The following is a 142,336-nucleotide window of genomic DNA, read 5'->3' as shown; positions in this document are numbered from 1 at the left end:
GCTCTGTTAGGTGATCAGTATTTGTAGTGGGTAATCTAAACCCAGCCGGACTTCTATTGATATGGCATACCTCTGTAGACTCAAACGTCTTCGCCTCACTCTTTTAAATTAATCCACTATGCTAATGTGGTACAGTTATAAAGCACAAATGAAAGTTTCTCTGCTGCGTGCTCGGTGTATGGTTGTTTTAACAAGCACCTGCTCTTGCCTGTGCCCTGTCCCAACTCTGCATATTGGAAGAAAACAGAAATAGGAAAGGATTTGCCGCATAGATTCTTGCTGGTCCGTTACACTCTCATCAATTACTGTGACACTGAGGGAATAGCAAGTGATTTGGTGGTTTGTGCCAATGGTGGTCGGGGAGGGCATCTGACTGGGGGCTCAGCTAGGGGGCTCAAGGCAAAATTAGCCTGCTGCCTAATGGTAAGTAATGGTAAGTAATGGTAAGTCATGGTGGCCTTTTGTGGCAGCGAAATTAGTAAACACAATGTTTACTGGTTCTAAAATAGACCACATTCTATTTTTAGTACTTAACTTCCTCCTACACATAATACATCTCTGAACCTATAGCCAGAAGATATGCGACTTTTTGAGAAGAAAAATACCAAACTCTCACTAGTGCACATACACTCAAACAGCTGGTCGGGTGTTTTTTCTTTTTTCTTTCTCTTGATAACCTCTGCCACTTTCATCACCTAACATCACAGGCTTTACCTGGGGGAGGACAGGGGTTCCTCCTGTTTATGTAGCTTTGGTGACAATGGCCATCATTTCAGCAGTAGTAGGTGCTTCTTCACTGACATGAGCAAACAACATAATTATGTTTTCAAGTGTCCCAGCTGTCCTCAAATCAGCCAAGCACAAAAGGGACAAGAGATATGATTATGCAAAAAGGACACATGCTCTACTTATTTGTAATTGGGCTTGAGCTGAGAGGAAAGAGGCTAGGTAGTGAATGAGAAGAATGACCAATGATTGTAACTGCTTCGACCTACTTTCAGGAGGCTTTTCAGCGAGTGGCCAGGGGGAAAACAGGTTGGAATGTGAAACTATAACCATTTATTTGTTGTATGCAGAAGATTTGTGCGATTAACAATATGGGTCTGATGTGCAGATGTGTGAGATTTTTTCTTTTAAACGTTCACAATTACCTTTAATATTTGTATTGGATTTTATATGATTGAATCTGCAACTTTATCATCCACAACAACAGGTGAAATAATTGCACTTGAGCCTTAGGGACTCCATCCATCCATCCATCCATTTTCTACCGCTTGTTCCCTTTCGGGGTCACGGGTGACTGGAGCCTATCCCAGTGACTTCGGGCCTTAGGCGGGGTACACCCTGGACAGTGGCCAACTTGTCGCAGGGCCAAACACAGAGACATAGACATTACAGACAGTTCACTCTCACATTCATTCACTAGGGCCAATTTAGAGTCACCAATTTTGCCTAACACATGCATGTCTTTGGACGGTGGGAGGAAGCCGGAGAACCCGGAAAGAACCCACGGTAACACGAGGAGGACATGCAGACTCCACCCAGAGAGATCATGTGATGTTGGTCTGGTCCGGGAATCGAACCCATGATCTCCTTCTTGGGAGGCAAGAGCACTATCCGCCTTTGCCACCATGCAACCCATCTTAGGGACACTATATTTATTCATCACAGATAAGATTTCACATATCACAAAGAACCCAAATATGTAAATACAAACATGTACTGTCCACTGCATCAGGCTGCTTTTCATCCAGCTGCTATGGTAACTGAGATTGTAGAGCCACTGATTGGTTCTGGCACAGGAGTTTATACCCTGCACTCCAAAGCAACACTTCCACTTTGAGTTTCATTTTTACACAAGCCAACTTTAAACTATTTACATTTGGGTACTGCTTGACAGCACCAGGCACCTTGTTTTAGGAAATCCTTACATAATTTGACAACATTTATCATGACGCTGCATAACCAGTGTGCACATAAAGCCCAGAACATATTGCAGTTATATCAGGGGGCTATGAACGCCACATAGGGTCATTTAATACTTAATCAGATCCAGTAATGCTTTTCATGTGATGTGGATTCAGGTTGCATATGCTGTGGATTAGATTACAGGGCTAATTTAGACCAGGATGGCATCCATTTCCACATTTGTGTCTAATATAAAAGAGAAGGTTAAGGTTAAATGAGAATGATGTCAGGAAAATCTACACAATATTCAGTGTCATAACGTTTTTAGATCTTAGAGGTCACCATTAGTAATATTGTGGTATTATGTAGTCGCAGGTAAACAACAAAAAAAGAGTACCCGGAGGAAACCTATGCAGACAAGGGGAGAACAAGCAAACTCCACACAGAAACGCTCCACACCACCCGGAAATCAATCCCTCTTGCTGTGAAGTAAGAGTGCTAACCAAACATTTCAAAATTGAAGGTAATAAATCTTTTGTTAGAATTGCTTAGTAACACCATGCACAACACACAGCGACCCTTTGTGCAGTGCTCAGATTAATTTTAATGATGTGTTAAAAGTAAGGAGTGTGCAGAAGAGCCTTAATTGCCTGTATATACAATGAGATAATTAAAGAGAAGTGTCCACTGCGCCCTGTATCTGTGCTGATAATGTGTTTAATGAGAGAGGCTTTACACAGTGAAATGTATTTCCTTTAGTGGTTCAAAATGCCCCAAACATCAGTTTTCCTGTTTTTATATTTCACCTATTCTCAGATACCGGAGTACCAGGCTTAGTACTTCATATAGAGTTTTTTTTTTTACAATTAAGTCATATTTACAACATAAAATGACTGATATTACCCTGTAGTCCTATACTATTGCAGATATTAAGGTTAAGGTACACTTTATTGTTCCTGTAGGAAAATTTGTCCTCTGCATTTGATCCATCCTTCAATGCCGCTGGGACATCTCCAGATCTTTGTAACTGGTCTTGGTCAGGACTGTCGTAGCTGGAGGATTTTACCTGGTGCATGTTTTGGGTTGATGGGGGAAACCTGGAGGAAACCCACCCAGACACGGGGAGGAACATGCAAACTCCACGCAGTCAAACCTGTGAATTTTTTGCAACTGCTAGCCACTCTGCCACTGTGCCACCAATGTAGAGGAAGACCATTCTAAAACTATTCAAGAAGATTCTTTGAGATATTTGAGTATCTATACTAGTTTTGCTTAGTATTTGGGTATATATTTTTGGGGATAAAAATGCATGTTAATGTACACTACTGAATATACAATAAGTTTCTATTATACTCTCCATTTCAAGAAGAAAATGTACTGCGATTAAAAATGTATTTTACAAATGACAGCAACATGCAAAGAAATTACACCAAAGTTTAGCAGAGAAACAACGACCAACAGACGTTTTTTATTTTAAATTACCATATTTTCCGACCTATAAGTCGCACCTTTTTCCATAGTTTTGGCCGGAGTGCGACTTATACTTATATTTATACTTATACTCCGGAGCGACTTATATGTGATATTATTTGTTATTTTCACACTTGCAACCGCATTTCATACTCCAGTGCAACTTATATATGTTTTTTTCTTCTCTATTATGCATTTTTTGGCAGACTCAATAATACAATGTGTTTCACAAGAACAACCACAATGTAAACATGAATGTATACTGTATGAAGGCAATGATTATGGTAGACAAAGTGATCGACAATCGGGGGCCCTGAAGAGGCAACTGGCACTTGGCTTTGTATCTCCATCATACTTGAAAGATAGAAGGAATGAGAAGAAGATTCCATAAATACAGTGGCTTGCAAAAGTATTCGTACCTCTGGAACTTTCTCCCATTTTGTCAAGTCATGACCTAATCCGGCTCACACCAGATTGAGTGTATCACTCTAAACTGACTTCAAAATATCAATCTGGACAGGCTCTCGCCAAAAGCAGTCCGCTCATTGGTCAATCCAACATCGGAACAGGCAGAGAGATCAAGCTGTTTAGGTTTGCCCTTTTTACTTTGGTCCAAACGACAATGCTATGATTGGTCCACCACTCAGCGGCGCAAACCTGACAGCTCGAGCCTGACGAGATGTTTGAGTTTGTGATACAAATACCACAGAATTCATCTGACATGAGCCAGGTTAGTCATGACCAAACTCAAATAAATTGGATTGGCATTTAATTGGCAGAGCGGCACACAATTGTGAAGTAGAAGAAAATAATCACCAAACATAAAGGCAGAGCTACAATGGAATGGTTAAAACAACATATTTATGTGTTAGATGGCCCAGTCAGAGACTTAAGTACTTAAATCCACAGATAATCTGTGGCAAAATATAGTGTATGTAGGTGTGGCAAGTTGGCAGAGCCCTACCCCAAAAGACTTGCTGTTGTAAGTGCAGAAAGGCGGTTCCATAAAGTATTGACTCAGGGGCCTGAACACTTTTGCATGCTGCACGTGTTGCCATGTTTATTTTTGTTTTATCTTTCCTCTCACTTCATAATTGTGAAGCCTCTTCACAATTGTGTGCCCTTTTTTCTGTGTTGACTTTTTTTTTACAGGCAGTGTACAAAATATCTTGTATTCTTTTAGACTAATGGGCTTTAAAAAAAAAATCATTGTATTAACATTTTGAACCCTTTCTGTTTTTACTGGTTATGCCATAATATTCAGTTTTTCCATTTGGCCCAAAACCCCAATCTGTGACACTAGCACGTTTGAGAATAGAGAATTATGAGCTAATGAACAAATGAGCTCCATTTCATCAAATGGTCAAAGTAAATAATCATGAATAGTCATAAAATCAGGATGTTTCTTCTCTTCATAATATTCATAACAGTATTTTTCTGCCATTTTACAACATCTCCCCAGGAAGGTGCTTTGGATTAGTCTTAGCATTGACTAAAATACACTTAACACCAAGAACTGTTTTAATGAATGGAATGAAACCAGTCACACATGTTTCATTATAATCAAAGCTTGCCTGCACAGTGGTAGTTTCACAGCTGGTGTGATAGACAAATGGGGACCAGCAGGAGGTAGAGGGTGCCGTCTTTATATTCAGCTTGAGGTGTGCGTATTAGTCACCTCTCTATTTTCAGACGGATGCTCTGATGATCTCTCAGACGCACCAACAACAGTAAGTAAAGGCTAAATATAGAGAAATGTGTCAACAGCACGCTATGAGTGTTTCCAGGGGTAGAAAATGATTACAAATACCCATGTTACTGTAATTGAGTTGATTCTTTGAATAATTGTACTTTCATGAGTTGATTTTTTATGTGTACTTGTACTTGTTATTGGGTAAAACCTTAGCCATGCAATTGTAATGAGTTACATTTAAAATGATTAGCCTCATTAGCCACAAGTGTAACCTTAAAAACAACTATGCGTTACAATAGTTGTGATAAAACTCACCTGTCACTCCCAGATGCAAATCAAACCACGTCTTTCCTGCAGAAATGTCTTGTATTTCCCTGAAGTGTAGTTGGTCCAAAACAGCCACCAATTCACTCACTCTTCATAAAATGTACCGCTATTCCTTTGTTCCTGTTGTTGCTTTAGTGACATGTCAGACAAACGCTCCTCCGCTAACACCAAGTGCTGTCCTCCTGTTGCATTGCACACAAACTAGCTCACTATGTCATTAAATGACTGCCTGTATTTCTAACTAACTTTCAAATCATTAGAAACACAAACATTGCCTTAGCTACAATCAAAGACTTGTCGTTAAAAGCAATTATTTCTTTGTAAGTCACTTGTTGAAAGTTTTCTGCGTTGCTGTCTTCCTGCTGCACATTGGCAGTTTGGCCACAAGATTACAATCTGTTGATTTATCTGGTTTTCATACAGGTTTATTCAGTGCAGTTAGACTGTGTTGTCCTCCGGGCACATGCGTAAACCTCTAAAAGAAGCTGCACACAGCTCTGGTCCTAACATCTCATGTTAGAGACTGAGCCGCTGTGGAATAAGGAGAATCAAGCTTCCCCGTTCCAACAGTAGTGCTCAGCAGCCTGTAGAGGCCACTGAAAACACTGTGACTTCCAGCCAAGCTTCAGCAGCAGAAGTGAGGGCAAAACAGGATTATTTGGATATATTTTGGAACAATTTAAATAGTTAAGTAGTTGCGGCACACGGTCATTTTAGATTTGATTGGTAAATCACTGATTGTCTTGATTGCCCTGACCGCACACCACTGAGTTTTTCCGTTGTACTTTTTACTTAATACAGATTTGGCAGCAGTACTTGTACCTGTAATTGAGTAAATTTTTTGTCATGTAACTGTACTTTTAATTGTATATAGATATTCAGTACTCTGTCCATTCACTGTTTCTGACCTCTGCTTGCTTGGTTTGGTTGGAAAGTTTGTTCCTGGGATATCATGAGATGTATGGTAGATATGTATGAACACACTGATAAAAGTTACTAAAAAACAACAATTGAGCAAATTTCAGCAACAATAAGTAAGCTATTTTCATTAAACATTTTTTAAAATCTGAGTTTAAAGCCCAAACAAAAAATAGACTTGAATGAAAGCCTCTTCACTGACCTCCTGCAACAACATAAGAAATCTTTATCTCGGGGCCGGACCACCTACTACTCCCACTTCATTCAGCCAAAACACCCCACCATTTCCAAACTCCTCAACCGACGTCATTTTTTCCAAAACCAAATCAGGAACAGTTACAGCCGACACCTCCCCCCTCTTCTTGTCCTCCCCTGCCCTGTCCAAGGTCTCTCTGTTTTAGACCTGCCTGATCTCATGTGTTGGATTCAATATATCTGAGAAAACAAGACAGGACGTGGTCGTATGAAAAATAATTTGTTCCTTAACAATTTACAGGCTAATACAATTTTTTCTGTGTAAGCTATCCCTCGCTCACAAAGCTCCACCAGGCGCTCTGCTTGGAACGTTTTCCTTCACACTTTTAAGACAAAGAATATGAATATTCATGAAGATTGAATCCCTCGGGACCAGCAGTACTTTTCCACGAAGATCTTCTTAATCAGTCCGGTTCCTAATATGGTCTTGTTGTGGTCAGAACAACTGTGGGGGCTAACGAAAAGTGTTAATCTTCCAAGACAGGTGCAAGGGAGTAACCTGCGAGGGACCTTGAGTCTATGAGAGAGGAGCAGCCAGAGCAAGAATATATATGTATACATTTGCAGTGTGCTTGTGTGCCAGCATTACAATATTAAAGGTTTATTAGTGCATTACAATATTACATGTTTATTAATGAGATCCTGTCCCATCCACCTTCGTCAAAACCATTCTGCCTGTTCATTCCCCACACATCACATCCATTATCAACTCCTCATTGTCCACTGCCCCATCAAGCTCAAGCTTACCAGCTATCACCCCTATACTGAAGAAACCTGGACTTGACCTTGACATTTCCAACAACCTTTCTCTCCAAATTCATTGTTACTCATACACTTACCACACAATTTACATCCAACCTCACAACCAATTACATTTTTTGAATGCTTTCAGGTAAGTTTCCGCTCCCACAGCACTGAAACAGCCCATCTCCAAGTAACCAATGATCTACTGCTCTCCTCTAGCACTTACAAAGTGTTCATCCTCCTGGACTTTACACGCCATCCTCCCTTCTCACCACCCTCTCATGGTTCACCTCCAACCTCACCGACAAGTTTAGTTTGTCCACATCAACCACTTCAAATCCACCTCACCTACCTTCGCTCAAGGTGTCAGTTCTCATACTGTGCCAAAAGGTAAGTACGCCCCAAAAATACCTCTGTAGTCACTGTCCCCTGGCTGCACTCTTGTCCCCATTCCCTCTGCCCTCCATGTCCAGTGCTGCTGCCTGGCCCAGAGCAATATGCCAATTTGCTCCTCTGTCCACTGAGTTGCATTGCATGTCGCCCTCTGCACAGACAGACACACTGCTTGCTGGTTGCCGTTCAGTGTGGTCTGCGTCTCTGGTCCTGTTGAGAGTAGCAGTTGCTTAACACGCTGTACATGTTGGCCTCAAAGCTGTGGCTTGCGTTCCAACTTGCACTCTGTTGCGGTGGTCTCTGGTCCTGACACTCCTTTAGTGGAACAGTGGCACTGACATAGTAACCTCTGCTTTACTTTTCTTAAACTATTTGTTTTCTTATCCTGAACTTTGGTGCACCTTATAAAGGATGCCCTGGGCCTTGGAAATGTGTGACCCACACCAACCTTGCGTTCTGTTTTTATCAATTAACTTACCTGCCCTTCCCTGGACCTTACCAATCCAGGGGCATTGTTCAACAATTCACTGACCATTATAGGTCAGTTTGTTAATTTGTGTCCCTTTAGGCCCCACAGTTGTCACTAGTCCTGCCACATATTCATCTCATAACCTCTTTCTATTAGCCCTGGAACATCGGCCTCCTCCGCCCATTCCTCTGCCTACATTTCACCCCCCAAACTCCTCAATAAACTCTAGTCTACTGCTTCCAAAAATCTGCCACCCGTCTCCTCACCCGTACTTCATCCTGTGAACATATCACCCCTCCCTCGTCATCATTATGTAAAAATCGTCCATCATCACACCACCACACAAATACAAACCTGACTCTTATTTGGATAAGTGCTCCACCAGTTCATCTCCATGAAATGTTATTCCACAGTATATGGCATAAATCTATTTCCATGTAGAATGTTCTGAAATATGTTTAAACTTCTCTATCAATGGAATCATACAGGTGACATGCCACCGCGTATTTTTAGTGACATCAACTAGGTAATTTAGAGAGTGGCTTAACAGACACTGTGAAGGAAATGACATGTTAATAATTGTACCATAAAACCGTGTTTATTCTTCTCATAATCATAACTCTAAAATTATATATTGTGACATCCCGTTTAATACATATGGCAAAATGGAAATGAACCAGTTCATATGCAGTGTATAATCCCTACGTGAGAGTTGAAAGTTAGAAATAGAATTAATTAAATAAAATAATATGTGTCGTGTCGGGTGTTTGCTTGTATGCTGGTTCATTTCACCTATTATCACAATTACTATTATTACAAAATTAGCACAATATGCAATTAGCGCTAATCACTGTTGCAATTTGACTCTCGACCACTTAATTAATACCCTTCAAATTGCGACCCTTGTATATTCAAATATTACCCAACATTTACCCAACATTTCCATTGTATCATGTTTTCACATTGCTACTGTTTTATATGAATCCACTGCCATTTGCTTCAGTTCTCTGTCACAACTGGATAAATGATGTGCCGCTGACAGCAAAGTGCTGGGATACAGCCAAGCGTGTCCCACCACGGCACGTTCCCCACGGCTGAGAGCTCATTGCGGGTAGGTCCAGCGTGTGACTTCAAACCATTGTTCTCTTCATTTACTTCAAGGTAGTAGGCGGCCTCTTGGAAAGAACAGGAAGGTGGGGGGTGAGTGTACGCATGCGCACTTTTGAAAAATCCTCTATTTCCTTTATAAAGTGGCGCCATCTTGGAGCTGATCATTTGGCTGATCTTAGTTGTACCACTGTACAAAGCCCATTATAATGCACATCAGACTATTATCTATTATACTGTTGCCTTCACCAGATGAGAGGTGTATTCACTTGTTGTACATCAAGTTGTAGTTCATTCATCTTGTGCTTCAAACAAATCCATCTTCTTTTTTATTTTCAATTCTGTCAGAACTGAAAAATTATATTTTAATGGCTCCACAAGCTAGCCGTCAACAAACTTTTAGTGGAAACATGCTAGTGCGCCCTCTAAAAGCCACTCATACTATATCAGAGTAGTGCACCCATTTTTGGATCAGGCTGAAGTCTATAACTATGGACCTTAAATATCATATTGGGCATGATGTCTTGTTATAAATAGAGAAACTTCTCAGTCAGAGAGATTAAAGCTGGTCAGTGAGAATAAAATCCTGCGATACATCTTTTTGAAGCAGTGATTCTGACTGTGAAAAATTATGTACGGTAACTATTTGACTTTAATTGCTGCATTGCTTTAACATATTTTCTCAGCCTTTAGTTTGACATTAGACCTTTAGAATCTTCCTCTGCCTCATTAAACCTTATGTCAGGACATTGCAAATATATGTTTTAATTTGCATCTTTCTTATAATTTTAGTTTACACGGTTTAACTGTGCAAGTCACATAAAAATGCCTTTTCAAAATTGCAAGCACTGAAAGCCTGCACCAGTGCTTTGAGTTGCCCTTTTTCATCCATTCAGAAGCATGGAATACATTCTTAGCCTCTCAGATAAAGGTAATCGAAGTTATTTCATAATTCTTCCTTTGTAAAAGGTGACTTCAGCCTTTGTGCTATCTTCTCTCAACGGGGGCATTGGAAGTAACTCACTGTTCTTTTCTTTGTAACCAATCTCTTTTGGGAGGACATAACACCAAGGGGCCTGTAACTTCTGCCCCTACATGATATTTGATCAATACAAAATCTATGCCACAGCAGGAATCTTAAATATCCATTGCACTAATTGAGAGTGCAACTGGAGGGAAGGCCCATCAAATAAACACTAATGGAAAGCTATTTCAAACATATAGTTCATCAAAATGTCAAAGCAATTATAATAAGGCTCTTCAAGAAATGCATCTCCATTTGGTTGGCAACATTTCCCATTCAAAGTGTTATAAGGGAAATGATCCAACCAGACGGACTCCATTGCTGAAAACGTATCCACAAATTCATCCGTCAGAGCTTTGTCTCTTGTCTCAACTTGTTACCCAAACTCATTAGAAGATAATTGAAAGTAACAACAATGATTACAAGAAGCATTCCTGTACCATCCCAGGGGTCTCTGCGATTTGCAAGCTGGAACGACAAGCGGACAAAGCAACAGACAACGCCAACCCAGAGGAGAAATGTGCTGTTTACATACTAATTAGATTAGAATTTACTTTATAAGATCATATATTGTTAAATGTACACACCAAGTGAACAATAAAAAGCACAAAAAATACATATTTTCAAAAGGAAAATAATAAACTTGAGCTAAATCTATTAGGGCCTAGTACATATCAATAATTCATGGTAAAAAAAAAAATTGTGGATTACTGTGTTTTGAATGGGAAAGGTGTAAGAGTCATATAGAGGCCTTTGATGTGTTTCCAGCCACTGTGTGGCTCTCTAGCTTGTCTGGTCTTCTAGGTGTGGGCAGATGTGCATATTTAAGACCTAATTATGTTAGCCTCAGGGCTACAGAGCTACAGAGTAGAGGCATAAAGTCTTGGACTGTGGTTGTTGTGCAGGGCCTGCGAGGAGTTGACCACTGTCCAGGGTGTACCCCGCCTAAGGCCCAAAGTCACTGGGATAGGCTCCAGTCACCCGCGACCCCGAAAGGGAACAAGCGGTAGAAAATGAATGAATGAATGAATGTTGTGCAGGGGCCAATAAAGGGATTCTTCACTAAACGCATTGTATTGGGCTCTTAATCCATGCATTTAAACACCTTTTAACTCAATCAGTCCAGTAGCTGGGGGAAAAGGGGCGGCTGGTCACTACTAAGTCAAAAACTACCTCAGGATTGGATCTTGGAATGCCTAGCTTCAAGTGAAGCATAAAGGCAAACATTTCGCAATTGGTATTGGCTGATATTTTTAGATGTATCAAAGTGTAAATAAGGACAAATAACAGCCCTGGTCATCTTCATAGCTGCCCTTTGGGATGAGAAAATGATAAGAGGCTATAGAAAAGAGGTGGCTCTTGAGGCTCGTATCCGAGCAAAGTTATGTCAATGAAGATATGAAGTGTTTTTGTACATAAACCACCAGTGATGCGCGCACACACGCGCACAAACACACACACACACACACACACACACACAGTTTAAAAAACAGGGTGGTATTTTAACTCATTGACTCGATTCATGATCCTTGTGATCCATTATATCTATTTGTAGTATGTAAGTTATTTACAGACTACAAGCTGTTTTCAACCCATCCAATGAAAGGGTGCATTTCTGTGTCTTCTTTGACCTGTCTGTTTCTCCCAAACCTTCGGTTGGTCCTACAGTTGTTCAGAGGAGACACATAAGTGATGGCACAGGTGCACTGTTTATGGAAATGATAAACTTTGAAAATGTCTCATGTTCTAATGTAAATGATTTGTTGAACTCTGTTACATCTAGTGTTTTGAATGTTCTGGACACCATCGCCCCTATAAAGGCTAAAATGGTTAAAAATAAGCAGAAGGCGCCGTGGAGAAATGATGATTCGGTCAGGGCACAGAAAAGGGAGTGCCGCAGGGCCGAACGGAAATGGCGCAAGTCAAAGCTCCAGGTTCAAAAAGAGATTTACAAAGAGAAGCTGAACATGTACAACCTAATCTTATGTAGAACTAGGGAAAGATATTTTTCTGAAATGATTGGAAGCTGCAGTAACAACTCGCGTGTCCTGTTTGCCACAGTAAACAGATTAACAAACCCTCCAACTCATTTCCACATCCAAGTGTAATGAGTTTGCATTATTCTTTAATGACAAAGTTCAGGGCATTAAAAATGCTATAAATCCCACAATGCAAAAAATTACCCTAAAACCACAAAGACACTTAGAGCTAACTCACTTTGCACCTGTAACTGACAAAACTGTCCATGAGATCATCACCAGTCTGAGTTCATCTACATGCTGCCTCGATGTGTTACCCACCAGATTTCTAAAGTCTGTGCTGAACAGTTTGTTAGCACCATTCACTCACATAGTTAACATGTCGCTTCAATCTGGAACATTCCCAATGTCTTTGAAAACTGCGGTCATAAAGCCTCTCCTAAAGAAGAGCAGTCTTGATGCCGCAGTACTGAGTCATTACCGGCCCATCTCTAATCTGCCATTTTGGGGCAAAGTCCTTGAAAAGGTTGTTTACCAACAGCTCACAGATTTCCTCTTAATAAACAACTCATTTGATGTTTTTCAGTCAGGTTTTAGACCTCATCACAGCACTGAGACTGCTCTTGTCAAGGTGACAAATGACATCCGCCTGAACACTGACACGGGCAAAGCCTCAGTCTTAATTCTGTTAGATCTGAGTGCTGCTTTTGACACTGTCGATCATGGGATCCTCTTACAGAGACTAGAGGACTGGGTGGGCATCACTGGCACTGCCCTAAACTGGTTAAGGTCCTATCTGGAAGACAGGAAGTACTTTGTTGAAATTGGTAGCTGTGTCTCAGACCACATGACCCTGACCTGTGGAGTGCCCCAAGGGTCAGTCCTGGGTCCCCTTCTGTTGCCTTTACATGCTGCCATTATGTCAGTTGATACGCAGTGAAAATGTGTCATCACAATTATGCAGACGACACTCAGATCTATGTTTCACTATCGGCAGGTGACTATGGACCAGTGGATTCACTCTGTCACTGCATCCAACAGATCAGTTTGTGGAGGCAAAACAACTCTCTCCAGCTGAACTCAGACAAGACTGAAATAATCGTTTTTGGCCCACAGAAACAAAGAGAAAGTGTTAGCGGTCACCTCCAGAGTCTCGCTCTAAAACCTACAAACCAAATTAGAAATCTGGGGGTAATAATGGACTCAGACTTGAACTTTAATAGCCACGTCAAATCAATAACATCAGCAGCTTTTTACCATCTAAAAAAACATTGCCAAAATCAAAAATATAGTGTCAAAACCAGATTTAGAGAGACTCATCCATGCGTTTGTCTCCAGTAGATTAGACTATTAGGCCTGCTCACTGGCCTCTCCAAACGAGTTGTAAAACAGCTGCAGTACATCCAGAACGCTGCTGCTCGGGTCCTGACTAGAACCAGGAAGTATGATCACATTAGTCCTGTTCTCAGGTCTCTGCACTGGCTCCCTGTGGCTCAGAGAATAGACTTTAAAGCAGCTCTGCTTGTGTACAAGTCTCTCCATGGCCTAACACCAAAGTACATCTTGGATATGTTAGTGCCATATGAACCATCTCGGACTCTGAGGACCTCAGGGACCGGCCTCCTGCTGGTGCCCAGAGTCAGGACAAAACATGGGGAATCTGCGTTTCAGTTTTATGCAGCTAAAATCTGGAACAGTCTTCCTGAAGATGTGAGACAGGCTTCTACTCTGACAATGTTCAAATCTAAGCTAAAAGCAGTTTTGTTTAGCTGCGCATATGACTGAAAGGATTTTTTCTTTGCACTCTTCTCTTTTGTTTGTGATTTTATTAGTTTAGAAAATCAGTTGGATTGATAATTTTTAATTCAGTTAATTTTATTGTATTTCTGTTTCTGTAATTTCTTTGTGATTTGAATGCATTTTTCCTGCTGTGTAAAGCACTTTGAATTGCCTTGTGTATGAATGTGCTCTACAAATAAACTTGCCTTGCCTTGTATTATTGACTTGTTTGGAGCACATGAACATTGAACATTTTGCACAAATCAACCTACTTAAAATAATATTTTACCTGCAAGAGTTTTTGTTCTCCATTGAAATGAATGAAATTCCTGCTTAATTGGAATACCTCTCTTGCAATCACACACACTCCCTTTAAATCGTCTGAATTACCTACAAAAACAATTAGTCTGTAATTCAACCTTGCTTCCAAATATTAAAGAGCTAATTGTGTGTGTTTTTTTTCCTTTAAAGGCACAATGCAACTTCTTTAGTGGTGTGTCCACAGTCTGCTTATTGCTTGGACTGTTTCACAGTATATTTATACAGCAACAGCTAAATGTCTTCCATCACTATTGTGTATTACTCACCGATCACTGTGATCTGTAGGCCAGGGCTGAGTGGCCCTCTTTGAGGATGACTCTATAGGACGCTTTGTGATCTGTGCGCCCTTGTGCAGAGAGCTGAGGGTCACTATGCCCTGCATTCAAGTGACTGGTTGGGGGAAGCAAGCCTTCTCCTATGCTGCTCCCACAGCTTGGAGAGCCTTTCAATCAGAATTGATGTTGCGTGAACAAGTCTCACTGAGGGGTTTTTGCTCAATTATAAAAAAAAAGTGGGAGAATCCTTCAAAAACCACACAAATTGTCTGTGGTTTTAAATGTAGTTCTTTTTCTTCTTTTTTTTCTTCTTAAATGTGAGTTATGTGCTGCTACATATTGCAACTTTAAAAGACCAACCATTTCCACCATAGATTTGAACAGAGAATTGAGCACAATAACAACAGACTAATAGACCTATGTTGTTTAAATATTACTAAAAATAATCTTTACTTCTTTACTTCAACCATCTTATTTCACCATTTCACATTCATCACAATGACAGGTTTGTTAAGGTCACATAATTGAGTACGGTTTTAAGTTAGCATTTTGAAGTTATGCTACAAGTGAATCAACTCTCAACCATCAAGCACTACCTCACTCTTCTCTGTTTACCCTCTGCACATTCTCGCTTCCCTTTCATGAGGGTGTGACCTTTTGACAGAAAACTAAATGTCACCTTAATGTTTTGAAGCTTTGGTGCTGTACCTGCTCGAGTTATAATGAGCAGCCTCTCATGCATGCTGAGGAGGAATCACAGACACATCCGACTTTGACAGATTCCGGTGGGCGCTAAATGCCATCAAAAACTGTAACACTATATTCCTGCCATGAGAGAATGAATATGAATGAAAAAGCTCTTCCCAGGGTCAATTTGGGAACAATGGTGTGCTCTCAGATTGACAGGCATGTTTTAAACTGCTGCTATTATTTCTTGACAGCCATCTAGATCAATTACACAGTAGTAAACACTCCAGCCTACATCCTGCCTATTATTGTGACACATAAGGGCGAGACTCAAAGGGAAAAGAGTGGTGAATTTTGGTAACATTTTGGCGAGCAAAATTTGTGTTTTTGTTCAAGAAAAAGCAATGCAATTATTGATCCTATTTTCAGTTTCTAATATCTTGTTTCCTTGCCGTGCATGCACGTATAATCAGGTGTCTGCTGTTAAGATACACAATGTAACTTTTCTGATGGAGGGTCCGGCACTTTCTTATCACCATAGAGATGTTATTGCTTTAGCTGGAATATCCCACAATGGCAAAAAACACATCTAGTTTGCAATTATTCAATTAGAGGCCTTTTAACATTATTTTAATACTAAAAATACCTTGAAAAACTTGCATTCTAAGTGTGAGCGGAGTCACCTATACACAGAACTGACCTGTAACTTGGGCTATTGTCATCACCTGCTTATCTCCACGGAGATATCTACATTTATTACTTTGGAGTATACAAGCAAATCTCAAGGAATGGAGACAAGTAGTGGACCGTCCAGAAAAGTTACATGGTGCATCTTTAAGACTTAAGGAATTTAATATGAATTTCAAACTTGCACAACAAGAGGCAGCCAAAAAGAGCAGGACCAACAGACAAAAGAAACAGCTTCTATCCCTGGACAATTTTTTTCTGGTTTGCAAAAACAATAAAACGTTTTTGCTCTAATACAAATGCTATTGTGTTGTATTTATAGATCTTTAGTCAAATTCATTTTTACATCAGATAGAAACACAGTATGAAGAATAGAATAAAGAATACACAGTAGCATGAAGACGAGGCAGTGTGGTTTGCCAAACAACAGAGGAGCATTTGAGACTCCTCTAAACTGGGATCTACTCGGTTGCTATAGCAATGGAGGCAGGCGACCACACATTGTCCACTGATTCTTGTTGTCAACAGTTATTGAAACTGAAAGTAAGTGCAAATCATCAGTCTATTTCGATGTCCTAATGTGACCTGATTCTTGCACAGTTACAGATGCAAATGTACATTAATGGCCACGCTTGTTTTTGCTGTTTCTGCAGATACACATCCTGAGCCCCTCGCCTTGTCTATCCTGCTGCGATCTGACACTCTTTCACGCGACGTCTTGGATGCACATCTGAAGAAGTGAGGAGGAATATCCCTTACACATGCTCTGTCTAATTTTTAAAGGCTTTCTTATCGCGGCCAGCCTGTATTCAGCAGCTGTTTTTCACAACATCAGGAGATTTCAGGGGGAGTGACTCATATGGGGATGTAGAGGCAGGAAGCCAGGTGACGCAGCAGGCTCTTTTGATGTTCACGGACTTCTGTGGTGCAAAATTAAGCATCAAATAATGTTGCTTTACGTTGCGTTGTGTTACAGTAGTGATTAGACGCATTGGTTTGATGGTGCATAAAACAGGAGTCTGTCAAGATAATGTACAACAAAGCTACCGCAATGCAGAGTTTAGAATACATCCATCCATTTTCTACCGCTTGTTCCCTTTCGGGGTCGCGGGTGACTGGAGCCTATCCCAGTGACTTCGGGCCTTAGGCGGGGTACACCCTGGACAGTGGCCAACTTGTCGCAGGGCCAAACACAGAGACATAGACATTACAGACAGTTCACTCTCACATTCATTCACTAGGGCCAATTTAGAGTCACCAATTTTTACCTAACACATGCATGTCTTTGGACGGTGGGAGGAGCCGGAGAACCCGGAGAGAACCCACGGTAACACGGGGAGAACATGCAGACTCCACCCAGAGAGAACCCACGGTAACACGGGGAGAACATGCAGACTCCACCCAGAGAGATCAAGTGATGTTGGTCTGGTCTGGGAATCGAACCCACGATCTCCTTCTTGGGAGGCAAGAGCGCTAACCGCCTTTGCCACCGTGCACCCCAAAAGCAGGTATTTTTATTTTGCCCAAGTGAGGCAAAATATCCATAAAGCAGTCAGTGGTATTATAAGTGGAAAGTTTGTCCTCAGCTCCAAATAGTGCATATTGTCGTTGTGTCCTTGAATAAGACACTTCATCCACTTTGCCCAAGTCAGTCGTTGCAAATTGGCCGCCACATTTTCGCCTGAGGGCAACTGTGGCTATTTTTCATGGAAAGTAGCCAAAATCACAGTATAAAATGATAAGCATATGCTCCCCTATGTACCCCATTTGTCCCAGTGTCTAAGTTAGAAGTTAAAATGTCCAAAGTTATTTCAATTGAGTCATGACAGTCAGCTCGTGTCCCTGTCATCCATTTTCTTGCTATTGCTTTTTGCCAGAGCCAAATGTACATCCCACAGGTATCCATCCATCATTTCCATTCTTGGAGTTTTACATTAGAGACACAAGAATTCAAGTCAAATGGAACATCGGTGTGCATCATTCATCTCTGTCAGGAATTTATGCGCTAGAGCATTCCCAAAACACATGATAGTGATGAGCCACTTGACATCCACAGTTTTCCCAGTAACCAACATTTCAATGTAAATAATGTGCACATTGACATGGTGTTATAAAATATCCAATCAAATATTTTCCAAACCAAATCCTTTGCGTTATTACACAGTTTTATTCTTCATCTCATTTACTTTTGATGTACGAGTAGTACATTTATTTAATTTGGAGATCATTCCCCTGCAGAGTTCTGATTATACGATTTAATAAAAGGAATAGTCTTAGTTAGTTTAATTTCCTGGTTGAAATAACTCTGTATATGTAAGTAATTATAAAAGTTCTGTTTCTCTAAATCAGAGGATTCTATCAAAACTTTTTATTTGATTTTCTTTATACCTTTTGTTATCCAGAGCTAAAATCTTTGGTCGGTGCTGTTTAGTGTAACCCTAACCATTTGTAATCTCCCAGTAAGGAGATTCCTGGCCTGCCAGGAACCTCTGGCACCACATTATACTCAAAATAGCTTCATATTCTGGGACACACAAGTACAGCAACACCATACAAATGTTGAAATTGTTCTGTCCCACTAATCACACAGCTGTGGCTATTCTAATAATAGTAGAAAGTTTTGATAAAAGTGTGGGTAGGTTGTCAGGTTAGTCACACACACACTGTCACGCCATGTCAAAATACTGGAATTTCCAACTGAAAAGCCACAAGACTTCTTTTCAAATTGTGTTAATAATGGACTGAAATGAATGGTCACTTAATTAATCAAAAAATACTAAACATTGTTAATGTGACCAATTGTGGTGCAACAGGGAACTATTATGCCTAGTGTTATTTTGTTTTTTGTGTGTATAAACCCAAACTAATATGCACTAAGTGTTGAAGAGCATGCAATAATTTTAGAATAATCAATTTCTTTGTAGCAACTTTTGAAGAAGGGCCGATTGATTCTGCAAGGCTCTTGCTGCCTCTTTCTTTCAGTCAAACATTTCCAACACTGATAAAGTCAAACTAGGACAAGTTGCACTTTCTAAACATTTTCTTCCGAGCTGCTGCAGGGGAAGGCTGTGACACCAGTGACAGTTGACATGAATCTCAGCCGAGGTGGCTTCCTTTTCATCACCCCTGTCTTGTATTTCAACCATTAGTTCACACAGAGAAGACGTGAATGGAGAAGGATTTAGCACTCTGCGCACGAAAACAGCTCCACTCGTTCATATTTTTTTTCTGTGTATTTGGACCACCTGGAGTCTTTAAATTCAGTCCTCCATAATTCATTTTTCTTACAAAAAGGCAGCAAAGTAGTAGGAGCCCATTCACGTGAATAGAGTTAACAGCAGCTTGCCTCAAAATAGTACCGGATATGTGATGAAAGCTTGTTGTGGAATTTCTGCAAACAATTACCAAGAAATAAGGAAATTGAACAGAGTTTGTCTTTCTCAAAAGGTGGATCTTTTTTACTTGTGTACAGGATATGATCGCTGGCACTGTCCCTAACAAAGGTATCTGTCATCTGACATTTCCTATTACAAGCTTAAAATACAAGATGCTGTGTGGTTTTCCATGATTGCACATAACAATATTACGACCAGAGTTACGTTACCTCGTTACTGCCAAGGGAAACTTAAAATTAGAATAAAAGTATTGTATAAAGTATATCATTTGCCGAGTAGATGCATTTGACTGTCAACATAAAAGATAAATAAAGTTCAGATTATCAGAATACAATGCCATACCATAAGCACATGAAGGCCTGTCCTCAAGCAATGAAGAACATCACTAAAAGAACATTGGATCAGCAAGAGCTCTGACGCCCAACAACAGAATGTGCTTGTTTTTGCACTGTAGTTTAGTTAAATCACTATGGCTGGTGTAGGGTTACAAAATCCTAAATTAGACTTCCTCTGGGTCAATTTAAACAGTTGAAATTACTAATAAAATATACTGCAATGGAAAGTTAGAAAATACATGGATCTAAAAAAATTATGAAAGAAGGAGATGTCCATTCTCCTAGCTAAAATGACACACTTGCTGCATCATTGACAGTCTTTTAAGTATTAGCCCTCAGCACACTTTATCTTACTCTCTCCGCTTCATCTCAGAACTAACATCTCTACTTGAGCTCTTTTCAAAAACTGTTTCAAAACATTTTCTTTTGCTCGGCTTTGCCTGGCTTTGGCAGCATTCACCTTTTCTGCTAAAGCTTTGGGCCTCACATAATTTATTCTCTGAGGCAACTGCTGGAGCTGTTTAAGAGCAGTGAGCAGACTATCAGAAAGGACAAGCTTCAGCCCTGTGCTCCGGCCCTTCGTGTCACCGCTGACCTTTCCTCTCTCTTGCACTGTCTCAGCTGATTAGTTTTATTTGAGCCTGACTAACTGCTACTGTTCAAACTGAGGCTCAGAACCAACCCTTGAGTTTCCGAAATTGTGCCATCCACTAATATTAGCACCAATAGAAGTTTGGGAAATTATGTCTGTAAAAAGTTGTTTCTTATTGTTTTCATTTGATAGATTTTATACAATATTACACGCAGGACTTTCCAACATCTAAGCAAACACGACAGGTCTTAATGCACTGAGGATGCTTCCAGAGGCCCAAAAATGAATCTCTCCTGGAGAACTGCAGATGCCATATTGTTGGTACACACAGTACATCAAGAAAAATGACGTTGATGGCAGTACAGCGGGTGGCTCGTTGTTAAAACAATCTCATTCCAGTGGTCATAACCCGGCCGTCCTTGAATCTATTGGGTGTTTTAGGGCAGCAGATAGTGCATATCTTGTGATGTGTTAATTAGGCTTTCAGATGAGAGGCGGCATATTAAAGGAGTCTGGGGGTTTGGTGGCACAAAACTCAAAAGCCTGAGGAAACCGCATGAGTCACGCTGACCTTCATGTACATGTAGGATGGCAATTAATTTTTCTACTTGGCCACAAACCACCATTGTTGTTATAGATTGTAGATAGCATTACAATTTGCATATATGTTTAATCAACTGCAATTAGAAACTTGCCAAAGAACAAAATGTACTTCATTTAGTAGACATATCCATGGGGTTTCAGAATGATGAGAAATTAGGACTGTTGCCATAGCAATTGAAATGTGAAAATAAGTATGTTTTGAATTGAAAAAAGTCCTTCAATTTTGCATACTGTATATAATAGGAACAAAGCATTGTTCAAATAATTTTAGTAGTTAGTTTTTATAGTTTTTCGAGTATAAATGCAAAATATTTAAATACTACAGAGATGGTAAGTAACTATATAAATGTATTCTTGTTCAAAAGGGCAAAGTACTTTGATTGAGCAGTTTTCCACGACTTTTGTCCCATTAAAGCCTTATGACGCTCAATCCAGAGACTTTATTTGTGCAGATGTGCTGCTATAGACCAATATAAAGCAGGTTTCCCCCTGTACAGGTTGTTAGAGCAATGTTACTGATCAGTTAGTTGGCTTTAATCAATTTTAGGATTTGTTGACAATATCTGCAGATCTAACAAGCTTTGAGTTGGCTTATTCTTGCTTTTGTTTTGGAAATAGTGAATATATAAAAAATATAGGGTTATTGATTATTTTCTCCAATGTAGCCATTATAATCAAGTATGTCTTTAAATTAAATTAATTTTACAGGTTGGACTGAACATGAGCTGGCCAAAATACAAGTTATATCTTGCCATTAGAAGAGCATGTATTTTTGATTAATTTTGAAGCCACAATGTGTTTAAAATAATTTGTGAAAAAAATAAAACAAAGAATTCTGTCAATACTTAATTATTTCCTACAGTGAATAGTTCAGTACTTTTATAAGAGTAATATTTGTGTGTTTTTAACCAACTGTACTCAAGACATGGCTACCATCAAATAGCCATTACTTAATAAACCCAGGAAATGTATTATTATCTGAACTAACTTGGTCCCTTTGTGGATTTCTCTCATTTCTTGTGGGAGAAAAAGTGTCTGAAAAGTGTCAATAAGCATTCAGTAGATGTATCCTATAAATGTACAGCTGGATTATGTAATATGTCACTGTATATCTATAGCCCAAGTTGATCTGAGAAAATTCTTGTTCTTGGCACAGAGCACACGACACAGTATTCTTGGTGCATAAATTTATTTCAACATATATTACTATATCCGTTTTAATAAAGACACACTCCATACACTATTTACACTATTTACAATGTGAATCCACTAGCGGAGAAAATAAACAATTCATCTTTGTGATTTCTAACCAGGAGGCTACTTTGTCGACCTGTGACATAAATAAATTGAATTGGATTTGACAGCTCACGCGCCCGTGTACGAGACAGCAGATGTCAAAACAGTCTCTCAGAAACAGCGGCGCACATCGGAATGACTGTTTGGAGGGGGATGATCCAAATGGCTGTGACGTACCCAACCACTCGCCACAGCTGCCAACATTACAGACCAAACAAAATCAAAAGCTCTATTTTTGGAACAGTGTTACACAGTAGGCCAAAATCCCAAACTTGGACAGAGCCATCAGCTTCAATCACCTTCGGCGTCTAAGATTAAAGTGAAAAATAGACAAGAAAAACGATTGCAACCTTTTGGGGAGCTTTGATAGAGCCTGGCCTGAACAGATCCAGACATTTGACTTGAAAAAACGGAAACGCACAAAACAAGACTGATCACAAGTGAGTGAGGAAGAGAAGAGGTGTGTGGTTGTTTCATTTACACTTGGAGAGAGAGAAAAAAACAGGACAGTGAATCACTATAGAGACTGATATGATGGGCTGTCATACGAGGTGTCCCAGACTGAAGGAAGTGAAAGCCAGCCGGCACTCACAGAGAAGGAGAGACACTGGTGACAAGTGCTCAGAGGGGAACAGAGTGATGATGTATTTACTCAGACTTTGATAATTGGGCTGAAACTGTGTAACTAATGATGGCCCAGATCAATGTTTACAGTGGTTCACACAGAGGTTACTAGCCAGGACAGAACACCTGGGATACATTTAGTTGTGGACCAAATATTGTATCAAATCAGAGGCAGGCAGAGGGGTAATCCATGCTGCAAATACATTTCTAGCCAAATACATTGTTTGCCAAGCTTGAGGTTTTGTTTTAATCACCATTGTGTCTCATGCCGAGATAAAAAATGGCATTTAAAAAAAAAATCAAATAACAGCAGCTGTTACTATGTTTAACATAGTTTAAAGTTAAATGGTTACATTGATACATTTGTATTTTAATATACTACATTCAGTTTTTGCTACATACAATGCATTGCCCAGTGCTGACAGTACCATTAACATCCCATTTTCTTTAATCTCGGTAGAAAATAATTACAGCTACATAATGTAGTTAGACTACCTGATATTATGGTGAATATTTACAAGAAAATGTACATGTAATTTTTGTACAAAAGTCTTGTGCTTTTCAGCTTTTGATAACACACACATACACACACATAGAGCAGGTAGAAAAACAAACTTCTTCTCAGCTCATTGTTCATTCAGAAAATGTACAGTAATAATCCCTGTAGTCTATTGTGTTACACAGAAAATTAATCTCATTGAGAGCGGTTGAAAGGAATCATTAGTTAATATTACTCTACAAATAAAGAAAATAATGAGTCCTGAGGTGATGCCTACACCCAGTCTAGACATCTACAGTACAAAACATATAAAACTGCTACATTAAAGTTTTCTTCGACTCTAAGTTACCGAATATCTCAAAAACCTCTTGACCTATAAGTATTGGAAGTTTAGAGGAGGTGAGACACAATTCTAGCGATAACCCTCCAGTCACAGGCGCTATATGAGTCGCCTCTCAAAGGGCTGCTTCTCTTCTAAGATATGCTAAAGAAAACACAGAAGGAGATTACAGTCAGGAATACATCATCAGGATCTAATTCTAGATTCATTAGCACCACCACAGTGTATGTTTGCAGGACACACATGTTTGATGCAGAGAAAGCTTGCATGGCTTCTCAGCTCAGGAAGCAGTCTTTGGTCACAAATCAAAGTCTGAAAGAAGAGAGCCGTGATGAGCTGTCCGAGTCCTGATGGATGGTGTCCATTTGCCACTGCCGGAGATGTGATCCTGAGCTTATCTTTCATGGGTAAAGTACCCAGCCTCTGCGCTGTTCATTAACCATTCTTCACGGGCTTATTATCTCTGCCAGAAGACATTTGGTGTCCGCAGCTAAGATCAAGCAGTCACACACAAATCTCTATGGCAGTCGCCATGACCATCTGGCTTTTGTTCTTATCTCGTCCTGGAGACTGGTGCTGCCCAGTGTCCTCTCTGGGCGAAAGAGGATCAGAGAGGACAGAGCGCTTGAGCGGAGTGGGCCTCAGACATGTGGTGCCTGGAGGAGTAGAGGGCTCGGCGTGTCTGTGTGAAGACCTTAATGTGGAGGTGGTGGATGTGGAAGTACAGCTGCCTGTGCACACCCCAGAGCTAGACCTTTCTCCTCTCTTGGCCCGACAGGAGGCCCTGCGTCTCAGTTCACTCACCAGTTCGTACTTGACAAAGCAGAAGACGTCTTTGACTCCACAGCGTTTTTCTGGGTCGGCAGCTAACAGCCTTTGGAACATGCGTAAAGCGTCATCAGTGAAGCGGCGCCACTGTGATGGGTATGTTCCCAAAGGACATCCTGCCTTCTGCCAGCGCCTAAACTCTTCATAGAAGGCATCGGTGGGTAGCGCTGCCTCCCAGGGAAAGTTACCTGTCAGCATACAAAACACCAGCACACCAAATGCCCACACGTCCAGACTGGTGGTCACTAAGAAACCCTCTGTTCGACTGGCTCTGCACACCTCAGGGGCCGTGTACGGGATGGTCCCACTCACACGTTTCACTCTGCAACCCACACGCCTCGTCATGCCAAAGTCTGCCAGCTTTATCCGCCGACACTCTCGGTCAAAGAGCAGCACATTCTCAGGTTTGACATCTCGATGAACCAGGCTTTTACCATGCATAAAGTCCAGGGCCAGGCCCAGCTGCTGCATGCAGCGCTTCACCATGTCCTCCGGCAATCCCACCTGAAAAAGAGTAGGAGAGGAACCATTGAAGAGCTAAATAAAGAACACTGTGTGAGGTGACAGCAGGAGGTGAGCAAGAATAGAGCCTCACAGCCAAAACACTTACAATAAAGTCAAGATGAATAGCTGAAGAAATGGCTATATTAAAAGCTGAAATAAAGTATAGGGTGAAAGTTATTCACTCTGGAGAAGGAAAATGAAAAAAAAAAGCAGCTGTGAATACTGCAGCCATTTTTAATGAGTCATTAGAAGAGCCTTGAAGCTCAGCACTTCAAGCAGAAAAGCACTAAAACTAAGCAAGAATTCAGCGCCAAAAGAAAAGCGGGACAGACCAAGGTTTGTTTCCCGAGAGGGCTTGTTAAAAGTCCTGCGCTCCACATGGCCACTGATTGGAGCGGCTTGGCTCTGTATGATGGCTGATGACAGCTGTATGATGCCTTTACCTGTGGGGGGATGATATCGAAAAGGTCCCCAGCGGGTGCATATTCTTGGCCAAATACGTAGCAGTCCTCGGTCTCAAAAAGCACGTCCAAGACTTTGATGATGAAAGGGCTGGAGCCGAGCGAGCCCGTCAGACTGTACTCTCGCAGGAAACTCTTCAACTTTGTCTTATTCTTAGTCACAAACTTCAGTGCTATTTTAGTGCCTGTGAAAAACAAAATACAAATACAATTGTAAAACATTTGTTCAGACACAGCAATCTCCCATTTATGAAAGGCTAAGTCTTGGAAGGAATTCTGTCTGTTGCTTCATATACTGTAGGAAAAAAACTGTGAATGGGTATTTCCCTTTAAAATATAGATTTCATTTTTTTCATTCAAGAAAAGAAAGTGAACTTTGAAGTGAACCCTTGGGCGTTTTTCTACACATTCATCTTTTTAACTGCTGCTCTATTTATTCTGCTGCATTATTCATTCAAACACATGAAAATGAAGCATGCTAAAACTCTCTCTCAACTCAATATTAAGTCATCTGCTATTCAACGGCTTCCTCAATGCTATTAGCTAGAGAAATATGACAAGTTTGTATAATTCTCCTCCCAAATTCACAGCCAACTCTTGTGTTTCTCTCAAGTAACACAGAAACCAAAACCATGATACCTTGTGCCCTGTGCGCCACCAGGTCCACCTTCCCGTAGGTTCCCTTGCCCAGCTCTCGGATGTGTTCGTACTGTTTCGCTACATCTGCTGTGGACAGAGAGGTGAGGGTCAGGGCTTGCATATCCTCCACTGGGACTCTGTCACAGTAGCCCCCTTTAGAGGGAGGGGAGGTGCCTGCGCTGCAAACCCGCCCTGGTCCAGTCGGCGAGAGGGACAGGCTCGCCTTTACTCCATGGGGCAGACTGGAAAGAAAATAAAAAAGGTGTGTTTAGTGAGTTTTATTCAAACAAGAACAATCAACGTCAATCAAATACAACAAGAGATTCAAATACAACAAGAGATTCCTAATACATGTGTGTCAATATGTATGTATGTAAGTATGTATGTATAGTAGGGTCAAAATTGGAATAATCATTACAAAATAAATCTTGTATTGAAACTAGATTTGAACGCATATCAATACTGAAAAGATCACATAAACAAGTCAGTTTTGATTTTGAGCTTTATCTTATATACTTTACTATTGTCTACAAAAATAACAGTGTTTATTGTTTTGTTTGTTATCATTGTGGCTGTTGCAACCTAGGTCAGCCAGGGATTGGGAAGAAACAAATCCTGTTTGGTAAAGAATAGATTACAATGCAGAGAAACAGAGGGGTTACTACTCAAGAACGACAACACACAGGTATGGGTAAAAGAGTAGTTTCAAGTCTATCAAGTTTAAAATCTTAGTATTGTGACAACACCAATGTACTGTATCTATGTATATATGTATGTGATAAGTACCGACCATATCACAAAGACAAAATAAGACATTGTTTTGTTGTAGCTGCATGATAAAACTGGAGAGAACTATAATAATGTGCTCAATTTCACGAACAAATGATTACTATAACTGTACTGTGTTGTGAGATTAGGGTATTTTTCATAATATTAGGTAAACAACAACACTTAAACGTGTTTTATTAGAAACAACACATTCATAATTCTGGCAATTTTGGTGAGGGGTCAGGGCTATTACCAGTAGTTTTGTTTGCTTTTTTACGATAAACACTAACACTAAGAATAATAGATAGGACGTGAGGTTATAGCCGATCAGTGGCATTTTAGGAGAATATATGGTCAAGATTTATTTACACTTCTAACTGATTCGCGCTATCCTTTGGCATAATGTATTTTCCTTTGTGCTTCCCAAAGAGGGCATAAATCTGGAAGGCTATATCAGGTCTTCATTTCCATACAATCAATTCCGGTAAGGGCCAGCTCTTTCAGTAAATTCAGTGCACTTCCTGTTGTCCCTCTAGATCACTCTGGGCAGCTCTGAGCCACGGCTGTTCTGAAGGCTGGACTCCTGACTGCACTTGAGGCGGTCTGGGATGGAAAATCAATGCGAACAGGTGGAACGACTAATATATGGAAACAGCTGGAGAGGACTGGCAGCCAAGAGAAGCATGCGCCGCAGCTGTATGATTCAAAACTATTATTAGACCCATTTACTCATGTGCACAATATATATGTCAGGCATGGGGTGGTTTTTAACAGACGCACCACACGCCCATGTTGCAGATGTCTTCCCCCCCCCCCTTTTTTTTAAAACATAAAACAAGAAAAAACATAGAACACAGAACAAGAGCGAATACAACACGGCCAGACATGTGACTATGTGGTTCTCCATTGAGACGTATATTTTTCCCTTCTTCGTCAGTCAAAACAAAATGATCCTCACTTTCCCATTTAATTTCAATATATTTTATAGTGGAGTAAATTGGAGGTCCAAATTATTAATGCATGTATGTAATGTAGATATTATTCCCCTTGAAAGTTCTGATTTATTATATTATATTTCAGTCAGAGGGTTATAATGCCCATTGCTTTGTTTAATTTCTTGATTATAATAACTCCTTATTTGTAATGAAAGTCCTTTTTCTTAAAGCCAAAGGATTCTTTCAACATATCAAGCTTCTCATATGCTTTTCTTTTATACCTTTTGTTATCCAGACAATAAATCTCAGATCTGCGTGTTTAGGTGCTTTAATTATAAGACAACAAGTTTAAGCATTTTAGCTCTTTCCAGGTCGGAAGAACAGTTCTTACCCAGGGATTTCCACTTCCTTCATATGACTGTGCGTCATCTGACAGTACGGCCTGGACAGGAGCCCCAGGAGCAACATTAATCTCAATATTTGTATTCATTTTTATTAGATAATGTTTCGGCCTCATTACCTTCGTCCGATTTTTTTTTCTGTCAATCAGTGGGAAAAAAAGGTTTATCATTCTCTAACATAAATAATTGACCTGATTGATCTGAGAGTGCAATGCTTTGTTTGAATTTTTAGTGCATTTCATCTGTACCTGCATTTGCGCCTCAAGAAAGTTTGTTTTTTTGGTGTGTACATTACTCTTTCTCCTGTAATCTATAGAAGAAAACCTTATCATATTCTACTTAAAGAGGCTGTACTACATCTTTTTCATGTAGTTGAGCAGAATTAGTTTTCCCCATTACAAATATATTGTAAAAGCTGCTGTTACTATTTAGCTTTTGAAAAATAGACGTTCTTTGTGTATTTGAGAAATGGGGAAGAAGTTTGTGCTTTTTTCTAACTGGATTTAACAATAGTTTGATTTCTCGGCTTCTTCCGCTGATGAGACGCTTTGACCAATTCGCTTCAAATATTCCCTATGACATTCTGCCGTTTCACGATGGCTTGGGGCGAGAGCCTGTCCTGTTTTTGTTTTGTAGACGAAAATTCAGTTTTAGTCATCAGGAGTAAACTAACCTTTTTTACCTTTACATTTATTAGGGATAGTCATTCAAACAAATCAACTTCTATTTTTTGTGACGGTGCTGAACAAACATCAAATTATAAAACTGTAAGAAAATTATAGCTGCTTTAATTAGAAACTTGGACGGCATCAGATCTGCAAATGACACCAGAAATGTATGAGAAATGGGAAACATTCAGTAAACGATGAATAACAATAACAATTATATCGTAGCACAACATTGACTGTTGATTAAATGGAGTGAATCAGACTAATGATTTTCTCCATTGTCTGAATCATCTGATCAGTTCACACACACACACACACTGATGACTTCTTTCATGCATCATACAAAGATTATGATCTCATTTCTTTATTACTTTTCAGGATGATTTGGTTCTTGCACCTCAGCCATGTCCTGAACTAAAATACCGTATTTTCCGGACCTTAAGTCGCACCTTTTTTCATAGTTTTGGCCGGGGTGCAACTTATACTTATATTTATACTTATATACTTATACTATGGAGCGACTTATATGTGAGATTATTTCTTATTTTCACACTTGCAACTGCATTTCATACAACTTATATGTGTTTTTTTCTTCTCTATTATACATTTTTTGGCTGGTGCGACTTATACTCCGGAAAATACGGTATAAGATTTAACTCTCAATTTTATTATTATTATTATTATTTGGTCCGTAAGGCTTCTATGCATGCTGTAGTGTCAATTGAAGAGATAGAGTTTAGAGACATTCGGCAAACACCATGGGTTCACCTCTGTAACCTCACCTCACTGTAAATGAGTATTTGATTTGGCTAAGTATAAGTATATACACTCTAAATTAAACTCTGACTTTACCATTCTTAAACACAATAGTTTAGAGCAACTTAAAACTGGTGACACTAATAGCACATCTGATTGTCTGATTGATACATGCTCACAACACTGCAGGTTTTGTTTTACTAAACTTTGTAATCATCACAAGTACAGTTACCAGACAGAGAAAGCTAAAAATAAGATGCAACCATGTGCTATCCTGTGTTCTTGGCTTGACAGGAAGTCTTTCCTTCCAAAAATGTACCATATCACACTTGTTCTTTCTCCTTCATCTTATCAGAAACCCGGAGATGGTTATATAAACGGACTATGAATATTGGAGCCCACTCATACTGAAGGCAGCCGGCAGTGAGTCAACACAAAAGCTGATCATCATCCAGACTCCAGAGTGTACACTCCAGGTTTGTTCAATAAACATTTGAACAAGCAAGGGCAGTTTATAACCCCTGAAATACACAAATACAAATTACATTAGGCACTTTCCGGATACTGAAGATTGTAGATCTGCATTTCCTTGTAGAAATCACATTAAGAGTCTTAAATGAATGAGGGATGCAGAGATTTATTTGACAAAAGTAGCTATTAGGCTGATATAAGTGAAAGACATTTAAAACATTTTAAATTATCTTATTAGCATAATGTAGTAGTAGGAATGCTATACCCAATGTTGAAAAGAATTGCCACATTCAGTCACTTGCGCAGGTGATGGTGCTCAGGAATTACATCAAACGCTCAAGTAGATGCTAATAATTCAGTATTTCATGGTATAAAATGTTTTCTTTTGTCACACATTTGCGTCTCACCTACCCCTATATGGAACCAATTACCAATACTGTGCGCAAACATTTTCATACAAGAATCATTTATAAACACATTCCAAATTATATAAAATATTACAGCAGTTTGTATATGAGCTGATGTCCTAATGTGTGAAGGCTGAAGTACTGCAGGGTCATGAAGAGGCCTGGTGTATAATTTGAATTTCAGTGTCAAAGGGCCATTGTGTGCAGCTGTGAATCTCGTCTCCTCCCACGATGCACTCTGCTCCTTTTCTACAAACATGGTGGCCATGAATCCAGAATTTTTCTTTTTAATCGTTGGTACAAAGTTTTCAAACTCAAGCCCACTTGGCACTTTCTAGTTTCTGTAATGTCACCGCTGGAGTGGGTGGACCTCATAACTTTAGGATTAGAGGTGTATTAAAAGTCCCCAAACTTCTTCACCATTAAACTTGAAAATAACCTTAAGATCAGCTTTACTGCACCCACTTGAAGATATTTTTAAGAGCTGAGATGTGGCGATCTGAAGGAGGAGATGATCACATCTTGGGGCCAAACAAAAAGGACAAAGGACTCAAGGGATGTAACGGGAATACTGCTGCGTGACACAATTTAAAGCCTGCAAATCAGGGCAAACTATTTAGGAGAGGCACTGCAGTCTCCCACGCAGTTTTTGACATTTATTTATTTTATCATTAATTGCTGGTTAATTTCAGGCGTTGCTAAACTAAACTAAACAGCCTAAAACAATGCAAGATATTTTATTACATGTTGTACCACTAGTGAATCCTCGTAGCCTGAGTAGGAAAAACTAATAGGTTAATTGTTTGTTCCCATATCAGATTACATTTTTTTCTTTCACTGTTCAAAATATATTTTTTGAAAAGGTTAATATGGGACTTACGACTTTGGGACTTACTAACTCCACCGAAAAACTATTAGCATATTTAATAACAAGACAATATAAGACATTTGTTATTGATTTAGCAAAGGTCCAGTCAAATTGCTTCTCATCTATTCACTTTATGAGGCCAACACTAATATTTTCATCACAAAAATGACAAAAACAAAATTAATTGTTGTCAGGAATATTAGGATAACAATTCTCAAAGGGGTTGTCTACTTTAATAATCAGTAAATGGAGACTAACTGCTGTTGTAAAAGGGCCGTAAATGTGGAAATGATGATGTTATTGCACACTGGGGCATAGCACAGTGTTCCCCGTCCTCGTTTCCTGACTCTCCTAAAAATGTAAACAAGGGACTAATGAAAGAAATAAATAAATTGCTGAAGCTGCTGCGCATCTCTACCGCTCCCTCCTCCTTCACTAATGGACTAGTCGCGGTGCTCTGGGCAGCCCTAGTCATTACAGGCTGAAGACTGATCTCCTGCGTCCAATTTATTGTCAAAATGCCCAGCGTGTGCTGCCTCCAGGTCAAGGCAAAAAACAGTGACAGAAATGTGACTAATGTGCTCATCTTATGGTGCTACCCAAAATAAAACAGATCTTACTGGTTTGGAGTAGGGACACAGTGTTCTAAATGTAAAAAGTAGATCACCTTGAGGAGACAGTGTGCTGACCGCTGTGCTGTGATGGGTGAACCTGCAGCCGCAGTCTCCATCCACTCTGTTATAGACTCATACTGGGGCCTGTAATGTTTAACCAGCCCCCCAGTACTCTTCCTCTCTCATCACATCCAGTCTCTATACCTCCATCCACAGACTACAAAAGGGACCACCGACCAGAGTTACTGAAGATATTGTCGGGAGCAACGGCTCCTGCAGTGATGACCCAAAACTCTCTCTGTTTATACATCCAACGAGAATTCTGGGGACTGTTTTTACAGACTGGAACAGCAAGAACAAACAGATGCAAAGTATGGGAAGCACACAGCGTGGTGGGGGAGAATTAAGAGTGACTATTTACTGTATTTACTGGACCATTGAAGCTGGATGAATCTTAAAATAAGTATTACATTGAAAGTATACAGCATGTTTCCCCCATCAATCCAAAAGCATATACTCATACTGTAGGTTAATCCTGACCAAGCTTCCCAGCTGGACAGATGATTTCTCTGTGGGGATAACAAAGTCTACAATACTTAACCAATTTGTTTAGCGGTTTTCCGGTTCTAATAATGTCAGTTTTATTATTATTATTTTTTTCATAATACTAATACTAATACTACTAATAATAATAATAATAATAATAATAAATATAGCCGCAAGCGGCAATGATCGGCCCTCGCCACGCCGCCGCCACACCGCCGCCACGCCACAAGAGGAGGGGGCGCTAACGCGCCCCAATTGTCCTTTTATTACGCCTACTGCTGAATCTGTGACGCTGTCACATCTTCTCCCCTTTGTTTTACCATCAAAAAGCTATTTTATTTTGAATTCTTGGCAAAATGTGCGGCTTTGCCGCACAGACACCGTGACTCTTTGAATGAAAATGTGGATAACTTTTGATGGTCCTGAAGATGAGTCTCACCAAATTTCAGGTTAATAGGGCTGACGCCCTGGGAGGAGTTGTTGAAAGTATAAAGTGTAAACATGTTCTGGCGATTTCCCCATTGGAATAACATGAAAGGTTTCGGTCATCGTTACGGCAACGCCATAACAATTATGACATGGGTCTCATTGACTTTTTTGATGGGGATGCTAAAATTGAGTTGTGTGTCAAATTTCATATAATTTCGCAAAACTAAACATTTAACCTCCATATAAAATCTGTAGGGGGCGCTGTGGCGCCAAATAAATTTATTTCACTTCAAGTAGGTTTAGGGCAAAGAGCTTAACAACTGATTCTAATTTGACGCAATTCTGACTTTATCTGCGCAAACGGCAGAAATTTTAAATATGGGAGATTTCTGAAATTCTAGCTACAGTTTGCGGCTTCGCCGCACAGAGACCGTGAGAGGTATCAATGTAATTTGGATAACTTTTGATGTCCCACTCCTCAGTAGCATTTTCACCAAATTTCAGCTTTTTAGGGCCAACGCCCTGGGAGGAGTTCGTAAAAGTACGACGTTTGGAAAAACTCCGAAGTCATGTTTAGCCATTTTTGAAGCAATATGGCCGACATTTGGTTGGGCGGACGGCGTTGCCGTAGTAATATTTTTTACTTCTCTTGTCACCATCTACCTCTGCGCCAAATTTCATGATTCTACGATCAGATTTTTTTTGGGTCATTTCCCATCTCTCAATGCATTTTTGGTACATTTGGGGGCGCTGACACGCCAATTTTTTTTTATTTTAGAAAAGGGAAATAGCCAGAATGTAGAGAGGCACGATTTTTAGAGGTGTGAACATTTTTGTGACTTTTCGTCAATGTTCACTGGGTGAAAAATAGGGGGGTTGGTCCCGAGAAGAAGAAGAAAGAATAATATTCCGATGCGAAAACAATGTTTCCCATTTTTCAAATATCATAAACTATACATTTTCGGAAAGCGCTCGCGCTTTCCTACCTCATGGTGTGGGTCCCTGGTCACTGACGGGTACTTTCGTTAATTTTAAGTGGGCTCCGCCCACTTTGTGTTTTTGGCCCTCTATACAGTAATAATGTTCAATTTTTGCATTACATGCTTATATGCACGGAACATGCAAGAGATGGGGAACGTATTCGTGAGCTACTTAGCGCAAATGAGTGCTTTATATGGGGATGACGACCGCTTCGCGGTCGTCATCTCAATGTAAAGTGCTCGTTTAGTGCGCACTTTTGCACGGGCTTCGCCCGTTTACAACGGTAATGTTCCATTTTCCTACTACTAATTAGTATGCACGGGGCGTGCATGAGTGAAGGAGTGCGTTAGTGAGTGTTTGGAAGTGGGCGAGCGCTTCGCGCTCGATTTCGTGCGCACTTTCGCAGCCGTGCTTCGCACGGCCTTACGAGATTAATAGGCCTCTCGCCAGCTTGTGGCGCTCGGGCCTAATTATTATTATTATTATTATTATTATTATTATTATTATTATTATTATTATTATTATTATTATTATTATTATTATTATTATTATTATTATTATTATAGATGTATTTAAGACATTCTATTAATCACATGATAATAACGTTTGTACATGTACAACTTTGATCCCAATTTTATCTGCGTAAACCCCTTTTTTCCCCAGAGCTGATCCTGCGAAAAGGCAACCTGTGGACGACTCTGCGATAATTATGATCATCATCAAATGGTTTCACAGCAGTTTGCATATTTCCTACTGCTCTTTTCCTGTGTCTTATTGCACTGATTATAATCCTTTCTTGATTTGGTGCAGAGAGCACAACGATCCACCAAAACAAACAGCACCATCAAATGTGGGATTAGGTTAACCGATTAGGATCTTCCAAGCATCTGACTGTAAACGCCTCATAACAATCACCATCAGCAGCACCTCCCCCAGTCCTCTAATCATAATCTCATCCTGAGGAAACATCCAATGCTAAAATATCTCCATCATAATCCATCCGGGGAACATATTGTACCTCGCTCCCGCACTTCATCATCAACCGCCTCAAGTTTCTCTGCTTTATGTGATGAGAGAGGAACGGGAGGGGAGAGAAATCCAATGAGACTGGAGTAAAATGTGCCAGAAGTGTGGACTGTCTCTTTGATGTCAAATACGTACACTGGCAAATTGGACTGTTGATGAGCTCAGAAAGTGAGGTTCATGGGAACAGTGCTTCCTCCTCATTAGCCTGTGCATGTCCTTCACTTGATTGTTAGTTAATTATACACAATGGGGAATAGTCGCCACATGCAATTAAAACAGAATACATAAACTTTGTCATCGGGCATGTCTCCAGCCTGGTTAAAAGAGTAGGTCAGAATACCAATCCACAACACTAAAGGTGGTGATTTTCTATGACCGGAAAGCCAAAAGGTAAATGCTGCATCAAAACAAAAGCAATCTTGACAGCTTCTGAATTCCTCTTGATTTGTGGGTAAATCGCCTAAGGCCCGAAGTCACTGGGATAGGCTCCAGTCACCCGCGACCCCGAAAGGGAACAAGCGGTAGAAAATGGATGGATGGATGGATTGTGGGTTAATTGCACATCTAAGTGCTTTTGTCATGTCATAAACAAACACACCTCTTAATGAATTATAATTATTCATGCATATTTTTGGCCTCTATACCTTCAAAAGAGCAGGAGCAACTAGAGCACACCATTGTTGTATGTCCTCTAAGTGTCCCTATTGGTTCTAGATTCCTAATAAACATCTGAAGCCTATTAAAAAGTGCAGATTCAATTTTGCGAACTGCTTTTAAATGTATTTACATATATTTTAATGTATATTTTTGCCATGCTTTTGCTTTAATCCCTCTGCTAATACATGCTGGGTTGCATATGGCTGCTCATTATGTCAAAAGAAAGGCTGCGCATTGTGATACAAAACAAAAATACAAACGCAATCATGAAACCTTAGAATATACAGATTATCTAGCCCAGAATCAGGCAGATTTTTGCTTTTAAGAGAGCTTTGCATGGCCGAACCATCAGTTTATTGAATACGAGCTTTAACGATGAGATATCACCTGTCTGGCTTGGACCAAGAATAAAAGGGGTAATAAAAGTGAAATGACCCCGCTCCCCTCGCATCCATCTCTTGTACTAGACGTAATAGGCGCAGACTGGGGGAAGCAAACAAACCCACATTGCTGCCGCAAAAGCCTTGCTAAATAAGGAAAGACTTTCCGACTATAGCAGCATTATTTACATATGCACCTTGATGGAAATGTTGGCCTATTCAAATTACCTGAGGTTGAAGATATGGCAAAGTTGGTTGAAAGACCTTTTTACGCGCGCGTTGAAGGTCATTTTAAAAGTAAAATATCCGTATAACCCGCTCACATATTTACGTGTATTACCTGCTGGCGACCTGTCTGTCTCCTCCATGGTCCTGCATCGGGCTGAGTGGATCAGAGCCGCGCTGCCCTGCTCCGTTTGCTCCAGTGAAACCACAAATGTCTTCTCTCTCTGGGAAAAAAACAGTGGGCTGTCTTTAAACGTCCCCTCTATCGATATTAGCAATTGTTCTTTAAGCGTGACTCCGGGGATGGTTTTGATGTGAATCAGTGCACGGTGCGTGGATGTTGAGCATCATGCGCGCTCACCATCTCCTCCTGCTCTGGAAGCGAGCTCTGTTTATCTCGCGCTCCTCCAGGGGTCCACCACCTGACCCACTTCAGCCGCACACGCGCCGGAACGAGACGAACCCATTCATTCACTTCTTTGCTCGGATCGCCTCGTCGATTCCGCGTCCCCGCCTCACAACCGCTCTCGGCTCTTTCACGCGCGCACGGTGGTCCGGTCCGTCCGTCTTGTCAGCGCGTCCGCGGGGACCTGGGCTGGTAAAAGGGGGTGGTCTCTGATGTTGCCCCGGTTCCTCTGCTGCTGGCTCTTACCAGTCAGATCCTTCATTGTTCGTCGTCTCCACCCTCTGAAAACGTAATGCCCTCACGTGTGCAGGGTCCTAGCGCCACCACTTTATTCCACCTACAATAAGTGCGTCTTTTTTGAGTCACGCTTTGAGGGAACAAGCTGCTCTGTCTTTGCATAATTCAAAAGCTTATGGCACGGACTGTTCACACTATGACTGTGCCACTGCCCAGGCCGATTATTTACTCTCCACTGCCTTTTCTAATACCATGATTTAAAGGTGCACTGCGTAACTTTTCTGAAGGGTCATCTGCTTGTCTCCATGGAGATAACAGTGCCTTTGTCTGAAATGTTCTATATGCCATTAAAGTTATCTAGCTAGCATTTATTCAATTGGAGATGCGGTATTAGACTAGACTGTAGTATTTTTCCTCAAAGAGTATCTTGCAAAAGGAGATCCTTGTGACAATAGGATTGCTATGCGCTGTCTGCATCTAATTATAAAGTAAAAAACAGCTGAAAGCAGGGCTTTGTTTCGCTGCGCTTGGATGATCTTCCCCAGCTTCACTTTACAGTATGAAAAAGCAGTTTCGGTGTGTCTGAACCCTCCTTCTCAGCAAGGAAAAACTACCATCTCCTTCACATAGAGTTAATCAGATTGTTAATTGTGGCCAGTGGAATGTTGGTCCCTCCTCTTCAATGGCTGTGCTATGTTGCTACATATGGACAGGAACTGGAACATGCTGTCGTGCACGCTGATCCAAAGCTTCCCAAGCATGCTCAACGGGTTACATGTCTGGTGAGTGTTAGTGATGGGCAGATCAATACCAAATTATCGATACTGACAGACATGTTTTTTTTTATGTTGTTCATACTTTTGTAATACATTGTTCATATTTAGGTTTTCTGTCCATATATTTACTGTTCATATTAGTTCAAGCAGAGGTTGATAGAACATGATAATGGCCAACGTAAAAAATAAATAAATCATAGTTCAGTGCATTTTAGCACAAAACTCATTGGTATCGGCTATGTTTGTCTTATATTCCTTGGTATCAGATCACATAATAAATCAGTGGTATTGCCCATCTCTAGTGAGTGTGCTGGCCATGCAAGAACAAGGATGGTTTCAGCTTTCAGGAATTGTGTGATCCTTGCAACATGGAACTGTGCATTATCATGCTGCAACTGCAGGGGATGGTCATGGATGACAGCACATCAATAAGCCTCAGAATCTCAGTATCTCAGTTGTACATTACAGAATCTATGTGCCTATAAAATGCCATAGATAAAATGCAACTGGGTTTGTTGTCCATAACATATGCCTGCCCATACCATAACCCCACCGCCACCATGGTCATCAGCAAACTGCTAATCCACACAACACCACACACGCTGTCTGCCATCTGCCCTGAATGATGAAAACTGTGATTCATTCCTGAAGAAAACACCTCTCCAACATGCCAGACGCCATCAAATGTGACAATTTGCTCACTGAAGTTGAGGAGGACGACAAATTGCAGTCAGGTCGAGACCCCATGATAACGACGAGCATACAGATGAGCTTCATTCAGTTTGTGCAGAAATTGTTTGGTTATGCAAATCATCCTGGAGATGAAGATGCTGGGTGTGGCGGGCCTGGTGTGGTTATACCTACCTGTACACAACTCTCGCCCTCTCAGGTCAGGTCAGCGGCTCAGGTTCTCCTTGCTGTCCCTAAGACAAAAAGAAAACTTAGAGGTCAACAGGCTTTTTCAATTTGGCTCCAAGACTGGAATTCTCTCACTGAACATCAGACTGGCTGACTCTCTTCCTGTTTTGAAATATTTGCTTAAAACATAATTGTTGTCTTTTCTCTTAACTCTTTTTAACTAGTTTGAGGGGTTGGACTTTTACTGTTGGTTACTTTTGGGTGGCTGTTGTCTTGTCTTATCATATCTTATTATTTTATGTGTGTGGTTTGGTCAAGTGTGGTGTTTTTAAAGTGCTTTCTAAATAAAGTTGGATTGGATTGAATTAGATTGGATTGTACTCCCCAGGGAAGACCCAGGACCTCTCCAACATGCCAGACGCCATCAAATGTGACAATTTGCTCACTGAAGTTGAGGACGACGACAAATTGCAGTCAGGTCGAGACCCCATGATAACGACGAGCATACAGACGAGGAACTATGTCTCTCGGCTGGCCTGGGAACGCCTCTGGATCCCCCAGAGGAAGTGTCTGGGGTGAAGGGAGTCTGGGGGTTCCTGCTTATACTGCCCCGGCCTGGCCCCGGATAAGCAAAAAAAGATGGATGGATTGTACTGCCCAATTCTCTGAAACATCAAGAACGAGAAGTGCTAAAAAAAAAAGATTTATTGCCAGTCAATGAACAGAATTCACAAACATAGGAACTTGTCTTGGTGATTTGGTGCAAAATAAATTAATGAACAATGATAAAACAACCTATATAAGTAAAAAACCGAAACAATTTAAATCTGCTATGGGATAAAAATAACAAGCTTTAAGATAAAAACATAAGATTTGCTGTTGAATTCACATATGTAGTGCAGAAAGTGAACAATACAGTGAGTGATTAAATTATAGTTAAAGTGACAGTGTTTAAGAAGTGTTCATGAGGGGGGGTTAGAAATCTGGGGGTAATAATGGACTCAGACTTGAACTTTAACAACCACATGAAATCAATAACATCAGCAGCTTTTTACCATCTAAAAAACATTGCCAAAATCAAAAATATAGTGTCTAACCCATATTTGGAGAGACTCATCCATGTGTTTGTCTCCAGTAGATTAGACTTCTGTAACGGCCTGTTCACTGGCCTCTCCAAACGAGCTGTAAAACAGCTGCAGTACATCCAGAACGCTGCTGCTCAGGTCCTGACTAGAACCAGGAAGTAACATCACATTAGTCCTGTTCTCAGGTCTCTGCACTGGCCCTTGTGGCTCAGAGAATAGACTTTAAAGCAGCTCTGCTTGTGTACAAGTCTCTCCATGGCACCAAAGTACATCTCGGATGTGTTAGTGCCATATGAACCATCTCGGACTCTGAGGACCTCAGGGACCGGCCTCCTGCTGGTGCCAGAGTCAGGACTAAACATGGGGAATCTGCGTTTCAGTTTTATGCAGCTAAAATCTGGAACTGAATCTTCCTGAAGATGTGAGACAGGCTTCTACTCAGCTGACAATGTTCAAATCTAAGCTAAAAGCAGTTTTTTTTAGCTGTGCATGTGACTGAAAGGATTTTTCTTTGCACTCTTCTCTTTTATTTCTTAAACTGTTTTGTGATTTCTGTAATTTCTTTGTGATTTGAATGCATTTTTTCCTGTCGTGTTAAGCACTTTGAATTGCCTTGTGTATGAAATGTGCTCTACAAGTAAACTTGCCTTGCCTCTATCACCGGCCCTGTGCTCTGCCTCGTTCTGCTGCCTTAACTGCCTCAGTTTTAGTGTGAACCAGGGATTGTCATTATTGAAGGTTACTTTGGTGTGTGATGGTATAATGCTGTCTTCACAGAATGTATGATGTCACAATATCTGTGCACTCATCCAAACTATCTGTGGCAGCTCTGAAAACCTCCCATCCGTAAAGTCCAAAGACTCCTCCACTGCCTCATTGGTCATCATGTGAATAGGTGTTTGATATTTTTATAGCAAAGTATAGCAAATGTATTGGATTGCATAATAATAATGATAATGAATGCTCAAGTCTGTTGAAATCAGAGCGTTTGATTGTGGAACAGACTGGCCTCTCAGGGAAAACTTCAGGTGCAGGCTTTTCAAGTGGACTCCCGGCGGGGTGAAGAGTGCTTTTATCTGTCTGGACAGTCCTTTCATACAGTACATTAAAATGAAAGTCCAGCAAGCACCAGCTGCAGACACAAGCCACTCAGGATCAAAACAAGCACACAACGGGGAGCAGAACTCACACCTTCCTCACAACCGGATAAAAGAACAACCACTGCTCCGAACTTCCCTCAGTCTGGCCCAGTTTTGCACTTTTAATATGTCAGGTAAAGTTTCCAGCCTTCGTATAAAGATTGACCTTGTTTCTACACTGTTCTGCAATTTGTCTTCTCCCTGAATTCCTGTTTTAGAACTTGGTGTCCCAACTGTGGAGCATTTGCTCTAAATACCAATTTAACAGCAAAATGATTAAAGGCTTCACATTTCTCATCTGTATATTCGAAAAAAAATGACTACCATATACAAAGAAGCAAATTAACATTTTATAAAGGTAGTTCTTTTATCTGTATTTGACTTTACTTGAGCATTAATATTATTCTTACTATCATAAATAAATACATATCGCATGCAAATACTAAGTATAGAATGGTGTGTATAAAACAAATCATAAAAAGTTATATTGTAAACCAGGAACCATCGGATTTGTAACTACATTTCCCACAATGCTTTTCACTATGCGATTCTACGTGGTTGGTCAAAATAGTTGATGACGTACTAACTATGCGCATGTAACCTTGTATTGGTTTGGTAAACATAAGGAAACATCCAAAGCTGTTCAACATTTTTATTTTATTTTTGTCCCAGTCATGAGCAAATATATTCTACCCGTTTCTGTTTTTGGGACCGCGTTTGGTTGTGCTGTATTGCTGAAGTGAGTAGTCTGATTATATTTGATTGTGCCTCTGTTCTCCTTTTGTAAACTGCACTCCAATAAGCAACAGCTCTTCAAATAAAAAGTAATAACAATAAAATCCTATTGATATGTTTTCTTATACATGAGATTTCTTTACATGAACTTACTTACTGTATTAACTTTTTTCTGTTCACTGTAGAAACCATGTGACAGGTGGAAAATGTAAGAGTAAAGCTACAATTCATGGCAAGACTGTGGTTATAACAGGAGCCAACACGGGCATTGGGAAAGAGACAGCCCGAGAACTCGCTAAGAGAGGTGTGGAAACCATGTCTAGCAGCATGAAAAATCCTGCAAATGTGATATGAGTTGGTGGACACGGGCATTATGTAATTTGTTATTAAGCAGTCAATAAAGCACTGCCTCTACTCCTTCTGTACCCTCAGGAGGTCGCATTATCATGGGTTGTCGAGACATGGAGAAGTGCGAGGCGGCTGCGAAGGAAATCCGAGGGAAAACTCTGAATCCTCATGTTTACGCCTGTAAGCTTGATTTGGCCTCTCTGAAGTCCATCCGTCAGTTTGCAGAACGCATTAAAAAAGGTTGGGCAAAACAGGCACCAAGTTCTCCTCAATGACTGTGAAATTAGATTAAGTTATAATTATTCAGAAAATCTCTTGCCTGCAGAGGAGAACCGTGTTGATATTTTGATAAACAATGCTGGAGTAATGCGATGTCCAGCTTGGAAGACAGAAGACGGCTTTGACATGCAGTTTGGGGTAAATCATCTAGGTAAAATATGAATAATAATAACCATGCGTATTGCTGTACTTAATTATAATCTTTTTGGCTTTGTTCCATTGCTGTCTATTTCTCATGGAATAATCATTTATTATTCCCCCGCAGGCCACTTCTTCTTGACAAATCTTCTGTTAGATAAGTTGAAAGAATCCGCCCCCTGCAGAGTGATCAACCTGACCTCGCTCGCTCACATTGTTGGCAAGATGGACTTTGAGGACTTGAACTGGGAGAACAAGAAGTTTGATACAAAGCAGGCGTACTGTCAGAGTAAGCTTGCCAATGTTCTGTTCACCAGAGAGCTGGCCAAGCGATTACAAGGCAAGTCTTGTGGCTGCTGCCGTTTATGTAGGCACTGTGTGGGAGGGAGACTGTGCAATTGGATATAATTTGTAACTGTGTACTTTGTGTGGATGTTGCAGGCACAGGAGTGACGGTGAATGCTGTTCATCCAGGCATTGTTGCCACAGATCTTGGGAGGCACACAGGTCTCCACCAATCACAGTTCTCCAGCTCAGTGCTTAGTAGGTATTCCTATATTGCTCAACTATTAAGATTTTGCTAAAATAAATATTGTATTTTTAATAAACAACTGCTCACTTTATGGTGGTTGTGGTCACTCAGTCTGATCCCTATTGTAGACTGTAGATAATGCCTCCACCTGACCTTAATGTGTGTTAAGTGTGATTGGACAGAAGGTTTATAGACACAGAATGGCTCCAAAAATAATAATAAAAAATGGCGGTGCCCTGCTTTGTTTTTGCAACAGCGTTACTGTATGTTTGCTGCAGTGTGACCTCCATACCTCTTTTTACTGACACAATGACAGCAAATTGGAAACACATTTGGGAGACATAATACATCTAGATTTAAAATGGAAGTGTTTTATTTCTTCCCATAGGTCCTTTTTTCTCTCTGTTGGTGAAAACTCCTGAACTGGGGGCACAGCCCAGTCTCTTCCTGGCAGTGTCTGAGGAGATAGAAGGAGTGACTGGACGATACTACGATGTGATGACAGAGAAGGAGCCAGCGCCTCAGGCCCTGGATGATGAGGTTGCTTTGAGGTTATGGGAAGTCAGCAGTAGACTGGTGGGTCTGAAAGAGGACTGCCAGAGCCAGCCAGAGTCAGAAGGATCAAACCAGAGCTGTGCTGCAGAAACGCATAAGCCGAGTCTACAGACTGCCCCTGCTGCAGCTGCCTCGGCATCTGCCCTGGAAATACATTGAAATGCATTGAACTTCTGGAGCATGGGAGATTTATGCTCAAATGTTTACATTGATTCACGCTCTGCTACTTTTCCTCAACTGTGCGCAGACAAGATACAACTCTCGTACAAAGAGCGCCCTCTGGATGAATACTAGTGAAATACAGAAGTCAATACCAGCATAAGATTCACAAAACATGTTAGAATATTATGTATTATATTATAATAAAAAACATCCCTCATTTATAAGGATTTATTATGATCTATTGTTAGTTTGAAAATAATCTCTGTAATAGACTGTAGCTAACTGCAAAAGAGCACAAGCTGGAGTGATTCAAATATTTGACACGTTCAGTAGGATAAATGTGTGGAATGGTAAACCATAATTGTTGGAAGTTGAAACAAAAAATGATTAGTGGAATATGTATGCAACTAGTGCACAAGCAAGTGGTATTTTATTGGTTTTATTCCTTCTAATGCACACTTTTACATGCACTCCAATTCTCTTGTTACCCCATGTCTGTACTTAACTTATTGAGTTAAAAAGCACTCATGTCGTATTTCTGGATTAAAGCTCTCAGACAGCTGTCAGCAGACACCCACAGTAGCCTAAATGTTTTTTACTATGGATTTAAGGGTGATGAAAATCTAGCTCTGTTGCCATAGTAATAAAAGTTCTAAACATGTTTTGAGTGTCCAGAAAGTACAAAATATCAGATAGCTCGCTGAAACCCATAAATATGATATTTTATGATTAATAAACAATAGTTATTGCTCACTATAATACATTTTAGACGTTTTGCGACAATCATTGTTGTTATTTGGTTTAGGGCTTCTTTCATTCTAATGAGACCGAGTGCTTGTTGTAAACCCATTGGCACAGATCAATGGATCCTAATGCAGACTGTCTGTCCTCAACTCTGAAACATGAAACCTCTGATTCAATCACACGTCTGATTTGAGAAGAGAAGAGAGAAGACCCTCACTGGTGCCTCTGCACGGGAGATAGATGTATTACATTACAAGATATCATGCCCAGTTGCCCACATCATCAAATCAATGTTCAGAATACAAATGTACAAAGGTATAATAGCGTAAAACTACACAGATGTTAACTATCCAATAGGTCTACAGCAGGGGAACAGTGTGATTTGCGCTCTTGAACGCGCCCCTGTCTTGGTCCAGACTACATTTCCCACAATGCCACGACACATCTCAGAGATCATTGAAAAAACGTCTGAAGTCCAACAGTTCCTTACGAAAAGTGGAAAAACTGCATACACTTGGGGCTTGGGTAAGACTTTTTTTACTCAAACGCTTTATGCATTTCTTGCGTTGACAAAAATACCAAGAAGGTGGCTGTCTGTCCATGCAAAGCTTATAATATAGCGTACGTTAGTTTTGTACAAACGCTCAAGCTAAAGTTAAAAAAATATATAATAATCTCGAATTTGTTCATAATAAGATAGATAGCGAAGCATGGCAACCACGGAGGGAAATAAAGAGCTTCTACCTGAAGATGTCGGCACAGATGACTGCCTGACCTCCTACACACACATCTACAGTCCTGATCTACTCAAGTAACTACACCCAAATTATTCAAAATGTAATATAAAAGCTGAAATGGGTTGTTGTGAATATGTATGCATTTTTCAGGGACCAAGTGGCTTTTATCACTGGTGGTGGATCTGGAATTGGACTCAGGATGGCTGAAATATTTATGAGGTAAACTATTAACAATAGTTTGATAGTTAAGTAGAGTATGTGAATGAGTAAATTATAATCCAGTACAAAACACTAAACATGAGGTGGTTGTAGTGCAACATGCCGTGTACTTTAGACTTTGTTATCTTGTCTAATCTTTGTATGTTTCTCTTTTTTACATGGAAATGTTAAATCCTTCTTTTCTAAATGTTAAATCCTTCTTTGTTTCCATGGATGACCCTTGTTAAAGGGCATTTGACAGGTTCATATGACAGGTGAACATGATTATATCTCAGACTTTAAAGAACATTTTGCCTAGTTGTCCCCAGTATAATGGCATTTCCTGGCTGGACATGGACAGCAGATATGACATAACGTAGGTAGTGGGTAATTCCACAACTTTTACCACTGTATTGACAGTAACTATTACCTGATAACATTTATTTTGTGGAATGATCGTTTCAAATGTCATAAAATTGTGCCAGTTGCATGTAAATTGTCTCTTTATTTTCAATGGCACGTCGCCTTTAGATGACGCGGATGGAGGGGTTCCACTTCACAGATGTAAAACTATAATAAATATTTACCACAGGTTCTTTATCACCAAACTAAGTCATAATTACAAAAATAGAAGAACCTGTCCTATAAGTTGCAATTTGTTTGGAAGGTAGGCTACTGTAAAATGTAACAAACGTAATTGCACAATCTCACTCATATATATTAAAGTGACTACATTCAGTTTCTTTATTGTTTTAATTAGACATGGCTCTGATACAGTTATTGCTAGCCGGAATTTGGACAAACTGAAAGAGGTATTATAATGCACTATTTTAACAATTCATAAACATACATTGTGTGTTGATGTGTATGTTGTACGTGCCCTTCTAGGCAGCTCACAAGCTGACTACTGCAGCTGGACGACGATGTCTCCCTCTGTGTCTTGATGTGAGGAAACCTGAGAGCATCATGGCAGCTGTAGACGAGACACTGAAAGAGTTTGGTCGAATAGACATCCTCATTAACAGTATGTTACTGTTTACCACATACATAATTGTCATGGCATCAATACTGAATCGATATATTTGCAGATGCTGCTGGAAACTTTCTTTGTCCTGCATCATCACTGTCCTTCAATGCCTTCAAAACTGTGCTGGAAATTGACACTATGGGCACATTCAACACCAGCAAAGTGGTTTACGAGAAGTGGTTCAAGGTACACTCTAACTTAGTGGTGTCATTTGTGAGGACTGGATTAAGTTGAATTAGTAGTAGAAGTATGATTTCTACAGCTGGAAGATATTTCCATTTGCACTCTTATTTGCTAATCTATAGTCTTTCTGAAGGATCATGGGGGCAGTATTGTCAACATTTCTGCTACTCTTGGCTTTAGAGGACAGGCACTCCAGGTGCATGCTGGCTCTGCCAAGGCTGCAAATGGTAATGTGGTTGTGGTTGTGTCACACAATTTAAACTTATTGCACTTTTGGTTTGACTAAAGTACTAATAGTATTTACCTACATTTTAACAGATGCAATGACAAAACATCTGGCTGTGGAGTGGGGTCCCAGTGGAGTCAGAGTTAATACTGTAGCTCCTGGTCCTATCTCTGGCACAGAGGGCTACCGCAGACTTGGTAAGTATAGTTACCATGCTTTATTTAATTCACTTGTTTAAATTAATTACTCATGTATGTGTACATCCAAGGTGGACCAAGAGGTGAATCTGCTGGTGCTTTCCAATCTATTCCCCTTCAGCGAGCGGGCAACAAGACTGAAATGGCCCACTGCGCTCTGTTCCTGGCCAGCCGTGCTTCTTCTTATGTGACAGGAGCCATTCTGGTGGCCGACGGTGGCGCATGGCTTACTGCACCCAATGACTTTGCCATGCTCCTGGGTATGGCCTTTCAATCTGCCAAACTTTAAACATGGATGGTTTTGTTCTCTGTATTATAACAGAAAGTATGACAACAATGTGCAATATCTATAATTTTTTTATGAAATTGGAATGTAATTTTGAATAAAGACTAATACAGCAACTCATAGTAATCATCTTTTATTTCTTATTGTCTTTCAGGTTATTGGTCATCTGAAAAAGAACAAAGACCAGTCAAATCTGAAAACAAATAATTTACTAATCAGAATATACTGTGTATGGCATGCATGTGTTTTTTCGCTGAGGCCATAATACACTGTGTTAACACACTACTCGAAAAGTAGTTTAATCTTGTAATTAAAGCAACTTATGAAATGTAATTTTAGATAGTGGTCTAACGTTTTGAATTTATTACATTTTTACAACATTGTTAAATAACACTGTAACTTAGACATATTATCTGTAATAAATGTTTTAATAATGGTTTGATCTGGTATTATTTTTTTTTCTACTAATGTGCAGACATTGTCCTCTGTCAGCAGGGGGTGCTAACAGCTTACCCATGTTGATGTAATTGGCCTTAATGGGTATTTGATCACAGCAGTTAACCTTTCCAGAGATATCAATATTAGGCTCGCACTATTATTTATGTGAGGCTGAGAGTAAATAGTACATGCTGCATGATGTACAAGGCCCTGTGGTCACTGAACCTAAACACGCCATTGATTAGAGCTACTAAACTTATCTTTGACCTTGTCTCGGAATACAATCCAGACAGTTGCTTGTGGATGTCCAGATTACTAAACCAGTATAAAATAGGATATGCAAATACCACTGAGCTCCCAATCCATGGTACTGCGGGTGATTTGTACGCGTGCGTGAGACGTCAGAGGAGTGAGGTGTCTGCGGCTGCAGGAGGAGGAAGAGGAGGAGGATGGGGCACTGCTGATGCTGATGCGAGAGCTTTCCGCGTCACAGATCAACATCGCCCTGGAGTCACAGTCGTATGATGAAGCAGGTTGTCTTGAATTATTTTTATTATTTTTTAAATTGTCATTCTTTTTCCACGGTGGACTTGGAAGCGGGCGTGCTGTCGAGCGTCTGACAAATGAATATAGCGGATAAATAACAGGGCGCTTCTGTCTCGTCGGTGGTGGTGGTTGGCCTGTCTTCTTCTGAGACACAGGTGGATTGGGAAGCGACGTCGAAAATCATCTTTAAAAGGGATTCACGACACAGATGCCGTTTGGCTTGAACTAGCCATACAATATTTCGTCCGAACGCAAATATGGGGCTTTGGCAATGTTAGGGGAACCGCTGCTTGGCGAGTTAGCCCAAGAGAGTCAAGCTATTGAGCTAATTATGCTAGCAGTCCGCTAGCCGCCACTGGCCAATGGCACGCGAGAGGCGAGATGCCCGAAGGAGGAGTTGTTTGAAGTCTTTAGCTTAAAACCTTTTCATTACGTTAAGTTACACAGCGACATGTGTTAAGCTGGTCATTTCTAACACACGAGGCGGGTTCTGTTTTGTTTTCAGGCTACATACGCGCAACAAATTAGTTGTGGGTGGATAGAAAGAATCGTTATGGTAAATATTGTAAATATGGTTATTAGCGTCTAAATGTGTGCTATCTTTCGTGATTCATTTGGATTTTTTGATGCAGTCGAGTCATTTTTGCTGTTGATGGCCCTTCAAACATAATGTTGACTTTGGATGCGTTGAATCACATGGATACAACAGTGATTGGACCTGCCTCGAGAGGAAGGGACTCAGTGAGTCACAAAGACTGATTTCTAAATTCATATTATTGTCAGTTTAGTATGAAAACTGTCGCTTTACATTCGTTACAGAGGACGTGGTTAATCATTAAACTGCCTTTGCCTATGCCAATGTTTTTGAAAACATGTACCTGTACCTACCACTGAAAAAGTGGATCTTGACTGCTGTGAGATCAAATTAAATTGACAGCTTTGTAAGGATTACGAGGGGACATTGCCAGCCTAAATGGAACCGGCGCTCCTGTCTGGCCCTTTGGGGCACATGCAGTGGGAGACAGAACAACCATTTCCTCTGGGATTTCACTCTTTGGACTCCGACAATGGCAGTGTGCTCTGTCAAAACAAGAGTGGCCAGACAGGTTTGGACATCTGCAACAGCGATCAGGATCAAACATTGAAATCATTAGGTGAAGCAGGCCTGTTCCAAAACAAAGTGCCCCATTTGGACCCTCTATTAAATATTGCAGAATTTTCTTGTGGAGATTTTAAATTTGAGAGGGATCACAAAACTAATTCCCAGGTGCTGCCCCAAAGAACAGAGGAACTGTCTTGCCCAGAAAACACAGAGCCATCGGAAAAGCTCTCCGACTCCACCTTGTCCTGGCTGTTTTCCCCAGGCCTTTTTGAAGTGTCAGGGAAAGTCACTACCTTTGACCAATCGCATCAGCCTCTGGAGCCCCCTGATGAAACGTCACATGCTCTTAGTTCTGGGGCTAATGCACAGACTGTGAATGTGCCATCCTCTCTTACAGAAAACATTGACATTTCTTCCGTTTTGTTAGTAGATTTCTTTTCAGAAGAACACTTGTCTCCACGTGATGAGAGTGTTACAGAGGAGGCCACAGGACTCCCTCTGCCCCAGTATGCTGTGTCACCTGACACTGGAGACAAAGGTTTATGCACAGATCAAGTGACTGATCTATCACTAACCAGTACCTCCACGACACAGAGTTTACCCGAGAACTGCCTTCCACACAACCACACAAGCCCGCTGGAGGACTGCTTTGGGCGTTCCGTGCCTTTGTTGGATATAGATGTTCCCCTTTATCACCTCGGCTTGTGCCCTGCCAGTCCCGTTTCTCCTTCACTTTTATCAATAAAGCCGACGGGATCCACTGTAACTGCAAACCAAGGTGACGTATCCGAACTGGAGCAGCTTTCGGAAAGTTTAACCGAGGCGGCTAACGTTCAGGATGACGGGAGACTGGAGGACACGGACCAAAATGAAGAAATGAAGGACCGATTACAATGTGAAATAAAAAATCTGGATTCAACAATGGCTTTAGATCTTTCTCTGACCACTGATGAGGTCCAACGCGAGGAGCACCCTGACACTTTACAAACCGACACTTTGACAACTGAAGCGACGCCAGAACCAAATGAAGATTCAAACCACCTAAAAGCGTCAGACATATTGGATTTTTCAGTTCAGGACTCATCGGTGGAGGCAGAACGGACTAACAAGCAAACTGTGGAGACACTGTGCCTCTCCAAGATGGTGGGAGATGACTCAGTACCTCTGGTTCCATCTGACAACACAAGCGAAGAAGATGTCTCCCCTCTAAAAGCAGTTTTTGATGCTCTGGACCAAGACGGAGATGGATTCGTTCGCATTGAGGAGTTTATGGAGTTTGCAGCGGCGTATGGGGCCGATCAGGTGAGATTCAGTTTTCTTCTTTAGTTTGGAGTTGGCAGGGTTTGCAGAAAGTGCCTTTATGCAGAACTAAGTGATTTATTATTGATTTTGTGCAGGCCTTCAGTGTGCTTCGTGCTAAAAGCTTTTGTAATGACATTAGTAGAAACCCTCCCCAGTTTAGTGGATAAAACTACTCACTCAGGTGAAGTCCTTTTGTTTATAACTGTGTTTTTTATCTTTACTTTACCAATAATTTAAACATGAAGTAGATAGTCAGCTGAGAGGTTTTCGGAAACTTGTTTACTGTTAACTGCGTTTCTTCTTCAGTTTATCTTTTTACACAGAAAGTAAGTTATAACCTTGGTGACTATTAAAAGTTGCTATTTAAGACTGTATAAGCAGTGCAGTACTTCTCAAACACACCCACAACGTTGCCCATTAATACGGGTACTACCGTGGCCCCCCAGATTAAAAATGTCTCCCCCACACACTTGGAATAAATGAACAACATACATTCTTTATGCTTGTTATATGAACAGAACATAAACCGTAACACATCTGTTCAGTGGGTTAAAGATTAAATGGAGGCAATGGGTGACATAAATGGTTTACATACAAATATTCAAATAAGGGTTGCTTGTGCCACCACAATTTCAACAGAATCTGTAGAGAACACTGCATTCAGTAACATCAAATACATACGGTAACAAATGTCCACACACTTTGTATAAACAAACACAGATACCTGTCTGTGTTAACTTCATTTTAATTTAATATGTGTTTGCTTATTATGTTTTGCGTAACATTGTTTCATCTAAGTACTTGGTCCTCCTCTAAGAACCATCTGTTGGCTGGTTCTTTGTAACACTAATGCCATACTGGATTAGACTTTTATCCATTTGGTGAAGTGTTTGGTAAAGCTCGGCTTTTTCTCAAAGCATATTGGCTCTAATGGGTTCAGTGAGGCCTGGCATCGTTTCCATGTGTCAGATCATGACAAACCGTCATATTCATATTCTCATTTGCATTTCCGTCCGGTTTAAGGATAATCTCTTTAGGAAATTATTCCCCTGCCACCATGCACTTGGCTCTTGATTTGCACTGTCACATTCCACAACCTAATACATCTATGTTTCTTCTTATGTTGAGCATTCTCTGTAGAGAGGCCTTGACTTATTTATCTATCAGTAATTGAACGAAACTGGGTGTTGTAATGTGTACATGTGTCATGTGCTCTCTGTTTGGTGTTAAATGTCTTTCCTGTTAGACATGTTGGTCGACCAGACTCTTCAAATGTTGACAAGAAAAACCAAGCTCCGGCAAAAAAATCCGCACCATCTGCAAATAATGATGTAATGCTGAGGTAACTGCTAACCTCGGGCTTGCAATGACAGTGTAGGAAGAGTAGCTTTTTTCATCAACAAACAAGGCCATACACATTGATTTGGCTTCCCTCTACTGTGCATTTTCAAATTCCACAGATACCTGCTCTTTTCAGTGTTGTATAATTAATTTATACTTGAGATTACTCATCATTACTTGTGTAATCCTGGAAAAAAATAAAAATTGGCCAGAACAACAACTAAAACTCTTTCACATAGTTAGTAGTGAAAGTTTCTTTATCACACATTCTCACTGTTTTGTTTGTCTTTGATAGAATAGTTTGAACTGTCCTTTTGGAAAATAGGGTTAGTTGTTGGTGCCATAGTTCGCTAATGCAATTTAATCCTTGTTCAAACCTCTGCATTGGTCGTTGGCTGTCCTGTGTCTGCATCTGTGGACCCCCAGGCAGAGAATTGTAAAGGATTAAGAGGAAAATGTGTTTGCCTGACTCAGATGAACTTCAGTTTACCGCAGACTATAGACCCTGACTTTGTTAGGAGGGGATGGTAAACTACAGCCACATTTTGGCTGGCCCTGGCCCCCTAGACTAGTCTGCTTTAGAGCACTTTGGATCAGTTCTATTCATCAAATGCGTCTCCATGCTCAGCTCCTGGCTCAAAGGGGTACGCTACATAAGCAGCTGACATCACCCAAACACAACTAATGTTTTCTTAATAAATGAATAAACCTAAATTGTACATGACCAAACTGCTTTGAAAGATAAACCTCTCACTGCCTCTCACTTTTTATCGCTTAAATAGACTGATACGGTTCACTAAAGACAGTGGAGAGACTTTTTGACCGTCCCGATTCCAAAAGTGAACCGGTCGAATGGTGACTTGCGTGGCTAATAGTGCACTGGTATGTCCTGCTTCTATTTCATGAGGTTTGACTTGTATAAACCTTTTGTTGACATTTTAAGTGGTTGTTCAGATTGATTCCTTCGAGCCTGTTTTTTGTGAATTGGATATTGTTACCAAGACGTAGAGAAAGCAGGTCATACAGGAAATTCCTCTCCGATTTATTTCCTTACGGTATCTCTCAGCCACAAAAACACCTGCCTTCCCTGTCAGCTTCTGTTTAATATGTTTTACAGGACATTATTGAACTGGGCTTGGCTTTCATCACGTTGGAAAATCCCTGCAGGCAAAAGACTGCTTTATCTTCTGGAATTTGAAGAATCCATTTAATCTAAGTAATTATTCACATTTACCATATGTCATCACAGACTTCAATCCTGCGTTGTAAGGTGGTAAAAAGTGTTGTTAACAATAAGTGCTTTTACAATCTATATTCTCTTTCTCAATCTATATACATTTTATTGAATATCAAAACCAATTTGGAAAAGTCTGTATTGTTTTAAAGGAAGTATATATATATTGGTGCGACTAAGTGACTAGTGACATTCTGAAAGAGCATTTATCCCGAAACTGAAATGACTTGCTTTGCTAATCTTTACTTATCGTTACTCATCTCTTAGCCCTTGGTCATGGCTGTAGTTAAAATCTACCTGGTGATGTCCAATGGAACATTATGTGCATTTTGTTTTTGTGTTTTTGCCACAGAGTTAAAATTAGCCTGAACATAATGTACACAAGAGCTGCTTTCCGTAATTACATTTCACCATGGTGATTTTTTCACAGCGCTTTTGCAATAAAAACAAGGAAATCCACCGGGCATCGCAATTACCACTGAGCCAATGCAAACATGACGGCTAAGTTTCCCAGTTAGTGCATAATTCTCATTGATGTAGCATTTATAAGGAACCTGTTTCAAATTATTAAGCCATATGCTTTTTATCCACTTTTCCCCACATATTCTCAGACAATGGTTAAGTCAATCATTTTCATTTTTATATTTATGCGTATTATTATTTGGCATGATCAGTGGTAAGTTTTGCATATTCTTCAGCTCTACAGTTTGCCACACGAAGCAGGATGGAATCCACGAGGTTATTTGCATACTGGCGCCTCAATGCGAACTATGCAAATGTTTCATGCTGAATAATTCCATGGAAAGATTGGGGGCTTATGGAGACTTGTACTGCAGTGTTTGGTTTCAAAATGATCATCATGTAGCCCTCAACACTGCAGATAAACCACTCGACTTTCTCAAGTAAACACATAGCCAAACGCTGCCTCTGGTTCATAGCTCTATGACGTAGCTGAGCTGTTCAGGCTCCATGGTGAAGAAAGAGCCATGCCAAAAACTACACACACGACCAACTTTATCAAACCATGACCTAATAATTCATGTCACAGACAAAATAATTGAGGAGAATCAAAGACATTTGTTTGAAAAATACTTACCAATGTTATTTTTTTTGTTTTTTTTGTTAATATTAAAACCTTCTTTTAAAATGCATTTTGTTGTGCAGTCAGTCAACCCCCCCTGGAACTGTGACCCCCTTTGGACACAGAACCATTCTCAGCTGCATTGTGGTCACCCCCTTATCACTCTGCACTCTTTTTTAACCAGCTTCTTCTCCCCTCACCCGCTGCTTTTGTGCACTGCCCTTCTAATCCACAAAGGAATGCCCTGCACTCCCAAGGCGTCCTACTTTTACTATTCAATTTGATCCTCCTTGTTAGAAATTCATATTCAAAGATGATAATAAAAACCCGCCAGCTTGCCTTCTAAGGCTATAATCAATAGCTACTATTAGTGTTTTGCTTATGCACCATGTACATTTTACCCCAGGAAAGACACTCACTAAAGGGTTCTTTTCCGCTGCACGGGGTCATGCACACATGGTGGACGCAGCGACCCATGCCCCGGCCCTGATTAGACCCAAACAAGGGGGCTCTGACAAAGCCCGCTCGTCAGTTCTCTGTAAGAAGTGGAACTGAGATGACTGACTGCTTGAGTTTACTCTGTCCTTGCCTCTCTGGTTGCTTTATCTTGCACTGTGTAAAGATGACCTCACTGACGCAAATGTTTTTTTTCTGTTTCGTGGTCAAAAGCCTTTGACTTTGCTTTACTGATGCCATGGGCGTGTGCCACACTGCAGATTTGTTTAGTACCTTTATCTTATTACAGAAATGATTAATTCATTATTTTAAATAAATACTATTTGTTAGTTATAGATTGTTGCATTCAAAATATAGAATACTGGTACATTATTTAGTGTTCCAAATAAACCTTCTTAAATTGTTATCAGAAGTACATCTGAAATTTCGAAAAACAAATGGTACGATTAAAAAAAGTCTAAAATTGTATGTAAAACTCTGCTTTTTTAAATACATTACTCTGAAACCGTAACACCACTTGGATTGCTGCAATAACAGTGTCATTCTTAAAAGAAGAGGGCAGAAACATCGTTGATTTTTTAAATGTCACGCGCACCACAACTTCACTTGCAAAGCCTTTTGTCTCACCTCACCCAGAGGGGTTTCTGAACAGCGGCTCGGAAAGAAAATCTGATTTCCTGCCAACTGCCATGTTCCTCTGTAAAATGGAAAGCTAAAATGACACAAGCGCTTGTTATGGCAGTCGCGTCTTTTTATCATTTCAAAGATCTTCCCAGTTGTTTGGAAACACTGCAGAGGAACACGGCATATGAATGAGACGCTAAAGTTAGAATTACAGTGTTGAACCGCAGTGAGACTGACGCACCACCCCTGCATCTGGTTTGTAATTCACAACTTTCATAAGCCCAGTGCATTGTGGGATAACACTTATCACTGCATCCCTGAGCAGATCAGCAGTTATTTTTATAGACGCGCTTACTGGATTCAAAGTCACTGTAAATGGCCTCATTGGTTTTGTGTGCTCAGAAGAATATGTAAGGAGTTACCACAAAAACCTCACTCGGGAGAACCCCCAACTAATTTAGTCAGCGTTACATGCCTGAAATTATACCATAATCATGGGCTTTGTGTCATTGGTGATGGACAACCTTTGACTTACTCTGTCATTTGTGTGAATTGATTTTGATTGCATGGCGCCATTGAATTCTGCACATACTACTTTCCTCAAAGCAGGATATTGAAACAAAAAAATAGAAGATTAAAAACAACACTGTGACTGCAAATTAAAAATGATAAATGTTTGATGTGAACCAAATCACTTTTGTAAGGAGACATTGTAAGGATCATGTGACCTAAGTAACTACTTTGAACCATTTTGTCTCATTCTTCATGCTCTTTCCTCATTGAACCAGTGCCGATGCTGCTGTCCATTTCTTAATTTGTCAAAACAATTTTACATTAACCAATAAATTATACAAGCCATATTGTCGCCAATTCTTTTTTGTATTGTCAGTGCAATGATAGCAGTGTTTTATTTGGTACATGTAGTTAGCGGGGAAGGCATCTTCTTGTTGCCAGGATACTGATGGCGAAATATACAGCGTTTAGTTGAACTTACATAACCCATTTTACACTTGGGCGCCCAGAGCAGCTGTGCCTCTGCCTATATCTCTTCTCATTAAACATTCATATATTATATCACGGTTTATTTGTCTTGCTAGCACATAATATTACCACAAGCTAGCGATGCCGCCTTTGTTTGGCCTGTCACTGTGGTGCAAGCCGCCTCTTTCGAATCCTTGTAAACTCTGCATCGCCCAGAATCCAATAAATCCAGAAATCCCTCGACACAAAAGCTCAGCAAAACATTGAAGGTCGAAAGTCGTTTTTAATTGGTGACTTTTTGTTCTTAGAGACACATGATAGGCTGCACGCTATTCAGCAGTAAAACTCTCTTTGCGAGGCTTAAACCAGAAACTTTTTTAGTAGTTTGTTTGCAGCGTCTCCATCTGTAAAATGTTGGTTTGTTTCTGTTGAATGTGGTTCGCTGTTCCACTCACGTCAAGCATTGCAGACCAGTGTTTTTCAAACCCTTTCCTTGCAGAATTCATGACATCATCTAGGAGTGCCCAGTGCAAGTGTAACAGCAATGAAGGCCCAAGTTGTTGTTGTGAAAAGTAAATCAAAATGTATTTCTGATTTGTTTTTAGGTGAAGGATTTGACCAAATTCCTGGATCCTAGTGGTCTGGGAGTGATAAGCTTTGAGGACTTCCATCGGGGGATATCAGCAATTAGCAATGGAGGTATGTTTCCATCGAAGCCTGCGCGATCAATCAAATTATACAATCACAATTATGCTAAATGTAAAAGCGGCAAACTGCTAATGGTCTCATCTTTTCTCATCTTATATTTTAAAAACCTGCTAACTCTGTAATGTAGTCCCCTGCAAACATGTCATTGAGTTAAATATGTGTGCACTTTGAAGTTCTGATTTCAAAACTTGAGTCACAAATATAACTATAATCATAATACTTGTCAGACAAAAAAATTGAGGGTCTGTAATCGCTATTAAATAATTTGATTTGTATTATTACATTTCAGTCTATTTTTAACATCTTTGTGTTTTTAAACTTGACCTACTCTCCTGAAATTAAGCATAACCACACTCTTAAGATCTGCTTTTAACCAGTTAAAGTCCACCAAATTACAGACACAGATGCCCCAACTCTGATGTCACCCATTAGTGTCGTCTTTACGGGCCAGTCTGCCGCTCGCCTAATACTAGAGTAGAGACTGCTTTAGCTGCACATTCTGGCATTTACTCCCCAACATCTGGCTCACTGCGTTTTACCCCCTGGCACCAGATATTGGTACCACAATGTGGATGAACCTATCTATGGGAGATTTTCAAAAGCAGCGGAATGACCCAAATTCTGGTTCAGTACTTACAATGTAGCTCCTTTTACTTGCTGTCCTACGAATCCACTTAAAAAAACATAAAACGATGTATTCAAAACAAGCTACAAGCACAGCCCTTTGAAATAAAGCAAAACGCTGTGGTGCATTTCTAAATTACTTTAAACTTTCATAAAAGAGTCACGTAAGTTCCAAGATTTTCTGTCCAAAAGGTTAATACTAATTTCACGTTTCAAGGGTAGCTGCATCTAATGGGAAACAATCTCAAATTCTAGAGACTATGAGCTTTCTATTGATTAGGTAACACCAAAACAAACATTTCAGTGTCATGAGTTTACTTTGGTTGCCACGCACCGCTGGAGCTTGAGGTGACGTCATTATGAAACCACGCTGTTAGCCTGAGACCGCGCCCCTATTGATTCTTAGCACTGTTTCACCCATTTTTCTAGGTTGCACATCTCCAGTTACACCAGCTTTGAATTATTCATGCTTGGAAAGCCTGATCTGCCTGGCCACATGGGCAAACTGGCATGGTTTCACATGGGAGGGGCCCGGGTCCTATTCACTTAAATAATTTAGACCTTTCCTGTTTCTTACTCCAGTGTTTCTGTTTTTGGCTACATACTGTATTTGCTGTATTTTGCCGTTCTGTATGACTGTACGACTAAGAAGGATATCTCCTCTAAGCACAGCACCAAACTAAACTAAATACCTTTTGATCAATGCCATTTACCATCATTGCTAGCTTCCCTGTTGGTTCTGGAAAGGCTTTGCCCGCTGCATGTGTAAGATCAGGAAAAATGTTTCAGTCCTCTGATAAATCATGAATCTTTCACTAGCGCACAGGTAGCGCCAGATTTTGTCTGAGTGTGGGCTAAAAGACAAGGTTACGTAAGACCAAAGGGTACATAAAACATCAGGGCTATCGACGGCTGTTCAGAGTCCTGTTTGTGTTCGCTTCTCTCAGCTGGGTGCTATTCGCAGCACTGTTTACTTGATACAGGAGCCGCAAAGGACTGTGGGACATCATCTCTCACATTACAAAGGCTTTGCTTCAGGCTTTGTATCTGTGTTCAACAGACAAAGGTTGCTTTATTTGTTTTTTTTAAACTTGTTTTACTGTACGACAACAGCCCTTAAATGAGCCATTGTCGCGCAGTAAGTGACAAGTATCACAGTTGTATAATAATATGTCCTCATAAAGCTTAAGATTACTGATTGTATACCAAAGTAGGGCGGCTACTGCTCGGGCCTTTAAATGTGCTGAGTACATAAAATTAACATAACACTGTCAGCGTTATTATTTCATCAAACATAGATAATACTTTCAGTCACTTTTTCACAATTTTGCAGTAACAAAGTAGAACATGAAACACTTCTATAAAGACACTTGCTCACTTACTCTTATAAATATAGTATTCTAGTTAATCAGTGTTTCCCATTAAGACAAAATGGGCAAAATTCTCCCCTTTAGTCTAATTTAACCTGGACTAGATTAGCCCAACAATATTAGACTTTGTTTCTCATTGTATTATCAAAAGTATATAAAAGGGGCTACAGTGGTAAAAAAATACTGCTTAAAGATAAAATATAGGCAGTTAGTTACGTCAGTTAACTAACTTAACACACAAGTTAATGTATGATATTCAAGTAGTCCCTGTTTTTGTTAGTGGTTATTGGTTAACCGTTTTAAATCCAGTTTTCCAATCATGCCAACATAAACCAAAAATCAACGCTGTTAAACAACTCCTCATGTGCAGTATTTCTCCCTTAAACCGTATCTTCTTACTCCCTTTTATGCCTATGTTCGTACAAGGAAATTGGCGCTCTAGTCTTTGCGTGTTTACTATTGCACACTTGTCTGTTCTGCACACATTAAACCTGTCCTGCTCCACCACACAGGCCCAGAGCCGCAGCTGTACGGCGTCCACTACAGTCCGGGTGACGGAGCCGTGGGCTGTCCAGAGGAGTACGATGAGGTGAGGCTCTTCCCATTGTCGTAGCAGGTCACACACTGAACTCCACGTGCCCCCTCGCTCGCGCTCTCCTCTGTAATTCTCTGAGCTATCATTACTCGTGAACGCGGAGCTCGGACACCCTGGTTTTGGCAGCTGGCAGTCTGCACTTCAGGGTATTCTTTGGCAAATATCGAATTAGATGGAATGTGCTAGAGGATTTTGACATGTGTGCGGATTAGTGTTTTTGCACTTGCGGTCAGCATTTCTAGGATTCCTGACTCCTTCTGAGTATGAAACTTGTATATTTAACCTTGTCGTTTTCTTGTTACTTGAAATGTAAAACTCCTCTGCTGGTTTTTGCCCCGTGCAGCAGATTGTTTTTGCAGCCACACACTGTCACTGCCCTCATTTGGTGAGGTTAAGAAGTGCATCACAGGTTTAATTATTGCTCTGTTGTGCTCTACATGAATCAAGCAACATGGAAAGTCTTTTTGTGAAGGTTAGCTTTAAGTATAGGGTTCTTCTGTATAACTGTACATGCTAACTAAGTGATATTTTTCTATCTAACTCACATGAAAAGAAGATTCTACTCTTCAAAGCTCATTCAAGGGCTAATTATACCTTTTTAAGCCTATTATTTCTAGCCTAGTTTTACATTGGGTGCACCTCTCGACACAGCAAAGTGACTATTATTAAATTATATGACATCGTCAAGATATCGTCCACCATTAATGTGACAATATAGTTTATTTTGATGTCCTGAAAGACTTTGCTGATGGATGCAGAATATTATCAACATTATATTGTAAACTACCCAGACTTGAGAAGATTTACAAACAGAAACACACATTTAGAAGCTACATTGTTTTCTACTTTGAAAACGTGTCCAAATGTACAGTGAGCTTCAAAATATTTGCGTTCTCGTGGCTTCTATTTACTGGAAGCATGGAGCAGACTTTCTGGGGGAGGTTTGTGTATGTTTGAAGTGGATGCCACACCTGTGTCCCTGGTCTTGTTTTTTCTCGCTCAACTTTTTGGCAGAAAAGAGTTCCTCGCGTTCAATGGTTGAGCTGTTCTCGTCTTGTTTGCTCTCAAAACAGCCAAGGTGAGCCTGGCAGAGGAAAGACGTAGTGCCCGCCTGGTCCACCCCAGATTTTCCCTTTTAAACTGAAACCTCTCCACCTTTAAGTTTCACAGTCGTTCAAGGATTTCCAACCGCCTCCCAGGGCCATCGGAGTTGCTTATATTATATTATCTTGCCATTGTTAAGGGAGCGCTATAGAGTTATGTATTACTAGCTTAATCATTGACACCGAGTCAGGAAGTGAACTCCCAGGAGGCATTGAAGATTAAACACTGTTCCAGCTGATCCGGTGGAGTTTCAGCTGGCGACTTTGGACTGTTCTCCACCCCTCTGATCCTGCGGCGGAACTACACGTTACAGTTTACTTTTCTTAACACTGCAAGTCAAGGTGAGAGAGCAGTGAAGATACAGACTATGTGGGGGACCAGGGTTTGTGCAGGTGATATTGGCAAAGGACAATGGTGGTTGAAATGGTTTGCTGTCCAGTTTGTCAGTTGACGTTGGACGCTTCTTATCGACTGGTATTTCTCATTCTTAATGACATTTTGTGGCTCTACGTTTACAAATGAGTGAGTTAGTTAAATGGTGGCAGTTGTTAGTTGTTGCTGCTGCAGGTCAGGTTGTGTAAACTAGTATTCCCTGAGGCGTTTGGCGGTGGTGGCGTGGTGGTCACTTATTAGACCTAAATGTTAAAACACAGGGCTGATTTTAAACATATAAGTTTGTTAGATAAATATGTTGCTACAATAACTAGTATATTTTTAAGTAGATCTGCATAAACCTTGTTCTGACAAGGAGATAATTTAGGACAAACAATCTGCTAGAATATACACTTTCTACTTTAGGTGGGAAAAAAACGGTCTAGACTGTGACTTAAAGGTGACCTATGTAACTTGTCTGATGGAGGGACACCTGCTTGTCCCCATGGAGATGTTTGCTTTGCCTGAAATGGTGAGATTTGTGGAGAGACGAGACCCTTATAGTGGGAATGTTTTTCATGGTATTTCTGAGCTATAAAAATGCAAGATGAATACATTTAATAATATATTGTGGAACATTTCAGGCAATGCAAAAACATTGCCACATAGAGACAAACAAGGAGGTAGCTGACCCGCCACCAAAAGTTACATATTGCACCTTTAATTCAGAATAAATGTTCAACCAAATTTGAACCATAGGACACGGTTACATTTAAGGCTTTAGACAGTATTTTGCACGGACAAAGATTAAGCGCAGCATTTCACTTTCTTTGTTTCTTAATTGCTTTTACAGCAAAATGAGGTGACGGACAGCGCGTACCTGGGCTCGGAGAGCACCTACAGCGAGTGTGAGACGTTCACAGATGAAGACACTGGGACGTGTGTGGCTCCGGAGATGCACGAGGACGTGGAGACGGACAGCGGCATCGAGGCCACGCTGCACGACCCGGAGGACAGGAGCAACCGGTACGTTCCCTTTAACACCCAGCGCTGGGCTCCATTATTGTGTCCTACGAGTTTACTGTAAATGTGTGGCAAATCTCTCAGCTCCGGGTCCCGATCACATGATTTCTCAAAGCAAGCGGCCAACAATGGATCAGTGACAATGGATCGTACAATTTGGGTCATTCAGCGGCCAGATTGAAAATGGGCTACTGCAACTACTGACCTCTTATCTACCAGCATAATATTTATCTGGTATCTTCCTACCCACAGTGGCAACAACGCTTTTGTATCATTAAGAACAAAAGTATTTCAGAGACGGCGTCAAGTTTATAAGACCTTGAAAATAACACTTGATAAGCCATAGTACATTTGATTTCAGTACAAAGAGTCATTCCACTCTTATCTCTAAAAATGTTAAGTTAAGGGGGAAGGTTTGGGTTTCTAATTTAAGTTGAACATGAAATAAATACAAATACAGAACCTCAAATTTTAGATTCATAGTTTTTTTTTTCTTAATAGAGGCTGTCTGGTGAATTGCCAGATGTGTTAGTCCAAAAAGTGGTGTAGTTTGATGTATTTTTTGTTTAATTGCTGTCTATTGAGTAAAATATTTAGTGCAGTTAGAAGTATATTAACACTTATTAACACTTATTTTCTAATAAATGCTACAAAAAGTGCTGATTAAAGATTAAAATACAGACATTTTTACAGATATTTCACATTTGTCTGATAATTTAAAGCTGAAAATATGAAGAAAATAGGGACTTATTAATTGGGTAGAGTGGTATTCTTTGTCTTTTTATCTACTTTATTTCCTCATATTTTTACCATATCTTTGGAGCACAAATCTGCCAGTGCTTCAATACGTCTGTAAATGTTGACATAGTATTTAGAGCAGACAGGAGGAAGTGCAGAGCTGACGGTGACACATGTATCTGGTTCTTCACTGATGGATGAGGCTCTGCTCTGCTCGACCTGTGTGAACCCTCCATCCCCTAAGTGCGACTTGAATTCCAGGAAGTGTTGAGTTTGCGCTTTTTTTGTTTTGTTTTTCCTTTGTTTTTTGGGGGCAGAGTAGTAATCGCTCCACGTGCCGCCGTGACTCATACTCCTCTGTGCTTGGGACTTGTGTTTCGGGGAAAGGTTTACTAAGCTATTTTTCTTCTTTGTTTGAGATTTAACAGATTAGAATTGTACAAAAATCCGTAATTTCCCGGTTAAGTATGTATTTATAACTATTTAGGCTTTAAAAGGCTTTCCAGGTAAAAGATGGCAAATTACGGCAAATGACACATTCATACAAAGGTAGATTGTGTGTCTTGCATTAAGGACACAAAACTCTTGTATCAGACCCTGAAATGTGTATCCTAACTGGTGTAAAAAACAATACTTGTACTATTAATCAATTCAAATACTTGGTTTACTACAAAAAAAAAACATTATAGGACAAAATTAGACTTTTAAAACCTTGTTTTTCTATTGTCCCGATCTTTATTAGAACAGGTTTAGAACAAGTAAAAAACACTCAAAAACATTAAAACAAACTAAAAAAAATGTATTTTATTTTGTCTTATTAAATAAAAGTTGTTTTGCATTTACTGAAAATAAATACTACAAACTTTAAATTCCTGCAATTTAACACAAAACTAAATTCTTGATAGTATGACTATAGTCATGACTATAGTTTCAAAATACCATACATACAATTTCCTTCGAAATATACTAATCCTAACCTGGCACTAAACACTACTTATAAAATGTGTACATAAACAATGAATATAAAATAAATGCCAACAAATATCGAGTGAATAAGGCTCGTGTGTGGTAGGTAACCTTAGTGTGAGCCTGTAGTCTCAGCCAGGCACAGGCGCTGCACGAGGATTAGGCTGTAACAGGATTACCTCCCCCTCCTCTCGCTCCTGCGCTGTCCTGTCTTACACTCCTGGTCCCTGGGCGGTCAGTGGGACGGTCAGCGGGCCAGTCTGCGGGCCATTTCTTAGTGTCAACTCTGATTAACCCGCTCATAGACATCTCTCTGTAGTTGTCAGTCAGTCATGCGTGCGGGTGGCTAATTAGCGACATAGATTTTCTTCCCTTTTCTCCCCGGTGGAGTTTTGAGCTTACAAATTAGTGTGACTCTAGAAACTTCAGGATTCCTCTCTGGTTGTGTGGAGCTTTGACGCCCGCTGCTCCAAGGCTCCAGTGTCAGGGCAGCACAGGGCGACTCAAGATGCGGTCTCTGTCCTCACCCTCGATCTGTATGAAGCAGCTCCACAGAAAGCCCTGTAAAAAGAAGCTAAACAAGGGGTAAGTGGGTGCAAAGCGGGTCATTGTTTCACTAGCTCAGAGTTGTTTGTTTTGCGTAATTTGGCTTTAGAAGCGTTAAAAGTCTAAATATACTTTGTTGTTGACTTTGACAGCGAATGTTTAAAGGTTGTTTACGTGGAGAATGCTGTAGGGAAATTTTTACTTTTCTAAATGAAGAGTAATGACCGCACAGTTGTTTGTTTCCTTCCCATGTGTTTTCAGCCATTCAATTGCATATATAGGTACATTTCTGCAGACACAGGTCTCTGTTTAGTTTCTTTACTTGATGGATATTAAAACAGGTGCTTGTTTGTGCTGCTTGCATGTTTAAGTGTGGTTCATCCCAATAACCACTGAAGTGCGAGACATTTAGTTTCAGCCAAAGCAGATTTTGGATTATTGTGAATTAAAGGATTAACTCTGGTGTGATTGCCCAGATTGTGGATCTTGACTGTCCAAGGAACGTTTATTTGTTCAGATTTAGAATTTGGACTTCTTTATTTTCTTGTTTGAGTCATCATTTATAGTAATTTATGATGGAGTTAATTATTTGTTTCAGGGGCAGTTTATCAACAATGCAAATGTAGTTGTATTGTTGAAAAAATGTTTCTTAATTTTTTATTTTAATTTATTTGGTCTTTCCAAAACAAAGTAAAAACTATACAGACTTCTAATCTGTGCCGTTTAACACAAAACAACTTTCTTCCTCCGAAGTCTGACTTCTGCTCAAAACCTCATGTTTTTACTGACAGAAGATCGACTGTGGACCTCTCGATTCAAAAACCCTCCGAAATAATTGCCGGCTTCACATGACTCGATGTCGATCTTTTGATTAATTGCCCGCCCTAGTTGCAAGCTATAGTTAGTTGCTGTGCTGATGCCAAGCCCATATAAATATAAAATATTTTGTCTGGAAGGTCATCTGACATAAAACCTCAAACCTTAATGTCCATCATCTGATTAATACTCATGGTTCATTTGGTTCCTGTCCCACCATCTGCTGTCCCACATTGTAGCTAAACGCTCTCGTGTGTCTTTTAGGTTTTCCCTGAACTCAGAGCTGCACAACCACTCGTCGTCCCTGGTGACGGTGATCGGAGGAGAAGAGGAGCATTTTGAGGATTTTGGAGAAAGTAATACGTCGGAACTGCTGCTAGAGACCAGTGTGGCTGAGACGGAGTCAGACGACAGCCCTGCCCTCCCAAAAACACCAGAACAACTCAATGGCTCCTCGCTGCTCTCTCCCAGGTACATAGTTAAAGTGATGCATTAAATCATCTTTCTGACACACTGTGGGACATTGTGTGCTTTCTCCAGACCAAATGTCAACAGAGAAAGGTTTTGTTTCAACAACACACAGTGACAGGCGAAGCAGAGATAGCCCTCCCTCTATCTTTTTTGTCTCTGGGAAAAGTCAAGATAAGTGCAAAGACTACAGCCTCAAAGGCCCAGGACTAACCTCCGATCAATGAATGTTAAAATAGAAGCTGAGGAAATGAAGAAAATGTTTTACCTCTAACACGGCACATAATATCACACAACCTATTGAAGTGGGAATTTTAACTCTAAAATTCACAGCAGAGCGGTAAATTCAACAATGACCCTAAGATCAACAACTATTAAAACATACCAAGCATTTCAAACATAAAAGGGTTATATGAATCACAGCTTAGAAAAAGTTTGAAATTCACTGAAGATGCCGTCTTAAGACTGTTGTTTGGCAGCAGCCTCTGCTCTGCTCCAGGGGTGTCCAAACTAGGACCCTCAGGTTTTAGATGAAATTGCCTAGATTAACAATAGTTTTTTTACTACCATTTTTTAAAACTTCTTTCCCATCGTAAATGTAATGTCAAACCATTGGGTGTAAAACAGACCCAAAATGATGGTGCTGAAGCACAATCAACTGACTGAATGAAAGTCGTTCTAGAGACAACGTGTGGGTGAAATTTATATAAAACAAAATCATCAAAATGACAATCAAACAAACACAATTATGTTACTTTCATTTTATTGACAACTTTGAGTAATTATAGTGTAAAAAATGAGTGTAGCACGGTGAGAACGTTGCCTCCGCTCTCACCGTGCTACTCATTTTTTACACTATAATTACTCAACGTTATCTACAAAATGATAAGTAATGTTAGCTTGTGAGTTGCCGCAGAAATCAGTGGGAAACATTGGATATGTTATGCCAGGTTATAGTAAGTTAAAACTTTGTATTCTCTCTGTAATGTCCTAAATAATGACACATGGGAGATTGCTACAACTTTTGTCTTTCCAGAAATCCTTTGACAGGCTTTCATTGTTGCTCATAATTACATGCAGTGACTGCCCTAGTTTGAATCCCAGCGTATTGTCTGGAAGAGGAGACCCGGTGTCCTTCAGTAGTTACTGGTAATATGTCACATGAAGCCATATCAAGTCCAGATTGAGTATGCAACAGATGACATCACACACGTTCAAGCCAAAGCCCAAAACAAAACTGCCTCCTACAAACTTCTCCCACTCGTGGCGAATGCGTCACCGTGTTCTGAACCAATGGTGCTGATCACTGGCACATGTCGAGCCTGCACCCACCCACATACTGTATATCACAGCACTTTTCTCACACTCTCCCATCGCCGTACCAACAGCTCATTCCTTACACAGACTGTATTTCAATAGACAACGACTGCATATGACCATCAAGCGAGTTTTAAGTCTCAAGGTCTGGGCCTGAACGGAGGTATCTGCCGACATAAACGGGAACGGCGCCAGAATGTTGCATAATTCAGGGCTGCGTTGTCGTCTGAAAAAGCAATCATCTGTTGAAGGTGATCTGAGGGGAGTAGTGTTTACAACAGAAAATCCCAGTGTTCTTTTTCTCCCAGCTTTAAGAGATTATTTAAACTAACACATCAAAATATGAACGTCAGGTTTGAGGCAAGCAGGGAAGTCAAAGCCTTATCAGTCAAAATAAAGCGGCACATTCCAGAGGTGATGAGTTTGAGTCGTGAACCCAGTAACTTGACTCGAGACGTTATGAACATGTAGGCTCTGATTTAGTTTGTTTGTTTGTTTTCTTTTCTTTTTCAAATACCAAAATGTACGCCTTTTGTGAGACTTGTATGAGCATAGAGGGAGTTAATATGTTCACCAGCGGGAAACTAGAGTCACACCCCAATCCCTGCTGTAAGTGAACCACTGGACTCTATTTAATTAACTTTGACACGCACAGAAACAACAGCAAGAGTCAAATCTGCTTGAACAAGAACTCTTTCAAAACCAGATAAGTGGCCCAGTTCAATTTAAACCGATTTTTCAGCATGTGAACCAGGGGAGTACGATTGTGGCGTCTTGATTCGAATCTCAAACATCCCAGTTAAGTCTGTTTCCAGTCGCGTTCAAGAATAGGAGCAGACTAGGAGAGGCATTCAACGACACGAAGTAAGAAACAGCCAGGAAGACGAGTCTACACTCCCTCTGCCGCAAACTTTTAAAATAAAAGTTTAAGTTTTAGTGCGTAGAGAATAGGTTTCTCATGTCTAAAAAACAAATGTTCCACGGAAATGAGTTGTATGATTGCAGTTTTTTTTTAGCAATTAAAGCTCCAAAGTTTTTGTGCTAATGCTAAATTGCTAGACGCCTCTTATGCCCCTTTTCCATTAGTCCCGACTAAGCTCTACTCCGCTCTGAGCTCGTGGCCCCGCTCAGCGCTGATTGCATTTCCATTACAACTGGTGCTCGTTGGTGGTCACTGTGGTGCTGTGTAAACCTGGGCGTGGAAATGCCGCAAATGATTTGAGACTCGAGATGTCTGCTACACAGGCAAACACATGACAACTGCTGCACTACAACATAGTAACTATAAAACATCAGCCAAACCACCAAAGTAACCACCGATGAAGCAGAGCGAAGCAGGCGGAATTAGGGACGCAGAGGAAGGATCTAAACATGGAAAATAGCGAACAGGACATAACGTTATTACTCGCCTCTCATGAAGCTAAAGTTAAACTTCTCATCCATGTCCTTGTTGTATTTTCGTCCCATATTCAATGGCACCCAGTCCACTAAACCTCGCTATTAATCCAGTTTGAAGCGTTCTTTATGAAGAATAAAACATTAAGCGAATGTAGATCTTCATGTGAGTTTGTAATAATCCACGCTGGAAGAGTCAGTGAAGCTGCAGCAGATTACACAGTAAACTCACTTCCTGTGCAGTTTATCATTTTGCAGTAGTACAGACAAAAGCTTTTATATTTACTACTGCACCACATTTAAAAAATGATAATACTGCAGTTTGGAACGAATAGATGAGGGGCATTACTTACCTGTCTGGTTCTTTGAGCTATTGTAGTGTGTGCATGTAAACATAGTGTACTTTATATCCAACATCAATATGTATGTTTTTATTTTCCCAAAAGACAAGTCTCACCTTTCGCACACGGCCCACCTTTTCTCCCCTGCCACGGATAACATTGTTGACACTTTTCACACACACGCCTGTCTGCTCCCTCACTCACTTGCACCTCCTTTCTCCCTCTCTCCCCCGCCGCCAGTGGACCGGCCCCTCTCCCCGACTCCTTTCAGAGCTTTCTCAGGGAGGAGGCTCTGGACTTTTTCTGTAGCCAGTGTCACAAACAAATCAGTCGTCTCGAGGACCTCTCCACGCGCCTCAATTACCTCGAGATGACTAGGTAACGCCCGCTCGTGCCTGTTGTGCAGTGTTGATTGGAAGCTGCACCTCCATGTCACACCTCCTCATCTCATGTGCATGCAGTGTCGGATTCCTTTTTGTAGAGCCAACGCGAGGTGAAAGACAAATCTATTTTAGGGGAATTACAGCTTTTTTTTTTTAACAGGCTCCTAACCCAAGCTCCAATTAGTGTGCCATGGAATAAATAAAGGCACCGAAAACACAGGAATTTCATGTATTATCCCTGAATTTGCCAATTGAGCCATCAAATAATAATGAGAAAATACTAGATTTAAAGCAAAGATGCCATATTCAAGTTGAAACCTAGTGAGTGTATCAGTTTCTAACCTTATACAAGTCTAAATTATATATATTTTAAGTATGAAATGTTCTATTTTTTGGTAGCACATTTACCAGAATGTGTTTGTGCTTATTACTCATACGACTCGGTTTGTATTTATCATTGCTTTCATTTTCCATCTGCTTCATAAGGACTCATGCTGCTTACAAAGTGCTTGTGATGCATTTGTTTTTGTGTAACCAAACTTACAATACCTCAGTTATAATTTTAGATATTCTACATCGCCTGTGTGCATTTACCAGTGTTGTGTTGTGTTGTGTTAGACTGCGGTGCTGTGATAAATAATCCCCATCATTTTAGTGTTTGACTTTGGGGCCGATCTCGCGTGTGATGAAAGGGTGTCATTGAGCAACACCAGGGGTTGCGTTCTCCTTCCTTTGCCCTTCTACTCTTCCTGACTGTTTCCTGTTTTTATCTCTCCATCCAGCGCTGGCAAGAGGCTTTCCAGCAAAAAAGTGGCGAGGTAAGCAGAACTGTTTCTTAGTCTTCAAACCGCAGTGGGTCTGAGCTGGAATTTGAGCTGAAACATTTGTAGACATTTTGGTTTGTAACTTTGTTTCTTGGATTTCTTTTCGGTGTAGACATCTCCTCCAGAACAACTCCATGACTCTGGACACAGTGAGCGATCTCACACGGGACATCCTGGAACTGGCCGACAATGACATCACAGACAAGGTGCGTAAACTTTAATTCATCTTTATTAACTATTGATGAAATGTACTTTTTATTGTCTTTTGCGCTTATTTTTTATATTTTACTTTGAATAGTAACCACAACGCATGCATAATTACTATAAATGATGAAAAAAAATGGTGCGGAATCAGAGTGGTCTGTTCTTTTAAATGTTTTTCTCCGAAACTCATGCTCGAAAGCCTGTAGATGTACTTGTACTTAGCTTTTCTTCAACATCAATAGAAAACTTGTACATTGATTTGAACATCTTGTTCTTGTTCCGTGCTAGGTGTTGTTGCTGGAGCGGCGAGTGGCCGAGCTGGAAAAGGAGTCGGAGGCCTCAGGAGAGCAGCACACACGACTGCGACAGGAGAATCTGCAACTGGTGCACCGCGCTAACGCTTTTGAGGAACAGCTGAAGGAGCAGGAGGTTTACGCCGACGAGCAGCTGCAGCAGGAAACTCGCAGACACAAAGATGCCATCAGCAAACTAGAGCGAGAGAGAGGTCTGGAGCTGGAGAACCTACAGGCCAGGTACAAGATCTGTGTGTGTTTCACACACTAATGCTGTGTCTGCTTTCCTTGAATAAATGGTTACCTTTGCTTTTATTAAATTTCAAGATGCATAGACTGTAAAACTGGACTAAACCAGGTGTTTAGATTTGGTTTGGACCTGGTTTACTCCTGGTTTACTCCTGGTTTACTCCTGGTTTAGTCCTGGTTTAGTCCTGGTTTAGATCTGGTTTGTAGTCCATCTTGCTATTGCAAACGTTTTTCTGTTGTTTGTATTTAATGTCAAATGTTTCTGAATGAATTGACAGTAGAAACTCTTCACAAAATTCGCTGCTAAAAGCCTATTCATTTCTGCCTTTGACACTACTTGAATGCCACTGTCATTCAAGCCGGGGTTGCTTACATCGTGTTAGTGTCTCATCGGTGGCGGCAGCGACAGCAGTTTGTTGCTCTTCTTTAGCTTCTTTGGTGTGTTGACGTTGCAAAGTGTTTCCACCAGTGAAACCATGAGTGAAACGTCTTCTACACCACTGCCATGTTTTTCCCTCCTCGTGCTCAACGTGCTTTGTGTTTACAGCGTAAAGACATAAGTATGCATGCAGAATAATTTTACCTCGTTCTGGAGGCGATAGTAATAAACTGAGTTACTGAGTACTTTATTTGTAACTATAATCTAATTACGCACTAACTCATTACTGTATTGGGCTACAGTAACCAAACAGTGTTGTTAACCTGTGTGAATAGTTCTCTAAAAGCCCACATCAGTTCCGTCTTAGCTCCGGTGAAGCTCTTTCTCTCTCGTATGTTTATTGTGCAAGAGAAATTCATGAAGGGTGAGTGTAATCGGCTCTGCATGAACACTAGTATTTACTGTACTGACATGACTGCTCTATACTGCCATCTTCTGGTCAAATCTATAATGTTTGTGTTTGGTTTTCAGGCTTCAGCAGTTGGATGAGGAGAACAGTGAGCTGAGGTCATGTATCCCATGTTTACGAGCCAACATAGAGAGATTAGAAGAGGTTTGTACAAGTCGTCCATAAACCTATTTAAAAACTATGTTCTAAAGCTTATCATTGTATTGCTTTTTAATATGACAGGAAAAAAAGAAGTTGCAAGATGAAACTGAGACATTGTCAGACCGGCTTGAGGATGAGATGGAGAACAGGAGGAAATTGGCAAATAAACTTAGCCACGAGCGCCATATAAACCAGAAGGAGAAGGAGAGCACACAGGAGGTAGGGCTGCCTCTGTGGACAGAACAAACTGTCCCAGATGCACAGGTAAAATGGCTCCACTGTCATGAATGATCTCTAAACATCTCAACCTCTTCATCTTCCAGCTGATTGAAGACCTGCGTAAACAACTTGAGCATTTACAATTGTATAAGTTGGAAATTGAAACAAAAAGAGGACGTACCCCTGGTGCCGGGCTGCAGGAGTACCAGACGAAGACCAGAGAGGCCGAGCTGGAGCATGAAATCAAAAGGCTCAAACAGGTACAAACAGTCTTGAAATGGTAAGTTAAGTGATTGTCTGGAACACTTCTGAAATGGTTGATCTATTTGTTCAGGACAATCGCAGCCTAAAGGAGCAGAATGACGAACTGAACGGCCAGATCATTAACCTGAGTATCCAGGGAGCAAAGACCCTCATGTCTGCCTCTTTCTCCGACTCTCTGGCAGCTGAGATCAGCTCTGTGTCCCGCACTGAGGTTGGTATCCACCACGCACACAAACTTGATTCTATCTTTTTATTTTCTAACTCTATTTTTGGAATGTTATAGTTGATGGAGACTGTCCACAAGCAGGAGGAGATCAACTACAGACTACAGGACTACATTGACAAAATCATTGTGGCCATTATGGAGTGCAACCCCTCCATTTTGGAAGTCAAATAGACTTCGTGCTACATGTGGATTGGTATAATACTGGGGATGGAAAAAATGTAAACGCAAATATAGTTAGGTAAATCTGCAATCATTTTGTCCATACAACCATAAAACAGCTCCTTATGAAGATAAAGTTAACAGTTACAAATTAAGCTATTATAAATAAGATATCCCTTCTAGAGGATGTGTATGTCAGCCCAAAATGGGTTCTGTTGACCCAATGCTTAAGGCTCGAGGAACCCATGTATCCTCCAGTCAAATTACAGTGTCAATACTGAAGTACAAGAAAATCCTAATGTTAAAAAGGTGTCTAGAAACTATGTTGCTACATTCTATTGGACAGAGTTGAATTTAGTTTTGGCATTGTCTTATGATGCTCTGGTCCAGAAATGGTTTATTGCTTGCTGTGCTGCCTAAAAAAAAAAGAAATTGAAATGACCCAAGTGAAGGGACTACAATTCCCGGAGGGTTTAGCGTGGGTTTGTTTTTTGTGGCTTTGAAAACATACACTAACGGGGAAATGTCAATGATACACAGTCAGTTGTTGTATTTGCCTCCTTTTATTTATTTTCTACAATGAAACAAGGTTCACAATGTAGGTGGGTTATAACCTTAATAGAGCCACAAGTACAATTTTCACTGACTGGAGTAAACACTGGATTAATTACTATTCCTTCTAAGATTACTGACAATAACTGGCACTTTGTAAATAATAGAAAATATAAAGTTGGTTGTGCTTTATCAAGGGTTATGTAATGCCCACCTGACAAGTGTTCCTTGGTTGAGTGAAAGCGATATAGGGAGCAGACTGATCCATGATTTTTTGTTTGTTTTTTTTCTACACAAAAAGTATTATGATTTTTGTAAGTTTTTTTTTTCCCGACTGAAACACAATGGGTGAAGAAAAAAAGTTGTATTTTGCACTAAGTTTAATTTGATTTTTTTGTCATGTACATTTGTAAAGGGATTGGAAAGCAGACCAATAACTAGAAGCGCTCTCAAGTAATTTCTCAGTTGAAATTGAGGAGCAGCAATAAAAGTGGAAAAGTGGACACTTTGGAGAACTGGACTTTCTTACTTAAAAGCGACATCTCCACAGGGATGAAGAGGTGCTTGCCTTGCTGGTACTTTACAGCACTTTGAGACTCTCTTGCGCTCTGAAACTGACTTAAATGAACTTCTCAATGGACTTCTATGAGAGATTATCCAAACAGCATGACGCTCGGCCTTTGGATCTCCGGCCACTTTGCAGGAAATGAGCTGGATGTAAATGACTTGTAAAGTTTTTGTACTCTCATTCTAGATTCTAGGTATTTTTATAGTGGAGAGAAATTGCTGCTTTTCTGTGTGGGAACAGCCGCTTGTACTTTCTCTAGCATGTAGCGTGTACAGTCAATGTTGGATCACAGATGTTTATTCACTACAAGTTTCTGTAATGTACTCTACTGAAAATTTGTATATTGGTATTTTTGGAATTGTTAAGGATAAAGAAGGCGACCGTTCATTTGTAAAAAAGAAAATCCCTCATGGAGAATTTATTAGATCAGAATAGTTTAAATTATATTGTGTTAAAAGATATGCAGAGGCATTGATGTGTCGAACTTGCTTTTCCTTTAAGGTCAAATGCTTCCTTGTGAAATATTGAATCAATCGTGACGGAACATACATTTGAATTGAGCTTTTTTTTTTATGAAACTAAAGTCATATAATTTATAAATGAACTGGTGGTTTTGGCATGTTGATAATCTTCCATTCTTATTTGTTAGCGTTGTGAATAGGGGTTTGTAACATCTCATTTTACACTCTAAAAGTGTTGATAATGAACAAGGCTCCCACAATGCAGTAAATGGCCCTACTAACTCTTAACTACTCACTGTGGTTTGAAGTCTGATGTTAAAGGCCACTGAAACAGCTGAGACCAGAGTTGAAAACATTCCTTTTTAGCAGAGCTGAAGGTGATGCACTTTAACCAGTTCAATTTACTCCTTTAAACTTTTTTTCTTTTCAAATTGACCAAAGACGGATGTTTGAATATAAACTATGTTCTCTATCAGGGTCTGCAGTTTTGGTTGTAGAGTTGCCAGTAAAACGATGAGCTCGTCCCTGGAGTGAGCAAACTGGCCTGCTATAGTCCAACACTGTGCTTCTGAGTCTTGCTTCGATACAAAGCCTGTGATGAGCCTTTGAGAAAGCACTGACCCTGTAACTTGTCAGTTTATTGTAATATTATTGAAATCAAACCTGTAAATATGAAAAGTCCTTTTGCGTTTCTTTTCTTTTCACTCTCACCTCCAGTGTCCAAAGAACGTTTGCTCAAGGCACAAACATCACTACTGTAGTAGTACATGGCTTGCCTTTGTGTGACATGGGAGAAATAAAAGAAAATATTGTAGAAAAGAGAAATTTAAGAATTAAAAATGTCTTATTTTCAATAGTAATGTATAAATTATATCAGTATTGGTTACACAGGTGTATAATATTTTTGAGGATTACCAAATCATCCTTATTGTTGATGGGAAAATATACTGTAATTGCGTCGTTGTACAATGATAAAGATTTTACAGTAAGCAGTGGAAGTAAGACTAGAAAAACAATAAAGAAATTAAACTAATTTGCTGTGTCTCCTTAATTTAGTCTTCTTTTACAAATTGTAGTAGTACAGATATTCAATTTTGTTAAGTAAAAGCAAAGATACATGTACAAAAAAGTAATAAATACTTGAGTAAAAGTAACAGTTACTGAGTCCAGATGACTACAACTGAAGCTTTTTCTACAATGGAACACGCCTGGACGAATGAGGGATTACACCGACAGTTACTGTTAAAGTGTTAAATGTAGTGATTTTGATCAAGAATTGTGCTGATTTCTGTGAAGAAAAAAAGAAAAAAGTACTTTTGAATTGACTACAGCTAGTATGCTGTATAACTGCTCATCGCCCCTTGCCTGACCAGACATTCCCAACAGGTTTTGACAGACTGGCTGTTCAGGTAACATCGCTCCTGCAAAGTCCTACTCTCTTCCAGGGTTCTTACAAACTCCTCTACCTGCTGGCTCTGTAACTGCACTGTCCAGACCCTTTACCTTCTGACCAGTGTGACTCCACAGAGCCTGAACTAATGCAATTATTTTAGAACTCATTATAACAATCTTATAAAACTAAGTTCCTATTAAACATGTTAAATTCACTTCCGGAAGGTATTGTCTTTTATACAGTTGCCAATTGCCATTCAGTTATTGAAATAGTTAAACCAACGTAATAAAGTGTTACTAAAGAAGGGGTCGCTGTCTTGAACGCAGCCTTGTTCCCGGAACCATCGGTTCATTCAAGGATCTACGGTCATATTTTGATGGAGCACAGGCTTCATTGAACGACATGGCCACACCAGTTTATCAATAGTGAAAAAATATTACGGTAAGGTTTTTATTTAACATTGTACTAAATATAATATTTTAGAATATCGTCTACACTTTCCGGTTTCATCAAGAAGCAGTGGTAAGAACACTTTGTAATGTTAAAGATGATGCTCATGCTTAACATTAATGTTCCCGTAATTTAAGGCGATGAAATTCACGATAGAATGGAAATACTGTGTCATCAAAAAGCACATAACCTTTTAATCATCAGGATCTGTATTTGTGTCCTTTAGGGATGGAGCCGCTCACCTCAAGTTGTGAGGTCCGCTTGTCCGTGGGGCAGTGTTTTCGCACATTGAGCACATCCTCGGCCCAGCACGAGGTTATCGGGTCTCTCCAAACACTCAATTCTCTCTTGGAAACACGGCAAGACAGTTCTAGCTTCTCGGTTCAGCAGAAGGAGTTTAGACAAAGTCATTACACCCGCACCCTCCAGTTTCTCATCGGTAACATTCAAGCAGCCTGGCTTCACAACCTGACAGCAACCCAGCGCACTCTATTATGGGACAGTTTATTTCTCCAAGGTCCTCCAGAACAAGCGCTACTTGTTCTTATGGAGGGGATCGGACAATTAAGGCAAGTAATGTGCTGTTTCGAGAACAATACCCTTACCTCATAGCCTAACTTTATTTCATTGCCTCTGCTACAGCCCCAGCTCTAACCTGGACCACTTGCTGAGCATCACTGAGCGGTTCCTTCAAAGTGGCCGACTCACTGACCTACTGTGGTCCTACTGTTTAGGAACTGGCCCTTCTGACTCCCCACAGTTCCGAGAGGCACTGCTCGGACGTATTGTGGCCCTTCCAGATCACATGGCCAACAAGTTACAGCTCAACAACATGACATTGTTTCTTCCACAGAATTATTACCCATTACTTGCTCAAGGGATGCTGACCGCTCTGGAGAGGACCTGTCAGGCACTAAAAGGTGCTTGCATTTTTTTGTTATGATGTTTTGATGATGATGTTATTCTTGCCAACTACTAAAAAGCATCACATAACTCCTCACAATGCAAACTCTTAAAAAAAAATACTACCCTCATACCTGTTCTCTAATGCCATGGGATAAATTCACTATAGTCATCTGTATTATATGTGTATTTTAACAGGAGGTTCTGACTGTTCCTTGATATTTGTTGCTCAGACCCTTGGAAAAGTGTGTATCCAGGGCCACAGTGGTATGTGTCTTAAGCTACCAACTAAACATGAGTATCATTATGATCCATGTTTATTATTTGGATATACAAGCTTCTATTTCACTGCAGATTTAGTGATGGCAGTGCTGGCTCCACATCTATCCAAACACACTCTTACTGACATGGTGTGGCAGAGAGTTTGTTGGAAACTTATTGAAAACGTGCCCCAGCGTTGGATTGACAGCGTGCTTACTCGGCTAGTGCAGGCTGTCAGCGGGTAAGACCGTTTTCTAACTTTGAAATGTTATAGGACTGAATATGTGGTATTTCACTGACACATGTTTGTTTGTTCAGACCTTGCGCTTTGGGCAGGATCATTGGGAACCTGATTGTGTCAAATAAAAAAGCCCAGTTTGTAATGACTCATAAAATGTTGTTGCTACAATACAAATATGAGGTACAAAAGTTAGCTTTTATTTGCTAATTTTGTTGTTGCTCTAAATTATATTATTATTGCTGTATGAAAATGATGTGTTTTTCAGACACAGGTCTTGAGGGCTGTCTTGGGTTACCTAGCAACAGACAAGGAACGAAGACCGCTCCTCCTACAAGTGTGTAATAGTTCTTCTCCCTGATGTTATAAATATTCTTTACGTTATTATGTTTCTCTTCTTTTTTTCTAGGCATTGCGTTCTATATGTCAAGCATGGGCCAATCCCAGTGCAGTAAAACATACCCCACTAGAACAACAGATGTACATCAGCAAGGCACTTCTGCTCAGTGTTGGTTTGCTGACCGACTCTGAGCTGAAGGAGTTGCGTTCAGGTATATTTAATAGTTAATATTTGGTTCCACATACTTGCGTTGGCCTGACCAGTCGTAAAAAAATGGTTTTCTTGTCAGAGTTGCTTCAGTGTCTGCTGGGTGGAATGCAGAGCCACCTTGACAGCAGCGTAGTGCAGATTCGGCGCCTCGGGATGGTGGTGGGCGAGTGCTTGAGCTCCCGTATGGACATAAACGGGACAAAACTCAAATTTGAGGTAATGTTTATAGTGCAATTAAAACCGACCACTGCCAAGTTTGATTTGAACCTTTCTGTGTGCTTCAGTATGATGCAGATGAGGAGACACAGGAGCTCTTATCATTGATGACTCCCACAACAGAAGATGACCAAGATTCTGAACATCCAACAAGGTGCATGTTCAAGTTAGCGATTAAAGGTGCACTCTGTATTACCTGCTGGTCTCCCTGGAGATAAATACATTTAATGTGATACTGTGGAACGTTCCAGGCAAAACCAAACACATCTCCATGGAGACAGGCAGGTGGCGTTATACAGTGCACCTTTGTTTGTGCTTTATTTAATACATATTTAATTTGCAGATTGGTTTCACCTGATCTATGCCAAGAGAAAACTTCATCTATAGCTTCCCAAAATCAGTCCAGCTCCACAAAATCAGACACTATTCAAGACTCTGATTTAGATAGGTGAATTTGATATATGAAACATTGAAAGTACAGTTGTTTGCCTAAGTGCTAAAGAAAACATTACAATTTTGCAGTGACGATGAACTCACTCCTTATGATATGTCTTGTGACCAAAAGCTAAGCCAAGCTTCACCACCTCGCTACTTGCGTGATTGTCTTGAAAGTAAGTTTCATTTACTTATTATTTTCTCACACGTACAGTATAAAAATAATTAGCCATATCCGTCCACACTTTGATTTTATAATCCAGTTTTTCCGTTTTGTGGAGAAATTTCTGACTGACAAAGAGTTTTACTTCACACTTCTAATAGCTGTTTAAATCACACCTGATCCTCTGATGTATTCTGTCAGGTTTAACTTCTTCTGATGATGCTACACGTGTGGAGCTCAGTTTGAATGTGGCCGAGAGTTTGGTACAGAAGAACCCATTTGCAGCCAAAGAGGTATACATGTAAACGTATAAATATATATGTGTTTATTATTAAAACTATAATTATAATGTGTTATATTTTGGCACATTTTACGGCTAATTCTCTTTAAATTAATATTAAGTAATTCATATATATTAATATATTTCCATTTCAGATAAGCGTCCAAATGACCAAAGTGCTGATTCACATAGAAAACAAATTCAACATTGACAACTTCCTAGTCCTCCGACAAGCAACAATGGTGGCACTCATGGTTGCTGACTGTATCCCTGTACGGAATTTATTTTTACATTATTTCTATAAATAAGTGTTAATTTGCTTCATTAATATTATTTTTTTTGTAGGTGACTCAGTATTTAACTTCAGAGTTTTACTCCCTGAACTATAGTCTTCGCCAGCGCCTTGATATTTTGGAGGTAAATATTGCAAAATCGGTGTCATCCCTCAGTCCAGGAGTGTTCCATTGTAGAAAAGTTTTTTTTTTAGAAAAACAATGTTTTGACTCATCCAAGAGTCATTCTCAATCTGTGGTCAATTTTGGTCTAATTATTTTTGCAGATTAAATGAAAAATAACTGTTTATTACTCACTCATTTAGGTCCTTGCTTTAGCGGCTCAAGAGCTTTCAAAGCCGATTAATGACAGAACAGAGTCTTCTATAAGTGCGGTTTCCACCCTTGATTTGACTCCATACCCTGGTGATAACCCTGAGCACTGGAGACAAGTTGTTGAAAAGCGCATTCAAGGCAAAACTAAGCGCCTAATTAAGGTACAATCAGCAATGTACTGCCAAAATAATGGTGTTTTGATTCTTACATTTGATTTTTGCTTCAGGGATCCACTCAACCGCTCAAAGCCACTCCGAACCGATATGCCCCTGTTGCTGGACATTTCTTCTTCCCTTTGCTCAGAAATTATGACAAGTTTGTTTTATATATTTCATATATTTAGTTGTATATATTTAATGTCTTACATCTTTAGAAATGGAAGTACTCATTGTCTCCTTTGTCCAGGCCACAGGTGACGTTTGATCTTCTAGGCAGCGATCACCTTGTTCTGGGCAGATTGATCCACACTTTAGGTCTTTTCATGCACCTTGCACTTAATGCTCCTGTAAGTGATATATAAACTAACTCATCACTTTAACGTAGAATCCTTTTTATAAATGAGACATTCTCTGGACCGCAGGTAGCAGCACAAATGGGTTGTGCATTGCTGGACTTTGTGTGGACTGTTCGGTATCACGCCCAGCAGTAAGTAAAAAAAAATTCAGATTAGAGAAGAGATTGTACAGTATGTATTGTGTGAACTGTATTGTGTCTGTAATAGAACAGTGAGACGAGGTGTCCTCTTTGCTGTGTGCTCTGTGTTTTCGAGCATGCCCAGTCAAAACCTACTGTTGGATCTTGGTGATCACCTTTTTGAGACTAAAGCTTGGTTAGCAGGTAAGACTCAACATCTACTTGGTGAAATGAACAAGGTCTAAAAAGCAAAGTAGAGTATATCTAATTGTTGATAATACATGATAATATGTTCAATGGGAACAATATCCAATCCAGAAAACTACAGTTCTAAACATGTGTTCTAAACACCGCACCTACAGTAGTTGTACATCTTCAAAGTATGTGTTTTATGCTATAGCGTTAAAAAAAAAATGTTTTAAAGGAGCGAGAGATAGAAAGGTCAGTTTGGTTTGAACTGGTATTCTTATTTGTACACAAACGTCAAAGCTGGGAGGGGGAGTCCAGATGGCTAACTCTGAAAACTACTGACATAAAATAATACTATTTCTGGGAAATGGATGAGGAACAAGGATTTCCTGTGCAACATCCACTGTCCATGACGTGACTGGCCCTGAAAATAAAACATTTAGATGGGAGGAAATGAAGTAGTGTTTCTTCACAGCCTCCAGTGAGTTGCTAAAAATTGTTCTTGTGTTCTAGATGTAGCCGAAGGGGATACAGATTCCGATTGCCGCAGCCTGGCGGTACAGAGTCTGGTTCTTTTGGATAAAGGTATTAAAAAACAGCTGCAAGATCCACAAATTCTGAACCTGGAGTCATAATGAAGTCTGCATGATGACTAGCTCAGGGTATGAATATGTTCTCACTGAGGTTTCAAACTATTTACCTACGGATGTCCATGATCCCAGTCATGTCCTATAATTTCCAGGTGCTGTGGGTTTTCATATCCTGGACCAACAACATCCAAAGGAAAACAAGGCGGAAAGCTCACCAGTAACCACAAACTATATCATATTGCATAATATTGTACAAAATGGAACTGACATTTTCCATTTATTGTAAATAAAACCAAATATTGTTTTTACAATGTTTGCTTTTTATTATATTTACTTGCAGACACATAAAGCTGTGTTAAGTTGTCTCTACATTCTTCATTTGGGTCTCAATGGTTGAGCAGCCATCAAATAATTAATCTGCAAAGAGTTTGGTGGCATGCAGTCAATTCATAAGTTAACTAAAATTGGAAACATAATTTTCAGTGACTTATGGGATACTTAAAAGACACAGGGTTATTTTATAAGCTATAGATTATTACTGATATTTTATGTTGTCATTCTTTTTATTTGTATCGTTTTAATATAATCACTAAAATGTAACTTTAAATACTATTGCCCAGAGACGGTACAGTAGGTGGCAGTATACACCGTAATTGCAGGTTGCGACCCACCAAATAAATACCAGAAGAAGACGCCCGTTTTCGGAAAGCCTTGTTTTTTCCGTAACTCCGCCCACCTTAATGTTGTCAGGGGCAACAAGGAAAGACGCTCTGCTCAGCGCTAGCCTTTGAACAGAGGTTTGTATGACGCGATTTCCACTCAAATACACAACGTCAATGGTCATTTCTGTATCGGAAGAGGACGCTAGACAAACAAAACATAATTATGCTACAGTGATAAAAGGCATTAATGTATGCTTGTTTACGAGCCCAGCATGCTAAGCTATCGTCTCAGCTAACGAGCTAACTTAGTTAGCTTATTTAACATGAGCCTGTTTGTTAACGTTTAAGCGCACTATTTGTAATAACTTTAACTACATTTATATACATGTACGTACAAAAATGCTATATTAAATATATGACACTGAATAAAAGGCATGTTGTAATTAGTCTATATATATTTTACAACATTTTGACTGCTGACATTTTGACATATACTCTTTTGATATACTTTTATTAAAAGTTTTTCCTCTTGATTTTTTTAATCTTGATGCCAGTGGGGAGATGGCGGTGTATTTTGACCACCCAATTGATGCCCCAGAGAGCAGTGGTGCGCCTGTACAACTGACCTGGCACCCAGTGTCACCAGTTCTGGCTGTGGCATCAAGTAGCCTCAGTACTGGAGGGACTGTCGATGTTTACATGCAACAGGTACACGTCTCTTCCTTCTTTATGCATAAAAAAACATCCAACAGCTTTCATAAAGTCTCATGACTTCTGTTTAGGGTGACTATGTGGAGAAGTGTCATATAGAAAAGCCTTATCAGCCCACTATGGTGCGTTGGCATCCTACAAAGCCAGTTCTTGCTGTTGCCTGGGAGAATGGAGAAGTCATTCTGCTTACATACCCCTCTGGAGGTCACACAGCACTGCCCAGCACACATTCGATCTCCTGCACTCTTCTCGAGTGGAGTGGGTTTGGAAGCCGCTTAGTGACAGGTGACCAGGTAAGGGCTTGATTTGTATCTTACAGGTCATGGTTATAAATATTTTTAGTACATTAATTGAATTCTGTACTGGATTCACTTTGTGTTGTGTTAAATTTAAGAATGGAGTTCTTGCTGTTTGGAATATTGATGGAAAGGGAAGACTGCAAGGAAATCATCTTACTAAGCATGAATTCAAAAGACCATTATCCAGCTGCATATTTAAACCAGCAACACCTGGCGAGTAAGTGAAGCCATTCTCAGGGTTGCATCCCTGTGTAATAAAATGTAATTTTATGAACATGATGTTATAAAACTAACCCTGACTCTGGTTTAAGTGATGTAGCGAAGCTTGCCAAGGCATCTGTGCTGGGAGATCCAAATGCTTTGGACAAGTTTGGTTGGAATAAAGCACCTCTCAAGATAGGCCCACAAGAGGAGCTTACTTTTTATGTAAGCACCACACATGGTAAGTGTGAATCTTTGACTTATTATTATTTTCATTTATTTGAAGAGCAATGCCTTGTAAAATATCATCTTAAATATGATTCACTTACAAAATGACTTTACGGAAACAGGTACAGTCTATGCAGTGGATGAGCATGGTAAATCAAGTGAACTTCTGAGTGTGGAAGGAGCCATTAAACATATGTATTACTTTGACAAAAGAGACGTCCTTGCTGTGATCACTGAAACTATGGTGCTCTCACAATACTCACTGGGATCGCCAGGAGGAGCCCAAGAATTTATGAAGGTATTTTTACTTTAGTGTTTTTTTTTTCTGGATACTGTCCATTCTGTATACCAAACACAACTAAATGGCAAGGCAAGGCAAGTTTATTTGTAGAGCACATTTCATACACAAGGCAATTCAAAGTGCTTCACACATAAATCATTTTCTATTATTCATTCATAAATGTACTGACCTCTTCTTATTAGGTCAAGTTGAGCAGCAAGTTGAAGCTGATAAACCACATTGCTTGGACTAACAACGGCCTTCTCATTACAACATCAGGGGATCAGATCATTAGGTAAATATAGACAGACAAAACCTGATACACTTTAACTTGTCATAGAAATTATCTTATTTATTCCTCCATAGGCTGTGGGACCTTGAACGAGATGACAACTATGTTTTGTCTCTTGAAGAGGCTGTAGGCTTTGAGCAAGATGAAATTGTCAACTGTGTCGCTTATAGTTCAGGAAAAGGTACATGTATATTGTTTGAAAGTTATCTTTTCTCTCTCTTTATAACATTTAACATCACAATTCCATTCATCTCTACAGGAATATTGGCCGCGGGCACCAGCTGTGGTCGCATAGCAATGTGGAAAATGGTGTTTGCATCAAACGGCAACAAAACTGACAATAAAATCCTGTGGAAGTTACAAGCTCCCACTGAAATACAGGGCAATGTCACACAACTAGAGGTAATGTCAGAAAAAATATACACTTTTTTTTTTTTTTGTTTCAGTGTTTATTTTTATGGGATCTTTTCATTTTAGTGGAGTTCCAACTTGAGCCTTTTAGCTGCAAACAATTCCCACACCGTCCTGATCCTGTCGGAGCATTTGATGTCATCCCACTTCAGCCAGCAGGTGGCAGCAGTCCAGCTTTCTCCAACTCAGCTCAGCGTCTCACAGTTCAATCCAGAGGTGCATTTGGTTCTACAGTCAGACTCACACATCAAGGGCGTCTGTGGTACAAAGGTAAATTCCATCCAGTATCATTTTACTGTATTCAAAAGAACCATTTTGTAATCTGTCAAATGAAACAGGAATCATTGACTATCTGGAGTGGAAAGCAGATCACTGTGTATGAAATTTCAGGAACAGCCTTTTGCAATTCGGGTATGATTTTAAAGTATTACAAGAATTCTTCATTTGTAAAAAAAACACTGGTTAATTTGCATTCATTTGATTCTGTTTCAGGGTCATTTACTTGTGACTCTCATGTAGTAGCAGTTCATGGAGAGAATCTCTACACTGTGGAACCCAATAGAGTCCAGATTCGTACACCCCAGGTTGCTATTGGTTATTAGAACTCTCCCACCTCACATTCATGGCTAAACTAACTCTTCTTCAACTTAGGGAACAGTGAAGCAGTTACTAACATTTTCCAAGACTGAAGGAAACCCAGTGCTGCTCAGTGTGTGCCAGTCATATCTGGTGGTGGGCACAGACACAGCTCATATAAGAGTGTTCGATCTCTCCCGGAGGTAAGTGCTGTCCATTTTATCATTTGTATTGGGTATTGTTGCAACAAATACATTTTTTATCTGTGTTTTATAGAGATGCTAAAGCTCACTCAAGTGCCAAGAACCTGCCGGAGTTCATTCCAAATGTGGGGGTCTTGAGTTCTGTCAAATGTAACGCAAATGGCAGTCAAGTCAGCATTATCATTACACTGGTTAGTAGCGCTATAGTAGGACAGTATCCAAAGGGTCAAAATAAGCCCAAACTATTGCCATGAATTGTACTTGACATATACAGGAGAAAAAAAACAGGGAACCTACTTTGTCTCCTCAGGTAAACGGAAGGACAGATCACAAAGTGTACTTTTACGACGTTGAGATGGACACCATTACACACTTTGACTTTTCTAGTGGAAGACCCTCCAGTGGTATCACACCATCTGAAGAAGGTGAAAGGTAATAAGCACCATTTTTGCTTTTGTAGTTGTAATTTATTAGTAAATGTATCATCTGTATTTATTATGTTTTTCAGGCAGCAGTTCGAAGGGACAGATCTCAGTGGCCGCTGCCCCATTTCTCACTTTTGGGATGAGAGTGAACCTCGTCTGTTTGTTTGCGAGACTGTGCCGATCAGCTCTGAGGGATCAGCGTCTGTTTCCGTGGATGAGGTAATGGCTGCTGACATTATCAATGCTCTGTGCTAATTTGTCCAATAACCAATGGAGCGGTTTGGTTTCAGGCTGATGTGTCTGTGGTGGCACTGTTCTGCACTCAAGAACATGGACTTCTTTTGCACGACTGCTACCTCAAACCGGCTGGTCTGCACTCGCTCCTCGCTATGGATGTGCCATACTATTACTTTGTCTGCAAGGTGAGAGCTGTGTGCTTCTCTCTGGACTGATTTAGAAGGGAATTGATACCTTTCAAGTGATGTCATTAATGTAACCTGGGCGGTGAAGCCAACAGGAGGCACTGCTCTCTCTGTACTCTTGTTACTCTGCTTTAACCTGAGCTTTATTTGAACACAATCTGACTATGAAGAGCTTAGTTTAAACTACAACACGTGAGCTGATTTGTGTTGTTAAATAAATCATTATGTTTCAAGTAAGTCACAAGAGAACGCTCGGATTGATCAAAGGCTCCTGAAAATGTGTTTTTGTATTCCTTCTTTTCAGGCCATTCTAAAAACTTAGCCCCTCCCACCCTCTGCGATGTCACTGCATAGTATCAATACTGCAGGATAAATGTTGTGCTTTCTTGTCCTTTTATTTCTGTCATTCATTTTGTGTGCAATTCTTTGTTTGGCTCAACACAACCCAGCTGTTTTATCGGAGAGGTTGTGTCTTTCTCCCAGAAGTAAGTGAGAGTCACTACTGTAAGTTTAGAGATCCTGTGCTTTGTGCTCACTGTAAACAAGCAGAAGACATCCACATCTACAATAGTGTATCCCTGCAGCAAACAGATCTGTCCACGTGTGATTGTGTGTGTGTGTGGAAGTGTTCGGTTTTTAAACCCTTCACTAGTTAATGTTCTTTCACATAATCACACTATTTCTTCTGGTGATCTTGACTGTTTTCAGCCCGGGGAGCCCTCACTTCAGCCTGAAGAAGCATCTCCGCACCACCACCAGCTTTCCAAAAGTCCAACTGCTCCGAAGATGGTGTCGAGGCGACCACTTCGAGACTTCGTGGGGCTGGAGAACTGTGAGCGGTCCACCCGAGACGCCATGCTAAATTTCAGCTTTTATTTGACCATTGGTGATATGGATGAAGCCTTCAAGTCCATCAAACTAATTAAGAGGTAAGTTCTACATTAAATGGCTACATATTCATACTTGAGCATTACTACAGTCTGTGACGTTGGGGAAAAGTTAATCATTTACGTCACAAATTCAGGTAAATAAACACAGGCTGTGGCGATTCTTTCGGACAGTAATGAAGTGAGCACAGTAAAGTCTGTGCCTGTGGGAGTGCTGAACGGGATACACTTCTCAAAACATTTCCACGGTAGTACACAAAGTACTCTTGCCAATATAGTCTAAAAGGAGTTCACTTCCCATTCCTATGCTCAGGTCACAAAGGCTGATTTACTGTGAGCGTTTGCATTTCCCATAAGGACAACAAGAACACAAACAAATAGGAAAATGCCACGTCCCACTGGCCAAATATTTTCTGGTGTACTTCAATAGGTCTGATGACAGCTTTACCACAGTTCTCATTGAAGGCTATTTTTGTGTCTTTCTGTTTCAACATTGTGACTAAGTCCCTCATATCGCCACCCACAGGAATTTTATTTCCTTATCTAGTTTCTGTAGAAATGAGTCTCAATCATGTGGTTATTTTAGCTTACATTTTGTAGGGAAGTCACCATTTTGGAAATTCAATTAAATTAATTTTTGTAAGGCCCAAAATCACAGCAACAGTCGCCTCTGGGGGCCGGTGATGGAATTGTGATGGAAATGTTTTACACATGAGTCCTCCTAATTCAAGTGTGAATCGAGTCATCAGCTCTGACAAAGCCTTCGATTACTGGGTTTCAGATGACATCACAACATTCTAGGCCAATAATATTTAATGCAGATGGGGCAGCTAAAACAAATATCGTTAAATGCAGTGCTGTAATGGAAGTGAACATGTCTAGTCACTAATAGAAATCATTGATTCAAGATTTGTAAGTATACCTTGTAGATATTTCATGGCAAACGAATCTGAAAACCACCAATTAAAGTCTCAAAATGTTGTCCCAATCAGGCCCCAGAGACTGTAACCAGTGTCGGGGTCTTTTTATTTAATTATGTTTTTGAGCATCAAGGCAGAATTAGCTTAAAATGTCTCGTATGAAAATGTATTATTTTTAATGTGTACATATTTGTCTAAACCAGGTAATAAAGTCAAAATAATACTCACAAAAGCATTTACTTCTATAAATGTTTATATTATCTTAATTTTACAACATGTACCAACATAGTAAATATTTGATATACTTTTTATCAGACCATTAAATTACTTGAATTTAATTTATAATGTATATAATACATTTCAATTGACTTTTTTGTAGAAATTTATTTTCTATATTTTTTACATTTTCTTTTTCAGACAGTAAATGGCTTACAGTCCAGTATTGATGGCCCTTTAGATTTATAATTTGTGAGGTAATGTGGTATCTTGACCCAGTATATTAAATAAGGAACTATTCATGTATATTCATTAAAATATAGTAATAGCCATTTTATTCCAAATATTCAAAATTACTATACGTCAAGGTCCAGCTTGAGCTTCTCCAGACAAGTTGATAATGGGACAGTGAGTCCAAATGACACTATTTATCCATAAAACGCCATCAATAAACTAAGACTTAAATATGTTGTTTATACATGCATTGTACTCTACTTTGTGCCTGAGCTGAATTCTAGTCCTTTCCTATGGTTGAATAGTTGTGATATGCAGATTTAGTTGAGCTTGGTGGACTGCTGCTAACACGGCGACTCCACATAGTCATTGTCCGGACGCGGATGGAAACGAGACGTGAGCGAGCGGGTGATGATGATGACGCTAGGTGCCATGCAGTCGTCACGGCGATGTAAAATGTTCCATATGAGCATTGCTGCAGCCAGTGTGGCCAGCAGACATGCAGCAATGTCCAGGTAGCACGAGTAGGACAGGTGTGTGTACGGGCCGATCCTGTAGAAGGTGACGAGTCCGATCACCAGCACCAAACCTAGACAATACAGACAGTTTGGTTAGACATCTTTCAAAGCTCTTAAATTCACTTCTTTCATGCTATATTTAGCAGGAGTCCTGTAAGCAGCCTTTTAAGGCTTTGTTTCCTTTAGGAAAAAAGCATCAGAGAGCTACAAAGGAAAAATATCAAACTTAGAAAGCCTCTTTCAAACGCTCTCTTTCCTGAGCTCTTTGATTCACGCTGTGAGGAACTCTTTTTGCGTGCAATCATTGAATGCCACGTAGCTCTTTGAACTTTGCCTTGTTCTAGCTATAATTAATTCACATTTCCAATTTACTTCACTAATTCCTGATGGTGGTTAATTCATTGGTAAAACAAGTCATCCAGAGTTGTTTAAATTTAGAGTGAAATAATGAGTGGAAATGGAGATGTTGAGGCCTTCAGATATGAATCAGTCTGTTTCCTGGAGCTGTTGTATTTGTGTGTCTATGGTCTACCTTTATAATCTGATGGTCATTGTTTTAGTGGAGGATGTGGAGACTGTACATGGATCATTGTGTGTGGACACTACTCTTGGTGCAGGTCATGTTTAATCTCTCTGGGTCCTTATCCAAGAATATGAATAATCTCCTCTCCAGCAGTGAGCCAGGGCGGCCTGTGTGAACACTTCTATTTGGCACTCACTTATCTCCCAAGGTTCCTTCCTCTTCTTCCTCTTTCCATCTTTCCTTCCTTCCCTTTTCTCCACACCCTAAACTAGGGGTTCATCTAAAACTGGACCTTAGATGTGATTTGTCACCAAAAACTTGTAAAAATGAACAAATGAAAAATGCTCCCCGTTCCTCCTTTTTTTTGTTCCCATTTTTCTTCTTCATAAAACCTGTCGGACCGAGAATTTAGCTTTTGACATTTTAGAGCTGCGTCCATTCACAGAGCACATTCCAGGCTTATCTAGAGGAGACTAATGCAGTAGTTCAGAGCATCAAGACGGGCCTTTGATTGTAAAATGAATGAAAACATTTACAGGAAGGGGCTGTGAATCTGCCAAAAACATAAAATTAATTCACAACGACGGGCAATTGACAAACTATAGAGTTTTGTTGAAGCCTTAATGTTAAGTCTAGCTTCCTAGTTTCCCGATCAAGTTTTTACATTTTATTAATTTGTAAGCAATTGTAGCTGCCATTTACCTGTTAAACCAGACTCCTACAAACACGCATGCCCAGGTATGGAAATGAAGAAAAGAATTTGAAACACAATGATTGATTCGTGAATTTTTTTTAAATGGTGTTTCACTAGTTCCTTTCTTTCCTCACTGACTTTCCAATACTGATTCATTCTTTGGACATGTAGTCTTAATCATCACGTTTCTAATGAAGAACTGTTGCTATTTGTGATTTATTGTTGAAGAAGGGTGGTGATGTTGATTAATAATGGACAGCTCTGTAATGTTGGGTGGGTCACAATCCTCAAAGTTCCAGAGATAAAAGCTGCGAAGACGGTCCACTAAAGAGGAGAGTTGCTGCTGATGGCCGACATTTTGTAAACACAGACATAAAAGCTGGGCCAGCTTATCAGAGCGGAGGCTTTCCCACCCTCATGTCGTGTGTAGCACAGCGACACACTCTAAACACTGATACACAAATATGGCAGCGCACACAAACACTGCATCCAAACTGTCTCTCCCGTCTGTGCCCCCTCCCCTACTTCTTCAGCGCGGCCCTTTGCATAATAGGTAGTCACAGACATTTCCTTGTCCTGAGCAGGGATATCCTGGCGCCCGACAGTCGCTCTCTGGCACTCTGCGGCTCAGGCCCATGAATTTTAGACTTGGACTAAATTTAGACCCAGTGTGGACCTCTCAATATTTTACCACACAGGTACCAAGTGGCAAAGATCCAATATTGAACAAAACACTCTTCCTAAAATTACACTGAGGCAGTCCCTGTAACTTGACCAAAGATATTTGGAGATTATCTGTATTTTTTTTTACTCTATTTTTATATATTTTTTTCATTATTTTAAAAAGATGACATTATTTTAGTCACGCTATTCCTACAGTAAACACAATAAACGGTGTACTAGTTAATGAAACTCACTTGCGAGCTGAAAGAGAGCAGCAATGGCCTCCTCCCACCACTGTGACTCCTGTGTGACGAAGGGCAGCTCCATGAGGCCGAGGAGGAAGATCAGCTGACCCGCCGTCAGAGCCATGGTGGCCATCAGGTTACAGGCTCGCATCATGTCAAACTGCACTGAGGACAAATGACAGAGGCAGCATTATTCACTACATCACCACAATCTTTGTAAACTGGTAGCACAATCCCACAAGACTGATTTATGAATGGACTGTTTCATTGAGGCCCAAGGAAAACATGAATTACACTGTATGCAAATAGCCAAGAATCACAGAATGTAGTTATCATTTAAAGATCAAAATTGACAATGATTAACGACGTTATTAAATGTAATTTACATTTTAAACATGTTTTCCCGTTTATTACTGCAAAAAAGGTAAATTTGCTAACACTTACATTTGACAGTACTGCGTGACTCTTGGTAGCCTGCAAAGTCCGAGCCCCATCCCAGGCCTTCACATTGTCTCTGGGCTCCGTGCTCTTTGCGCTCCACCTGGAGCTCCTCTCTGTCCCGCTCCACGCCCACGGGACACATCCTCCACAGACCCACGCTCCTCTTGCGGCCGTCCTCCAGAGCCTGCAGCACCCAGCTGGGTGTAAAGGCTGCCACATTGTTCAGAACTAAAGAGAGCAGGGCCACTGCCACCGCGGCTGCCACCAGCCTCTGCACAGCCATGGGCCGCCGGACACCTGCCACTTCTGCCTCTTGTCCTGCCTCAGGCAGCTGCTCCTCTGGGTTCTCTTCTGAGGCCTCCTGGTCCCTCTCCTGTCCCCCCGCCACAGCACTCTCTACTGGCTCCAGCAGCTCTGTTGGGCTGCTTGCTGACGGATGGGTTCTTAAGTTTACCTAAAGAACATCTCCATCCATTGTCATGTGGAGGTGAGACATGCAGGTCCTTAGCCTTCTTCTTCAGACAGCGCTGCAGGCACACAGGGGTTTGTCCAGCAGTCAGCTAGGTCCATTCCACTGGCTCGGGTCGGCTGCAGCTTCAGGGTTGTCTTGGTTCTTGTTTGTGCTCTCTGATCCTCAGTCAATCTGTTTTAGTCAGTGCAGTGCTGATGCATTTTTTTCCTTTTCGGGCAATGATTTTGTTTTTTTCAATCTCCTCTTTTCAGCTGCTCAAGAGAACAGATGTAACAACAAATCAAATGTTGTGCCAAGTGAATAGTTCTAAGCTTGTCTCATAGTTGAAGAATCCCCTGCTTCCTGGAACAAACCCTCTGCCGTCCTCCTCCTGCTGTTTGTGTCAGTTGTGAAAGTAGAAGTATGCAGACTCACATTCCTTCACAGGCTCAGGTATCAATTCCCAGTCCCAGCTCAAGAGCACGCATCCGACTTCTTGTGGTGACTTTAAAAATGTGTGTGTCAGTGTGTTTGTGTGTCTGTGGGAGAATGTCCAAAGACCCCCTCTTAGACGTCACGCTTGTGTATTCTTTTGTCTGGAGCCCAGGGGGCGTTTGCTGGAGTCCTCTTTCTCATATGCAACAAACATATTGGCAGTCTCAGTCGTTCTGCTACAGGATGTGTTTCCTGAGAGGAAAGAGGATGGGAAGAGAGGCCAAATGTAGACCTGTTCTTCTCTTGTCTTTCCTTTGGTGGAGTGCTAGATCTTGCCGCTTTGTTCTGCCTCCAGCTCAAGCTTTGCAACTATTATGTTTTCTGTGTCCATGTAAGGAAACCATTGGGGGCAGAAGTATTTTTAACGAGATCGCTTTCAGTCTTTATCTCCCCCTTTCTTTGGCCCCTAAAGATTTGGGCTATTTCCTGTTGCCTAACTTTAATAAACACCCACATCTGTATCAGCTAAAGTGAGGAGGTGGAGGGGGCACAAATATGGAACAGATTGCTCAGGAATCTCATCTCCAAATTAAGCAAAGTGGTGATTTACGTCAGCAAAGAGAAGACAACATCAGCCATATCAATATTCTTTCTATGTTAGATTAGTCCAACTTCCAACTGTATGTGACTTTTGGGGTGCAAACACCGTTCCACTATAGGGGAAAGAATGTGAGCAATATTCTCTCCTTTGTCTTTTTTCTTCAGTGCAGCAGTATGGGAAAATATGGCACGGATGTGTGTAAAAACCCGCCGGTTGGATGTGGCACGGGTTTGCCTCGGGAATATGGGAAATCCCAGAGCAGCAAAAGCACTGAAGGAGGCTGTGGTCGAGCCAGAAGCTGAAGCACAAGTTGCAATGTTAGCCATTCAGCTCGGCATGTTGGTAAGACATCAAAACACCTCAATTGTACATCGTAACTCATTGTATCCCTGTATGGTAAATCTAAAAATGGCACGTCCTCCTGCATTCCACCATACCAGGGGACTTCCCGAACCAATAACAATTATCTTTTTGCCTCATCTTTTCCTGCCCCCTACAGGAAGACGCTGAAAAGTTGTACAAGTCCTGTCAGCGCTATGACCTGCTCAACAACCTCTACCAAGCTTCAGGAGATTGGCTGAAAGCTTTGGAACTTGCAGAAACACACGACCGCATCCATCTGCGTACCACTTACTACAACTATGCAAAGTACCTGGAAAGTGTCGGGAGTAAAGCCCAGGCCATCACATTGTAAGTCACAAAATGTTTCTGTTTCGTCAAATTATCTATTATTATGAGATAACGAGAAAATGTCATTGTTCACAGCTTTGAGAAATCTGACAGTCATCGAGTTGAAGTGCCAAGAATGCTTCAAGATGATACGTCCTCCCTAGAAATCTATGTGAACAAAATGAGGGACAAGTAAGTCCAGCGTTGTTGCTTAGGAACAGCCTTGTCAAATATCCAGCCAATGTTTCGAGATGCAACTTAATTTTATCTTTACTTTAAACTATGGAATAACTATTACAGAGGTGAAGTTCAATGAGCCACCGAATGGTCGCCTAATTGTAGTAATTGTAGTATCATGGGTTTGTTTTTTCTACATATTTAACTTCTATACCTAAAAAGACATGGTGTGGTATTTATTTATACAGGGATAGTGTACAAAAAAAACAAAAGGAAAGATGCAGGTTGTAGCAAATAATGCAAATGAAACATTATCATTTATTTTATGTGATAAATCTCATCAAGCTATAATTAACTTCCCAGATTTTTATGGCATGTTGTTTGACCATTTCATTTATAAACCGATCTTTTGAAATATACTGACATCGGAACACATGATGTGCTCATTAGCCCTGTGCAATTGAAGTGCTGAGCCAGTTTAATTTCAGGAACATCTACAAATGGTGGGCCCAGTACCTCGAGAGCGAGTCAGACATGGATGCAGCTCTGCACTACTATGAATTAGCTCAGGATTACCTTTCTCTTGTTCGGCTTTACTGCTACATGGGAAACATTCAGAAGGTAATAACATCGTCCAAAATGTTATGTTTTGAAGTTACAGTGGAATTAAACTAACACAATATCGTCTCTTCTCAGGCGTCTGAGATTGCCAACGACACTGGGGATCGGGCTGCGTCCTACCACCTGGCCCGGCACTACGAGGGACACGATGACATCAAACAGGCTGTTCACTTCTACACACGAGCTCAGGCGTACAACAATGCCATACGCCTTTGTAAGGTACGGTTCTCGCATATGACAGAAAGCCTACCTCTAAATTAAAATGTCAAACATCAATTTGTTCACTTTTCTGAGTAGGAGAACAGTTTAGATGACCAGCTGATGAACCTGGCTCTCCTCAGTAACCCAGAGGACATGATGGAGGCTGCGTGTTACTATGAGGAGCGGGGCACTCATATGGATCGGGCAGTAGCTCTTTACCACAAGGTCTGTGAAAGTCCTCAGTCCACAAGAGGGCGCTGTTCAACCACATCTCTCACTTGTTTTACAGGCTGGTTATGTGTCCAAAGCACTGGAGCTGGCCTTTGCCACAGAGCAGTTCTCTGCACTGCAGCTCATCGCAGAGGGTCTAAACGAGGGCTCTGATCCCGCACTTCTGACTCGCTGCTCGGATTTCTTTATTACACATTCCCAGTATGAAAAGGCTGTGGGGTTATTGCTGGCAGCTAAGAAGGTACAGTTCAGCATGATGGTTGTACACGGTAATCTTCTATGAGCACATCCAGTAAATGTATGACTTCTCCCCAGTATCAAGAAGCGCTGGAGCTGTGTGTGACTCAGAACCTGACCATCACAGAGGAACTGGCAGAGAAAATGACTGTGACCGAGTTAAAGGACATGTCTGAGGAGGCGAGGAAGGAGCTGCTGGAAAAGATAGCCGACTGCTGCATGCGCCAAGGAAACTATCACTTAGCTACTAAGAAGTACACCCAAGCAGGGAACAAGCTCAAGGTAGCGAACTTTGATTTAGAGTTTTAGTTTGAACATGTTCGTATGAAATAACAATGTTTTTTGTGTTTTAATCAAATATAGGCTATGAGGGCACTTCTCAAATCTGGAGACACCGAGAAAATTGTATTTTTTGCCAATGTTTCTCGTCAGAAAGACCTTTTTATTATGGCTGCAAACTATCTTCAGTCTCTGGACTGGCGGACAGACCCAGAGATTCTCAAAACTATCATTGGATTCTACACAAGAGGCAAAGCTCTAGAGCTGCTTTCGGGCTTCTATGAAGCCTGTGCACAGGTAACCATCATCATACTCTGCTTACTGTAATTTAGGGGACTTATTTGATTTCTGAAATACTTTTTTCTAATGTTTTAAATATTTTTCTATTAAGGTGGAAATAGACGATTACCAAAATTATGGAAAAGCACTTGATGCTCTGACTGAGGCTCATAAGTGCCTTACAAAAGCAAAGGACACTTCTGGAAAACAGGAAGTTAAATTGTTAGACATGCAACACAAAATCAATTTGATTAAGAAGTTTGTCCATGTGCGCAGGTAAACCCAGCAATAGTACCCTTTGTGTTTTGAACTAAAGACAAGAGTATAAGGTTTGCCTGCTTCTCTGGCTGCAGGTTGTATGAGGAGAACGCTGAAGAGGCAGTGCGGGTGTGTGAGGCCCTCTTAGAAGAGCCTGACTTAGACCCAGCTGTGAGAGTCGGTGATGCTTTTGGCTTCCTGGTGGATCACTACTGTGAGCAGAGACAGTACCAAGTGGTAAGGTCTTTTCATACAAAACATATGGACATATGCTATGCTATATGCTCATAATGTATTAATTTATTTTTTAATTTATTGATTGTAATATTTACATTTATTGTTTCAGGCCTACCGCAGGTTAGAAGAGCTACAAAAACTGCTGCCATCCCAAAATCTAAGGTACTACATCAGCTCGACTAGTCTGGAGGCCCTGCAGAGAGAGATGGGTGTGATTCTGAACCACTCTAACCAGAAAGTGATCATGAAGGATGATGATGAGGTGGTGGAAGAGTTAAACGAATCCCACTCATGACAGTTTTTAATACATTATTATATTCATTTGACTTATTCCTCCTGAGGTGAATAAGCAATGTGATTGCTGTCCAATTAGTTGAGGTGTCAGTTGCAAACTAGAGGTCTTTCTGGTACGAAGAGTTATCATTAACGTGTCGATGTAATCCCTCATTCCCTCGTCCAGGAGTGTTCCATTGTAGAAAACGATTCAGTTGTTGTTTCGACACTCATCCATGAGTCATTCTCAATCTGTGAATCAAGACCGGGAACTCAAATATTTATCCTACTCTGAGTCTTTTCTTGAGCATTTTCCAGGGAGCAGACGGGTACACATTGATCAGGACCAATTGTTGCCTTATCTGTCTCTGTTTTTACTATGAGGGCTTTTGTAGTTGAATCTTATTCATTATGTATATTTGTGCCATTATTCACACTTTGTACAAAATGACCTTTTCTCACTTTACAGTTTGATGTACAAAGAAAGAAAAACTTATACTATATACTGTAAATACTGTACTATGAATAAATTTTTGTACCTTTCTGAAGTAGTCCTTCATATTGTGTCCTTCATATTGTGTGGCTCCATAACTCATAATACTGAGAAATAGATTAGATCAGTCTTTAATACACAACTAGATAAATGTAACTGTTTAATATGCTAATGCTACTAATGCTATGCTACTTCATTATTATCTATCTTGGATAAAGACAATCCGAGCAGGCATTGCACTGCTGTTTGTTGGTGAATAAAGAAGCAGTTAGAGTTGTCAGACAGCCGTGCATTAGGATGATTGGGATTTGTTTTGTACTGTAAATGTAACTGATTCAAATTATCCTCAAATATATGTACAAGGACATGTTTAAAAAAGTACTCAAAAGTACTCAGATTGCCCATTTGACCACTGGGAACACCAGGTGCCACAAGGGGGCAGCAGTGGCTCAGTGATGAGAGAACTGTCCCGTCACTGAATATTCTTGTTGTGGCCCTGGGATCACTTCACCCACCTTGCTTTCTCTGTTCATGTACGCTTTTTTCTTTTAACATTATTTATATTGTTCCAACCAAATACACTAAATATTAGGAAATGTGCTATTAGCATAGTGGTGGATTCACCATTATGCTACAGGCCGCAATAAAGAGCCTTGGGCCCCCAACCTGGATGGGCCCCTAATGAAGTGCCCCTCTATACCAGAAATGGCCTGAGTCACAGAAACAGTTGATATTCTCTCAGTAAATAGTCGCATTGTGCTGTAAAACAAGAAAATGGTAAAAATGACTAATCCTGAACTAATCCTGCAGCGCACTGAGTGGGAGGGGCTGTGGCTGCAGTAGTTTTAAACTTTTACAATATGAACATGTCTGTCTGTTTTAAGGAGTTTTACTTTCTCAGCATTTAAAGGATTATAGGGTGATTATAGGGTATGAAACAGAAAAAAAACAAAACTAAGAGGCAGGAAAATCCAAGGCATACTAACAAAAATAGGTTAAGTTCTTTATTTCATGGAAGGTCGCCACATGTTGAAACCCTGACGGTCTTCATTGGGGCTTAAAGGCCGGGGTCATCACATTCTTATTATTATATTTTTCTTTTGCATGTCATTTGAAACTCCAGTAGAGTAAGAGAGAAAGTAAATCCTGTTTGGGCCATTGTTGTTTTAGCCTTAGCAACCCAAAGTGGCTGCATTGTGTCACAGTCTGAAGACAAGGGGCAGAGAATGGACGCTCAGGGACAACCACTGACCACAGAAGAGGATCGAGGCCGAATCCAAACTCTGACTGAGGTCAATGTAAGTATTGAGCAGTAAATAATTGATCTTTGTCAATGTCAATGTCAAATTTAACCATTTGGCTACCTCTTTATGATAACTGCACCTTAATTAGCCTTAACAAAGCTTGAACAACAACTTAATTCAATGAATGAAACACATACAATAGTTTATTAGGAATGATTAAGGCTTAGTAACTACTTAATAATGGGTTAGAGTTTGGATCATCATTAGTGCCACTGGTTAAGAGGTGGAGCACTGACACTTTGAAATGCCACTTCACTTTTAGATGGAGATGTGTGATAAAAATGAACACCTTTTCACCAAACTGGGTTTATTGGAGAGCAGACTCAGCCGCTTGACCATCTCCAACTCAGAGCTTTCATCAATGCTGGTCCAGAGTGAAGAGGAGAAACTCAGGGTAGGTCAAAAATGATCATTTACTTTGACTTGAACAACATCTGTTTTAAAGGAGTGTGTGTTTATTTACAGCGGTCCAAGGAACTGGTTGAGGAAAAACTGAAGAATAACAAAATAATGGAGACATTTGAGGAAGAATTGTTGAATTTGAAAGACAAGGTAATAAACACACACAACAGCGTTAATCGAAATGACTTAGGGAAGAAGATGCTTTAAAGCGTGTTGACTTAAGGTTGTGTGTAATAGTCAATCTCTGCTCTGTTGGGGTACGTAGTTAAGATAAGATAAAAAATCCTTTATTGTCCACACATGGGGAAATTTCGGTGTTACAATGCAGTAGATACAGGAGGAAAGGACAGATAACTTATAGGAAGTTTAAAAAAAAAAAAACACTCTTAAAGAACTCTTCTAAACAAAACAAAAAACTCTTATTAACAAAACTCCTTTCATATCTTAATAGGGAATGGAGGAAAAAAATTAAATAAAAAGATAAAGATAAAAATAAAAATAAAATAATAATACAATAAATTAAAGTAAAAATAGCTAGCATAAGACTAAATAATACTAATACTAATGGTAAGTAAACAAAACACTCTTATTTACATCAGTTGTATGCACATGAATATGGCCTTAATTGCTTGTGAGTACGACAGTAATTGCACATGAATATGACGGTATTGCACATGGTTAAGTCAGTATTGCATTTTCAGTATTCAGTTAATACTTGATACTGATCCAAAGCACATATTTTGTCGATCACAGATATTGAGTCAGGGCAGTGCAATAACGCAGGTGGAGATGGAGCGGGACAAGCTGAAGTGGGAGCTGCAGGCGGCGGAGGCTCGTCTGACTGTCGGGGAGCAGTCTGGGAGGGAGATGAGCCACGACTACACTCACCTCAAGGACAGTTACCAGAGTCTGGCTGTGGCCCATCACAAAGAGCTGGCCCACAACCAGGAGCTGAGTGCTGAACTGCTGGCCCTGGCGCAGGCACAGGACGCCCTCCGCAGGCAGCTGGAGGAACAGCAGCAGACAGTCCAGACCACCACCGAAGATCTGCACAGCGAGCTGGATCGTGTGCGGACCCTAGTCAGCCGCATGTCACGGGATAGGGTCACGGTATTGTGGCTTTCCAATACAATACAATGCATGTTTTCAACCAGAAAGAGTGATAAAGCAGGGTACGCTTTGCCCTGGTTCCAAACTGCATGAAGTTGACATATAAATTCAGCCAGGAACACTCGATTTCCTATCTCCTGATGTTGTTGTCAGCTTGGGAGGGTCTGATATGGATTTTGGGAGCCGATACCGATATCCGATATTTTATTTTATTATTATTTTTAATTCCATAGCAAGGTGTACAAATCTATCGCAAGTTGAAGTAAAGATCACAAATTCTCATGTCACAAATAAGAATGTAGAACAGAATGTATTTACCTCTGATATTACATCATTTGTGGCATGATTTTGTAAACATCCTTTATAAATTGTATCTTTTTTGTGTATAAATTGCGCTTCTATTTTACTCATTGTCAGTTCAAAATAAGGAATCCAAGGGCATTAGGCGGGGAGAGAAACTGTGAACGCACACGACTAAACCAGCACATGTGTTTTGGATTTTCCGTGACCAACGCTCCCCTGTCATCATCTGCAGCTCGTAGGAAACCAAGATGAAATGAAAACCATGATGGAGAACTTGAAGAGGTCCAACGAGGAGCAGCAAAAGAAACTGGAGGAGAAAGTGTAAGCCAGGCCCTGTTTCTCATTGAGCTTAACAAATATACTGTAATTATCCTTCTTTTCTATTGATCAAAAAGAGTCAAATCTTTTAAGGAAGCATGTTCTTATAAATAGTAAATCCCCGCTGAGTGTGTGACTGATGTGGTTCGTCTGTGTCCTCCTGTGATGTGGTTGTTCCGGACGTGGTCGTGGATCATTAGACTGGCGATGGATAAAGAGAACAAGATGGAGATCCACAGCACGCAGCAGAAGATAATTCAACAAAGCGAGGTGAATACACGATACTGAAACTACACTTTTTGCTCTATATTGATCAATCCCGATTTTTAAATTTGGATTTTTCCTTTTTATCAGAGTGGTATGAAAGGGTTCATCTGGACATGTTTTTTTTACAGGGTTTTTAAAGGATCTTTTTGTTCTTAGGCTTTATCAGACAGTGTAGCATGAAATGGGGGTGAGAGCAGGGTGGACATTCAGCAAATTGTCAGATTCAAATTCAAGATGTGGAAGCTGGGCCGTGGAGAGTATGTGCTATTGCTTTAACCACATAATACAGGTTTTTAAAGCAACACTACGTAACTTTCTAGAGGTGGCGAGTCAACTGCATGATTCCACGGAAATAGAAAGTTAAAATCATACTTCTGAACATTCTTCATGGAGATTCTGTGGAATATTGTAGCCAAAGGAACAACATTTCCATGGAAACAAGCAATTCAGGTGTGTGGAGATGCAAGCTAGCTCACCATAAGGGTTTTCTATGGTTTTCAGTGCAATAAAAACATCCAAAATTAGAACAAAAAAGTCAATTTTGTGGTACATGGTCATTGCCATAAAACAAAGATTGTCAAATGTTTTGTTTCAAAGTGAATTCAGATCCAAACCACGTGCATTTACTGACAGAGGATTCAAAAATGGCCCAAGATTATCACTATTACTATTTGAATTAATTGCACAGCCCTGACTCAAATCCTTCAATTGGGTTTCAGATGAAAATAAGTTTGATTTCCAAGTTAGTAAAGCCATCCTTGACTTTTACTATTGTTTTATGTTTACTAGGCCAAGAACTATTCGCAAAGCCAAGTCAGAGAGATCGAAGAAGAAAACTCGCATCTACAACTCAAACTGAAAGAACTCAATGAGGAATACAGAGCCCGACTGAACTGCTACATACAAGACCTCGCAGTGATAACCCCTCGCTCACGAAATAATGTACAATATGCAACGTGAATGTAATCTACGACCAACTTTGCACGTTTTCTAGGAGTACATGGATGGACTGGGAGAGTCAAAGAAGTCTCCAAATCTGGGTAAAATGAAGAGGTTTGTGGAGCGTATGCTGCAGGACGTGCGGTCATCCTTCCAAGTGAGAGAGGAACAGTTAGCTACAGCGGCGCGTGTTTATAAGAAGAGGCTGCAGAGGATCGCTAACACCCATCATGCTTTGCTCACAGCGTACAGGTCAGTGAAATAGTTACGGTATTTTCGGACTGTAATGAAGAAACTCGGTGGATGCACTGTATGTGACATTTTAAAATCCCTATAACTGAGCTTGAGACGGGTCACAATGATGCATTTTATTTAATTAATTACAATACCTTGTTTTGTAGCAGCAACAGCTAAAGAAACAGAGGGAACTACATTGACCATGATTCTTTGCTCCATTTCAGTGCAGACAGAATTAATATATATATATGACATAAATGTTAAGAAATTGTATATTTTAAGTCTTTGGAATATGACAGTAATGATTCGCACCAAAGTCAGGGCATTTGAAAAGAAATTATATCTACAATTTGGTTGGACTCTTTGAAATATTGCATTAAATATCGTGCTGTGAGATGAATATTGTAATTATATCATGGCTTCAGTTACATCACAATACGATAATATCTCGATACTGCAATACATGCAATAATCAATATATTGGTCAAGATAATCTACGATATATTACTGTTTTTTAAAGAACCCAATACATTTTAACAACATTTATCTTTGCTAAACCACAACCTGGACAAATGTAAAAGGAAATTCACCCATTTTAATCATCAAAACTGTGAATATGCCAAACTTTTTGCAGTTTTCTTTTCTTTGAACAAGCAACAAAATTGTCGTGCTGTCACAAAATAATCCAAAAAATTATACAGAAAATGACTCATGGAAATATATTGACACCACAGCCCTCGATATCGATACTGTATCACCAAATTTAGTATCAGGATATATCAATGTTCAAGCACATTCCTAGTCTCTAACAAATGATGATTTGGTTCAACATGTGTGTGAATATTTCCTTCAAAAACAGTACATTTCCCCTGCGTTTTAAGCTTCACCGCGGACTTTTCCCCCTTCGTAAGATATAATACTATTTTTTAAATCCAGAGGTCAGAGGGAGCAGATACTGGCCAAACCGGACTCGGGTCTGAACGCCGGACCTCCAGAATCCAGCTTCGATTTGGACCCAAGTGAACTGAAGAACGAAATAGAAAAGGAAATTCAACATCTTTGCCAGGATAAAGCCCGGCTGGAACTGCAGCTACAGACGACCATGGGGCAGGTACAAAAGATAATTCAGCTAATTCAGTTTTCTGTTTCATTTGAGACAATTTACACAACATTTTCATAGGTGGCCACACTCCAAATCCCAATCCAAGCTGCTTCTCAAGCGTAAGTCATTTTAGGAATGCCGACTTCATCGTCCAGCTGTAAATGCGTGTCGTATTAAAGTTCAAAAATGTAACTTTATCAGGGCGAAACAGAAATGCGGAGAATCCTGGGCAGACATCAGGAAGCAGCTGAAGGACACGACAGAGTCCACACTGGTACAGACGCTGTTTGTCATTGGGATGATTAGAACGTGAGCTATGCAAACGTGTTTTCTGTTCCAAAAAGGCAAGTTTCGAGAGGGAGCGCGTACTTCTCATGACCCGAGCGACGGTGGCTGAAGCACAAGTGTCCGAGATGCAGCAGTATATCGACGTGACACTGGACAGGTAATGTGTTGGAGACAAATACAGAAAGAGCGAGAATTGAAGTTGAACAAGCACCAAAATGTGACGTGGTAAAGTCACAAAGTTAGAACTGACAAAGATTTATTGGTCAAAATACCTGTAGGTGATGCTGGTTTTGATAGAAAGCTTTGCAAAAAAAACGTTCCACTGCATTTTGTTATCTATAAGATGTTTTCATGAGTTTCAGTCACTTGATCAGATTTTTTTGTGGACTTTTTAGTGTTCAAAAGATAGAATTTTGTTTCGATTGGCTAATTTTGATCTCCTCATTCTTCATCACTTCAATACGCTCACTTATTTATGTAAATCATCGTAATACAAGAGTTTTGAAATGTGATCTCACAGTTTGTTGAAGATGAAACTGTTTTTAAAGGTACAAAAAGAAGCCCTCGAAACGCAGCGAACACGATGGCACAGACGAAGCACATCAGTCCACAAGTGCGAGCTGAGCTGAACCAACCGCATTATTTCTTCAACTCTGCCACTTTCTGGTGTTGATAGCAGCTTATATTGTGTAGATGGTTTGGTTTTTATATTCACTAGGGGGTGCTGTCAAACGCTGGGGGCTTCTCATAATGAAAGACCCCTAAAGAGAACTGGCCTTGAGAAAAAAATGCCAGGAATGTTTGTAAAGCTTATGTCAATTTCACGAGCTGCAGAGAAGAAAGAGCGGTGACAATGAGGGGTCGCCCTGGTGAGAATAATGTCATTACATGTTACCCAGACTGGTACAGCCTGTGAATACTTGAGACCAGAGCAGCGCTGGGAACGAAGGCCCAAACAAGCAGCTTCTATCCAGAATGTGGATCATATTAGGCTCTCGGAGAGGGGCAGTGAATAAGCATCTACTCCCTTTAAATCCCTTTAACAGTGGGAGCTCAGCAGGTTTTCTGACACGGTGAAAGTTTACAGGAAAGCCCACACACGAAAGAAAGAAGTCTGTTTCAAATCATGGTTTATAGTTTGTGATGGTTTAAAAAATAAGAAGACTTGGTGATGAGGAACGTTTCCCCCTGAAGGCTTCGATCACTCTGAGCAAAGAGTCATACACATGTCAGTCCGATCCCTTTTACAGGGGCCATGCCAGCCCTGGGACAGAGGGGTGCCCAGTGTGAAGGTTTGAGAGGAATGGGAAGTGGGATCTTGTCAGTAATGTATTAGACTCGGAGGACCCTGGGAAAAACGGGTGGGGGCTGCGGATTGGTCGGATGCCAACATAGTCACCGTGCCAGCGCTGGTGTGGGGAGCCCGTCTCCCTCATCTCAGTGTGGAGCGGTGGGAAAGTGAAAACCAGGTTGTGCTTTGGACCTCGCCGACAAAGAGAGCCACACTGCAGCGCGAGGCCTCTGCACACTTTATAATTCAAATACAGTATACACCAGATAAACAGAAACAAGAGAGGGGCAAACAGAGAAGGCCACAAACCCACTCCAGTGAGGCCACAGCTGGTTGCCAGGCAACGTGCCAAAGCTTCAGAGTCTGTATTTGGAAAAGTCGACTTTTTGACACAGTCGCGGCTTATGGTCGCTGTATGAGGTCACCATTGTCATGTAAATACTCACTGTATTTCTCACATAACTCTAACATAAGCTCAAACTTTTCTGACATAAAGAAAAATGTTAGGGGCCATTCTATTTTTTCGTTCCATAAACTGAAGCCACTCCCATACTCTCTATACAATCTATTTCATAGTCAAGCTTATTAACTGAACAACTTTCATTAAACATACTGTTTTGGTGGAATGATATACATAAAATGTGTGTTATTTCCTGGCTTGTTTAATTAAAACTTTGTGATTAGCATTATAAAACATAGCTTCTTTCTGCTCCCATTGTTCAGTTTCAGCATATTATTAGCATATTTTATTAACAATGGAAGCATAGCAGAAATCTAATTTTATTTAAAGATTCCAGACAACAAAAGTGCTCCTCAATCAGCACAAGATATACATTCAATTTAGTTATGTAATTATTTTTCACTTTAAATAGAAAAGTGTAGTTATATTACTTGTAGCTAATTAAAAAATGTATACATGTATTTTTTTTTTGCTCTTTTCTCTCATTGGCCTTTTCCTGCTCCTGTGACACATGATTGTCCCCTGGGACCGTCCTGTTCCGATCCGTCTGTAAACTGAGGATTGGAGCAGAGGAAGTGCCTCACACGGCCAGCGTCGGGACATTCGTCAACAGCCTCTTTGTTTTGGGAGGTTAATGCCTAATTGATACAGGCTTAATGAGAGGGAGCTGTGTGCGTATGTGTGTGCGAGGGTCATAATGAAATGGACAGTCCTGGAAACAGAAACAGATTTATAGGAATGCAAGGAGCGGGCAGCGACCCAATGGGAACCAGAAAGAAAAGGTGACAATGAGTTTGAGGAATGCATGAGGAGTCTAGTCCTGCATCATCATGAGAAACTGTCAGAGACAATGAAGTACCTCGTGTTCCCATGGACACATTTTACGGCTCCTACACTTTCCCATGACTCAGATATGTATTGTGAGCGCTTCAGCCCATAGCGACTAGTTTAAGGAGACATCCACAGCACTGTCCTATTGTGATTTAAAGTGCTGCAGCCGTGTGGACATGAAGCCGTGCTGCTTTCTTTCTTAGACACCTGTCTTTTCTTCTCTGATGAGCTGTCCTCTCGCCCCCGCAGCACACAAACTCAGACTATTCAGCTCTCCCTCCAGACAAGCGTTCTCCACCAGGCACAAGGAGGGAGGAGGGCATGGGTCGGGGCTCAGGGACTTCAGAGGAACACCAAGAATTTTCCTGAAAGCTGTGGAGATGGTGGGTGGTTGCAGGCGAAGGAACAAGTTTGAAGAGGGGAAAACTTAAAACTTGAAGTGGGAGAAGGCTTTTGGGAGTTGAAAGAAGAATTATCCCAGGACAGTTACTCATGAATGGAAGTGAAGCATAAGTGGAAATAGTTTTGGTAATGTGTAAAGTACATTTTGAATATTTGCAGTGATTGATAAGCAATGTTTTTTTTATGAGACAAGCACAAGGCAAAAACTTAGAGAAGCATGACCACATTTGCAGTTCCCAAATTGCACCAAAAATACAAATAAACTAATATATCTCTACTTAAGTAAGGCCATATTTCAATAGACGGGGAATAGTAGAAATGATTACATATATAGGGTGAGAACAGAGGCAGAGGTACAGTAGTCGGGGCGTAAGAGGCAGGGGTGACAATGAGGCACAAGCACAGCGTTCCCACACTCACTCCGTTCCCACACTGGATAATCCCTGTCTTAATTGGGGGAGAATTCCAGCGCACATGTTCCCGGCTCGGAGCGCAGAGCAGAGAGGAGCAGGGGAACAGAGGAGAGTGGGGCTGGTCTTGCGTCGTATGTGTGAGGGGCCACTTTACTTTGCAGTATAAACACATGCAGAACTGTCAGCACATGCAAACAGAAACGCTCACAACTGTTCACTCTTTACACTTGTACAAAAGAGACAGGGCTTTTAGCTGCCACTTAACATTAACACTGCGAGCTGAGGTGAGGTCATGACATATTTCAACACTGTTACGATTATAAAGACAATATATTACTTCAAAAATGTAAACACGATATTGGGTTGATTTTGTAGAAGATTCTATTCCTGTCACAACCAGACGCTGTATCGTTTTAAAGGCATACTTTTGGGGTACATTGGATAGGACACACTAGAGATGTGAAAGAGGGGGAAGAGCGAGGAGAGACATTCAGGAACTAGTAGGAGCCGGGAGTCAAAGTGGTGAGGTTGTGTTTTCCAGACTGAATCGAGGCTGTAATGCGAAATTGTAATGATTCGTTCCCACATTTTCTCACTGTGTAAAATACGGGTACTGCATCTCAGGCAAATAAATAGTTTAAATAATAAAAAAAAAACATTTAAAACCAATAATCACTTACTTTTGAAATGCACTGAACGAAACCAACTCATCAGCTCCACTAGAGGCAAAACAAAAATGGAAATAAGAATCAGAAAAGGTTTATTGCCATTGTTATTGAACGCCGATCGCAAACGTACAAACTTGTTTTGGGATTAAGGTTCAACTTAAAACAATGAATAATAGAGTAATGAATAATAGTCTATATAATCAAATATTGCAGGCAAGGATTTACAAATAAAATAAGGTAAAAAATAAACTTGGTCTCAGTATGTACACAAATGCGTCTATAAAGGCTAGAACCTGCTTCTGGGCTTTAAGAATTGGTTCAGTCTCTAGTAACAAATCATTTGACATTGTAACGTTTGCTTTTCATGGAAAATATTTTGTCCCTTTTCCTTTTGCTGATCCGCGCCTGCTGCGTGTCCACAAAGTTCAGCCGGGAGCTACAAAAGGCAGCAGAGATACTGGTGACACAACAGCACAGCGGTGAGTGGCAGTTTCGCTCTGCCTCCCTCTCTGCTTCAAACACACTGGGAACAATGGGCCGAGTGTGACTGTAAGGAGGAACCTGAGAGCGCTGAGATAACAGGTACAGGCCCACATCACCGAGAACGGCACAAACACAGGGTTAGTGGCAGCCAGTCAGAGCGCTAGTTTCTCCTCATTGTCCACACTCAAAGGTTTTGGGGGAAAAAGCATAATCCCGGTAGTTAAGTCTAAGAAAGAGAAGGAACAGGTGTGTTTGGGCATTGGGCCAGATCAAGAAAATAGCAAATTGTGTGTCGTTATTTGAGATTTTAACATATTTACTTCTCACCACTGGTAAATTAGCAAATTGTTTGTGATTGAGAGATTGGTGCAGAAGAGACTTCCTGTAAAAGGAGAATAATCTCTATTACTCCGGTGGGATTTGAGCCATTCTTCCTCAAAATTGTTGTTAATGTGGACCGGCCTGGAGCCATGTTTATACTAACCTTCTCTTCTACTGTCCTCTACAGTCACCAATAGATCCAGACACCCGAGAAGCTGTTTTTGAAATGGTTTGGTTAGATTATTATTATTATTTTAGGTGTGTTTTCCTGGTAATTAGAAATAGTAGTTATCAGCCAATTGTCTATGTGTGAAAGCGTACTTACAATATATGTGTAGAGCTGGGAGATTTAGATGATGTTTTGGAGATATGCAAAATTACAATGTCGAGTATACAGTGTATTTTACTGCACTCGTTCTTTTCTGTGTGATACTTGAACCTGAACCATGACACTTTCAGGCACATGGGGCACATTTCCAATGGTTTGTCATTTTATTATCTGAATATTTTCATAGGTATATATGATCATTTTGTTAACTTTGCCTCTAATATACTTCTCATCATTTCAGATTTATGATCACTTTACATTCTGTGCTCAAAAGGTGATATATATCGTAGTATCAACATAAAACAATATTGTCAGATTTTCCAAAAATCTTTGTTTTCAGTTTATCTTCAGAGCATCAGGTTGGTCTTTTTGGACAAACTAATGAGTGAAAATGTAACTTTTAAACTATTAAATATATGCCTGTGTGTTTGTATGTTTACACAATCATACAACAAATGATTTTATATCCCAGATGAATACATTGTTATGATTTTTAAGTTAGTTTGTGATCTTTTCTTCAACCTCAGATTGATTTGTGGGTCTTGCTTTGGATTTTATAATCAAAACATTGGTATCAGCAAATACCGGTCATTGGCTAAAGCAGGAAGTCGGTATCAATATCGGCTCAGAAAATCAATATCGGATCATCCCTGCAGGACAGGAACAACACAACACAACTTGCTGCCTGCTTTGGTAATACATACAGTACATCGACGCATATCTCTAGGTGGTGGGAGCTCAAATACGACTCCAAACGTGCTTTTCATTGCCATTATCACTGGACTATTATGATCCTGACCAACTTAGCTAACTAGATTTCTCCCTAATTAGCTGTAGGTCTTTGGTGTGACAGAGTGGGCCTCTTGGTGCCTTGTTAGCGCGTGATGCCAGTGTTAGCAGGTCTTTGAGGCTGCAGCCCCTGCGGGACAGTACAGGGCCCGGGACGCTGAGGGCGAAAGCAGCTGTGTGTCCCACTCGCTCTCGGGGCACCGCGGATTGCCTTTGGAGGGGGTCTCGATTCAGTGCCTCGACAATACTTTGGGTTTTGGCGGGAAGACTCCAAAGACCTCCTCCCTGCACCCATACTCCAAGTCCACAGGTCCTGATGGGTTTTCAGTGTGCACTTTGAAGGGGATTACAGCCATCTGCGGGCTCTCCAGGCACAAAGGGGAGTCCACGCGCTCCTCCCTGCTCCACTTCAGAGGGATAACACGCACAGAAACATGCACTACACTTGTACCCTATTCCAGCCTGACCTCCCCTCTCAGACCAACTGCCTACTCGAGTGTAAAGCGATGTCAAGATGGCCTTCAAATTGTACAAAACAATGTGAAATACAAAACCGAACAAAAGCATGAGCTTGATTGTAAACTTTTGAAATGACTTGGTTCAGTTTCGTACGGATGTCATAATGGAGCGTTCACGTGGTCCTCGCCAAAACTATTGAAAAATGCACATGGGAAAAGAACTGGAGGAACTGGTCAAAACCGTCTGCTGCTTCCACACCTGATGACACTTGCTTTGTGGACAGAGCAGAAAATCAGTGGATTTGTGAATTTATCTTATCTTAATAAGCTCTTTAACGGAATGTTACAACATTTAGGGCAGGCGTGTCTAAACTTTTTTCACTGAGGGCCGCATGTTGAAACTGAGGCTGAGGGCCAATGTTGACTTTGTCGAATACATTTGACATAGTTTCCATCAGCCGTCACACCTTTTAATAATACTTAGAACATTAATATTAGGTGGGTATAATGTCAAAATGCTTGAATATTTAAAATTTTACAGTAAAAAGTACTACTTTTTGCTGTTTGGACAAACTTGGAAGCCAATAACAATTGGTCCGAGGGCCGCTTTTGGCCCCCGGGCCTTAGTTTGGACATGCTTTATTTAGGGGTTTATTGTTCTTTGTCCATATCATGAGAGTAGGAGATTTGCAGGAGAAAAGCTAGACACGCTAGGCTATAAACTGTATTAACCAATCTAGCATTTGCTATTTAAAGTATGTTTAAAGGTAACATAGCAATGGATCTTTTCTTAAACCAATAACCTTTAACTTCTGAGAAAGCTAACTCCAAAAAATCTTACAGGTTTGTTTGTTTGTTTGTTAAGATGAGATAGTGATTTTCAATTTGGTGACCTCACATTCTGACTGAAATTACAAGAACGCAAACTAGTCAGAATCCCAACTTTTCATGTTGAAAAGCCAAGCATTCAAGGACTACATGAATGCACCATAAATTAGTATTTACATATATTCAACAATATGTATTTCATGGGGAAGTAAGACACAATCTAAAACAAAACACCAGTTGCCACAGAATAGGCAAAAGATATCTATAATAATATATGAAGGAAACTAAAAATACGAACAGACATCTCAAAATGCAATGTGAGATTTTAGTCAAGATGAATGGACCAAAGTCAGTGGAGGTTTTCCATAATAAGTCATGGAACTGCATATTGACCTGTCACTCCAAATGGTGTCTCGGACAGAAGCATCCAGAGAATTCCACGAGTGCCGTGTCATTCCCAGCTGCGCTCCCTGTTATGGGAACCTCGGCTCGTCAGCTGGAGATCGGATGCCAAAGAGCAGGCTTGGATTTGGGATTCAGCCTCAGCCATGTGTGGAGAGATGCACAAGCACTTAGTCATGGAAAGGATTACACAGGTCTCCATGGTTACAAATGTTATCGTGACAGTTACAGTCTTCTGCGTGAATTCAACCAAGGCATCCATAATCTGCGTCTGCACCTGTTTGTCGAGGCCAACCAGTCACATCCTGCTACCTTTGACTTGAATCACATAAATACACTCTCTCTCCTCTGCCACCCTCCACACGTCAGCATCATAACCATCAGCGTCCTCAGCCGATACATCTTTGAACTTTATACCAATGTTTTTATAGGAAACATCACGTTGTCACATATTGGAAAACGCAGTATCAATAGACAATTTGTGCTCCAGAAAGTTAAATAAACAGATACTGTACTGTGCTAGATGTTTAAACAAAGCCAATAGGTAATCCTTTGACACTGTGCCACATCTATTGTATCGAATGCTGTTTTTAGCTGAGTGCCATCCTTTAATGTTTGACCAGAGGAAACATCAGCTCGACCTGGTGCGACCCGGGCGTGGCTCTGCTGTGGACTACAGGGAGTCTCCAGGAGCACTCTGGCCCAGGTTGCCCTCTCATCTCTGGGGCTTTGTCTTTGCTCACTTCCCCTTGGCTCCCCGAGGGCCTGGAAGTCTACACCCTCCTTCAGCTCTCACACACTGGGACGAGAGGGATATTGAAAGATGTCTCTAAATTGGATTAAGTGTCTTTTTTGTTTTAATTCCCTTGAAAAAAACATTTGATCTTCCTCATCCGTTTGCATCGCTCTAGTTAATTAGATTACTGATTACTATAAATTACTTGGAAAAAAACATTAAATCTTCCTTTAAACTTCATTTTAAATAAACAGCAGCAGAGTAGACATGTAAACCAGGTTGTATTTGATTTCCTTAACAGCCTTTCTGTGTCTGCCCCTAAACAATGACAGCGCATGCTACCTGTTTATCTTTTATTTATGACAGTTATACACATTTTAAGAAAAGATAAGATAAGATATTCCTTTATTGTCCACACATGGGGAAATTTCATAGTTGCAACGCAGGTAGATACAGAGGAAAAGGACCGATAACTTATAGGAAGTTTAAAAAACACTCTTAATAGAAGAACTCTTATAAACAAAACTCTTATAAACAAAAACTCCTATAGACAAAAACCTCTCATTTCTTAATAAGGAATGGAAGGGAAAAATAAATAAAGATAAAATATAATAAAAACAGCTAGCGTAAGACAAGATAATAGTAGTAATAATAATGGTAAAATAAACACTCTATTTACATCAGTTATGCACATGAATGTGACATTATTGCATGTGAGTACGACAGTAATTGCACATGAGTATGACGGTATTTTGGCCAGGAAATAATTATTATAAGTTATAGGACAAATAACTATAATTGTATTACTCAAAATTGTAAGTAGAAGCACATCAATAATCTTATCATAATCTGATTTCTGGAGTTATCAGATTATTGAAATGTGAACAGATGTGAGTAAACTGGTTACTTTCTGATTGTTCACACATTTGCAAAGTTATTATAAAATGTATTCCAAATACAACATTTACTGTCAACTGGTGTTGATCAGATGATCAGATTTCTCTTGTGCATTAAACACACACCCAAAATCAGATCTAATTTTTAAGATTATTCTAGTTACCAGGTTTTTACTGGCCATGTACCAACTGATCTTTGATGATTGGCAAACGGATGTTTGTTGGTCCAAATCTACTTTCTGAAACCATTTGTGTTTACCTTCTACTCTGTAAAAACAAACAGTACGTATTTACCTATTCCCAAAAGCAGTCTTTATTTGTTGCTAAAAAGCAGTGTTTATGTTTAAATCATCCATGTCTTGTTAGTGCGTTTCCCTCACAAGGACACAGCACTCAGGACGAGGGCCGGGGTCACTGAGTAGTCACAACAATACAGGAAGTGTCTCATTGTCCCTCTGGCACATGATGTATTGGGGCAGGGGGTATAATTCGACTACCCTTTGTCTTGCCTTATCGTTCTCGCTGCACTAACCTCCGATGGACAGCTCGGGTTGGTCTGAGGAGGGGTGTGCGGTGGGCCCCCCAAAGCTATAGGACGTTTTAAAGAAGCACTGAAGCAGTAAATAGCTGGGGAGGCCTGGAGGGAGCCACTGGAGCAGAGGTAGAACACTGTCCCACGGACTGTTTGGGACGGGAGAGCGAGTAGTCCTTTTGTGGCACTTTTACGAAAACACCATGTTCATTTCCCCAGCTGCTCTTTTTCCAACAGATTTACAGTGTGTTGTAAATGTGATGGAGGTGAGGGACACACCGTACATGGTTCTGCTTGGATTTGTAGGAGTAGAAAAACAGGTGCTGCATTTTATCATATCAGTGGTGCAACTATTTACAGGTTCACATGAGATTGACAGTTTTGAGGGGAAATGTATTGTATAGATCCCTTTCTGTTGTAAAAATGAACACACATAAGTGGCTCATTGACACAACTGCACCGGGAGGGAACGAAACTAGCAACCTTCCCATTTTGAACAATTGTGTTTTTCCTAGGTTTCCTGTATATTCACTTTTGTTACAAACTGTAATTGTCCGTATTGAATCCAGTCAAGGAAAGTATTAAAATAAATACCATGTCCTGTCGTGCACACGGCCAGCGACTGTGTGGCACCTCGGCTCCACTCTCCCGTCACAGTCCTCCCTTAATAGGAATTTATGACTTCCTGAATCCCGAAAACGGAGGAGGCAGAGGAGGACAACAGAATTCCAACCTCTGGGTGTTTTTATTTTCACTAAGTCTCAGTCAAAACAGCCTCCGGGGCCCTAACACGACTTAAATCTCTGTGTCTCTCTCTCACTGTGGCGTTTTGTTTGTCCTAGGGCTTCAACCGTTTAATTTATGGACAATCGAGGTGAGTTATGCCTGAGAAACGTTTACAAGTTCATAACAAGTGCATCCTAACGCATGCAGACTTGTAGAGCCGTCCAAGGTTAGGGAAAGCTGTTTTAGCATGTGTGAAATTTCCATGATAAATCAGAAACAAAAACAGAACTTGCGACAGTTAAAGTATGTCATAATTTGTATTTGAACAAACACATCATAGAAATATAATACAATACTGATTTTTCAGTTTTAAATCATTATAGAATCTTATTCACATATATACATTCATATTCCATTTACAATACAATAATAATACAATGGCAGTGCATGCTTTGAAGACATTGAAAAAGACATTTGGTATGGACCCCTGTAGACATAGTGCACTTAACACATGAATCAATTACAAGAAATTTAAATGCATATTACATGTATTATGCTCTGTCCAGTGTAATTGGCTTAATACTACAGCATTTTACTTCATTTTAATATATCTCATATATAGAGTAACAACTTTGGCACTGAACTCAAGTCGCTTTCACAAATCTATTCAAATATGATTATTACCAAATGTATTCTCACTTTTGATAATGTTCTACTTATTTATAGAATTACATACGTTGGCAAAATAAGGATTCCTCTGAAAAATGTCCATCTCTTGGATATATAAATACTCAATGTCTCTACTATGCTACATACATTTGCTTTTTATTTGGTTTTAGTGCTCGCAGCATTCTGGATTTTAAAATCAGTGCAAATTCTTCCTTTTTAAAACCTTTTTAATCTCTTTTAACTTAAGACTGAAACCGACTCCAGTCTCGTTATGCAGGCTTTTTTTAAACGAGACGTGGCCTTTTGAAGCCACTTAGATCCTAGAGCAAAGACACCTCCTAACAGTGTAACGTGTCTTAGTCTAGAGTTCTTTAGGTTGGTAGTGGCTTGTCTCAGTTCAAGAAAAGAGCTCTTTTGACTGCACCAAAATGACGACCGACCAACACAGCTCTTTCCTCTAGAACCAGTGGTCTGGGGCCGGCATCACCATTCTCTAGCCACACTGCATCCTCTTAGCGGGACAGGGCTAGTTTATGCCTTGCCATTAACGCAGGCTGCTTCTGTTTTTGGACACACAACTTCCCCCTTGTGCATCTCAGTCTATAGGCAGCTCACATGGTATTTGCTGAGCAGCTTTAGCCTTGAGGTAGGCTTCCTGGAAGTCTTTGTATCGAGGAGCACATCCCAGCCAGGCCTCGCCGAAATGCACCCTCCCCGTGAAGAGGAAACTACCGGGTCCTGGTTTGACGCCGCACTGCAGCAGAGTCCGGATCTCGCCCTGGCTGGTGAGGCGACTGTTGCCGGTGAAGAGGGTGTACTTCTGCCGGAACACTCGGATGGCCCTGACTTTGATCACGGCTGCTCGTAACGTATCGTCTTCCTCGACTGAGCGGATGTTTCCACGAACCACTGCGGAGGAAAGAAGATGAGGATCAGGTGTTGTTGGTAGATTTTGACATGATTCAAACGTTTGTCTCTGTCCAAATATCATTAAAATGTCAAATTGGGTTCTCTGCACATCTGACACGGTGCTAAAAAGTCCTATGGTTATATTTGAATGTAGACAATTAAAGAAAGTGCTTTGAATTACCTTCAAGTTATTTATATTTTTTGCCATTTTTACCAACTCCAAACTCTAGTGAAAAGCTGCTTTTAAATTCCCAACTAATCCAAACTTTTGTTGCGAGCTAAACCTTTCCCCACTCCCATTACATCTCAATCAGATTAGTCCACCTGTCTCAATTGGGAGGGTGAGGGTGGGATGGTTGGATTAGGCAACTAGAGTACCTTCTTTGAGTGGGTTCGCTAAAGTTTTAGGGGATGTGGATATCTGCTATTTCACCTTTCACCTTTGCACTATTGAGAAGAAGATTTGAAGGCGCTGATTATAGAACAGAAGATTTGTAGCTCCTAATTTGATATTACGCCTTTCATTTGGTGGTCTTTTTAAAATATGGTAATCCTTTTAGAAGTAGTGACAGGGCTAGTTAGTGTGACAGTAACATTTCAGGTGACTTACCGAAGTCGCTAGTGCACACAGCCATCAAGATCTCTGTGTTGTTGCATGGTCTACAGGCATCTGTCAAGAAAAAGGAGGAAATGTCCGTTAGGAAGCGTGTACAATATCCAATGCTACACCTATATGCTAATGCTACAGCTTAAGCCTCGTTTAATTGCCCGTCCAGATCAATGTAAAGGAATCTGTTCTATAGCGAAGACTCTTCTATACAGGAAAGACCAACCACAGAGTCTCAACTTGCAGCTGCTACTTTTCATTTTACATTTTATAGTTGGAGCGGTGAAGTTTTTAGGTGTGAGATCCTTCCTGAACAGACAATTTAAAAGCCCTCCCTCCCCTCGTCCTATCCCACTGTCCCAATGCCTTCCTGGGTGTCTACAGTCACACCTCATCAAAGCACAGAAGAAGGGGAGGCCACTTCAAAAGAAAACCACAACTGAGAAAGTTCCCCCTAAATGTTCCAAAAGCCTGACAAATTATCTGAAAGGAATATTTTAAACGTGGACCCAGCTGAAGCCATGGATTTAAATGTTAAATTGTGGCATTATTTAAAGTTCATTTTCTCCTGCCGCCTCTTGGTCGCCCTCCTGAGAAACTTGATAAATGAGATTCCTTCCTCCCTAGTCTCAGTACTGTGTGTGGGAGCGTAGGGGTTGACTAAAGGGGTGCACTTCTCCAGACCAGTCTCCCCAGCCCCAACAAAAGATTGGAGCATCTCAGCTGGGCACAGGCTAACCCCCCCTGGTTTCCTAGGAGATGGCAGTAATCCCAGAATTTTCATTGAAAGAGGCCCGGGACACTGGAGAGAAAGCGCACCCCCACATACTGTGTCTTTGTGCCCCATCCTCCCTCCACTTCACTCTAGTCGAAGCCCCCTTTGAATCCCAAGCAGCCATTCCTCAGGCCACAGGCTGCGGTGGTGGAGAAGTTTGCCCACATCCTTCCAGGCACTGTGCACTTATGAATTATCTACAGAGCTGCTTTGAAAATGGACAAACTGTGGTTGGATTTTGGGGAAATCCAAAAAGGATCACTTCCAGTTGTGTTAGAATTCATGAATGATATAGATGTTTGTATGGATAATAATGAAAATTGCTTAGTTATATTGGCGTAGGTAAGAGCAACAGATGCCTTTCCTATTACAAGCATTTACTGTACGTAGATAATCACGTGATGTTTAAATGTCCATCTATAATTCTTAATCCAGTTAAAGAAGATTATCAAAAACACCAGCAGGGGCATCTATAGTTAGTTGCAAATGAAAAGGGAAATCACTGCACATTAGGAGACTTGAACGCCCAAAAGGGTGTAAGTGAGAGGAAACTATTCTTATTAAGTTCTAATTAATAAACCATTTAATACATAACCAACCCAAAGACCCTCAACCCAAAATGGCTGCTGATGAGACACTCACCTTCACTGGTCACTTGGTTGGAGTCCATTGACAGTTGTGCTCTCCAATCTCCTCTCAGCTCATATCTGAAAGACGCGATCCTTCTGCTGATGTCCTGGTGAGGAGTAGCTTGGAGGAAGAGTGCCACCTTCTCCCCTGGTAACCGGCTAAAGCACCTAACCCGGGGCGGAGCCGAGGTACCCAGGCGGTCTCCTACCAGCAGCTCCAGCACCCCGTCCCGTTCCAGGTACAGCTGAGCCCCATGGAACTGCTCTGAGGGCTTGACACAGGCGGTGATGAGGCCTGAGCTACTGCCCCCGGGTCCCACCGCCACATAGGGCAGACGGGGGGACAAGGTGAGGTGCAGTGCCCCTTTAGGGTACAACCAGTCCAGGGTACCCTCCGAGCAGTGCAGGGCAATCTGCTCCACGCTGCCCTGCTGCTGGGACAGACCACTGTGGAGGGGAGAAAAATGAAGTTAGACATTATAGCTTTTTTAAATCACGTACTCCAATGGTTACTCTGAATATCAGCATGACTTTGATTAAGTAAAAAGAGTAACATTTTGAAATAAGCCTATCTCTTCTCTGAATGACATGGTGGACGTGATATCAATCGAATAACTAACCAGAGATCAGTTGAATTAAATTGCGCCGCCTACTGGTGATTCTGCAAAGCATGTCCCCCGTTTATGACTTCACCAATCCAAACATTTTGATTGAAAATCCTTGCTCCGTCCAACGAGTTGACATGTGCATATGAAACATGAACTTCAGCCCCACAAACAGCGCTTTTTGCACGGTGCATAAGCTTTAACCCTGTCGTCTCCTGCTTGTCTGGACAGTCCGTGCCTCCTGCCGACAGACGCTGCAGGGGCCAATCACCCTAAAGCTCCTGAAACATTTTAATTGCATCGTAATGGCAAGACCAAACACGTTGCACTCCAGCAAGCATTGTCCCTTTCTAGGGGTCAGGGGTCGGACCAACGGATAAGCAACGTTTATTTAAAAGACAAATCCTGTGCAGCGTTACAAAAGTCACAAACGCACATTCAAATATTAAAAGTACTTGCCTGCCTCTCCAACTGCACTGGTCCTCGGAATAGTACGACATGGCGGCATCAAAACAGATGAGGAATAAAATCCAAAATGCGTAAATCCAAGCGGCTCCGCACGCAGACATCTTCACTGGAGAGCGGAGCGAAGTGAAGGAATGCGTAATGGATAATCCCCCAGAAAAGCTCAACCACGCACAGAACACTGCTATAATAAAGTCACTATAGCTCTGATAAAATCCATACTCATGTATCCTCTTACCCTCCGCGTTAGATCCTGCCTCTGCTCTGTGCGGCTGATGTGCGCCAGGTTCACGCAGCGCACTCAACTTATCCCCCAACGCCAAAACTTGAGCAGCCAATCAGAGCGCGCCGCTGGAAACTTTAAACCACTCTCTCTCTCTCTCCGGGGGCGCAGAGGAGGGGGGACAATATGCAAAATTACTTCATTGTCTTCAGAACTGTCTGCTGAAGTAGAGCTCAATGTAGCCCGCCCCGTGATTAATTACAAAGCAAAGGGTTTTTGATAATTTGACACTATAATATAGCGTTAGAAAACAGGTCTCCAAGCTCTAATAAGATAAGATAAGATAATCCTTTATTGTCCACACATGGAGAAATGTCGGTGTTACAACGCAGTAGATACAGAGGGAAAGGACAGATAACTTATAGGAAGTTTAAAAAAAACACTCTTAATAGAAGAACTCTTATAAACAAACAAAAAACTCTTATTAACAAAACTCCTCTCATATCTTAATAGGGAATGGAGGAAATAAATAAATAAATAAAACAATATAAATATAAATAATAATATAATAAAATAAAGTAAAAATAGTTAGCATAAGACTAAATAATACTAATAATAAGACTGAGATGTTGGTTAGTTGATGTTGTCATGATGCACTGTGTTTTAAGTCTACTGCAAACATTTCCAAAATTTTTTTTTACTTGAGTACTGTAAAACCTCAGTGCTGTCTATATTGTGGACCACCAGTAGTATATAATTTGAATAATAACCAGTATTGCCAATGTTCCTTCTGATGCCAAAGTCATATTGTAGAAACTTTATTATGGATGTAAAGAGTACAACAGAGACCATTTAGATTCAAATACTTTTCGATGTAATATTTCTTTTGAATATAAAATTACGCGAGCACATGCCAAGTGTCCCCTGACAAGTGCTTGTGTGATTAGCCTGGTTCAGACCCTCAGTGCCCAACATTCCACAAAGTGTCACAAAGATCTGGTTTAGCTTGACGCAAAAAGGTATTAGAAATAAATGATAATCAGAAATATAAATAATACTGTAACATGATCATTAGAACATAGTTAAATAAAGAAAGGAAATGTAGTTACAAACAATTCAGTAGTCATCTAAAACTATAACTAACTGGTTTTCACCTCATGGCAAAAATCTAATTTGAAATGTTTTAATAATATACAAATTTGAAATATTATAATAGCTTGAAGAATGTTGGCTCTTTCCAAATGCATACCAGCATTGGATGAACGATGATGTCATTGGGTCTAACCTGTTGTAATGTCTCGTGATGATGAAGGTGCAGAATATGTCCCCTCTGACTTTTGACGCTCTTTGCCATCCTGCTGGGCTCTTCTTTCATGCGCTAGTATTTATAACCAAATCAAATATTCTTTTGTGCAATGGCTGTCATCCATCTCTCTGAGTCAGTGGCTCTGAGGGTGCTACATGCGTGTGCTAGGCCAGGACTTCCTGGGACCTCTGATGGAGTTATGACAAGGCTTCACCGCAGCACAAAGGCACATGTGCAGAAATCCAGCTGCTTTATTGTTTGAGGCAGGAGCAGGCTTTGTTAAGCGCACAGCCATTAAAGCCAGTGAACTTTAAAGTGCACAGACTGACTACAGGGAAACCCACAGAGAGAATTATGAATGGGTTAGTTATTGTGTTAGTAATGGATGTAAAAAGTAAGTAGTTTCAGACGTGTCATGAGCAAAAGCAAACAGATAATAATTATAGTTCCACAATGCTGAAGCAGAATGCATGAATACAATGGCTAAATAGTTTTGTAAAAGGACAAATAAATCAAGAGAGAACCGTGGAGACAATAGGTTGTGTTAATGTTTTAGAATTTAATAATGCCAAGGGCCAGGCTATCACAAAAAAATGATGATCGCACCAACAATAAAAGACTGGACCGACATCAAAACATAGGCAATATGGAGAGAAAAAAACACACTTTTGGACTCAATTTATATGCTTTAACCTTTTCTATTTTTGAATGCCATCCCTTTCTTATTTTCTTATTTTATTTTTTTTAAACTTTATATCTATTTTTATCCGGTTTTGTTTTTGATTATTTTTCTCAATTAAAAAGAAAGAAAAGGAAAGCAAAGACTGATAACTCTTGGAATCGGCAAGTATTTTTGGAAAAGATGATCTGAAATAGAAAGTCCACAAATATTGATCTAGACTATATAATACATACCACACCCTTTTTTATTCAAGACATCATTCATTTCCTTTCACCTGACAATGATCACGCCTTTGTGAGTGAATAGTTTTTGTTTTTCAATTTCATTTCTGCTGACAGAGATGATGTCGACCTGGTAATGACAGAAATATAAACTATTCAGTATTTACCAGCCTTTTCTCGCAACTATTGGGCAACTTCAATTTATTCTACAACACAGAGAGAAAAGACATTGAACTTTGTGCCAGTATTGTTTCATGCAGATAAAACCATTCATTACAGAGATATCCACAATAAATCAGGTCAACAAATCTGCAATCTGACAAGACAATTCTGTCCGTCTCAATTTTAAGTATACGGGATCTACAATGAAAAATGTGAACGCCACCAATCTTGCCCTGCCCTCAATCTCAGTTTTACACTACAGGCAGTTTAGACTCAGACTCTTCACTACTTAATAGTTCCAGAGAGTTCCCGAGATCCATATTCACACGTTCACATTACATACATCTTCTACTACTTCTACTACTGCACCACCCTCGCTGTGTGAAGGAGAGGTTTCACTGGTCTTTCCTTCCTGTTGCTGTCAGACTGTATAACAAACACTGCTAGTCCTGAACACATGCAATACTGACTTAACCATGTGCAATACCGTCATATTCATGTGCAATTACTGTTGTACTCACAAGCAATTAAGGCCATATTCATGTGCATACAACTGATGTAAATAAGAGTGTTTTGTTTACTTACCATTACTATTAGTATTATTTAGTCTTATGCTAGCTATTTCTACTTTACTTTATTTTATTATTTTATTTTATTATTATTTTTATCTTTATTTTTTTATTTCATTTTTTTTATTTTTCCTCCATTCCCTATTAAGATATGAGAGGAGTTTTGTTAATAAGAGTTTTTTGTTTTGTTTATAAGAGTTCTTCTATTAATTCTATTCTATTTTTTTAAACTTCCTATAAGTTATCTGTCCTTTCTCCCTGTATCTACTGCGCTCCGAAATTTCCCCATGTGTGGACAATAAAGGATTATCTTATCTTAAATAATACAGAAGACTCTAAACTTTGCCCTTTCAACCTTGGCTCAACATATTTGTGCCATGAACTCCCCATTAAATCAAATCGGATGTTCTATGCATGTACCAGGGCTGTAATCTCGCATGGCACTCTACTCCTTTTGAGTGTGTGAAACCCCAAAGCCGCTGTTTCCCTTCCTCGTCAGAACAATGCCATCTTTGACTGTAACGAAACTCAGTCTGTTTGTCCTCTTACTGTAACCGCTGAAGCAGGCTCTCTCCCACAGCTTGGCCCGGGACCCCCTTTCCCCCTCTTCTCACCGCCCCGCCAATAAGAGCGTCTTCAAACAGGCCCTACAAGAGTTTGCATGTGTCTGTGAGCGCTCGCTGTGTTTACTGTGCACACGGCGTCCTTTAATGTGTGCGTGTGCTCGGTGTAGTGACAGTCTGCTGCTACCACTGTTTTATGGGACCTTGACATTCTCTCGCACTCGCACTGAACATGCGCTCGGATACAAAGAGGTCCTTCACAAGCTCGACTGCTCAACTGTAAATGTTTTCGTGTAACTGAATTTTTTGAGTCATTTTGTAGCCGTTATCAAATGCACGTATAAGGCAGATATTTACACGAAGCTGGACATTACGGCTTTGTTGGCAATTTCTTGGCCTCAGCGGCTAGTTAGCATCTCGTCAGAATTTATTTTATGAGTCTTATATAGTTTAGAAAAAAATATTATTATTAAATATTTTCAATTACACTGACCTTGGGTATTCCAGGTTTTTCTTTTGCTGCAAAACCAGCTGTTTCCTAAATCTGTCTCTGAATATAAGATTAAAGCTGCTATCTCATGTTTTTTTAGCTCCTCTTTTCCTTCTTTTGCATTTTGTCTGGTATGATTTTACTCCAGATGCCCTTTCAACACCACTTTCTCTGGGCTTGGAACTGCAACACAACTCAGAGTGGAACGTATCTACTGTATTCACAATCATTATTGACGGGTGATATTGCTACAGGAAATATCATGATAAACAATAATTATTATAAACTATTATGCCGCTGACACAAAAACCCTGAAGCACAATAATCCCTCCAAACCCTTTTCTAAATGTACAATATTGTGATAAAAAGACACACACCTTCCAAAGTGCTGATGATGAGGTGCAATCTTTGACACGAGATGCCCTTGAAACCAGCTGAGCCTCACTGTGTTCCCAGAGCTCGCAGCACGTTCCCATGGCACCTGACTGCTAATCCAGATGATCTGACATGACCAGTGTTTGTTTGCCTGCATCGACTCATCTATCTGCAGTAATGAGATCTAAAACCTCGTCGGGAGACTCTCCTAATCTGGCTGTTTCCGTATCACAGACATATGAATACACAGAATAGTACTGTGTTCAGTGAGAGAAGGCATGGGAAGCTGGTGGAGGACAAATGTACACGTTAACGAGCCGTTCAAGCAATTTACACTTTGCTAAATGAAGTTAATACAAGTCAAACCAATTGCAGTGATATATGAATAATTATAAATGAGGCAAACTACGTTATACACAGAAATTGTATTTGATTTGAAAGTCACACAAACAAGTCACAGGATAAAGAATTGTGAGGCTTTTTACAAATTGCATTTACAAATTCAACAGAACAACACAAATTAAAGTACTCCTGTGTACTTCTCCAAATGTGTGCTGAACTGACAAGTAAATTAGATAACACTAATCCCCCCATTTCATCTAATTGAATGTTTGTTGAATTGAAGGGTTGGAGTTCCTCGGGGCCTTTGTTTCTGATCCCATGCTGTTCTGGCTATGGCTTGATTAACTTCATTCAATGCTAATGCTGAGTATCCGGCCAAACTATTTCTATTATTACTAAGCCCATTGTAAACTAATACAAAAGCTAATATTCTCTTTAATGTGTTAAGTGATCCAACTAATTAACAATCATCTACTCATTATCTTCAGGTAACACAATGCAGCTTTGAGGCGCTGTACCATATAGTATGTTGGGGTACCTCAGGGCTCTTTTTTGGGACCATCTCTCTTTTCCAAACGTTTTCACATAGGTGAATAATATAACCTGGACTTTTCTGTTCAAATTGTTTCTTGAAGTAGTTATTTCTTCTATATATCACTATTTGAATGCCATTGTTGCTAGCGTTCTACGGTTTCATTACTGTTATGCTATGCTATGATAGATGTTTCCATTTCCACCACATTATTTTCCATGTTGTGATGAGTCAGTGGGACCAGCAGGTTTTTCCATTCCCACCTCTGCGATCTGCCTGGTGCTTGTGGAGTCCAGTCGTGGTCAGATCTCCCATTTACCCAGCACGCCCTCATGTGAAAACGCATGTGTAAACTGACACCGGCCCTCTCAATGCACTTTCTCAGGGTCCCGGTTGTGTACGTGTTTGTTTGTGTGACAGCAACATTTCTCTCAAGTCTGTTTGTCTTGTTGTAGCTTGTGTGGCTGTGTGTCGGTGTAAAACCCAGTGGGAAATCCAATACAAGAGTAAGGGGGGCCTGGAGCGGATAAACACAAGCCAGGACGCGGCGGACAGCAAACGCAGCTGGAAATGCAAAGACACCCCCAGAATGATCTTTAACGCTTTTCCAAACATGTAATAGATCACTTAGCCCCAGTGTCTCAAAGCTCCACTGGACTTTAATTTCCTCCATTGGGATGTCATATATAGGTTCAGCAACAAGATTGGACCCACATGTTGTCATAAATTAAATTATATGTGTGAATTTTCCCATCGTTTCAGCCTGAGAAGCAAATCCCTGAAGGGTTAAGGAAATGAAAGAAAATTTAAGATTTCGATGTTGTTGATCATGGTCTAAGTAAGGATGTCAAGATGATTAGGTTAATTAACATTCGTAATAATTCAGGTCAGAGTGTAGTCGTAGGAACCAAAAATAAGGTGGGTTTTTTTACATTTAACTTTCAGAGAGTTAAACTTTGTAAAGTCACTCACAAACCTGAGGACTATGTTAATGATAGATCACAGGAAGATTTCACTGTTGTTCAGTCAGTCTCAATAAATGTGAATAATCGTTAAATTGTGATGTTTTATCTCACAATAATCGTAACACTAACATTTTATATCATGACATCCCTAGGTCTAAGTAATCGTGAATACAGCTATATATTAGTTTTGCTATTGTGTAACATTTTTGAATGTATTTAATGTCTCCATAGTACAGCTATATTACCACTACGGTATTCACTATTACTGCTTATAATACCATTACAAAATCCTACACACATGTTTAAGAGCAAAGTAACATCAACTAATAGTTCAACTTTAAGAAGAAAAAAAATAACTTAAACAATTGTACGTTTTCTTTCATTTTATTTTGAATTTTCTTCTATCTCTTCCCCCTCTTTCTATTCAGCAACTCTATATAACCTAATTATAGGGTCTAAGGTCAAAGGTCACAGCTGGGTGCCCTGGGGACTTTTCATTAGCAAAAATGGAGGGAAGAAGCTGCAGGTGTTTAAAATGGTCCCCTCTGTTCTTTGTGCTATCTCCATTAAAAAGACATAGATTTCGATTTGAGCCACTTTTAAATCATCATTTGCCTGATTCAGGAAACAACTAATAATCGTAATTAATTTTGACTTTGCAATTGAGTCGAATGACACACAGATCTTCTTTCTCTAAACTCTTCCAAATACAACACATATTTACTCAAGAGAAAATTCTGCTGTTTTCTAAATTCCCAAAGTGTGACCTCTATTAGATTTTTATCACACAACCGGCGCCTTATCTTAAGCTAAAGCAGATAATGATAGTGTCACTGAACTGGGACTGACACAGCGTCAACACATTGCAATGATATTCTCCATTCCATTGTTTGAAAAGCGCACATAGGGAATAGTTTAGTGCTAGAGTAAACAGACTTTTTAAATATTTGATGGCAAGCAGAAGGCAAAACCGCAGAATGTGCAAGAAGTTTCCCCTTGTGGTTAACGGCTAAATTTGGACTACAAAGCTTCCACTTGGCCACGATGGAGCAAAGTAAATATACTGGTGTTATTAGGACTCATTGGGTGGGCGGGGAGCGATTGATATGCAAAGGCCAGTCTGTGTCTTTTTTGGAGGGAAACTTTTCTTTTCATTGTTTGTAGCAGACTTCAATGTCGCCTTCAATGATATAATTATTTTCAATGTATAGATGTCATTAACAGGGTTTAACTGTATCCGTTTATGTGTTGTACTTTACATAGTCCAAAATGTGTACTTTTACTGAAGCACATTTTGAACTTCTTTCATTTAAATATATGGTAGTGGTGGTTTTATCAATAGCCTATAATATATATCATTATAGAACATACTATATATGTTGCCCAATACATAATGGTAATAAAACAAATGATTCATTGACAATACACTCACAAACACATCAAACATTAAAACATATTCAGTCAAGAAATAAAGTGTTGCATTACAAAATGTGTACTGAGCCGGTAAAACACAAGTTTTTGAATGCAGCCAGAGGTACAAATGAACCCTTTTGAGTTTGAGTTGGTTGCAATATTCTAGGTTGAGTTCACATCTGGAATGCCTATAATTTAAATTGAGCTGGAGACTTCCCCTTCCATCTGAAATGATAACATCCTCTAGAACTTGAATACAACCGCAGTCGGAGTAGTAATCAATCGGACTTGTGGTAGCGAAGTAGTAGTAGTAGTAGTAGTAGTAGTAGTAGTAGTAGTAGTAGTAGTAGTAGTAGTAGAGTAATAGGATCAATGGAATAACTGCAGTATAGTCCTTTTAGGATTTGGAATATCTCTGCTCATTAGAATCAATTAACCATCATCTCCTGGTTATACTATTTGTGATCCAGATGAGGCTCATTGTTCTCAGCAAATGCTAATGCTAATGTTTTCTTGGAGCACAGTCGGGGGTCAGACAGAGGTGCTCCCCTGTCTGTCTTCACCCTGCCCCTCCCCCCCGGCAACCCCCGCACTTAGCTCTAACTGGCCAGATCAGTTTGGAGGGAAACTTAACAAGGAGCAGGATCCCTCCAAAAATGACAATAGGTATATGGTGTTTTACATATGCCCACAGGAAAGACAGATGTTGCGGCCCTCGACCACATCCACATTTCAATGGCCTGATTTGGATACAATGGGCCACGATACAAAGGCCGATATTTTGGCGGTCAAGACCCAGGCAATATTTTGGCCGCCAAAAGTTTGTGATGTTTTTTTGTGTGGTAAATGCTCTATTAAACAGCTATGTCTAAAAATGTTGGTTGTATTTGATCCAATATCTGCTGAAGCTTAAAAAACATCTGCACACCACGAACAGATGTGTATTTTTTTGTATTTGTATTTTATTCATTAATACAACTATTACTTTCTTATGCAAATTATACGTAAACACAAACCACAGCATTATAAAATGTAAGTTATTTCTATACCATGTGAAAAATGTGGTAGATCTAAAAATGTAGGCAGTGTTGGTTTAAAATATGTATATTGATTTTGATGTTCATCTCATGATTGCTTTGAGAAAATAAATGGTGCCAAATCTCTTGATGGAGAATGTGGGGCCGTGAGATGCTATCGTCTACACCAGCAAACAATGAAAGTCAGTTTCCCTCCAAAAACATGAAGAGAGTCCAACCACACACATAGGCTACTACTCAGAGATCACTGACACATTTAAGAAAGCTTCTTGGGCTGGGGAAACACTTTGTATACAGCCTTTTAATGCACATAACCTCATCAACCAGAAATGATCATTATAACTAATAATTATGCATGAATTTAAATGATAGTGTGAGTTGAAATTTGCATAATCTATGTACATTTCTACAGAGAAGTTTGACTCTTTGGTTTGGTTTCTTTGGTTGAAAAAACAAAAAACAAAACAAAAAAACGGTACCACTTTATAATAACTACGGTACAACTTAATACGGTACAAAATAATAGTTTATAATGAACATTTAGTTTATAAAGCATGATTCAGGCTTAGTAACTACTTAATTAAAGTTAGGGTTAGTGTTAGGATCAGTATTTAGGGTTAGTTAAGTAATTAAGCATGAATCATTCTTAATCAACTGTTTGTTCACTATAAATTAAGTCTTTGTTCACGCTTTACTAAGGCAGGAATAGGTATAGTTATTATAGAGTGTTAGCCAAAACTCTTATTTTTCCCATCTTAAAATTAGTTTTTCACAGTTTTTTCAAGAATGCAGTTTGAACAAAAGCAATTTATGTAATCACAATTTGATCATCACACATGCCTTAATAAAGATTCAGACCAAAGATTAAGACGAAAAAGAAGGAAAATCCTGTTTGCAATCAAAAACCCTACATTGTGAGATATATATGTGATTAGGAGGAAACTAATATGACTTGTTGGTCATTGTGGTCTTCTCAGATTTCCTTTTTACAACTTCAGTCAGTCGGCGCATGTGCAACAAAAAGAAACGTTCTAATGTTGCAAAATAAAAATGGTTCAGTTGTTGTCTTGCTGCCTGACTGCACTCGAACAGCACCTCCTCCTTCTCCTCATCTGCCTGGTCAGAGGAGGTCATCCTGGACTCTACAGAATATAATTAGGCTCCTCCACACACACACACACACACACACACACACACACACACACACATGCAGGTCTCTGGAGAATTTAAAGTTTAAACCTCTGCTACAATGGCGGCCCAAGACAATAGACACATGCCGATACTCTGACCCTGTGGCTCTATCTGCCGCAGACACAGACTCACACTGTTCATGTTGCTAACCTGCCCCCCCTCCCCTGTGTTCAGTGAGCGGGAACATCACACGGCGTCACATTTCACTCAATTTAAAAAAAAAAAACATATCTACAGCAACAGGTGACAATCTCAGCTAAGGTCCATAAATCTGCAGATCAGGTTTAGGATATAAAGTTAATACGCGTGGTTTGCCTCTAAAGCTGGTTCTTGTGAAGTATGTAACCAAAGCCCAGGCAAGGCTTAACTTGGGCTTTTAATGATTTTATGATGTATAGCAAATAATTTTGTAACGATACGTCAAAAACACTTCAATGTACTATACAAGGTAAACAAATGTACGTGTAACAAATCATTTCTCATTTTCATTGACCTATTTATTTATTAACTACTATTGAATCAGATGTTAAATAAGACATTTATGCGTTTTTCAAGTGTTTAGTGTTGAACTAATATATGTAAGTAGATCATTATTTTACATTCTGTTCATTGTAAAACTGTTTAATTGACTTCCCGTCTTCATAATGACATTTCCCCGTAACAAGCAGCGGTTTGTCATTTGTCATGTAATTGATTTATTTTCTAAAAAAGGCTAAATGACATTTTGAACCCTCTATTCTGAGCCTTATTTTTTTAAAGAATCACAACTAATTACAGGGATGGAATAAAGGATCATCTTATGTTGTCTTACTTGTGGCGGGGATAGGGGGTAGGTGAAACAGGAATTTCTAAACACTCAACCCTCAGTTACAGAACACTTGTGCAATACAGTGATGATGAAAAATAAAAAATAAATAAAAGTTATTGATGAGGAAATACAGTTCAAGTTCAAGTTAATTAACATTCATTTAGCATAATATGTCCCCTTTATGTTTGCAGTGATATTCTAAACGTAAAATATATTAGGGGAGTCTAATTCTGTTAATTTGTGTACAGCCCAAACTCACAACAGCACCTCGAAGGACAATGCAACAGTCATCAGACAATATATGCAAGCGGAAAGACTAACATTCCCAGCAGATGGAAAGCTGTCCCAGAACATCACCGGCATGTCCTTTCCTCCTGGACAAGGACAGACCCAGTGAGAAAAAGAGGAGCCACAGTGAAGGAGAAATCCACTCCCAAAGGATCCAATCAAACGCTTTTAAGACCGAAAATGAAAGATACAATTTTAATGGTCTTTTCAAAGGATGAATACAATTGTACACGCTCTAAGTACTATACAACAGGATTTTAACAAGTCAAGCAGATATAATGAGGATGGACTTAACGCAATTAGATTCTAACACCGCGACATGATTCAAAGTTCATCCTCGGGGCTTTATCCTTGATCTAAAAGACTCACGTTTTGCCCTTTGGATGATAATTAAACTGCATGAAAGAGGTCCCCGAGCGGCTATAATTGCACATCCCAATCTGAATAATCTTTTATCTTGCACCGTTTGTCATCCGAGTCCTCTGACCCGCGGTTCATCTCTTTGCTCCGATTCAGATCTTTAAAACACCCCTTCCTCCCCCTGCACCTGCATCGGCCCGGACCCCTCCCTTGCTTTCATCAATGGAACCTGTCTTTTCACAACGTATACTTGTAGCAAAGGGGATTGTTTGAGGTGGGGCCTTGAGGGAACCGCCAAAATGCAGTGTCGCCATTAATTTAGTGCCACCTCCCCCAGAGCTGACCCACGCCTCGCTCTCACTGCAGGGGTATCACATCACTCGCCCCTGGGGCTCGAGGCCGCGCTGCCCGGACCTTCTCGAGACAACAGGTGGATTTGAAAGTGCACGACAGGTGGGACACAATGGGAAATTATGTTTTTGTGCGTACCATTTCAATTTTAAAATGTGAACTTTATTCTTCATGTTTAATTCTGTCAAATGTATGTTTTTCTTTATACTATATGTTTAGGTACATATCAGGTTTTTTGTGAGTTGTGAATGGCTAAGATATACTTTAAAAACGATTTCTCCCAAACCATAACAAAGTAGGGCTGGGTATTGCCTAGTACCTCACGATACAATACAAATCCCGATACATAGAACTTGATACGATACGCATCCTGATTCATGGTTATAATACTTCAAACCTGTGTTCAACGTTTATTAAAATTTTGTTTTGATCAAGTAGAATAACAAAATGCATTAGAATATTCACAATGTCCTCACTCTCAGAATACAACTATCTTATGATTAAGACACATTTTCAGCTCTTCAAATTCAGCCTTGATGCTGCAGTCTGTAGGTTAAGAAGTGTAGAACTCGGCACTTTTTAATGACATCTCTGTATCGATACACGTATTGCCAAAAGGTCTGACCCGATATATCACAATAATGATGTATTGAGCACAGCCCTACAACAAACATAGTAAAATAGAGAGTTCATTGTAAATATATTGTAAATACATTGCTTCACACAGTGTTTTAGTGAGAAAAGTTACATATAACATATTTATGTCTTTATTGTTCTATATTTTTAATTACATCTCTCTATTTTTTACAAAGATGGATCTTTGTCACAGTTTTCACATCCCTGAGTTCAGAGCTGCTTATATGAAAAAAAGAAAAAAGAAACATTGTTGATTTCTGAAGAATCAATAAGGGAAGCACAAAAGTCTGAGGTGTGAGATTTTTATATGTGGCACATAAATAAACAAATCTGATTGCACCGTTCTGATCTGATTTGGCTCCAGGTACGACAGAGAGGTGACCTCAAATATTGTATCCATTCTGAATCCAAGGCAAGTTCTTTGCTTGTTTCTTTTATAAAGATTTATTCGTGCAGTGCAGCGTGAAATGGGGATGAGACTGGGGAGGGACATGCAGCAAATTTGGGTTTGAACTCACAATGCTGCGCCAGCACTGGTGCTAAGTGGCACCCTAAAGAAAAAACAATGGGAACTTCAATGACTTTAGGATAATTATATTACAATTTGTTGTTAGGGGGTGAGGTCAGATTGGAACATTCATCAAAACAATAATTTTCATGGAGGTGGAGGAATCCCATAGTGCATCTTTAAAATATGTTTTAAGTATGACTAAGCTGCTATCATATTAATATTGCAATCCATAGTGAAAAACTGTTAGAATAGATTTCAACTGAAAGGATAATTAAAAACAACATTGTGGATCACATGTATCAAATACAAGGCCCGCGGGCCACATCTGGCCCGCCAGGCATTTTAATCCGGCCCGCCAAACATTTTGAATTTATATTTAAATTTGTATCAAAAAAAAAAAAGATTCGTAGAACCGTGGTTACATCCGTGACCGTTTTTATCGCTAAAACTACACGTCCCACAATACCGCCGGTGGCCACCGCACGGCTCTGCTGCACTGTTGTGTGCACTGCCGAGGAAGAAGTGCTGAGGAGTAACGACGCGCGTTGCGCACTTTACACACTTTTGAGCAGAAGTCTGAGCGAAGAAAAGAGACGTGTGATGGTTTTGTGGATGTTAGAGTTGTGCTAAAAGTGGAGCGTCTGTAATGATGCTCTGAGGAAAACATCCTCTACAAACCTGGACAGATCAGCAGCCGCAGGTAAAAACAGAGGTCAGAGTGTGATAAAGTATGAACATGACTGTGTCCACTCTAATGTGACTGTGAACACAAACACAATGCACTCATTTGAGTCACTACATGAATCATTTGTCACTAAGATCAGCTTAAACTATGAAAATAGCGAGCTCATATTGAGTTTGAGCAGAAACATGTTTGTGATATGAACATTTCATATCATAAATCACATCAAAAGTCCATGTTCCTGTTGCTGCATGAATATGGACTCAGTCATTCACCTGCTGCAGATTTGTGCAACAGTCTCCACAACTATTACTAGGCTGTAAAAAAGCGATTTATTTCTTATATTTGTTATTGTTTTATTTTGTACATAATATTTGGCCCACGGCTCAGCTTGAGCATTGAAATTCGACAAAAGAGTATGGTTTGATGGAACACTGTGGCTCATGCACTTATTCTATATTTTCAAGGCCAGAAGGGTAACTTAACCTGCTTAAACGCTCCCACGTTTGTTTGTATTTTGTGCTGAGTCAGTTCAGGTGAACAGATAACTACAGATAACTACACAGACGTGGAAATGTTAATTGGTACATTTAAATGTTTTTTTAGATCTTGAGAAGTTTATTTTGTTATAAAGTCAAATATAATATTTTTCTGTTCCAAATACCTATGACTGAATGTTTATCTCTGTAGATCAACTCTCAAGTTGTAATGCACATAAACTGAAGCACAGTTTTGGTGAAATTACACTTGTTTTTCTTAATACATTTCACAAACTCATATTTTCATCATAATATTTTTTTAATCGATCCAGTAATTGCTTCAAAAACAGCGTAGGCTATATAAAGCTCTTTATTTCTTATATTTTTAATTGTTTTATGTTTTACGTTATGTTCGGCCCGCGACCCAGCCTGAGCTTCCAAATTCGGCCCGCGGCCCAAATGAATTTCACACCCCTGTTGTGGATACATTTTTTTTACCCTATGTGTCATTTTTAACTGCTTTTGAATAAACCATTATTTGTTTATCTGCAGATTAAATAAGACAACATGACATTGTCTACATTTTGATGAATGGTAAATCCTTTCAGTTAATTTGAAGCTCCAAACAATTTGTTTTACAGTACATATTGTAACAGTTACAACATTTAACAAACGGAAAAAGAGTGAACCTTTTTATGAGCCCACACAAATATACCAATGAAAAGTCAAACGACATAAATAGAACTGGCCACATTTAGCAAACAAATCGATCACGTTCTGTGACTAAGCTTCTACCAACGACCTAAGCACCGATAAATATTTAGGTGGCTGCCCTATCACAGTTTTTTCATTGATTTTGCAGCAAGATCCAAAAGGTCGTCTGCAGAGGAAGTGAGTGAATAAAAGACACACGAAACGCCAAGTGATTCCGCTCTCCTTCTGCACTGGACTGTGTCGCAAACCAAGCACAAGTGCACAAGAGTGAGACAGCAGATTCCAAAAGCCTGGTCCTCAATAAGACATTCACCGCTGCACACAAACAAGTGGTGCACACGGGTACAAGGGAGCGTCGCAGTGGACTTGAGCTAATCAGACTCTCTCCATGCACTGACAGACAGGGGTCACATCTCAGGGCGACATGTTTGTGATGGAAATGTGGACGGCAGGCGTAGCAAAACAAAGCTCGAGACGGAATACTTTACACATGAGATAACACGCACATTGAGGTGAAAAATGACCACAAAAAGTATTTTCCTCTGAAGGGCCCAAAATTATACAGCGACGCAGGAGGTCAGAATTTTATAAAGAACAAATGGAAATGATATGGAGATTTATATTATACCACTTAAATCTGCTAAATGTATTAAACATCAATAACAAAACACTGGTCCAAGTCAAGACCCAAGGATAGGAAACATAAGGCAAACTTTGATTTATATCCTAGCTTTTTTTAATCAAAGATAAAACAAACATAGAATACATGTGATTTTTTTAAAGTGATGTATACTAGCATATGTGATTTTGTATTTGTTTAATATGTACTCCTTTATTACATTATTGAGGTCAAATTCAACATATATAATTCTTGTCATCATTGCAACCGCTCTAAAATGTTTGTGACACTGTGAATATTCAAGTAAAATACCAATTTATTTTAGTCCGTTTCCCCACACAACCCTTTGGCTTCAAATGACCGGAACCTTTCTGGTCTCATCTCTCATGCGCAGAAGATTCCCTCTCAACAGGAATCCAAAACGTATCGATTTTTAGAAGCATGCAGAGAAATGACACAAAGATAGGATTTAATGGCCCTTCGATTGAGCGATTTTGAAAAGTGGCCCTCTGACCCCCAGCCCTGACCCTTCCCATTCTCCAGGGTCCAGTGGCTGTCACTGGTCATTTGTCAAACCCCTTGCACTGATCTGATTATGTGCAATTTGGGATTTGCCGACAACACACTTCTGGGATCAGCCCAAGCTGCTTTCAGCAACTTTACATCACAACAAATGGTGGGATTGTTTCACAAAAATGTGAGACTAAAAGGACAAAACTAGAGAAATGACAAACCTGCAGCTCAAGGACTGACCCTAATATGAAGAACTAAAACCCATCGAAATAAAATACGATACAATGATATCTTATTGCTAATGATCTACAAATGTTAATAATAATAATAATAATAATAATAATAATAATAATAATAATAATAATAATAATAATAATGACATAATATTGACATTTCATGACACCCAAAGACGCTTCACAGTTCAGAACAGACAAAAACACAAAAGAAACAACAAGAGGCAGTACGGTAAGTAAAAAGACATTTTTTTAGGAGTTTTTTGAAGATGTAAGTGTGGAGGAGCTTCTGATGTGGATTTAAAATACAAATATTGAGTTATATAATGTACATTTACTTTCTGTCAGTTCATAGACCAAACTGAATTGTCTAAAAGCTAATAATTAATACAATCACAATACAAATGCAACACAAATCAAAAAATGAATGGTATTAAAATATGAACAAGATAAGATAAGATAAGATATTCCTTTATTGTCCCACATGGGTAAATTTCATTGGTGCAATGCAGGTAGATACAGAGGGAGATACAGAAGAAAAGAACAGATCACTTATTGGAAGTTTAAAAAGTTTGAAAAGCACTTTCAGTAGAAGATCTCCTATAAACAAAAACTCCGATAGACAAATAAATAAATACATAAATACCATTGCATGTGATCACGACAGTAATTGCACTTGAATATGTGTCACGACGGCACATAGATTGCACATGAATTTCACAGTAATTGCACATGAATCACAACAGTAATTGCACATATGACGGAATTGCACATCAGTATTAGGTTAGGTCAGTAAACAATATTGGTAAGTAACAATATTGGTAATAAAACAGTGTGAGTTGAAAGACCTAAGTAGACAAGAATAGTAAAGAGCAGCACTCCCTCTTCTGCCCCAGGATCATTATCCATGCCAGAAGTATTGATGCTCTTCAGTCCGTCAGATAGAAATGGATAGAAATCAACAAAATGACACTAATATATAATGAGTCAATATCAGGAGGTCGACTTACACCTACATGACACAGACTGGAGGGAATGATAGATACAAAATCAGGAAGAAAAGTTGGTCATAACTATAGGGGAAAGAAGAACCTATTAGCCATTATAAAGGTTTGGAGTAGGCAGACTGGGTCAGATCTGGTTTAGAGAGATTATCCAAGGGCCAGTCAGCAAAGCATTAAATACATATAATATAGTCAAATAGTGTTCAATGTTTAGGTAACAAACTTGCAAAGGCACTTAAAGGCACAGTGGAGACAAACCAGCAGTAATATCTAATATCCATAAAATGATTGCATTTAATCTGAAAAAAAATATTTAAATTATAAAACATTGTCAAAATGTTTTAAGCAGTTTATAAAGTTCAGAGACAGAGTTTAAATCAAATTATAGATCTTATGCCCATTAGTTACCACGTCGCTGATAACCCCCGAGCAAGCTTTAAACACTGAATATACTTTTTTTGGCCTATGGGGAAAATGTATGGAGAATTCCGGAATGCAGTGTTCGATTACTTATAAAATAAGTAATCAGAGGGATCATTATCAGAAAGAAATCAGATGATTTTACAATTTATATATAATTTTAAAACTAAAAAAACAGTTAATCAGATCATCAGTTTTGAATGCACACGTAACCACAACCTGTTGAGCTCCATTTTGAATGTTGCTTGTCTGCTTATTGCCTCACTGCAGCCACAAAACATCCACATCGCTAAATCAAATATTCAAATCATGTGCTTCTGTTTTTATAATGAATACATTAGCTCAATGTATAGTCACTTATGCCAGTTAGATTGGCCTGTTGTGTGGCTGTCACTCAAATGTTGATCTACCATCAAAGACTCTGACACAGTCCTTTAGTCGGCACATTCTTCAAGCTCTTCAAAGATCTTCAAATGCAACTGTCTCAATGCACTTTCATCCATATCAAACAGGTTATAAAGTCCCCACATAAACCAAGTGTGTAATCACATTTTCACCGACACACTTTTATGCACAATTAGCCTGGAGCTCATTATGTCTGCCTGGGATGTTATGGCCTGGCTTGAGTGAAGGATTTTGGGGAGGTTGGGGGTTGGGTGTGGCTCGTTGGCCTCGGAAAGCATGACCTGAGGGGACCCAAGGGGGATGGGGAGTAAAAGTAAGTTGTAGTGTCCCTGCTGGCTGCACTCACTTCTGGGTTGGTCCTCATTGAATTTGTATGGTTAAAACATACTTATTCATCAGCCAATGAGCTCCACCAGAGGGCAAGCTTTTCACTTGTTAATATAAAAACAATGGGTTGATTATAATGATAAAAAGCGATGTTGTCTTGTCACTCGCTAAAAATATGGTACAATCCAAGCTGCTTAGTATAATATTCAACCTGATTTTAGGAGTTGTAGCTGTAACTTGGCTTTCCCCATTTTGATTTCCCTCCAAAATGTCTATTGTCGAGAGCACACCCCCAACACCACTTGTATGGGAGCGGCACACCCCCCCAACACTTTTGAAGAGGCAGTGAGTGATGTTAAGCCCACCGAGTGTGGAGGATTTTAGGACCAACACAGCATCTTCAAAAACAAACACTTTAATTTAGTTTGTATTTAGTTTGTGTTTTGGGGTCATGACAACCTCCCAGAATGGCTGTTGCCCTACTTGGGAATGGGAATGTAATTTATTTTAGTGAGACGTTAGAAGAGTGGAATAAACTGGTTTCATTCTCAGTTCTGGCAACGACTATTTCTACATAAAGAGACCGAAACGATGAACTTTTTAAAGAACAGTATATTGGCCACTGCAATCAAGAGCAAACAAAACTTTAATCTACAATTAACTATTACAAATTAATTTAAACAAGATAATTTGGATTTAAGCATTTTCACCAGATATGGATTTCAAAAAAGTGATGGTAAAATCACAAATCGCATCAAACTGTGACTTAAAAGTGTACTCTGTAACTTTTCTTACAACCTATAACCATATCTAGTTGTCTCCATAGAGATATTATTGCTTTGCCCAAAATGTTTCACTGTATGGCATTAAATTAATCAATCTTGCATTTATTCAACTGTTAGCAGAGTCGCTTCTCCTCAGATCTGACTAGTAAGTTGGTCTGGTGGCATACCATGTTGTCTCTATGGAGATAGATATGTTTATTGCCGGACTGTAGAACATTCTAGGCAAAGCAAAAATATGACTGACTCTCTAGTGACTGACGTTATCCTCCGCAGACACCGGAGCTGTGTAATTCCACTCCGTCTAGTGTCTCTGGCCTGATCAGAGTGGCAGAGGTGTGTACGCGCCCTTTGACCTCCAGGGGATCTTTAGCCTTTCTCCAACGCCTCAGGGTGAGCTTTAGGTTGGCAGTCATTTAACTCCTCACCCACAGTGTCCTTTTACGCTTCAAAAGGTCCATAGCTAGAAACACTTTGCTAGTACCTGCAATATTTCAATCTTTGCAGCTATAATTATTTATTTTTAAAACTATTTGTGTGCTGTTTGTTTCAATACTAAAGCCAGGTCTACATGGATTAATCGTACAACTATGATGTATGGTGTACTAATAAATTGTCTTGTCTTTGCCATTAGGGCTGTGTGACATGACAATAAAAATATAATTGTGATCTGATTCCTGTAACAATATTGTCATTTAAGGATTTGGTCATTCTCTGTTACATGCAACTCTGAGATAAAACACATGCAGACACTTTCCCCCTAACAACTCCTCCTATTAACCTCTGCGATGGTCAGTGAATGACAGGTGGATTCAACCAATCACAGTGAGGTGTGAAATTTCAAACGCAGCAGTTAGCTTGATATTTTTAAAAAAAAACGTGAATTGTGATCAATTTGGCATAACACCCACTCCGAATTGCAACTAACCTGCTATAAAAAGTGTTAAGTGTTAGTTGAATAAAAAAATGAAATGCCTTGTCAGTTGAAAACCGTAAACACTAATTATGTTGATTGTAATCATGTGTAATTGTCTGTACAGCTATTTCTTTTCTTCTACGTGTTTCATTCAGATCCACTTGAACAAACTGCAATAAGTCTATGAGCCTTTTCCCTTCTCAAAATGAGCAAGCTCCTGCACAAAGGGCCACCACTGTGGATAAATGCCGCTTTTGTCTCAGCCATTTGAACTTAAGGCTTCCCTTAACGCAGCTGATAGTGTGTTCAGCCTTTCTGTCTTTTCAGATGCATTGGCGCCAACCGACAGAGCACACTGCCAAATAGGAAAACGACTACACAGGCAGAAAGAAAGAGCCGAATCAATCAGGAAGTGGCAGCCTTTGAGTTGTGCCAGAGAAACCGGGCAACTTCCTGGTCTGGTTGCCAGGGTGACGGGAGTCTGAGCCAGCTGGTGCAGTGGGCAGCCTGTGGGTTTGTTGGGGGTGGCCAAAGATGACGGTTGAGACTATTTTAAAAGAAAACACTCGCAACTTCAAACGGTATATAGTATACAGCATGGATGGGCAAAGCTTAAATACTAAAGAAAAAAGTTTCATAGTATTTGTATTGTATCTTTTTTTACTTTCCATTTTCAAAATACATTTAAAATTAAGTTTAAATTAATTTGTTAAGACTAAGATACAGTAGATACATTAGATAACACAGATATACACATAATGCTTTCATAAGAAATGGAAAGTCATGTTTTAGTGTCATATTTTGTTAAGGAGTTTTCAGGAGTTAAGGAGTCCACTGCAAATTGTCATTTAAAAATGGTCCTATTGGTATGTTATTAGTCTGCAGTGAATGGCCCTAACTCCAGGGGGTTTGTGGGGCTGCTCTGGAAGATCAGGAGAACTGAGTGGCACAGATAGATAAACACAGCTGGGGAGCCGAGCTGCTGGTGCCGCCGCGGCTCCTTTCTGGCCCTGCTATAACACTGTTTACTCAGGGGATGTGTGCTAATCTGCAGCTCTGATCTCTTCACAGGCACTCGACAGGCTAGGATTAAAGCGCCCTGTATGAGGCCACAACATTGCTAATTCTTCAGCGGATAAACTTAAATGACAAATGTTTTTATGTTTAATATAAAGACTGATGGGTGTCCAGGGGTCATCCATGGATTAGTCTGTGTGTGGCTAAATCTCTGTGGGTGGTGAACGCACTACCACACAAACCACACAAACAACTTTGTGCACAAACACAAAGTTTGATCACTGCATAGCAATGTGGTGTCTTCGGGCAAGACAGACCTTGGATAATGCAGGCCTGATTATATTAGAAACAGAGATAGATGACTTTGTGTAGATTGGCAACCACGTTCTATCAGACAGCCCCAGGGCAGCTGTGCTTGTAACTGACTGATGGAACTTCAGGATTTGAAAGGTCCAAGTTACACTGGCATTATAACTAATGGCATTATTGTGTTTTAACGCATATATATATATATTGTATTACATTTTGATAGTGATTATCTTGCCCCATACATATAGATTTATGTTTTTAAATAATACTATATCCGTACAAGATTGTATAAAAAAAATAAAACAAAGTGAAACCCAGGCTATGTTACATTCAAAGTATTTTTTTTTAAACTTTTTGTCATTAAATGGTTGAGTGACAGTTCTCATTTTCATGTCAGTCTGGGGTTCTTTCTCTTTTTGTCAATTTTTTTCTTGCGTGATGCAGATGGAAAAAGCTCCCTCTGTGGCTTTACAAACTAAGTGGCCTGCTCCATGTCCAAGTATATTAGAAACCATTTTTGCCTGCCCTAGAGCGCCCTCTGCTGGTACACTGACTTTCACTATAATTCACTCCAGTTTGATTTATATAATCCAAACAATTTAAATTAATCATATCATTTGACAACAGGGTAAAATACACAGTTGAACAGGTTAAGTCACTATTCCATATTTATGTTAGATTTTTTATTGGATCGATTTGGTTGTGATTGCTTTTTACACTGGTCCTGTCGGCTTCCATAGCTTGTGCGTAAGACGTCAGTACAACAACAACCTGTTATGACTGCTCTGCTGAGGGAATAAAACGTTTATTCATCAAGACTTATTTTACAATTTAAAGCACAATTTCACCGCCTTTACATGTGAATACCTCTTTGCAAAGGTGAGACCGAACACCACCACCGTATACGTCAAACCAACATTTAAGCTAATATCGTTCATTTTCAGTCAAAAACGGCCAAATACCAAGCTAACCTAGCATTAGCATATTTTTTCGTGGTGGCCCAGCGTCATCGATTTAAGTAAAATCTAAATTTTCAGGTCAGTTCTATGATATTTCTTCACCTTCAGTGTCTACTGTTTGTGATCTGGTGTCGTTAGATTAGTTTGTCTGTACTGCCAACATTATTATTATTGTGGTCAGAGTCTAGCATGCTAGTTTAGCAAGAGATCAGCCACCTCCATTTCTAGTTATATTTAGTTGACAGGTCGGGTGCTGTGCTTCATGAATATTTGTATTGATAAAAAGTAGTTTTCATGGATATACTTGTCATGGGTGCGGTGCAATTACTCCCCTGTCATCGTGCCATCCTTTGACATGTACATATCACTTCGTCTAAGGCCAGATTCTATTTTAATACATGTTAACTCAGAACTGCTAACGCCCTCTTTTCATCTTGTGTTATTTGACAGACGTACTTAAAAGAACTGCGGCTTAGACGCGCATCGCAGGTGCATTGCGGTGATAGACATAATCGAAGACATGACTTCACACACATTGTCTCTGTCCCACAGCCACATATCTTGGAGAGACGGGCTATTCCTAACCCAGTCTGTTAGCAAGCCGAAGAGACGGGGAACAGGATAGGGAAGCAGGGCGAAACGGGCCCCGCGGAGCCGGTGGTGAAGATGGCTGGCAGCCCGGAGAAGAGTTCAACCGCGCAGGAGCTGAAAGAGCAGGGGAACAGACTGTTCCTCTGCCGCAAGTACCAAGAGGCTGCAACATGCTACAGCAAAGCTATAGTGAGTATGGACACACCAAAGGACAAGTACAAGTCCTCTTTGAAGGCTGAGGGCATAATTGGTTGTGATTTTAATGAGAGTTTAAGGTGTTTTTCTACTGTGTTTCCCTTATCAGAATCGTAATCCCTCGGTGGCAGTGTACTACACTAACAGAGCACTTTGCCATGTGAAACTGCAGCAGTATGACAAAGCTTTGGCAGACTGTAAACACGCTCTGGAACTAGACAGTCAGTCAGTCAAGGCACATTTTTTTCTGGGCCAATGTCACTTGGAGCTTGAAAACTATGATGAGGCTATTGGAAACCTGCAAAAAGGTCAGAATCTTAATTTTTTTTGTCATATGAAGCCAGTAAAACATGTTTATGATGTGTATATATATATATATATATATATATATTATATTATATTATATTATATATATATATATATATTATATTATATTATATTATATTATAATATATATATATATATATATATATATATATATATATATATATATATATATATATATATATATATTTTTTTTTTTTTTTTTTAAATGCGTCTAGCTTATAACTTGGCTAAAGAACAAAGGTTGAATTTCGGAGATGACATTCCAAGTGCTCTGCGCATTGCCAAAAAGAAACGCTGGAACAACATTGAAGAGAAGAGAATCAATCAGGAGAATGAGCTGCACGCTTATCTGACTAAACTAATTTTAGCTGAGAAGGAAAGGTGCGCCCCGCCTCATCAAACAATTGACACTGACACAATTAGACCATGTATTTCAAATGTTTTTTATGCTCCCTTCACAGAGAAATGGATGAATTCAAGAAAAAACAGGATGATAATCAAAATGGAAGTGATGCGACTAAAATTGCTACAAAGCATGTAGGTCTTCATAACATTTACAAATATGTAAAATATTCTGTTATATAGTCATTTCTCATATATATATATATATATATATCTTTCTTTTTTAAATCATTTTTTAGGATAAGTACCAAATGGACATGGATGAACTCTTCTCTCAAGTGGATGACAAGAGAAAAGTATAGTATTATAGAAGTATTTTGAATTTAACTAGAACATTGAGTAGTTTCATTACTAATAGTTGTTCAGAATCAGGAATGGTAAATGGAGCAAATCAATGCAGTAAACAAAACGAGTGAAGCTTATTTGTTGTCTGTTGCAGAAACGGGAGATCCCAGATTACCTATGTGGTAAAATCAGTTTTGAGTTGATGAGGGAGCCCTGCATCACACCC

At 40.0% G+C, this 142,336-nt stretch overlaps 10 protein-coding genes across 15 annotated transcripts in view; 7 read left to right on the top strand and 3 right to left on the bottom strand.

Moving 5' to 3' along the window:
• Positions 1–23,177: 23,177 nt before the first annotated feature.
• On the bottom strand, positions 23,178–36,835 carry sbk1 (SH3 domain binding kinase 1). The gene is made up of 4 exons (XM_072455636.1): positions 36,400–36,835; positions 26,153–26,394; positions 25,496–25,698; positions 23,178–25,052 (listed from the first exon to the last, which is right to left on the bottom strand). The coding sequence occupies exons 1-4, from the start codon at positions 36,435–36,437 to the stop codon at positions 24,225–24,227; spliced, it is 1,311 nt and encodes a 436-aa protein (XP_072311737.1). The 5' UTR covers positions 36,438–36,835; the 3' UTR covers positions 23,178–24,224.
• A 4,580-nt stretch (positions 36,836–41,415) lies between these two features.
• LOC140368643 (retinol dehydrogenase 13-like) lies at positions 41,416–43,704 on the top strand. 2 transcript variants are annotated; one of them, XM_072455637.1, is made up of 7 exons: positions 41,416–41,524; positions 41,706–41,824; positions 41,953–42,108; positions 42,194–42,298; positions 42,413–42,625; positions 42,727–42,828; positions 43,206–43,704. In XM_072455637.1, exons 1-7 carry the CDS (start codon positions 41,460–41,462, stop codon positions 43,529–43,531), a joined length of 1,086 nt encoding a protein of 361 aa, XP_072311738.1. In that variant the 5' UTR covers positions 41,416–41,459; the 3' UTR covers positions 43,532–43,704. The 2 variants fall into 2 exon arrangements, with proteins under 2 accessions (XP_072311738.1, XP_072311739.1); XM_072455638.1 differs by having other exon boundaries at positions 42,413–42,634; positions 42,736–42,828.
• A 1,057-nt stretch (positions 43,705–44,761) lies between these two features.
• Positions 44,762–47,571, top strand: decr2 (2,4-dienoyl CoA reductase 2, peroxisomal). Its single transcript, XM_072456494.1, has 9 exons — positions 44,762–45,089; positions 45,166–45,234; positions 45,974–46,025; positions 46,102–46,237; positions 46,302–46,426; positions 46,557–46,650; positions 46,742–46,846; positions 46,918–47,106; positions 47,287–47,571. The coding sequence occupies exons 1-9, from the start codon at positions 44,989–44,991 to the stop codon at positions 47,337–47,339; spliced, it is 924 nt and encodes a 307-aa protein (XP_072312595.1). The 5' UTR covers positions 44,762–44,988; the 3' UTR covers positions 47,340–47,571.
• Positions 47,572–48,014: 443 nt separating this feature from the next.
• On the top strand, positions 48,015–75,044 carry rab11fip3 (RAB11 family interacting protein 3 (class II)). Of its 4 annotated transcripts, none has more exons than XM_072456683.1 (15): positions 48,015–48,103; positions 56,843–56,936; positions 59,452–59,528; positions 61,864–62,036; positions 65,364–65,570; positions 68,861–68,998; positions 69,786–69,821; positions 69,940–70,033; positions 70,320–70,564; positions 71,484–71,565; positions 71,644–71,781; positions 71,886–72,041; positions 72,116–72,256; positions 72,329–73,258; positions 73,302–75,044. In XM_072456683.1, exons 1-14 carry the CDS (start codon positions 48,092–48,094, stop codon positions 72,440–72,442), a joined length of 1,707 nt encoding a protein of 568 aa, XP_072312784.1. In that variant the 5' UTR covers positions 48,015–48,091; the 3' UTR covers positions 72,443–73,258; positions 73,302–75,044. The 4 variants fall into 4 exon arrangements, with proteins under 4 accessions (XP_072312784.1, XP_072312782.1, XP_072312783.1 ...); XM_072456681.1 differs by lacking the exon at positions 48,015–48,103 and adding an exon at positions 48,875–50,520; XM_072456682.1 differs by lacking the exons at positions 48,015–48,103; positions 68,861–68,998 and adding an exon at positions 48,876–50,520.
• Positions 75,045–75,816: 772 nt separating this feature from the next.
• Positions 75,817–81,231, top strand: telo2 (TEL2, telomere maintenance 2, homolog (S. cerevisiae)). The gene is made up of 22 exons (XM_072456295.1): positions 75,817–75,926; positions 76,081–76,423; positions 76,497–76,774; positions 76,956–77,024; positions 77,112–77,259; positions 77,337–77,439; positions 77,525–77,593; positions 77,666–77,807; positions 77,886–78,022; positions 78,091–78,176; positions 78,366–78,470; positions 78,545–78,633; positions 78,822–78,913; positions 79,056–79,172; positions 79,246–79,317; positions 79,499–79,669; positions 79,735–79,823; positions 79,914–80,013; positions 80,089–80,153; positions 80,230–80,345; positions 80,844–80,992; positions 81,073–81,231. The coding sequence occupies exons 2-21, from the start codon at positions 76,083–76,085 to the stop codon at positions 80,963–80,965; spliced, it is 2,511 nt and encodes an 836-aa protein (XP_072312396.1). The 5' UTR covers positions 75,817–75,926; positions 76,081–76,082; the 3' UTR covers positions 80,966–80,992; positions 81,073–81,231.
• An 895-nt stretch (positions 81,232–82,126) lies between these two features.
• On the top strand, positions 82,127–96,463 carry ift140 (intraflagellar transport 140 homolog (Chlamydomonas)). 2 transcript variants are annotated; one of them, XM_072455633.1, is made up of 30 exons: positions 82,127–82,290; positions 82,365–82,586; positions 82,688–82,809; positions 82,904–83,034; positions 83,144–83,319; positions 83,505–83,596; positions 83,668–83,774; positions 83,853–83,995; positions 84,071–84,274; positions 84,343–84,415; positions 84,497–84,588; positions 84,656–84,783; positions 84,857–84,974; positions 85,094–85,215; positions 85,292–85,427; positions 85,499–85,630; positions 86,080–86,115; positions 86,339–86,559; positions 92,623–92,800; positions 92,958–93,148; positions 93,224–93,319; positions 93,793–93,925; positions 94,001–94,144; positions 94,223–94,351; positions 94,416–94,598; positions 94,673–94,876; positions 94,958–95,170; positions 95,265–95,428; positions 95,506–95,647; positions 95,757–96,463. In XM_072455633.1, the coding sequence occupies exons 1-30, from the start codon at positions 82,144–82,146 to the stop codon at positions 95,940–95,942; spliced, it is 4,365 nt and encodes a 1,454-aa protein (XP_072311734.1). In that variant the 5' UTR covers positions 82,127–82,143; the 3' UTR covers positions 95,943–96,463. The 2 variants fall into 2 exon arrangements, with proteins under 2 accessions (XP_072311734.1, XP_072311733.1); XM_072455632.1 differs by lacking the exon at positions 86,080–86,115.
• On the bottom strand, positions 87,673–92,135 carry tmem204 (transmembrane protein 204). Its single transcript, XM_072455631.1, has 3 exons — positions 90,975–92,135; positions 90,540–90,695; positions 87,673–88,476 (listed from the first exon to the last, which is right to left on the bottom strand). The coding sequence occupies exons 1-3, from the start codon at positions 91,252–91,254 to the stop codon at positions 88,232–88,234; spliced, it is 681 nt and encodes a 226-aa protein (XP_072311732.1). The 5' UTR covers positions 91,255–92,135; the 3' UTR covers positions 87,673–88,231.
• A 1,516-nt stretch (positions 96,464–97,979) lies between the features above and the next one.
• Positions 97,980–105,696, top strand: ccdc78 (coiled-coil domain containing 78). The gene is made up of 13 exons (XM_072455826.1): positions 97,980–98,111; positions 98,183–98,269; positions 98,873–99,229; positions 99,765–99,853; positions 100,051–100,120; positions 100,907–101,032; positions 101,112–101,308; positions 102,230–102,404; positions 102,474–102,514; positions 102,597–102,669; positions 102,740–102,840; positions 103,232–103,296; positions 105,515–105,696. Exons 1-13 carry the CDS (start codon positions 97,980–97,982, stop codon positions 105,694–105,696), a joined length of 1,695 nt encoding a protein of 564 aa, XP_072311927.1.
• A 7,849-nt stretch (positions 105,697–113,545) lies between these two features.
• Positions 113,546–118,152, bottom strand: metrn (meteorin, glial cell differentiation regulator). The gene is made up of 4 exons (XM_072456397.1): positions 117,901–118,152; positions 116,850–117,283; positions 115,436–115,495; positions 113,546–114,825 (listed from the first exon to the last, which is right to left on the bottom strand). The coding sequence occupies exons 1-4, from the start codon at positions 118,008–118,010 to the stop codon at positions 114,512–114,514; spliced, it is 918 nt and encodes a 305-aa protein (XP_072312498.1). The 5' UTR covers positions 118,011–118,152; the 3' UTR covers positions 113,546–114,511.
• Positions 118,153–140,102: 21,950 nt separating this feature from the next.
• stub1 (STIP1 homology and U-Box containing protein 1) overlaps positions 140,103–142,336 on the top strand; it is a 4,432-nt gene continuing 2,198 nt past the window's right edge. Inside the window, exons 1-7 of the mRNA XM_072456012.1 lie at positions 140,103–140,230; positions 140,863–141,090; positions 141,206–141,404; positions 141,639–141,804; positions 141,885–141,960; positions 142,065–142,121; positions 142,265–142,336. The exon at positions 142,265–142,336 is cut by the window's right edge and continues 45 nt beyond it. Of these exons, the coding sequence (XP_072312113.1) occupies positions 140,977–141,090; positions 141,206–141,404; positions 141,639–141,804; positions 141,885–141,960; positions 142,065–142,121; positions 142,265–142,336 (684 nt within the window). The 5' untranslated portion in view covers positions 140,103–140,230; positions 140,863–140,976. The remainder of the gene's footprint in view (positions 140,231–140,862; positions 141,091–141,205; positions 141,405–141,638; positions 141,805–141,884; positions 141,961–142,064; positions 142,122–142,264) is intronic.

The sequence above is a fragment of the Eucyclogobius newberryi genome, unplaced genomic scaffold (assembly GCF_026437365.1).
Source record: "Eucyclogobius newberryi isolate DKJ021-1_F unplaced genomic scaffold, fEucNew1.0.hap1 SCAF_20, whole genome shotgun sequence".
Classification (NCBI taxonomy): Eukaryota; Metazoa; Chordata; class Actinopteri; order Gobiiformes; family Gobiidae; genus Eucyclogobius; species Eucyclogobius newberryi.
Note: the sequence above shows the minus strand (reverse complement) of the source record. Positions and strands in the feature narration are given on the sequence as shown.

Excerpts from the sequence above, each read along its gene's own strand:
- tmem204 (XM_072455631.1), bottom strand. The coding sequence starts at position 91,254 with ATGGCTGTGCAGAGGCTGGTGGCAGCCGCGGTGGCAGTGGCCCTGCTC. Across the intron at positions 90,696-90,974 it reads GTCACGCAGTACTGTCAAAT|TGCAGTTTGACATGATGCGA; the intron begins GTAAGTGTTAGC and ends ATTTGTCCTCAG. Across the intron at positions 88,477-90,539 it reads TGCTCTCTTTCAGCTCGCAA|GTTTGGTGCTGGTGATCGGA; the intron begins GTGAGTTTCATT and ends TGTATTGTCTAG.
- decr2 (XM_072456494.1), top strand. The coding sequence starts at position 44,989 with ATGGCAACCACGGAGGGAAATAAAGAGCTTCTACCTGAAGATGTCGGC. Across the intron at positions 46,651-46,741 it reads CTCTGCCAAGGCTGCAAATG|ATGCAATGACAAAACATCTG; the intron begins GTAATGTGGTTG and ends ACATTTTAACAG. Across the intron at positions 47,107-47,286 it reads TGACTTTGCCATGCTCCTGG|GTTATTGGTCATCTGAAAAA; the intron begins GTATGGCCTTTC and ends ATTGTCTTTCAG.
- telo2 (XM_072456295.1), top strand. The coding sequence starts at position 76,083 with ATGGAGCCGCTCACCTCAAGTTGTGAGGTCCGCTTGTCCGTGGGGCAG. Across the intron at positions 77,440-77,524 it reads TGCTACAATACAAATATGAG|ACACAGGTCTTGAGGGCTGT; the intron begins GTACAAAAGTTA and ends TGTGTTTTTCAG. Across the intron at positions 78,914-79,055 it reads ACCCATTTGCAGCCAAAGAG|ATAAGCGTCCAAATGACCAA; the intron begins GTATACATGTAA and ends TTTCCATTTCAG.
- ift140 (XM_072455633.1), top strand. The coding sequence starts at position 82,144 with ATGGCGGTGTATTTTGACCACCCAATTGATGCCCCAGAGAGCAGTGGT. Across the intron at positions 82,291-82,364 it reads TCGATGTTTACATGCAACAG|GGTGACTATGTGGAGAAGTG; the intron begins GTACACGTCTCT and ends ACTTCTGTTTAG. Across the intron at positions 83,775-83,852 it reads CGCTTATAGTTCAGGAAAAG|GAATATTGGCCGCGGGCACC; the intron begins GTACATGTATAT and ends TCATCTCTACAG.
- ccdc78 (XM_072455826.1), top strand. The coding sequence starts at position 97,980 with ATGGAGATGTGTGATAAAAATGAACACCTTTTCACCAAACTGGGTTTA. Across the intron at positions 98,112-98,182 it reads GTGAAGAGGAGAAACTCAGG|CGGTCCAAGGAACTGGTTGA; the intron begins GTAGGTCAAAAA and ends GTTTATTTACAG. Across the intron at positions 102,405-102,473 it reads TACAGACGACCATGGGGCAG|GTGGCCACACTCCAAATCCC; the intron begins GTACAAAAGATA and ends ACATTTTCATAG.
- sbk1 (XM_072455636.1), bottom strand. The coding sequence starts at position 36,437 with ATGCAGGACCATGGAGGAGACAGACAGGTCGCCAGCAG. Across the intron at positions 26,395-36,399 it reads GACAGACAGGTCGCCAGCAG|TCTGCCCCATGGAGTAAAGG; the intron begins GTAATACACGTA and ends TTTTCTTTCCAG. Across the intron at positions 25,053-25,495 it reads TCGATATCATCCCCCCACAG|GTGGGATTGCCGGAGGACAT; the intron begins GTAAAGGCATCA and ends ACTCTTTTTCAG.
- metrn (XM_072456397.1), bottom strand. The coding sequence starts at position 118,010 with ATGTCTGCGTGCGGAGCCGCTTGGATTTACGCATTTTGGATTTTATTC. Across the intron at positions 115,496-116,849 it reads CAACCAAGTGACCAGTGAAG|ATGCCTGTAGACCATGCAAC; the intron begins GTGAGTGTCTCA and ends TTTTCTTGACAG. Across the intron at positions 114,826-115,435 it reads TGTGTGCACTAGCGACTTCG|TGGTTCGTGGAAACATCCGC; the intron begins GTAAGTCACCTG and ends TTTCCTCCGCAG.
- LOC140368643 (XM_072455637.1), top strand. The coding sequence starts at position 41,460 with ATGAGCAAATATATTCTACCCGTTTCTGTTTTTGGGACCGCGTTTGGT. Across the intron at positions 41,825-41,952 it reads CCGAGAACTCGCTAAGAGAG|GAGGTCGCATTATCATGGGT; the intron begins GTGTGGAAACCA and ends CTGTACCCTCAG. Across the intron at positions 42,299-42,412 it reads GTTTGGGGTAAATCATCTAG|GCCACTTCTTCTTGACAAAT; the intron begins GTAAAATATGAA and ends ATTCCCCCGCAG.
- rab11fip3 (XM_072456681.1), top strand. The coding sequence starts at position 49,090 with ATGGAACCGGCGCTCCTGTCTGGCCCTTTGGGGCACATGCAGTGGGAG. Across the intron at positions 71,782-71,885 it reads AGAAGGAGAGCACACAGGAG|CTGATTGAAGACCTGCGTAA; the intron begins GTAGGGCTGCCT and ends TTCATCTTCCAG. Across the intron at positions 72,257-72,328 it reads GCTCTGTGTCCCGCACTGAG|TTGATGGAGACTGTCCACAA; the intron begins GTTGGTATCCAC and ends GGAATGTTATAG.